The sequence below is a fragment of the Acomys russatus genome, chromosome 10 (genome assembly GCF_903995435.1).
Source record: "Acomys russatus chromosome 10, mAcoRus1.1, whole genome shotgun sequence".
NCBI lineage: Eukaryota > Metazoa > Chordata > Mammalia > Rodentia > Muridae > Acomys > Acomys russatus.
The window spans coordinates 41,027,126-41,130,112 of NC_067146.1; the positions used below are offsets into that span (position 1 = coordinate 41,027,126).

General features: G+C 38.8%; 1 protein-coding gene and 1 long non-coding RNA gene across 2 annotated transcripts; one reads left to right on the forward strand and one right to left on the reverse strand.

The window, feature by feature from the left end:
• Window positions 1-392: 392 nt before the first annotated feature.
• Dmtf1 (cyclin D binding myb like transcription factor 1) lies at window positions 393-42,529 on the reverse strand. Its single transcript, XM_051152067.1, has 18 exons — window positions 42,363-42,529; window positions 34,178-34,300; window positions 32,464-32,580; window positions 31,094-31,216; window positions 23,633-23,727; window positions 19,814-19,928; window positions 18,830-18,906; window positions 14,352-14,509; window positions 13,112-13,144; window positions 12,199-12,308; window positions 10,255-10,483; window positions 9,037-9,188; window positions 7,569-7,778; window positions 5,397-5,482; window positions 2,512-2,667; window positions 1,817-2,194; window positions 1,027-1,171; window positions 393-805 (listed from the first exon to the last, which is right to left on the reverse strand). Exons 3-18 carry the CDS (start codon window positions 32,570-32,572, stop codon window positions 696-698), a joined length of 2,286 nt encoding a protein of 761 aa, XP_051008024.1. The 5' UTR covers window positions 32,573-32,580; window positions 34,178-34,300; window positions 42,363-42,529; the 3' UTR covers window positions 393-695.
• Window positions 42,530-42,540: 11 nt separating this feature from the next.
• Window positions 42,541-101,253, forward strand: LOC127194581 (uncharacterized). Its single transcript, XR_007831289.1, has 3 exons — window positions 42,541-42,671; window positions 55,545-55,736; window positions 101,053-101,253. It is a non-coding gene; the product is annotated as an uncharacterized LOC127194581 (long non-coding RNA).
• The last annotated feature ends 1,734 nt before the right edge of the window (window positions 101,254-102,987 follow it).

A 102,987-nucleotide genomic window follows, 5' to 3' on the forward strand; every position in this document is an offset into this window, starting at 1 on the left:
TAATGACTGGTTTCTGATGAGGGGGTGATAACTGCTTTGCTACTAGTGGGCTTTGTTACTATTTTCTCCACATTCCCTTTAAAAGTTAACAATCAAAAACCTGTAGTGAAAATTTTTTTTTTGACTTTAATGCTTTTCTCTTTCCCCATCCCCACCTCAATCAGCTCCCACTGCCAGCAATGGGTTATAACCAAAAGTAACTATCACAACCACCTCCCACAATCTTGTGTTTGGATGCTGGTCATGTTTTAAACTCTTTAACTAGCCTTTCTGAAGGTCACTGCTAACTAGGTGGACCATGACCTGAACTCAGGCCAGCTTGAGTCTGGACAGAGCTCAGTGTCTGACTGCAGAACGAGCATGAGTGTCCCTGCTTGTACTAAAGTCAGGGCAGTTAAGCTCTGGTGATTTAAATAGCTGCAGTTAATGCAACTCCCTCTTGACACAAAACTTAACAGGCCTGGGCAATTATAAATTCCTATACTCCACAACACACTGTCATAAAATTGGACCTCAGATGATATGCTTAAAAGGAGGTAAAAATTAACAGCAGCAACAATGTGCATGGCTTAAGTACGGTAGCTGCGAACACGCCAGAGGAATGGCAAATCAAAACCCTTGGGATGACTCCTTTCTTTGGAGACAATATAGTCAACAACGTGGTTTCTTTATTTGAAGTACCTGTTTCTAACTATCTAGTGACAGTTCACTAAGTCCTCAACATCCTTTGAGTCTTCAGAAACAGGACTGCCCAAAGATGATCCAATTATATTTGATTCTTCTTGGTGATGTTGGAATAGGGGGTCTGCAATGAATTAAGTTTAAATAAAGTTAGTATTAAATGTATGTTACTGATTCTCCATCTAGTCCAAGCATTTTACCAAAGTGTAAGATTTTGCCAACAAGAAAACACTGACAGATCAAGAGAAGATGAACACGACTGGCTAAAACTACTGCCTGGTTCCCCTCCCCCCCCACTCCGCTTATTATCTGTCAGGCTTATGATTAAGAGTCTTAGTACAGTACCTGTCAGTGTTGTCAAAGGCAAGACAGATTCAGCATCTATAACATCAGATGCCTGGATAAAGCCATGTGGTGACGGAACAATGAGTATTGTTTCATCATCAATTGTTTGATGAACTTGGTGTACTATGGTGGGAGACTCTAAATCCTATATTTTAAAAAATAAAAGGAAACAAAAAGAGGAGATACTGACTTACATTCCTCAAGTGTGAGCAGGTTTGTTAGCACTTAGCTCTTCTTAAAATGATAGGGTCTATGAACCTCGATAACCTCATAATTTAACACACTGAATATTGATACGCATCATAAACCAACAGATTGCTCTATATCATTTGAGTATACAGAAGACAAATTATGCTGCACTGTGGGATATATGTAGTTTGTAAAATTGCTACTTCCCATGCCACCCAAAGGTGATCCAGGTGTGGACGTCAATAGATGCCTCTATCTGTTGCCTCTGGAGAGGGGACACTTCAGTGAGAAACTGTGCAAAGTTGCCAATTTCTGCCAGCAACAAGAACTGATTTACTAATACCTTTTCAGTTTGTACTTTGTGAGTCCAAAGAAAGAAGGTGCTAGAGCAACAGGTCTCAACCTTTAGGTCTCAACCCCTTTGGGGGTTGTATATCAGATATTTAAATTCTAATTCATAACCACAACAAAACCAGTTATGAAGTAACAAAAGAATTTATGGGGAGTCAGCACAACATGAAGTGTATTAAAAGGGTTGCAGAACCACTGTTGTCTTTAAAGTACCCGTGTGGCCCAAAGTACACTCTACTACATAGCTTACCTCAGTAACATAAGCACTGGCTAAGTCAGAAGGAGGTTCTTCCTGCTTAAGGTCAGTGTGGGCAATTTCTTCCTCTGTTCTGACCATAACACTGTTCATCAGTTCTGTGCTATTTTGGTCACTGAATTTAGACACATGTGCATTATTAAATGATGGTTGTATAGTCATCTTAGGCTGAGGAATTTCATCTGGGAAAGTGTCTGCTTCTAGGGCATCTGGAGGCTCAGGAAAATCAGATGAATGAAGATCACTATCAACTGTCAGTTCTGCCTGGGATATTGAAGAAGCAATGTCCTCTGTAGCAACAGTTTGAATGATGACTCTTGGTGTATGACACTGCACTGTGACATTTTCACTTGTGTTCAACAAATGTTCTGGCTGTAAAACATTAAAGGAAACTATCAGTGAGAAAATGACAATAGTCTCCCCCCCTTCCTATACCTTTCACCGCTACTACTACTTTTATTATCACTTTTCTACAATCTGTGTTTACTACCCATAGAGGCCCCTTCCTCTTGTAAATTCCCCACATGAATTGCTGTCAATCTAATAAAACGGAAGCAGTGGAGATTAGAGGTGTGCCCAGTGCCCAGTGGAGAATTACATGCAAAACTCTGTACCAAGGACAAGTGATGTGTATGAGTAATACTCTGACACCTAACCCATAACAGACACGCAGAAATTATATAACATACGGATAAAGCATGGACAATGATCTGTTCAGGAGAAGCAGGAGCAGCAGCTGCCAGGGTTACAGTGGGACTCGTGGTCAGAGTCAGGGGAAGGCCTTGACTTGAGCTTGTCTGAAGAAGGTAGGTGCCTGGAGTGCCAGTGGGCTGTAAGTGGAAAGACTAAAGAAGGAAAGGAGGCTCAGCACAGGTACAAAAGCCCATGGAGTAAGGCTACATCTGCATTTCAGACGACTAATTTGGGGGCTGGAGATGGCTCAGCAGTTAAGAGCACTGTCTGCTCTTCCAGGGGTCCTGAGTTTAATTCCCAGAAATCACATGGTGGTTCACAACCATCTATAATGAGATCTGGTGCCCTCTTGTGGTGTGCAGGCAGAACACTGTATATGTTATAAATAAATCTTTAAAAAGACTGATTTGAACTTAGTAGCTAGCATTGTACTTGTCAATCATGAAGTTAAAAATGATAAAGGAATACTCTTATGTAAGCTGTCTCAAATTATCTGAGATGTAATAAATAAAACATAGGTCTTGTGCTCCCAAGCATTTCTATGTTCTCGTTTCAACTAAATATCAATACAGTAGGTTCATGAGCCACCATAGGCAATGCAAGAACCCAATTCTCAATTACCTCTAACCTTTTGCTGTAGTAAAAATCAAAATTTCTCGTTAAGGACCAGCAAGATGTCTCGGTGGGTTAAGGCATTTGCCATCAAACCCGAGTTTTACCAAGGACCTACAAAATGGAAAACACAGACTCTTGCAAGTTATCCTTTGACCTCCATCAACACTACGGCATGTATTAATAGTAAGATGCATTAATAACACTAGTTTAAAATACGTTTTTGAAAAGGCCAGAAAAACATTTATCTTTTGAAATTAAGTGTCTATGAGGAGTTCGGGTTATCCTAACAACCTACAGAGTAAGTATTTTTTGTACTTTAGGTAGTGGGTAAGCTAGTGTGTTTCTCAGTCTAATATTGTACTAGCCAAAATATCTTTCCTGTGTCCCGAATCCCTGAATGCAGGTTTTATTGCTAACAAGGAGAAAATGACTATGTCTCATGGAAAGGGCTGGTAGAAATAGAAATGATTATTAAAGTGCCTACCACCCACTGGGAACTCAAGTTTTTCTCTGCTTTCCCTAAAAGTGAAAACCAATTATTTTTCTAAAGATTACAAGTATTTCTCACAGAAAGCTTGGAATCACTGCTAATACTGTATATAAGCATATACATTTCAAGTGTTTTAATAAACTTAAATCTCTACGTATTTCAAGAAAATTATGCTTATGGATGTTTTGCCTGATGTCTGTGCACCCGATTTGTGCCTGGTGCCCACGATGGTCACAAAAAGGTTTTGACTCTCATCCTGGGAACTGAAATTACAGATGGTTGTGAGCCATCGTGTGGATGCTGGACATTGAACTTGGGTCCTTTTGAAGAGCAGCTAATGCTCATAACTCCTGAGAAATTTCTCCAGCCTTAGTCTCTTAAACATTTGTTGTAATCTCCTAAGTAAAAACCCTTAACACAATTCTCAAATCGTGTATATTTTTACCCTTTAAATACTTTATCCAAGCAAAATAAACAAGCATAAAAAAAGTTGTTTCTATCACTGTTAAATATATTGTGCATTCCTACTGAGACCACTATAGCCAAGTCCAGAGATGGAAACAATCTCTAGCTACTCTGGTGATCTTCCAGGGACTTAGAGGGTGTTGACTAAATTATTGTATTAATATCTAATTCTTCAAAATAAATCTTGAAGCAACATGAATAGTGTCTACAGTTTCTTAATAAAATAGGAACTATTCTAGAATTGCTTTGGGAAGGAAGACATGAGCTGGGCTTTTTAGATTTTCATTGCCCCTAAAAGAAACTGTGTATATGTAAATTATGAACACCTCGCCACCCCCAACCAAAGTTTACTTAAATCATATCCAGATATTTCTTTATTGGGCTAATTTCAAATAAGTGAGAGCCACAAGAGATTTCCTCTCACTAATAGAGCTACATGTAAATATATCTGTTATGCCAAAAATGTATTTTTAATATACTGAATCACTGAAGAGATTGTATGGATGATTGAAGCTGCAGCTTCTGTTATCACCCAGCACAGTAATCACATTGCTAGCCCAAAATTCAAAACTGGGCATTCATGCATGAGTTCTTGGGTCAACAGATATTTCCCTTTCTCTTAGATAAATCTGCAGTTAGAATTCGGTCATTTTACAAGAGTGCAGTGTGTGCATGATGCAAGTACATGTGTAGGCCGGAGGTCAACACAGGTGTCTTCCTCGCTCTCTCTAACCAAACTGGAGCTTCATGTTGACTGGCTGGCCATTAAACTCCTCAATAGTGGAATTACAGGACATGTGTGCTTCCGTGCCCAGGTTTTTTATATCGATGCTGGGAATTAAAGGTCTTCATTCTTACACAGCAAACAATACGTATGAGCCATCTCCCCAGCTCCTAATAACCGTTTAATGTTTTTACAATTAACCAGTTTGTCAAATTTTAACCATTAAGGACCAAACTAAAAATGTTGTGCCCAGTGGCTAGTGTTAACTGTTTACTCAACATACTCAGTAAATGCAGAGGGGTCTGGTCCATCAACTTTTTTTTTAGTAATCAGTCTGATCTAAGAGTCAGTACAAATCTATACAACTTATTCAATATTACTGTCATTTTCAGATATAAAAATGCATTGGTTTGTGGACAAATAGAGAAAAGCAGAATGACAACGACATAAAAGTGGAAGTCTAATTTATGTCTAGTGTATCCATCTGGCTTCAGAATTCTAATTTTACCTACTTAGAATTCTCTAAGATACCTGATCTTTGTTTTGCATAAGAACAGCCAATAACTATTATCTGAAGTATTACTCACTGGAAGAATCTCAAATGTCTGTAGTGTTCCACTGTTTAGTGTTATTGTTTCTGAGTCAACAGAAGCAGCAGGGGAGTCTGTTGAAGCTGTAGCAAGAACAAGGACAATAATAAAATGCTTTGTGAAGTTTCTCCAGTGGATTTAACTGTCATGAAGGAAATCTCATACTGAATAATTTGTCTGCAAACCTGAAGTTATATAATGGTCTTATCTGGAATGGCACAAAGATCACACATACACAATAGCTAACTTCAGTCTTCTGCCAGCTTTCCTAAAAAACAGTCATGCCTACCATGGTGCTGTTTTTTTTTTTTTTTTTTTTAAATATGATTACTTTCATACTATATAGAAAGCAATAGTGATATCATAAGGCTCATAAAGTCAAAGATACTGTAGGAACCATACAAGTGATTTGCTGATAACTCTTGGTGTGATCAGAAAGTGTTTCAAGTGTTAAGAAGTAAGAGGAACACACCAAGGCTAATCTGGAAAGAGGGAAACAAACTTAGAATGACAAAGTTTTCCAGAAATTTTAGTAAGCATTACAGACGTGGATTGGCATTCTTGTAACATCAGGTATTAGTTCTAGTGACACTGCCTCTTCCATGGCCACAGAAAAGTAATTTAATCCAAATTTAACATTCAGATACCTATATACAATTGTTATGAGGAGCAAAAACAATTTTAAAACCAAAAGATTTTATAATTGTATTTTTTCATAAGACCTTATTTGAGGGGGTCTAATGAACAAAATTAAGAGGTGTAGTCAGAATACTAACTAACAATAAGGAATGGGACATAGAAATCTATTACACTCAGATATCTTGCTGGAAGTAATAAAATACTCTTGAAAGCTATTAAGTAAAGATGGTATAAACTGAGTATTAAGGTTCTACTCAGAAAATATTTCCTGTTTTCCTAATGGATATTGTCATCCTAGCAACAGCTAACACTCTCCTATAAAATAAAAAACAATGGAGGGCCCGATAATGAGTAAGGCATGAAATGTAATTAGTTTCCAAGTAGCTATGTTTTGTGGTGCTGGTGATCAAACACAGGGCTTCACCCACGCAAGGCAAGTGCAGCCCCCCTCAAAGGTAACTTCGATAGTCACTGGATAACAGACATATGGTGGTCACCGTATCAACAGATGACCACTGTTTCTCAACCAGGGTATTAAGAAAGTACATTTGTAAATATGTATGTGTGTATGCACGCGCGTGCGCATTTCATGTTTGTTCTAATGACAGAAAGCAGTATTTGCATCTTATACATTAAGTCAAGAAACACTGAGCATGTTGTCGTAGGAGGGCGTCCTGAAAAAGACTTACTCAAAATGCAATAAATAATGCCTGGGTGTGAACACCAAGTGTGTACTTGTGTGCAGTAACCTGTTCATAGGCAAACAGCATCATGTCGGACCACCACCACCACCAAAAAAAAGGGGGGGCAAGTGGGTATATGGTAAAGATGGTTCCGAGAATTGGGACTCATTTTTATTATTACAGCCAAAGAAATGTCAGAAAGGGGGAAGGAAGGTAAATTTGGAGCTGAAGTGAAAAATCATTCCTCGTTCTACATGGCTGGGTTCCTGAGATTTTCTAAGTACAAAACTGACAGGCAAAGATAACCAAGAGATTAAAAACACTTCCCTGTATCAAACTGGCCCTTTACTACCTTAATCTCTTTTCAACCTTTATAAAGACCCTGTTTTAAAAATATACTACTTCAGATGCAACCCTATGTTGTTTGCATTGTGGATAGACTATAAATGACATGTCACAAGGAACATTATTTCTCTGCTTGTTGACTTATTTTTTAGTAAATTTTCTACCAGTCAGTGATTTCATGTCACATTGAATACTACTCTGCTCACTAACTTTTTAGGAAGTTTTCTAATAATCAGTGAATCAGATATTTTTGACTAATTTCTATAAAATCTTTAATTATAAAATCGAGAATGATGATTTAGAAATATGTATAATTGCTAGGTGGCTGAACTTCTTCCTGTCACACATTCATTCTTGTGCAAATGTTAACTGAGTAAAACATAAAATGCCTTAGATCTCCCAATTCAATTTCCATCAACACTCTAGAAGACTAAAGGGCATTGGAGCCATTAACTAGATCATAAGGCCCAATGGCAAGGAGTCTTGAGGTGCCAACACTTACAGCCGTGGGTGATCTGGACTGGAATCTGCAACGCTGCCATGGGGCTTGGAGAGATGGCTGTATTATCTTCCAAGCGGGCGACTCTGATCTGAACATGCTGTACACTGGAATTGCAATTACTGTTTGGAACTCCAGATCCTGATTTATTCTCCAAAAGCACTGGGTTGTTTTTTTGGTTCTCATGTAACTGTTTAAGACCTTTTATTAAGACTGAAGGGAGATGGGTAGACAAAAAGAACATTGACTCTCCGACAGACCACCATCTAAGCAACAAGGGAAATAGGGTGGGAGGAGGGTAAGGAGGGAAAGTATTTGGAGTAAATAATTGTATACTGCATGTGAGAACTGTCAAAATAATAAAAATATCAAAACTATAACATCCATCTAACAGACTAAAAAATGGTTTAAAAAATTTTTTTTTGGAGATGGGAGTGGTCTTGCTATGTTGCCCAGGTTGGTCTCCAATTGTTGGACTTACTGATCCTATAACTCAGCCCCTCAGGGAGCCTGGACTAAGAGACATGTGCCACCATGCCTGCCCAGATTTTAAAAATACTAAAATCATTCTCTTCTTCCCATCAGAACTATAACAAAATGGAAATGGTGGACATGGTTAAGGATGTGGAAAGAGAACATCTTCTGTATCCTAGGTCTTCTGGCAGAATTATTTACGAAGACTACTAGTGATGCTAAGACATCGCTTTTATACTGAAATGAATAGTGTGCATTCTTCCACCAATGACTCAAGGGCTGCACTTGACTGTCAAAAGTAATATGTATGTAAGGTCTTTCTCTAGATTTTGCTCTTTTTGGTGGGTGTGAGGGGGGCAGTGTCTCAGTCTGCAGTGATCTGCCTGCCTTTGCTTTCTAAGTGCTGGGATTACAGGTGTGAACCAGCTGTTCCTGTCATGATAATCTTCATTGACCTGTAATTGGGAGTTCAGTCTCTCAGCACTGAATTCTTTGAAAAGTAAGCTGGAGTGCCGTAAGAAGAGAAACGAGTCTGATAGCCTAGAGCAGACTCTCTAACTTAGGTTAGCACCTAAATTCAAAAATGCAAGTTTTTAAGCAAATTCAATTTATGATCACTGGAATTACTAACTAAAAACCCACAGATCTTATTTTCTACAAAATAGGGAGCTAGAGTTTTCTCCAAATAACTTAGCTAAGATATTTAAAATTATGCAACTCATTTTTGAGAAAGGTTTGTACTAAATGAAACCATGTAAAGCTTATTTCCTCTCTATAGTTTATGTGGAAGAACAAGAACATGTGTGTGTAAATGTGCCCTGCCTTTACACGCCTAGGAAATAACAAATCACACGGATTCTTCTCTAGGGAAGAAAAGACAACTACTCAAAGAGACAGGGCAGTTTAGGTGAAAATCTGCTATAAGAGCCTTTACTGGCAAAGAGCTCTTAACTGCTATTTTTTTCAGAAGCAATACTATAAGCAAGTAGTACATTACCAGGAAACGAAACATCCTTATGGTTTGCAATTTGCCTTTTGATGGTCCACCATTTACTTCGAAGCCATTGTGGTGAACGGACACTGCTCCATCCCTCAGCTAGAAGATCCCAGTTTATGTCATTTTCATCAGCTACATCAAGCTCTGCTATCCTACAGATTACACAATCAATCTATTAGATCTTAAATTTATTTATAAATCCTCTTCTTACTACAGGTGATAAGACCATCAATAAAGGGAATGGTAGGTTATGCCAATGAAGAGCCATTATTGAAGAGAAAGGACTTCAGCAGTGTCAGTCAGCCTAAGAGGCAGGAAAAGCTAAAGCGCAGCCAGGGTAGCTGAACAGTAAATGGTTAGAAACAGACCGTGAAGGAAAGGGAGCAGGCTCAACATTGCAACCAGAGAAAGAACAGATTTAGTTTTACAGTGCAGCAGTGTCTTAAAGTTTGGTTTTTGATAAATTATTACTTGGCTCTGAGCTATTCCATTTATGAAGAAACTAAACATGGTTAGAAGTTAACTATATATAAAAATGACTTAGTTGAGAAAAATAAAAGTAAAATGGAACAAACAAAACAAAAGCCAAATACAACTAACCCTGAGGCCCTGAAAGCCTATTATCTCCTAACTGTCTGTCACAATGACGTCGGTGTTTGACACGGAGTGGTCATAGCTCTAGCTTCAATGTTCTGAGGATTGTCCTGCTGGGTTTTTTTCATTTGTTTTTATGGTTGTAACAAAGTGAACACCAAATTTAAGCCCGCGCTGCCATTGTCGTATAGCTGTCTTTTGAATTGGTGCAAGGCAGAAGTGTTTACTTGAATCTAACTTGATGTGTGTGTGTAAGACTAGGTCCTTGGTGCCAGCCTTAGCATAGGAGCCAAGGATTGACAACAAAGACTGAAGAGAGCACGGACTCTACCATGTTCCCATAGACTAAGACTGAGGCACACTGGCAGGACAGTGGAAGAGCTTCACTGTCACCACCTTATCTCTGAATCTTTCAAGCCGTTACTTCGTTTGGGCACTAACTAAACCAAGCATAAAGGAATGCTCAAAGAGCGCTCAATAAAAAGCACACAGGGTCTGAAACATGGCTCTCCACGGAAAGACTGCTTTTCATTAAGCATCCAAAGAAATCAAGAGGAAAGTCAATCAAGTAGTGTCCACAGTAACAAAGCAGGCTTTTGTTGCTACAAGATTTGGGATACAAACCTTAGGATGAGATTGATTTCATCTTCCTTGGTCCATTCAGTACCCCCACTCTGTTTCCAGTTCAGGTAGTTGAGCCATTTAGAACGGCATTGCTTTTCTGAGCGGGTACCCACTCTTTCAGCTACAGCTGCCCAAGACACACCCTGTGTGACAATGTCACCTGGCTCCGTGCTTGTTAACTCATGAACTACTTCTGCAAGTCTCTTTTCTTCTTCTTCTGTCCATTTGCCTGAAAAGGAATTCATCCAGACTACATTATCTTCTGAGTCATTAAAGGATCCATCCCTCCATGTCTAAGTACAAACGCAAAGCATAAGTAGTGTTCATCAGTTGGTCTATTTTGCAGCAGCACTCAGCTTGGAAACCACATGTACCCACTAGAATTATAATTTACTGGCTTTTTAAGGACAGAAATATTATCTAAAATGTAAGAATTATGTATCTCAGGTTGTACCAAGTCTTTGTATAGAAACAATAAAGCAGGCAGCAACAAGGAAATAAACTTAGAAGCTATTCAAATTAATAGTAAATATTAAAGGACATATGGAATAACATTTACGAGCTCATCTACTTCAGTAAAAACTAGATCCTACCATTATTTGTGCCACTTTCAAGCTCTTGAGACGATGTATTAGTCAACCATGACACTAATATTTATATACATTTTCATTCCTGTTCTTTCTTTATCTCTAGGCTTCATATCATCTAATGTTTCTCTTCTCTTTTTATGTAATAAAGTCTGAGCAAACCAACAGAAAAGAACTTAGAATTTTTCTAGAAATTTAAAAAACTTTGTTATGTCAAAACCACATTCATGGAACAAGCATTTGCTGAGCGTTCGTGGGGATAGGACGACGGAATAGGGCAGAACTCTCTCTCCCAGCAGTGTGGCAGAAGGTAGGACACACCGTGACTGTGCTGTCTTGTGGCACAGGGAGAGAAGTCATCAGAAGCAATGATGTTAGGTTAAAAAGGCAAGCTGACAAGTCCACCCATCAAGATGCTGACAGACAATGGTAGTGTGCCCCACACTGTGCTAACACAGAGTTAACACACTACCCACAGCAGTGCACAGAACCTCTGGAGCTTCACCTAAAACTGATTCATTCCGTAAGCCAGCGACACTGAAGAATGAATGACAGTTGGCAAAATTCATGTTCTCTTTTTTGGTAATAATGATGGTGAAGGAAGTAGAGGTGTTCTTAATTTCAGTTGAGTTAGGTAAGGGGGTAAAGAAAAAGGCTGCTAAGAAGTTGCAGCTAAACTTAAAATTTTTTAAATTAGAAGACTGAATGAACATGGATTACAGATCCTTCAGGAGCACCAGGACCAAAGGAGACCTATGAGAGTATCTACTGTAGCCCATTTTACAGAGGAGTTAAGGCTCAGAAAATAAACAATGGCAGAAAGTTCCTACACACCATTGTTTAGCACAAATATTAGGTTGGACTCTCAGCATTAGCGCATTTATATATATTAAGAGGTATATGCAGTTGGGTGGTGGTAGCACACACCTTTAATCCCTGCACTTGGGAGGCAGACGGATCTCTGTGAGTTCGAGGCCAGCTTAGCCTACAGAGTGAATTCCAGGCCAGCCAGAGCTGTTACACAGAGAAACCCTGTCTTGAAAAAACAAACAAACATAAAAAGAGGTGTATGCAATCCTGTCAGGACACTGAAATATTAATAACCATAAATTTAGTTATGGAAAAATATAATTCAAGTTTGAGATCCACGAAATATATACAACCTCTAAAATATGTGCAAAAAACAAAAAAAAAAATCCAGTTGGCTTTTATCTATTAAACTGGAGGGGAAGGGAAAAAAAAAAAAAAAAAAAAAAGGGGAAAGGATTGTCTAAATTAAGGTGAATGGCACAGTGTCTGCAGAGGCAGGAGGCTCGCTGATTGACAGGGAAGGCCCCGCAGCACAGCACTGCAGTACCTGTGTTGCAGGTGTCCTTCATCAGGCGGCAGCGGTCCTTGACAGAAGACGCACTCCTTCCCAGGGCCGCGCCTATGGTTGCCCAGTCATTGCCGTGCTTTATCCGGAGCCTAGAACAAGAGTCTGCCAATCAGCATTGGGTCAACTGTTCTCTCCCTTTTAATTTCATCATTTATTCTTCATTCTTCTTCTTCCCTTTTGAGTGGTTTGGAAGTTGTGGGCAGCAATACTTTTGAGAGCCAAAGTTTGAAAGTGTGGCCTTTTATTGGGGTCCACAGTTGTCTGTGGGTGAAAAAAAAACAGGCAGCAATTGCCCTTTTCCTGGGTCAGAGAAAAAATAGATAACTTGGATATGTGTTTAAAAAAAAAAAAAAAAAAGACCAAATTATTGATACAATTCCTAGGCAAGCCCCAGAGTTTTTCCTTTTGAGCCTATTCCTAATAAGCGTCTTTAGACACCTAAAAACGTCCAACAGATTCTTATAAATAAGATCTGTTTTCAAGCTTCTTCAGACACATACAGTCCATAACACTGTACTTTATATTTATAGCCTTAGGTCAATGAAGCAGCATTATGCTTCTGGAGATCCAACAGCCCTTATGTGGTAGAGTCAGCCTAGACATTCAGGGAACATTCACCATGTCATAGTTTTATATCAAGTCTTTGATCCTGGTAAAAATTTCCTAAATTTAGTGTTCAGGCCACTGAAGATATCCACTTAACTTCTTTTGTAATCCCTATTAGTGGTCTCAGCAAGCACTTGGTGACTAACAACAGGAGACTAATTTGTCTATTATGGACATAAATAGATATCTTCTAAAAGAAATTCATGTTTTTAATAGGCAGATGAAATTACACTAGTCTGCCAGTAAGACAAAAATTACAATCATGAAAAAAAAAATTGAAACTTACTCCTTGAGTTTCTCAATTTCTTCAGGAGTATATCTAGAAATTCAGAACAGTGGAAAAGAAATCAATTAAATACAGAATGTTTAACATTACCAAAATCAATTTTATTTAGAGGCCTGAACATTAGGCCACAAAGCCATATAAAATAATATTTGTAAAACATTTTAAAGGGAGTTTTTAAGAGTTAAAATAAATGCTTCTACATTCTTAAAAGAAAACACCCTAGTAATTACTTTTAGCTATAATACACATATACACTATATCCTTTTCTCTATGGAAATCCAACAGTTAAAACATCTACCTGCCTAGATGTTCCTTTATTGCAAAGTTAAGTCTCTGAAATTACAAGTGCTCCAATAGACTTGGGGATAATAGCACATGATAGGTAAAGAGAAAAAATTATTATTTTCTCTACCCATGTACAGATACTCTAACAATCTTTTACTTTATATTCACACAGCCAATGCATTAAAATTTTTATTTAAAAACTATAGAAGGCTTTACAACTTTGTAACCAGTTGTACTACGTGAAGGTTTTTGAAAAGTTAGCCAAGTCACTCATTCTTGAGCCAAAAAAAAAAAAAAAAAAAAAAATCCTTTTTCCCCACCACCTTAACACATAAACTGATTCCTGAAAGGTTTCAAATGTGTTCTTATTGGCAGCTTGCTGATGGAACAGAGGAAAACCAGGATTGGGAGCTTGATGGTGCCGGGTCTATCAGGCCATATTATGCCACCTAAAATTCCAGAGATGAAAGCATTGGCAATACTACAGAATAATTCCATTGAACAATCCTGACGTCTTTCCATAAATGCCACCTTCCGCAGAAATCTATTCGTATTATTAGCAAAGTTCTTTTCTACTCTGGTTTTATTTAAAAAAAAAAAATGAAGTCACTAACCTAGTATACTACATTTCCAAATCAAACAGGAAACCAATACTGTCAATGAGCTCTTTTAATACTCTTTTAATACTTCCTACATCTTTAACCACCCCAATATTTACCTTCTACAAAACAAATTCTGACATAGTCAATTCAATCAAGTTTAACCTATGTAAGGTAATTCAGATTTTAATTCCTAAAAAAGTTACGAGGTTTCACCACATAACTAAGCCGTTTAGGCTAAAATGTCAGTAATGATTCACAGATGCTTCCACTTGAGGGGTTAACTCTAGAGAACGACAGTCCTTAGCCATCCCCATTGGTTACATGAAAGCACGCAGCATCCCAAGCCTTCATACTTTCCCACGTGGTTCCTGTCATCATACATGCGCAGAACTCTTCTATAAACTGCAAACAAAGGCCGGTTCAGCCCCCACGCTATCGTCCTGTAGAAGTCTTTTCTTTCGTCTTTTGACATCTCAAAGATGATTTCTGTAGCATCTTTTATTCCGCGAGCCTAAATGGGTTACATTTCTTTGATTTAGGGATTTCTGATAGAATGAATGTGGATAATCTATGCTTTTAAACTAGTTTTAATGTTAGAGGTCAACAATGACATTCAGAGAAAGACTCTACTGCTAATAAATCACATATAAACTTAAAAATGTTGCAATAATTATTCAAGTGATAATTAAAGGCACAAAAATAAACTATCGAATTCATATAACTCAATTTCTGTGTAACTCACTTAAAAATTGTAAAAAATAAAAAACAAAGCACAATTAATCACCAGCAATCAAATAAACTGAAGGCTAAGTTTAAAAATTGGTTCTCTGAAAGAATAAATCAAATGATCAAACTCCTAAAAACAGCCAACTTACCAACATGGATTCTGAAACAGATAGAAAATCTAATAGACACAAACCAGATAATTAAAAAAAAAAAAATTGAGTTCTATTTATCTTTCCATAATTATAGTGTCAGGTCCAAGTGATATTATCAACAAACACTACGAATATTCAAGAGAAGATAACGGTGGCGATAACTTCTGGTTTTATTGGGCTAGCATAACCTCAGTAACAAAACAAAATGACAAAATATTCATAAACTAATTTTGAGGCCAGGTATAAAGCTTACTCTGAAATTCTACTATATTAGTGTCCTAAACTCAGAGATGGATAAGAAAATTAAAACATTGACAGAAGTCTACCCCAGCAGGAGAAGCTTCTGTGAGTTTCAAAACAATCATTACTCTGATGACTCATATCAGCACATTTACAGAAAACATGTCAAATTTCAAAATATAGAGAAAATACTCATAAAAGATAAAAAACTTGTGCTGAATCAGGGTTAGCTGCTTATCTAATAAAACAACATACCAGAAATACATACTTGAAAATAATTATTTATAGAGAGTGTTATGCATATAGATAGCTAAAATTTTTTGGAGGAAAAACAACAACAAAGCACTGTATCAAACTGCCAAATATAAAAATCAATCAATCAATAGACATTTTCATTTCTATACAAAGCTTAGAAAAGTCATGGAGAACATACAATTTTAAAAACTATTAATTCTTATACAGAGTCAGTATAATTCCAATATAAATGATTTCATTCCTGCAAACTGTAGGTTTTTAAGAGAAGAGAGCTAAGCCAGTTATGAAGGGCAATGCCTTGCCAGGCATTAGTATCTAAGCTAGCATTGTACCGGTACAGGGCGTAAGAAAAAGACAGGCTAGAGAACAGTGGGAAAGAGAACCCCACATCATACACAGGGTGGGGCAATTGTTATCCATACATTAAAAAAAAAAAAAAAGAAGAAGAAGCCCTACTTCAAAATTACAACTAATTGCAAAAGTATAAAATGTGAACAGGACAATAAAAAAGACATTTCATACATTAAGAAATTTCATACATATGAGATGTTATCTTACACAAACATGCAAATCAAAGTAAAAAAAATGAAAAACTGATACTAAAATTAAAATTTTAAAGTAATTATTAAGAGAAAGAAAAGATAGGCCCTAAATTTTGACAAGCTATTTTTAATGAACAACCTACAAATTCTTAACATAAACCATGTATTATGAACATCTAGCAGAAAACAAAGCAAAACCCATAGCAAAACAGAGAAAATTAAAAATAAATACAATGGTCAATAAGCATCTAAAATTATTTTACTTGAAAATCAACAGCATAAACCTAAAGAATAAAAATAGGCATTTCCTGTGTAATGAGCAACCTGAGACATATTTGTTCAGTGAAACAGCTAGCCAAGCCAGTAGAATATAGCTACCAAAAAAACCAAAAAGCAACAACAACAGCAACAACAAAAAAAACAAAAACAAAACTCACAAAAAATACCTTATAAAGTAGCTTCTTTTTACGTTACTGTCAAAACCAGGTAAAATTACAGTGGCATAGATAGATCTTCTAAAACGTTTAGAATCTTTTCTAACATTTACTCATAGAGTTTCAGCACTGCAGGCAATTAAACCCAGGACTTAGTGAGCACCTATGTGCTTGGCACTGTGGGACAGTGAGAACCAAGCATGTTTGCCCTTCTCACTTCTGCTTGTGACAGTTACTTTCATTTATCATTTTGCCCAATCCATATATAGACTGTCTGACATTTAGCATTTTTCTGAGAGCACCACACAATAAGTATTGAAAACAACATATTATCTTTCCCCTCCCAAGACTGACACAGCTTTTCAACACTGCCTATTCTTATCAATCCTGTCATTATTCTCCAGATGATTTAAAATTAACACTGTTTCAAGTTATTTCAGCTCCTCCTTAGTATCTCCTCACTAGGACTCTACACAGAGTATGCTTTCCCCTGCCAGTTTGAGTTCCTGCCACTCTCACCCAGTCTACTGACAGATCTTAAATCCGTCAGGATCACTAAAGTAGAAGGGTCTTTGGAGATTGTCTCAGCATTTTCTGGTAGCCCATGCCACCTCCCACCAGGCAAACATTTATCACTGCCTTATAGCAACCCTCAGCTTCACTTTCAGTGTATGTGAGTGGCCAGTGCATAACTTTTAATTTACTGTTGTTACTGTTTCTTCAAAATAGACTTTGAGAAAGCACTTCCATTCATCATCTGTAGACAACTTATAAAGAATGAAAGATTTTTTTAAAAGCTCTTTTACAGTTTACAAAGCTTTCCTTAGGAAATCTGCAGTTAGAATTCAGCTTAGGAATATAGATGTGGTGGGCAACAATGTATTTATATAAACAATGATAACAGCTAAATAAAGAGTGAATATAACCTGCTATCCCAAGCAATGCTAAAGAGCTACATGGGAGAATGGGGGAAAAAACGATCCAGAGGGACCTGGAAACCTACAAGAACATCATGACAGACGGATCTGGGCCCAGGGCTTCTGCTCAAACTACCACACCAAGCAAGGACAATACTTGCAGTAAACATCGAACCCCTTCTCAGATCTAGCCAACGGACAAGACATCCTCCACAGTTGAGTGGAGAGCGGGGACTGACTCTGACATGAACTCTGGTGTCCCATATTTGACCACTTCCCTGAGGTGGGGAGGCCTGGTGGCACTCAGAGAAAGAATAAGCAGGCTACCAAGATGAGACCTGATAGCGTATGACCATATAATGGGGGAGGAGGTCCCCCTCAGTCATAGACCTAGAGGAGGGGAACAGGGTTAAAGTGTGAGGGAGGAACAGGAGGATACAAGGGATGGGATAACAACTGAGATGTAATCTGAATAAATTAATTAAATAAAAAATAAAAATAAGAAAATATAAAATGAATTTTAAAAATCTACATTTCAAACATCCTAACCTAACTCCACCTCAAGGGTAAGGCAGCAAGGCTCTAGAAAGGATTCTGTAGTGAGAATATCGACATCCACCACCAATCTACCACTTAACTCTCAGCTTCTCTTTAAAGCTTTATTACTTCCCATTTCTGTACAATAAAGTTTTGATCACTTGACTTGGATTTGACTGTTTCCATTGAAAGGGTTAATGTTACACTGTGAGTACTGTGGGTCTGTGATCCCTTGCCACTCAACATTTATGTAGTGTTTACTGTATTCTGCCCACTCTTAGTTCGTACCCTTTCAAGACTCAGCTCACACCTTGGCACACAGAAAAACTGCCTGTAATCACAGTACCACAAAGGCTGAAGAAGGAGGATTGCCACAAGTTCAAAGCCAGGCAGGGCTATATACTCCAGGCCAATGCAGGCTACACAGTAAAACCTCGTGTCAAAAAACAAATCAGATTCTTTTTTTGCTTCATTGTTCCAATGCTGAGAACAATTCCTCCCTGCATTCTTAAGGTGTAACTCATGCACACCACTGCATGAGCGCTTTGCATTTGAAAACCTTGCAAATATTCCTCATGGTTGTTTTCTTTTTTTCCTCCCTAGTGAGAAGATTCTTGTCTCCAGTGACTCCTCAAAAGTTCTACATTTACAGGAATTTAGCTGCAAGAAACAAACAGCCTATGCAAATGAACTTAAGTGTGGTTATTTTAAAAAGCAATGCAACTACCATGTTCTAAGTTAAAAGAAGGTACCAACCCCAGGGTGTGGACAAGCCCTGAAAAAATGGCTATCTGAAAATAAGGGCTTAACAAATTGAGAAGGTTATTTAGATTTTTGTCTAAATTTCAGCTAGTAACTAAAGCTGTTTTATGGTTAAAATTCAAATTGTTTAAAAATGTAATACTATAATCACAGAACTCAAAATTATTAAGGCATCAATCTTCTGTCATGAAAACCAGTGAGACATTTATAATAGTCACATTAAATGCCACCAACTCCTGAGACATGAAAACCGAATCTCGGGATACCTTCAAATAGCGCTCGATGTTGTTCATCAGAATACCGATCTCTTCCTTGGACCACATCCCTTGCTTCCATTTATGTCCTTTGAAAGAAATATTAATACACTGTAATTTAAAGAACTACTACACAAACTATTACCCTTTGAGAGAAATAAAGTACGATAGATTTCCTCTGTGCCAAAATTGCCACTGGGAATAGAACTGGGGTAATCTAGTTTGTCATTCATCTGAAATGTCCTCAGGTGTAACAGTTACGACAGATGATTTTTAAAGTACTAGTTCTCTTTCAGAAGTGTAAATTTCTCAGACAAAGGAAAAAAGAGTCAAATCATATTCAAAAAAGATTTTTCATTCAAAATTATTTTTACAGACAACCCCCCCAAAAAAACCCACCACCACCACCAAAAACAACAACAACAACAAAACCCCACAAGTACTAAAGATTCTGGGGCCAAGAAAAAAAATAATAAACTGGCTCCCAAGTGAATGGATTGTTGAGTATTCAGTATAGCAGTTGAGATTATTCATGTGTCTCTGGGTCCTTTCCTTAGATGCACTCCACAGTTCTTTGGTTTTTGATAACAGCATTCCCCAGCTATGCTGGTGAGTAGCATAGGGCAAGTGCTATCCCACTTTAAGCTTCTTAGGGATTTTCAATCCAAAGACTGACTGACTTTCTCCTCTTATGAGCAGTAACTGTCCTGTTTTTTAACCACTATGATATATGTGTTAAAAAAATAGCAATACAAAAACAAAAAAAAAAAAAAAAAAAAAAAAAGCAATACAAAACTAACTCTGTTTCAGAAATAGAAAGATTATAGTTATTGTAAAACAAAGGGCATTCTGGAATCATTCAGGCTAACATTTAAACCATTAGAAAGATTACATTACTCTGTCTCACCAATGAAGTCCCCAATTCAGAATCTTGACAACAAGCCTTTCTAGACCCATGGCTTCTGGTATTAGAACCCAAACTTCAGTCGGCCTTACCTTTGTTAGTGAGAGAATCCTTATCTTCTTTAGTTGTAAACCATGCTTGGCTAACTGCTGAAACTTCCTCAGTACCCAATGGAGATATTTCATCTAGTTGATCATTCTGTAAAATCTTTGAGAGAGAGAGAGAGAGAAAGAGAGAGAGAGAGAGAGAGAGAGAGAGAGAGAGAGAGAGAGAGAGAGAGAGAGAGAGAGAAGAAGGGGGTTGAGGGAGCTTGATTTAATTAATATCCAAGTTGAGTCACCTTTGTTGATGCTAGGAACTATAAAAGTCTAACATAATTATTCACTTTTGTGTGCATACTCTTTTATAATTTGGGCCAATACTGCATTACTTAAATCATTATAGGAAGCTGGGTGCTGTGGCACATACCTATAATATGGGAAGCTGAAGCAGGACTTGAGTTTGCCAGCCTGAGCTATAATGTGAGATCCTGTTTCAAAAACTGATAACGAGATAGTCCAAGCTGGGTGCAGTGGTGCAAGCCTTTAATCACAGCACTTAGGAGTCAGGGTCAGAGGCAGAGGCAGGTGGATGAGTCCAAAGCCAGCCTGTTCTACACAGTGAGTTCCAGGACAGCCAGAATTAGTTGCATAGTGAGATCCTCTCTCAAAAAACAAAGACAACCAATCAAATGAAAAAACATATTCCAAAGTCTTTAGAGTATTTTTGTATGCAAAATGAGCTTTTCTGTATGATTTTTTTTTTTCAGATAGGATAAAGAGATCTCCTATTCTTGGCTGTTATGACTGGCTATGATTTCCTCTTACCTGGTCTAATTTCTTTATAAAGGATTATCAGACTAAATTAAAAGAAATTACTGCAAAATCACTGTGTGCATTACGTACTGATAATTTTGTGTTAGCTTGTGAAGATGATTCACACCCTTAGTGTATGCTCCTCTCAAAGAACTGTGATAGAAATGTGATGGCAGAAGGTTGTTTGTCATCAAACTCGCTGACCTCAATTCTCAGAAACTACACTGTGGAAAGAGTCCACTTCTGCAAATTGTCTTTTGATTTTGACATGCATGCTATAGCATGCATACATGTATACACACATAGACAAACAAGTATATTTATATATGTTTATATATACACATATATGAATATGTGAGGAACTAATGGAACAAGTATAACAAGTCTTAACAGTTTTAACTTGTGCCATACATACATTTACAAATTTTTAAGACTAAAAGGGGGTGGGGGAGGGGTTGACGGAGGGATGGCTCAGCAGTTAAGAGCACTGACTACTCTTCCAGAGGTCATGAGTTCAATTCCCAGCATCAATATGGTGGCTGAAAACCATCTGTGATATGATCTGATGCGTTCTTCTGGCCTGCAGGTGTACATTCAGGTAGAACATTGTATTCGTAATAATAAATAAATAGATAAATAAATAAGTAAATAAATAAATAAATCTGTTTTAAAAAAAGACTAAAAGGAAGTTTTATAAAGCTGAGAATTATGATAGAATAGATATCATCAAAGGCAATCATAACTCTATAAGATCCAATATAGGTTTTATACATTAGTGAAATACCTATCAAAAGATCTAAACACATAAAATGCCTAGTTCTAAGAATTGCTCATGCCTGCAATCCCAGCGTGTGAGACTGAGGGAAAAGAACTGTCTGCTAATTTGAGGTCAGTAAGGAACACAAAAACCAAAACCTCTTACATGAACCCACTCTATGAATTTCAGGACTATGTCTGCCATATGGATTAAGTGCTTTCTTGGGGCAGTTAATATGGTGTAGCTTGAACTTTCCTGATGAAGAAGTAAAACTACTAAGTCACTGTAAATGACTACCAGGGGAACAAATAAGTGGTAGCAAGAACTTTCAACACTGTTAGTAACAATGGGTTTACTAAGTACAGGAAGAGTCTGAAGATTACTAATGCATTCTCAACATGTATTAAGTTCTGCAATATTTTGCCCGATTTTATACTACTTTATACAGAAATCTTAAAACTACCCAGGTTTTACTTAGTGTGCTTGTCTTTTTCTTTAAATGTATGCTGACAACAACCATTTCTTCCTGGAATGTATTTTTTTATAACCTTGTGAAAAATGACATCAATTCTATGAATTGATTCTGGTAGTATAGCCACTTTCATAGGATTAGTTTTGTCAATACAGAAACATAGACCGACTTTCCATTGTCTAGTTTCTTTAGTAGTTTCCTTTTCCCAGTAACTTAGATTGTTTGTTGTAGAAGTCTTTTGCCTTTGGTTAGGTATAGTCCACTCAACACGGTCTTTTAAGTAAACAATTCATGTGAGAATAGTTTGGTATCTTCCCTTCCTACTTTTATCCTTTATGTTTTTGTTTTGCCTAATAGCTGAAACTTAAAGCACTCTCTGGTATAACAGAGAGAGTACATATCCTTGTCTCTTTCCTTCTTGACTTCAGAGGAAATGATATCAGTTTATCTCCATTTAAGGTAAGATTGGCTATAGGTCTGTTCTATATAGCCTTTTTCTTTCTTTCTTTTTTTTATAGGTATATTCATTTTAAGTATATTCCTAAAGTCTTCAGACCTTTATATCATGAAGGCCTGTTGGACTTTGTCAAATACCTTTCAGCATCAATTGAAATAGAACTACCTAGTGAACTTTTATAAAATAGAATACTATTCAGCTCTAAAGAAAATGAAATAAGAAAATTAGGAGGAAAATAGATGTACATCAAGTGAGATATATAATCTCAGGAAGAAAACTGCAGGTTCTCCTTCATATGCAGAATCTAGCCAATAATATATGTAAATGAACATACAAGTGTGTAAAGCATAACATAGAAAAGAGAGTAAGAAAGGCTGAATATAAGGGAATGAGGAAAGACTGAATGCAAGTAATGAAATGAGTTATAAAAGAGGATATAAAGCTAGTTTCTTATTCTCATTCTGATATAAATATTTTGCTTTTGGTGGTAGATAAGTACATAAAAATCTTTGATAGTAAAAGTATAAAATCTAATGTGAACCTCACAGGTTCAGAATGGCTATTCCAGCTATACAGAAGTTCATAAAATGTACAGACTGTGAGTCTGGTTACCTTTGGTCTGTGATGTTTATCTTATTTGCAAGACTTTTTACAATAAAGTTCATAAGAAATTTAAACTAAAAAAACTACAGAGTAATTTGACAAGCTCCATTCTGAAGAAAGCATTTTTCTACTGCTTTAGGAGAACTGAAAAAAATCCTGCCCTTTGAAACAGAGCACACTTCTGAGGTGTTCCCAGTTCTTGATAGTACATATCAACCTGAAACTCTTACTTAAGTGAAAGGCCACTGTGATGCTTCATAAAAATGTTCAGATATTTCTAACTCAAAAATACTACTTTATTAAGAGAAGACATGAAATAAAAGAATAAGCTAACTAAAAGCAAAAGGCACAATCAGGAAGACATACATTTAGAATACATATACATTTTAGATTCAGACAAGAGAAAGAAGTCCACATTACGAACAATAAGGCCTGGCCAACCTCACAACACATGAGAAAATGTTCTGCAATCACCAGATGAAACTGTACTACCATAATCACTGCTATTAACAGCTCAAACAAGATCTCTAGACAGAGATTAATGCATACCCATTATTTCCTATTCCAACAGCCACGAACCACTCAACAGGTAACAAATATTAAGAATCTATGTTTGCTTACTACATGTGGGGATGGAAACCTGAATGACAGGTCTTATGTTAGTTTCATTGTCACTATGTTGTCAAAGTATATCTTTATCATATATTACTTAAGCTGCGTATAATAACCATGCTTCTAACTGAAGCCAGTTTAAAAGATATACTATACCTGAATTTGCGTCACAGTTCCCTCAGAAAGGTCATCGTCTGCCACCTCTGTGGTTGCCGTCATGGTCACCTCAAAGCTCTGATCATTTTCTGAAACTTGAAGAAAATAATGATTCATCTCCACAATAATAATCATAGACTCTAATAACCCTAACAGAAACCCATGAGGAAAATGTGAGCATCTAACTTCCTAACACGCTTCTTACCATTCATTTTAGTGCACATTAATTTGCTCAATAGACATGAATACCAGAAAGAAAACTCCTTTCATGGGGCTTATAGTGTAGTAATGAATAAGATACTGTGTTGGGTGACACTCATGTAAGCCAAGAACAAAATAAAGCAGAAAAAGTAATGAGGTGGAGTGAAGGAGTGAAGTTTTCAGTAAGGGCTAGGGTGGCTTGGGGCAAAGGAAGGAAGCTAGTCTTGCAGGTGTCTTCTGGAAGGCACTTTAAGGAAAGACAAGCACAAAGGCTTTGTGACAGGGCACACTTAGAATGGCACAAGTATAATCAGACTCACTGTTGCTACAGCAGATGAGGGAAGAACAGAAGAGGACTTTGTAAAACCTTATAAGCCGCAGCTAAGATGATAACTTCAACTCTGCGACAAAAAAGCACTGGATGACTGTAAGCAGACAGATGCTATAAGCTCACTCTCACGTCAATAGGACTGCTCTAGTGGCTGTGAGGAAAACAATCTCAACGGCAGAGGAGCTAGAGTGAGAGTAGTAAGAGAGGCTGAAGATGTAATGAAAGAAAGGCCGGTGGTTTGGACTAGGTGGAAGCATCAATAGTGCAAACTGTGAATGTATGTTGGTGATGAGCCAGTATGATTTGAAGACAAACTAGATGTGTGAGAAATTGAAAAGACAAAGATGGCAGGTGTTTCCCCCTTTCTTTTTAAAATCTGATCAACTAGAATAGATTACTATGAAGTATTTGTGAATTTTTAGGAAGTCACTTTCAAATATATACCTGAGACATCTACTATACATCAAGAATTCAGGAAAAGTCTGAAGGAGGCTCTACTGCATCAAGCACTTCTAAAACAAGTCTGGCTAAAATACGTGGGGCCATCATCAGAGAGAAAACACAAATTAGATCACCTAAGCCATGAGTAAGAACAGAAGAGGCACTCTAAGAGCTGAGTCTGAGTCCTGGATGTTCCACATTTAGAGGTTGGTATGATGTGCACAAGGCAACCTAAAAGATGGACAGAAAGAAAATCGCAGAAAGGGGTTTCTAGAAGCCAGTGGCAAAACTGACAGGAAAAAGGGGGAGAAAGAAAGAATACTAGATTTAGCACAAGATCTCTAGAGACCTAGAAACAAGTTTTGGTCAAGGATAAAACTCTGGAGTATGTTAAAAATAAGAAGAAGACATGGAGGCAAGGACAGGTGACTGAACAGTGGCCAAAAATGGCTTCAGAGCTTTAGTTTACAGAACAACATGTGCTCAACACTAATGGGAATCACCCACACAGAGAATGAGCAACTAGTGGTTCAGAAGACAAACCCAACAGCTGCAACAACATCCTTGAGTGGAGCTGGGAAACGGAAAAGCAAGCTTTAGCTAGCTAGGGTGAAGACTAGAATACATAGACAGGCAAAGACAGACGCGACAATGGGATGTACAGTGTATTTTCTTGGTATACAGTAAATTTTCTCTGAAACAGAAAGATGGTGGTGTCAGATTTTTGGGACATATGACAGTGATCTCAGAGTGGAAGAAAGAATATGAGTACGTCTGGTGTGACATACCCTGATGATCAGAATCAAGTCCAATTGTTCACCTTGCCTTTCTCTAAGGTTACTCAATAGTTGTGTTAAGCACACACTGGCAAAAGACAATTTACACAGGGTTATAGTTTTACCAAAGAACAATGAAAGGAAAGAAGAAAAGGTATCTGAAGGTAATTGCAAGACAGTAAATATTATTAATCACAAAACTGCAACTGGGTAAGGAGAAAAGGAAGGACACAGTGCAGACCAAACAGTGAGAAGACCAGTGGGTCCAGGACGGAGGATGACTGCAGCACCACAGAGGGACTGTGTGGAAAGAAGCAATAGTAGGAAACAAGGCTGACAGGTCACAAACACATACCAGTAACAAGCGGTCCACGAGCGGAAATGGGAGAAGCAAATGGAGAACAAAAGGGTAAGTGACTGGAGTCTCAAAAAAAATCACCAAACCAACCGGTAATTAACATGACACCATGAGTAAGAAATGGCATAAGTGCACTGGCAGGTTACCACAAAGTGAGCTAGAATGACTAAAATGAGAGAATTTTATCATCAGCTTAAAGTATATAAAACCCAAGTTTCTAGTTAATAGACCTGTTCAATACTAATTCATCTGCATAAAGTCTAGCAAGTAATGCTTTATTTAGTGTGAAATGTAGCATTTCATGTTCGCAAGCCCAGCTTTTGTCTCTAAGTAGCCACTTCTCTGCAGAGAACACCAGTATACTTCATCATAGAGCACTACAGTCCACGCCCTTCCAAGTAACTGCATCCTGGTACCTTTTACTCAGCCTCCTCCACCACTCCCACCCTTCCTAACTAACCACAGCAACCATCATTTTACTCCCTTCCTCCATAAATCAATCATCAGCTTCCTGTACCTGCTTACCTCACCCAAGACATGCTGCTGCTTTAAATGCAGCACTTGATTCTTTTATGTCTGTATTAATATTTCACAGTGTCCGAGCACTACATTTCTTTCATCTCTGGGTAGACACCCATGTTGATGCCACACCCTGGCTACTGAGAACAGTGCTATAATCATGAGAATGTGAAATGAAGGCATCTCCTGATAGATTGATCACCTATCAATTCTACTCCAAGAACCACCTTCACACTGCTTTCCAGGATGGCTTACAGTTCCACCAACAGTGTGCAAGAGCCCTTCTTTACCTGTGCTGTTGTCACCACTTTAATTAGTCATTCTGCTTGGTGTGAGGTGAGCTATCTCTTACCTACTATTGGTCTGTTCAAATTTTCTGTCTACATGCTTCAATTTTGGTGTATGTGTCCACAAAGCTTACTCATTTGGAGGTTTCCCCATTTATTGGCATAGAGACATTTGGAAACATAGGTATCTTTAATTCTTAGTATTTCTGTTCTTTCAATTATACTTTCTCATTTGGTCTGTTTTTGAGTCTCTTTTCTGGTTAACTTAATAATTTATCAATTCAACTTAGATGCATGCTTTCACAAATTAGCTGCTCAACTGAGCTTTTTATATTGTCTTTTTAGGATCCAGTTTGTTTCTATCTGATCTGGTACTTGTTATGTCTTCCTTTATGATTTTGGGTTTGATTTATCTTTGTTTTGCTAAGTACCTGAGTATACCACCTGGGCATGTGAATCTTTCTTCAATGTAGCCCATTAACTTCTCTCTTAACATCCTTTATCCCGTGGGCCTGGGCATGCTATGTTCTTAGCAAGTTTCAAGACATGTTTTAGATTGTTCCTTTGTTAACTCATTAATTGTTCGACGGCATGTTGATTTCTAACTTCATTCACATGGTGATCTGATAGCCACATTTTCAAATTTGTTAGAATGTGTTTTTTTGAATGTGTTAGAATGTGGCCTGATGCATGCATGTTCCTTGTACTTTAGACAGTATGTAGTTTCACTACTGAATGAAATGATATATAAAGTCTGTTAGGGCATTTGATTTATAGAATAGTTTAATGCCAATGTGTCCTTGTTGATTTTCTGTCTGACTTTTCAGAGATCAAAGAGGAAACTGGCACCCTCAACCATTATTTTATGCAGTAAACTTCTCTCTTTATGGCAGCATTTGCTTTACGTAACAGGTGTTCCACTGCTGGGGGTGTACACATGTTTGCAACTGTTATTCCACCTTGTTCAACTGATCCCTTATAATTAGGCTCACCTTTGTTGTCCCTTATCTAAAAATAAAATGGACTTTGCCTTTAAACAATAACTTCCTGATGCTTTTCATTTATTTTTTACAGTCCTTGACTTTTGGTCTACAATGTGTCCTTGTTAATGTCTTGAGATTTCTGCCCTTAAATCCATTTGCCTACTAAATATTTATGGTGAAATTTAATCCATTTATATTTAGCATTAGTATTGCGAACATATATTTTATTTTGTTAAATTTAGAGTTTGCTTTGTCTCTATTAGTTTCCCTTCTCCCTCTTGGATAGCTTGTATGTTTCTATTGGTGATATCTAATTATAGGGTTTGTTTTGTTTTTTGAGTCGTTATTTTGGTTCTAGTTTAGGAGCCTTAGTATTATAAAGCTGGTATGGCCTGACAGCAGTAGTTCTCTAGTTTTGCTCATCTTGGAAAGGTATTTTCTATTTTGAATACTAGTACTTTTCTGAGTACTTTATGTTGCTATTGAGCTTATTTATCCGTCCATTTATTTATTTATTTATTTATATTTACAACTTTGAATGCATCTCATTCCTTTCCAGGTTTCTGCTTAGCAGTCTGCTGGTAGTTTAGAGAAGATGATCTCCTGAATGTTGGCACTTTTTTTTTTTTTGTTTTGAGCCAGTCAAAGAGGACTGACTAAACCTACCTACCTTCCTTTCGGATTTTGTTTTTTGCGACAGGAGTTGCTCTCTGTGTAGCCAGGGCTGTCCCGTAACTCCTTCTGTAGACTGAGCTGGCCTCTGCCTTCTGAGTGCTACCACAGCCCAGCAGGAAAGGACCCATCTTGAATGAATAATTTAGGAGGTCTCTGGGTTTCTAGGGCCTGGATGTATATATTCATTCAAGACTTGAAAAATGTTCAACGGCTATCTTCCTGAATACATGTTCTGTGTCCCTTTCCCTTCTACTATACAATACTCATCATATCATCATTTGTTTGTGTCTTACAGATTTTTTTAGTCTGAGTTAGTTCTACTCACTCTAACTTCGAGCTCAGAAATGTGGATTCAGAGGTTCTTCCTCTGCTTCATCTAGTTAAAGCTCTACTATCTTAAATTTTCATTTACTAAGTTCTTCAGCTCTAAACTTTGTGGTTTTCTGTTTGTTTGTTTTTTAAGACAGGGTTTCTCTTAGTAACAGAGCCCTGGCTGATGTGGACTCACTTTGTAGAACAGGCTGGCCTCAAACTCACAAAGATCCACCTGTCTCTGCCTCCTCAGTGCTGGGATTAAAGGTATTTGCCAACATGCCCGGCTCGTTTGTATATTTTTATAATGTATACCTTTGCTGAATTTTTTTATTTAGAACAAAAGGTATTTTCCTAATTTCATTGAACTTTTTGTATTCTTGTGTGTCTTACTGAATTATAGTTACTATTTAAACTATTAACTTTTGAAAGGCAGCTGGCTTATTTCCTTTTCTTTGAACTACCTTCGGCTGTGCTCGTTTGACAGTAATGTTACCTTGCCTTATTTTTCATGTCTTTGTCCCCATATATATTGAAATGTGCAAATCTGTACATTATGTTGATTCTACTAATTTTATAGGTAGTAGAAGGTTTGTTTTCTTGGAGACATGCCCTAAGGTGTTAGTTGGGCAGGCTGCTTTGGCTTTGACTCCAGGGAGGTGCAGTACTTAGAAGTGTTCATGTAATCTCTGCAGCTGAACCATGCTTGTAATACCTATGGGTGACTCAGTGGCCTAGACCAGAGTAGGAACGGGGTTATCCTACCTGTGAAGATGCATGCAGCATTTAGCACGTGGTTTGCAAGTGGATCTAGGCACCATGTGCTCCTGTCAGTTTCTGTGTGCTGATGCACTCAACTATGATGAAGCCATTATGGTCTCTTCCAGGTTCAACATATACCTGGTGGTGTGGCAGAGTGCTCACTAGTGCCGGATGACTATGTGAAGAGGCTGCTCTGGTGGCCACAGGGAAAAGAATGCCCATTGGTGTATACAAATGACACATATAGTTACCTTAACAAAGCTGCAAGGTCGACCTACTTGCTTCTTGGGGCGGCGGGTGAGTAGGTAGGACTAGCTGGCAGCTTTTGTGGCCCAGCTTCTTAGGACAGGCAGCTAGGCTGCTCATCAAAGCCAAGGGCTGAGTGGTCAAACTTTGTACCTTTACTATAGCTTTTATTTTTATTACTTTGTTTCTTAACGAGAAACTTCTAAGTTGATTCTGTCAACAATTTTTACAAATGTGGAAAACATTTACTCAGAGCCCAGACTTCTATTAGTCTTCAAATTATGTTCCATGTGTAATAGGCAAACTGCATACCACACAAATGTTAGTATTAACATCTCCACATATTTATTAGGTGATAGAGACAAGGATTTAACAGTACAGACTAGTACAGTCTGGACCTATGATAATGAACAAAGCATTTTAAATAATCAACTAACTAGTCATAATTTAGCCCCAAAGAATTCTTCAAAAGCTCTGGCTTATAAAGTATCCATATAGGATTATATCTGTATAGATAAGCCAACTAAGTTTTAAAGTCATCACGACAAAGACACAGTAAGAAGCATTTAAAAACAAGGATCAACAGAAAGAAACTTCATGTAGTTCAAAATTTTAGGCAGATATGTTATATTTGAAAATACTAGCCTTAACAGTTTAATGCACAATAAACTGAGATAAAATGGCTTCTGTTCTATTTGAGAAGTAATTAGCTCTGTGCATACTACTTGCTAAGACCCATTCTCCATGCTAAACATCTAGTCTTAATTTCACTGACTAGATGATGTGATTTCATCTGATAGTTTGTGTGTAAAACCAGAATTCTAAACAATGGCAAAAGTCTACTTATGTTGACAGTACCATCAACAGCCGTGTGGCTCATTTCTATCCCCACAGATGAAGGCATCTAATAGGAACAAGATTCCTTATTCTTTACTGAGCAAATAAAAAACATGACCTAATGTTGTTCTCGTATGCCTCTGCCCATGGCATTCCATTTGAAATGTTCTGTCTTTTCTGGAATCTAGCGTACTCTAGGGGCTATGAGACTCTAAACATACTAAAACCCTGATTGGGGTAAGCAAACTAGGCCTCGACCTACCTTCCATTCAGAGCAACACAAGGCTTTTAAAGCATGTGCTAGAAGAACTAGACTCCCTGGGAAAGTGCATACGCAGTCTCTCCGGGCTCCATTTTCTTCATTTCCATGTATGAATAATAATCATACCTACTGCACAGCATGGGGAAGGGTGGGTTTAAAAGCCTGATCCTCCTGATGAAGAAGTATAAGCAGGGACGCACACATATCCATTCAGAAAAACGAGCAAAGTGTCAGTACACATAGGACACAATAAGCAGCAAAATGTTCCTTTAAAAGACTCACTACAAAGCCCACCACAGCAGATCAAGAGTAAAGAAATATTAAAAAGATTGGATAAATATGCAAAGGCATTAGAGTTGTGCTTAGCACACAATAAACACTCATTAAGCATTAGTGTTAAAACATTTTTTTTTTTTTTTTGACTAAGTAGAAAAAAGCAGCGTCTCCCTAGATACGCCTTAACAGACTTACGTGGGAGTGCAACAACTGATATGCAAGGAGCGGAGTCATCAGCGCTCTGATCATCCTCCGGGGACAAACAAAGCCTCTTATGTGGAGGTTCAGTACTGTCTTCTGAGCCTACTTCATCAGGATCTAATGGAAAGGGGAAAATAAACAAAACAAAAAATGCTCAAAAACTCGAATTGATTATGCAAACCTCAACCTAGTACATCAAATCTCTGCAGCAATTTTCTTATCCATTAAAAACACCCTTCCATCCATTTGCTCCCAAGTTCACCCAGCTACACAACAAGGACTCAAGTCATCGCTTTCTCCTCACTTACAGTAGTACCCAGCTCTTGTTCTTATAACAAGAACTATGACGGGCAAAAGTGGCACCTTTAACTAAGCTTGGTTTTCCAAAGATCTCACATGCAAAGAGAATGGCTGATTATTGAATTCATTCAATATTTACTAAATGTATATACTCTGTTCTAAGTGCAGGAACAGAACAATGAAGGATACCCTATCAAGAAAGTAATAGTGCAGTAATAACTAAATGTACAATTTCAAAACAGTGCACTAGAGTTGTGAAAGTGGAATGAGATGGCTGTCATGGGAGCAGAGGAAATACATCCAGACTGAATGTGAGGGAGGCTTCCTAAGGAGGTGCCATGAACTTGAAAATCAAGCAAGCAAGCAGGGAAACATGTTTTTCCTACTGGCAGTAAAAACAAAATGTGCCATAGAATTAATACTGAAAAGAAATATTATGAAAAAATAACAACTGTGAACTACTGGAACATAGTCACACGAACTGTGTCAACTATGGCAACTGTGGCAGGAGGAAAGGTTAGGAAGAAATGAATAATAAAAGTGCCCAATTATATATTCTAAAAAGAAAGAAAGAAAAAATACAGTAAGCTTTCAAAGCACTACTAACAGGAAAACTGGATAAAGGCTGGAGTTATCCAGATGAGAAAAGGTAATCTGATCTAATAAAAGAGAACTCAAAACAGGAATAAATGGAGTTTTAGAACAGCAAACTACTAGTTAAGTTGTGATATAAGGAATTTATTTCTAATGATAACCAGAGACTCCAAGGACAAAGGAAAGTCAAGTTCGGGAAGTGTATGAAGAGAGCTTCTTGGCACATGTAAAATTTAAGGTGCCGTAAGTATCACGGAGAATGTATAATAAAGACAGAAATCTGAGCCAGCATGATTAATAGGCAGATGCTAGCTGAAATGACTGAATGAAATAATACAGAGACTACACAGCCATGAGACAGAAAGTAGATTACCAGATACACACGCATGCATGTGCGCACTAAGATTAAAATTCATAGTTAATGGAACTGAGAAACCCCAGTGTCAGGCATAGTCTGCAAATTTTCCTACCATTCTGAGGGCAGTGAAGAATGAGGTTCCCGTCTGTGTCCTGAGTAAACGTCACAGAGTTCACAGTTTCTACTGTTACTGCGTCAGAATCCTCTTCCACTGTGCTCATACTCAAATCTGAATGAGAAGAGACTACTTAAGGATTTAAAATATTACTTCCAGACAGCACATGAAAGAGATCTAAACATCTACTTAGTCTTTACATGAAAACTGCAAGTTTAGATTTCAGAAGCTGCCTTTCCTAGTTTCTACCCCCTGTTCAGAATTAGGTTCAATAAGCTGCAAGAATCTGACCAACTCTGAGTAGCTCCAATGACTTTCTACAGTATTTTGATGGTTAATCTAGCTTGAGATTTAGAAATCGCCATAGAAAGCAACTTCTGTGCATGGCTGTGAGGAATTCTCTGGATTAGGTTGAGCTGGGAAACTCACTTTAAATGTGAGTGACATCATGCCATGGGCTAAGGTGTCAGACTAAATAAAGAAGAGCCGAGCAGCAGCACGCATGCTGCCCCAGGCTCCTGCCCCCACGGAACCATTTACGCTGCTTTTGTGAGGTGTGTTGTTGCTGCAATAGGCTTCCTTTCTTCTTACAGCAATTGTTACTATAGCCAAAGAAAAGAACGGTTTATGTTGTTTAGCATCAACACTCAGTAGCAATTTTTAGTTATGCTTTAACATTTTTTTTACTGGTAGCTTTTCTCACAAGCTTTTAACATCTGACTCTCATGGGGACAGAATGGTTACTGACCCCAGACCTTTCTATTTAAACCTGGCAAATGGTCTGCCACTAAACTAGATTCCAAGCTTGGTATCTTTAGCAGAAAATTAATCAACATTTCCATCTAGATCTAATAGTCAGAATTCTAAAGTACCCTTTATTAGTATTTACACCTTGTTACTTGAAAAAAAAAAAAAAAAAAGAACACTAAATAACTCCCCCTGCCCCACCCCAACCCCCCACCCATAGTATTAAACAAACACATTTAACCATCACTGACCAAATACTTTTGTGTGGGGTCGGTTCTTACTCTTGAAAAAGAGAATTCTCATTTAAAGTGCCCTCACCTGCTATTTTATATGTAACAACACATTTGTTGTGCTTGTTCAGACTAAGCAATTGGAGTCTTAGAACAAGGTCACTATCTTGTGGCTGGCAGAGATAAAAATACTGGACTACCAATGCCTGATTGAAGTCTATAAAATCTTATAATACAGCCGGGCGTGGTGGCGCACGCCTTTAATCCCAGTACTTGGGAGGCAGAGGCAGGTGAATTGCTGTGAGTTCGAGGCCAGCCTAGTCTACAAAGCGAGCCTAGAACTGCCAAGATAACACAGAGAAACCCTGTCTTGAAAAACTTAAAAAAAAAAAAAAAATCTTATAATACAGTTCTTGTCTCAACTGTTTTTCCTCATGTACCTTTTACCTACTACTACAAACAAAAATCTTGATGTGTATTTGACCCACACAGGTATTAGTCCACTTACATACAGTTTACTATCATTTTAACACATTTTCCTTTGGCAAAAAAGACAACTATATTAATTTTTACATAGTAAAGATCCAATGAGTAATATAGGCTTACTATAAAAGAACATGGCTTTACACTGTAATGATACCATTTTCAAGATAAAGATGAATGGAAATAACTATGTAGTTATGACTAAGGTCTGCAAACCATTGGGTAGATTTTTGTAGCAAAGGCCGGCTTACCTAGACCACGAATGGATTAGCTACAGCCCTTCCCATAGAATCAGGTTTCTGTGCTTTGGCCAGCAGCATCACTCTCATGTTATCCAGACGGTTTCTCCTCCATGCTTGTGCATCTGCAATACTCTAAAACAGTAGCACAGGACATGAGGCTTAATAACAAGTAGTAATTGAGTACTGGGAAAAATGGTGTTGCACTCTGGCCTCACACTTCTGATATCTCACCCAGAACAGTGAAGCAGAAGCACAACTTTCTTCTGAGCGCATTTTATGGAAATCTTCCTCAAAACCAGTACTGTACAAGCAGAAACAATTCATAGAAGTTTCTCAACTCAAGCTGTCAATCATCAAGCAGTCAGGTGTCTTCTGAACACATAGGTTTCGGTATACAAGTGGTACCGTAAACCTTGGGACTACTGTGCAAACTTACCTCATTTGAAAAACTAAACAACATGTTCTTTCATAGTGATTTATTAACATCTCTGAAATACTTTATTTCATCTTAAAACATTAAAAATATTTACATTATTCAATCGAAGCCACATAAGAGGATAGGTAAACAACCCACCAACCTTGATATTATCATGTCCGAAACATTTCCTGGGGACAATTCACTTCTAACAGATCATTCAGTGTGGAGAACAGAGAAGGGGGTAAGTTATAAAGACTTGTGTTAGGAGGTAACTGTGGTTTGGTAAGGAGGGAGGATGGCCAGAGACTATCTCATGCTTTGGGGGCAGAGACAACTAGGCTTTATGACTGAAGAGACTGACACTGAGAAAGTGGACACCATCTTAAGAGAATTCCTGGGCTTCTGGCTTCAATTTAAGACAAGGAATTTTACCACAGGGTGTTTTTCTAATATTAGTACTAATAATATCTAAAAGTAAGATATATGGTATTTAAATGAAGGTACCAAGCGGATAGTTGGATATTTAAGTTGTGCTCGACAGGCATAAAAACACCCATAAGTCTGACTTAATATGGTATGCAAGTTGTTTTCTCAAAGGTACCTAGATATTGGAGCAGACAGCTTAGATTCTAGTTCCAGAACACTCTTCCTTACATCTGGAAGTCAAGAGGGAGAAAGTCAAGAGGGAGACAAGGGCCAGCTCAGGTTAACAGCACCTACTCTTCTCCAGAGGTCCTGGGTTCAGTTCCTAGCACCCACATGGCAGCTCACAGGCCTCTGTAATTTCTAGCTTGTGGTACACGCATGCAAAAAAACATTCGTAAAATAAAAACCAAGCAATCTTTAAGAAAGGAAAGAGGAAGACAAGCAGAGGAGACTGAGGACTAGCTAGTGACACAGAAGGAAAACTAAGAAGTGTTCAATGGACATTAAAATGATTAACTGTCAGTAAGAAGACAGAGAAGTACTTTGATCTGACAATCTGGAGAACATTCATGACCTTAACAGAAGCAATTTCAGTGGACTGGAGTGGCTGGCAAACAGAGAATCCAAAATACGAAGACAAGACACACTTTGAAGGTAAAGAGAGCGGGAGGAGGGAGTGGGGACATGATGGTGTTAGAGGAGTCTATCTGACTTTAAAGAGAGAAATGCTTAGCCAGGCGGTGGTGGCACATGCCTTTAATCCCAGCACTCGGGAGGCAGAGGCAGGCGGATCTCTGTGAGTTCGAGGCCAGCCTGGTCTACAAAGGGAGTCCAGGATGGCCAAGGCTACACAGAGAAACCCTGTCTCGAAAAACCAAAAAAAAAAAAAAAAAAAGAGAGAGAGAAATGCTGGTGAGTAAATCAAACTAACTGGGGAAAAGTAATTTAGTGCTTTTATTCAGTCACTAGACACAAAATTATGCTTGACACTGGAACCCTTTTACACTCCAACACTACCACAACCTTTCTGGAGCATATATACACTACCATCCTCTTTTAACCCCCTTTCCCAAGTCATTGGTGGTATCCCTTTTACACTAGTTAGAAATGAGAAAACACAATAAAGGAGAGACAGCATTTTAACTGACTTTCCAATGTAGTCCCATCAATGATGAATTACCTTGAAACCATAAATAACTTAATAAATTCAAGAACCTGAAAAGGGTATGAACATTTATAATGGCATTCTTACACTTGCTCACATTTGAAAGATAAACCCTTCACTTACAGCTCCTACTAGGGGGAGGGAAGCATCGAACAGGATCTCATAATGTGGCCCAGGCTGGCCTTAAGTTGATTATCCCCCTGTCTCTGCCTTCTTAGTGCTGGGACAAGCTTGAGTCACCATGCTGATCCAAGATGAACCCTACTTACTAGAATACACCAGCCTGGTGGAACAAACAGGGATAAGTACAGCAAAGTAACACTTGTTATTTAACTCAGAATTCAATAAAGAAAAAAGTCTCTTGTGTTTCCCTTCACTTCAGTATTGCTGTGAAGTTCTTAGGGTCACATGCCATTGGTTCTTCTATTGACCTGAATTTTGAGTCAGTTAAATGTCAAGAATTCAAAACAAAACAAAAAACCAAACTTCAAGGAGTCTCATGTTTTCCTTTAGAGACCCTACCAGTTCCTAGTTTCTAAGCACAGAAACTCCTGGTGGTAATCATGTGAAGCCAGAGGCAACTTAGGCTGACCCTAAATGACAAAGGCTGTGTAGGAAGATGGGGTGCAGTTATATGGTATAGGAAAACTTAGCGAGGATACTCTTAAAATGAGAAATACAGCCAGGTGGTAGTGGTACACACCTTTAATCTGAGCACTCAGAAGACAGAGGCAGGCAATTCTCTGCATTTGAGGCTACCCTGGTATTCAGAGAGTTCCAGAATGCCCAGAGCCACACAGAGAAACCCTGTCTCGAAAGAGGGGGTGGAGGGCTATAACACACTACAGAGAGATATAACTTAAGGCAGCAAGAATATATTTGAGATTTTAAGACCCAATAGAGTATTAACAGGTATCCATCTAACATTTTAATGACTACCTTCTAAGTTTCTAGTTATCTATCAGCATACTTTTTTGGGTTTTACAGTATTATGATTTTACTGTTTTTAAGATAAAGTCTCATTGCATAGCCCAGGCTAGGTTTGACCTTATAATTTTCCTGACTTGGCCCTATAAGTGCTAGAAACACATGCACTACCATGCCCAAATACAATAGTAATTGTTTCCCACCATTTTAATAAGTACATTAATACCTGTCTAGCCAAAAAGTGCTGGGAGTGATGATATTTACAAAAACTCCTTAATGAACACCTCTCTATATATGTAAGCACACACACACACACACACACACACACACACACACACACACACACACACGCATGCACACACCCTTAAAGGGAATTTACTTAGTAATATGTAACTTGAAAAACACATTTAATGTGCTGTTTTTTCCTAAAACAATGAAACTCTGGCAAGTAGCAAAGTCTGGAAAAAACAAATTCCTAAATTTCATACCTGGGTACATACAGGGATGTTAGAAAACATACAAGCCTACAGAATAACATTTTCAGGAATACTGGTTATTTCAGGTGGGAACACTTTGCACTCGATGTAGAATGCTTTGGAAATGGTTCTGAGACAGATGGGAGATACCCATCTCTTCTTGGGGCACTGAGTTAAAAATTAAGCACTGTAAGACATCGTTAATTTTAAGGATAAGTAGTGAACACTTTTTATTGTTTATTTTCCTTCAAACACTCTAAACTATAGGGAGTTAGAGCAATTTGACTCTCTAATTAGACAACTATTAGCCCCTTCCCTAGTGTCCCCACTACTTTGAGCAAAGGACTCTCAACCACACAGCCAGTTGAGCGCACTATGCTACCGGCAACTGCTTTGAATATTGTATTCTAAACGGACAGATGCTTTGAGAAAGCTTTATGGCAAACAACCTGCTTGGTGAAGTACAACCTTCCGACATATTGTCATCACAAGCTTTGATGAACTCTCTCTGACCCCACAGTTGTTCCTACACAGGCAAGAGAGAACACCTCCCCTGGTGGTCCAGCTAAAAACCTGTGATTGGCATAAGCAAAGACCCTCATTTGCATAAGGAGCTTTGCCCTGACAGCACAAACATTTCGTATTTGTATGGATTGTTGTCAGTGAAACACCCCTACCACTTTTGTGAGCCAACTGGGAGACATTGCTACACAATCACCTGCATAGGCCCAATAAAAGGAGTCTTTAGTGTAATCTTCTCTTGCTTCTTATGTTTATAAGAACAGGCTTAGTTGGTAAGACATACAAAAAAGAGCAAAGTTCAAGTTGAAGTGGAGGTAGAGGCAGTGACAGTAAGAGTAGTAAGGAGACCTAAAGGGTTCTAGAGCTGACAGTGCTGCTCTCTGGACCCGTGGGAACCGGTTTGTATACCTTGTGGGAAAGTTTAATAAGCAGGTTTATAAACTAAGGTGCATGATTAATGGCCTCATTAAAAGATAGTAAATCAATACTGCATACCATCAAGTGTCTATAAGGTGATAATGGAGTTTAATGTAATGCTTCAGGTGCTGATTTAATTATCAACGATGCTGTAACTGAATAAATTATATGGTAATATGGGTCATTTTAAGGTCCAAGATTTCCTACATAACCTGACAATAAAACTATATTGCCTATCTAATCTAATTAATGATGTATTATCCTTTCAAAACAGCACTTTTGTAAAACCCCATCTAATTTTTAAAAATTATCACCAAGTTCTTTCCACTAGTTTATTTTATTCCTTACAAAATACTAAAACACACTCCACAGTGAATAAACCTAACATACATTTCTTTTGCAGTAAAACACCTTATGGTGAGGAAACAGCTCTGAGCACCAGTGCTAGAAGAAATGGCCTCACTGTACGCATAGCCAAAATTGATGTTTTTAAATATATGATGTAAAAAAGTTTATATAGGACCTTCCAACATAGTTGTTCTCAACAACTTGTTTCTGCAATTTAATCACAGGTGGACTATCTTTTCACAAACTTGAAAAAAAGCAGACACAATAAATAGATTCTTTTTATTGAAGTTGAACCAATTTTTTTTTTTATGGTATCAAAGCAAAGAAACTGATTCTCAATCTATATTACAAGAATTCTCTTCACAAAACAAAATCACCATAAAGACAAATGGAGAAACGACACAAAGCCAACAAACTCCACACACCTCTACTCTTCATTCAGTTAGCATTTGGCTCTCAGTTTATGTACCACCTTTGTTGAACTTGCACATCACTGAAGTGTATAATCTCCTAATCCTTTCAAGCAGATAAAGTTCTAAAAGTTTGAGAAGGCAGTGCTAAGCAGACAGTGTCTGCAAACACTCAAGTTGGGTGGAGGGCTACAGTGATCACCACTCAATCCTTACTCTTGATAATCTTCTAAAGTTTGGGTATATTTGCAACAGACAGAAGTTTAAAGTAAGTTACCCAGTTCCTCAATACTCTCAAAAACACTAGGCTCCCTCCTTAGCCTAATGGCTACAGCCAGGCTGCACATACTAAATTGGGGTGTTTGTTTCTTTTTTATTTGTTTTTGATTTTTTGAGACAGGGTCTCTCTGTGTGGCCTTGCCTGTCCTGGACTCACTGTGTAGACCAGGCTGGCCTCAAACTCACAGTGATCCACCAGCCTCTGCCTCCGGAGTGCTGGGATTAAAGGCGTGCGTCACGCCCAGCAGATGTGTGTTTCTTATTAGGGATGTATTCTCAGAGATGTTAACTTAAGCCACTGAACTCAAGAAACCAAGACAAAAACCGTGGGGCTTTCTGAAAATATCCTGCCTTTGAAGAGACTGCCGGACCTAAAAACGATACCCTGAGATCATTTAAGACTTCTACTGCTGTCCCACTGTGTGCTCAGACTGCTTAAGTTTAATCTGCCTTTATGAGAACAACATAACGAGCCTTACTATGCGGTGGATGTGTTTGTTTTACTTACTAGCTTTTACAACCCAAGCTAAATGCATATTTTAACTCTTAAATTATGTACTTGTCCATGCTCCTGACGTAGAATAATTTGTATACATTGTGATAACCATCTGCTGAAAGCAACCAACATGTTGAAAGCAACCCCAAACCAAACATATTCAGCATAAATACTGAATGTTCATATGGATATAGTTTGATACCCTGGTTTGGTCTTGCCATTCTGGGTCACTAAAGTAACTTCCTGCCTTGTAAAATTCCCTTCTATAAAGCTGTATTCTTCACTTCTCTCCCATACCATGTTTTCTGTGCTTTTTAATAATTACAAGGCAACAATTTTTTTTAAAAGGAGAGACTAGAGGACACTAGTAATTATTTCCCAAACACAGTCTACTTATGAGCTCAAACTCTAAGTCCAAAATTTTGATTTCCTCCCTCAAAAGACTAAAACCTGAATATTTGGAGCCAAAGAATTATGTTGTATGTACTCCCCAACTTGGTAAAGATACACATTTAAATTCTTAATAAGCATGCAATGCCCACCACTCTCTGAGTACACGGCGGCAACAAGAGAATGGTAAAGGTAGCAGGTGGCTCAGCCATTTAGCTCAATGACAACCTTCTAAATAGATTCAATGGATCAGGTAGGTTTCTAGATCATTCCCATGAACAATAGTTTGGGATAAGGCTGGCATCTAAAATAATGAAATGTTAGCCTGCTTGGGGGTACACACAAGCACCCGAGAAAATCGTCATACAGTAAGTACCATCTTAACATTAACTAGTTTTTTTTTTTCATATAGGATTAAGCCCTTATTTAATTTTTTTTACTTCGGTGGTGGGGGTGAGGGTGGTTACTTTCTCACCAACTTGGTACACTCAGAATAACAATTTCTCTATCACAGTACGAGGATAAGACTTTGGCTTGTTATTATACTTATAGTTTTAAATGTTACAGTAAATTACTCGAATTACTAAGGTATGTTTAAAACTGGATTTAAAAAAATTATAAGTATCAGAAAAAGAAAATTCTTAAGGAAAACGGCCTTTCTGTTTGTAAAACTTTCAACATAATCTAAGGTTCTTTTCTTTCTTGATTTGCGGCCTGAAAGCCACAAAAGCTATTTACAAAATAATAAATAATACAAGCCTAATTAATAAATCTCAAATGGCATTATGTCTAGCGTAAGACATAAAATATTAGAAACAGTACTGAAATGATTTTTTCTTTCTAGGATGTCCCATCAGGAAGCCTTGCTGTCAGAAAGCGGTACAAGACCTGAAAAAAGCAATCACGAGAATTCGGCCTGGGGAAGAGAAGTGATGCACACTTCACAGGCTATCACCCTTTCCCTAGCTACAGCAATTCTTTTACTATAAAAACATATGCTGTATCATTCAACAGCACAGGACGGCACTGGACCACTTCTCTCGGAGCAAAACTATTATTAAGATTCCCGAGGAGATACTTAAAAAAAAAAAAAAAAAAAAAAAAAGTTCCTGCTAGAGGACCAAAGAGGGTTTTGAAACACTTAAGATTTCTTTTTCTTTCTTCTTTTTTTTCTTTTCCAGAGCTGAGGACCGAACCCAGGGCCTTGTGCTTGCTATAAGCGCTCTACCATTGATCTAAGACGCTTAAGATTTGCTCGGCACGACCTCGTTAATTACCAGTTGGCTGGGCTAAGGCTCTTCCCGCACCCCAGGCCACGTTGGGAGCCGTCTTTAAAGAGAAGGTCTGGCCAGCAACCAAGACTCCCTCCTTCACTGAGTACAGCCGAACCCTACAACCGGCGAGGGGCACACGGGCCAACCAAGCGAAAGGGGAATGGGTGGGCTTGGGGCGACCCCCACCCTCACTGCTAACCCCACCCAAGCCCGGGCGGCCCAGGGGGGCCAACTCGACAGCGGACCCAGCAAAGCTAGGCGGTTAGCCCCGCCGCCCAGCACGCAGACCACGGCGGGACCCCCCCCCCCCCCCCGACGCCCATCGCCGCGGCTCGGGCCCACCCCCCAGGGGTCCCGGCGCCATTTAGTTCCTCCAGCTCGCCGCCATTTTCCGCCCCCGCCGGCTCGCCCGGGCGACCCGGCGCTCACTCGGCGGTTCTAGCCGCCGAGCGCCTGCCCGGGCCGGCGAAGGAGGCCGCGTTCGCAGCGTGCGAGGCCTGCCGCGGACGCCGGGCGAAGGCCAGGCTGCGACCCCGCCCGTGGCACCCGGCCGGCGGCAGCCAAGGCCTGCGAAGGGGCAGGCCCGGCCGCACTGGGCGGAGCGGCTGCCGCAGAGGCCCGGACCTGAAGGTTCCATCGCACTTACTTCCTGTTTTGGGTCCGGGCACTTTGGAAGAACCAGGATGGAGGCTCCAAAAAATACCAGGATGGAGGAAGCAGCTACGGGAGAGAGTGGCTGCAGCTGGGGTGAGCGAGCGCAACCAGCCACCGGAAACGGAGCCGCAGCCGCGCCCCGCCCCTGGCCTCCCAGTACGCCAACCCCCCTCTCCGGCCCGCCTCCCCCGTGGGGCGGCCCTGCGCGCCACCCGAGACGTCACTTCCGTCTGCGTCGGCGCGCTGATAGGTTCTCCTGGCAGTGTGGCTTGCAGCGGTATCGAACGCCATTCTTTTCCTAGTGAGTGCTGGAGTCAGATACTCGGCACCCAGCTGGTCCTGGGGCTGGTGCAATGAAGGAAGGCCTTGGCAGGTCTCTGCACCGTCTGTCTCTGTCCCCACCGGCGCAGTGTCTTAGTTCTCAGGGGATCAGAAGTGGGGCGGAGGGCGCGGTGTGGCCCGGCTCCAAGGGGCCTTAGAGTAGAGAAGAAAGCAGGGTGTCTCTCTGCTCCTTGGTGTCTGGCTGTGCGTGTGGTATATAATTCTTGGTGAAGGATGATCTCACTTTTAGGAAACCCCCGTTCTTCATGCATTTAAAGTTCGGTGCTGATGGTCATTGCAGCTCTATTATATGGAGCCTTAGAGATTAGCAAAATAAAAGCCCTGTCCTTCATGCCAGTCTTCTAGACTCAGAATCCTTAAGAGATGCTTGTTTGGTTTTGAGAATCTCATACGTGAATATATGCATTTCGGTCATATTCACTCCTTACCAAATCCAACTCTTCCTGTGCTCTCCTTGACAGCCACCCCCATTCCCCGACCCCCAATCAAATCCATGCCGTGTGTGTGTGTGTGTGTGTGTGTGTGTGTGTGTGTGTGTGTGTGTGTTCTGTGTCCATACGTAGTCTAAATGTACCTGAGTGTAGGGCTGACCACTTGAACGTGGGAAACCAATCCAGTCTCTTCACGAAGGAAATTGACCCTCCTCTCAGCAGCCTTGACTGCTTGTAGCTTCTTAGCTCTGGATGGAACCTTGTTAGCTATTACCCCATCCATGCTGTAGTGTTGAGTGGAGTGGTGGTGTGAAGGCGACCACAGCGGCTTAGTGGTGGGTGTTTCTTAAAAGTCCTATTCTCCCCTGGCTTCTCCTATGCTTCTATCCCCATTGCGTTATAAATGTCTCACTCAGGCATGGGCTTTCTCTCCACGGTCACTTAACTCTATACTTACCAGTTGTGGTTTTCTGCCATAAACTCCACCTGCTATATATAGTGTGGACTCTTTGATGAGAATATTTTTTAAAAAGCTGCTTTTTGCTGTATTAAAGAGCCCCAAGCTGGGCAAAGTGCCCTACAGCTGTTATTTTCCGCCCTCAAGAGGCCAAAGCAGGCAAAACATGCTGGAGTTTGAGGCAGCATTGGTTACATAGAATCCATCTCAGCAAAGCAAACAAACACAAAAAAGGTTCTAAGATCTAAGGTTCTAAGCAGTGGGGTTCCTAATGAGATTCCTTTTATGACTTCAACAGCATTCAATTTGTTTATAAAACCAAGATAGATTATACTCTGCTTTCTAGTCACTATTGGTAATAGAAAAATTAAGTTGGGCTTTTTAAAAATCCAAGAAAGACAGAAGGGAAGTGGACACAGTCCTAGTCTTAATCAAGAAGTCATTTGCAAATGGGCCCTTGGGAAAGGAGATATTGGCTTTCTTCAGCAGAGTGAAGTTGCATGTGTCAACCATACTCTACAGCAGGCCTAGGAGTAGATGGCCAATGCAATTTGGACTCCCAAGTTTTTTTTACAGCAGCTTTATTCACAGTTGCCAAAACTTAAAATCACCAAGATGTGTTTCAGCAGGTGAATGGCTAAAGTAACAGGCACATGCATACAGTGGAATTTTAATTGGTGCTAAAGTAGTGAAATACACACACATACACACACACATACACAAATATACATGCATACACACACATATGTAAGTGATGAAAACCAAAAAGCTAAGCATGGTAAGACTACCATTGTGACTGTCTTATGTTTCTATTGCTGTAAAGAGACACCATGGCCAAAGCAACGTATACAAGAAACAGTTTAATTGAGGACTTGCTTACCATTTTAAAAGATGTGTCTATAATCATCATGGAGGGAAGAAGCAGCTGGCAGGGAGGGCAGTGACAGTAGGAATGGGGCTGGAACAGTAGCTGAGAGCTTCCATCTTTATCTGAAAGTTGAAGGCAGAGAGCCAGCTGAGTATTTGTGAGCTTTTGAAACCTCAAAGCCTGCCCCCAATGACACACCATTTCCAACAAGGCCACACCTAATCCTTCCCAAAGAATTCCACCAACTGGAGACCAAACATTCAATTATATGAGCCTACAAGCATCATTCTTATTCGACCCATGACAGTGATATTCTGTAAGGGACACCACAATGGAGAGGGTAAGATTAGTGGGTCCAGGGCTAGGGAAAGTGAATAGACTTCAGGTGTTCCTATAGCAACAAACACTATGTGATACTGAAATAGAACCATGCCTTATAGTTACAGTAAAGCCACGGGTCTCAGGATGAATATATAATAATGCAAACTGTGGTTTTTGTATTAATGCTGTGTCAGGGTAGGTTCATTCATTGTAACAACTGTCCACTCTGATTGTGTGTGTGTGTGTGTGTGTGTGAAGCCATGAGGTATGTAGGAATTTTATGTACTTCCTCCTTAATTTTGTGGTGAATGTAAAAAGAAAAGTCTAGAATTAGAAACTAAAAAAAGCCCTAACCTAGAAAAACAATAACATGACTGAAAGAGCATTTCTCATGAAATAATTACATCTAAAGAATATTTGACACATTTATGAGAAAGTGATTCCTAACAACAGTTTACACACACACCCACACACATACACACTGATTCTTTTCACTAAGTCAAAGTAGTCACATTTAAATTGCAGACTTGCAGCTCCTTCTCATCACAGAATCTTAGGTAAGCTTGCACTCTGCTGACACATGAGAGGCATATGGAGAAGAATGGAGGAAAGGGTGCAGCGCTTCCATGCCATCTTTAGATGTGCCACATTTCAAGGCTGTATACTATTCAGCTATCCGAAAGTTACCCAGAACCCTACTCTGGGTTTATGGAGGCCAGACTACAAATGTGTGATCGTACTAAAGGCTGTGATCTAGCACTAAAACACTGGGTAGGGAAATCTAGTGAGGCTTGTAGGTTTAGATTCTTTTTGTGTCTTTGTGTGGCATTATTTTCTTATGGAGCTAGGACTGGGAATCTTATTCCCAGTCTTATTCGTTACCATCAGCTAAAGGACATAAGCAACTCTATTTCTGTCCAGAAGACAGAAAGGTGAGGGAAGATTGTTGTTTTTATCACCTGCTGTTGGGAAGACATTCTAGTTTTTACCAACTGCCTTGGGCTGGGAGTTTAGACTTAGGAAGCGTAACAAAACAAGAAAAGTCATAATATTGGTATTTAAAATGTAAATTATTATCCCAGTAACACCTCTAGATCTTTAACCTGAATAATTATTATAAAGGTTTTCTAGAATGTGATTTGAATCCCAGAATACGTGTCTGTAGTTACCTCTACTTCTCCTCTTAATCATTTTGTGCTGAAATTATGCATGAAATTTTAAGTACACTTGGATTTAAGTAACTGGAATTTAAATGTCTTGTAGAAAAATAAGCAGAAGTTATGGCATAAAAACCTTTACAGCACATTAATGGCACTTGCTATATGTGATTTCCTGTGTTGCTCCATGTGCTGTATGAGACTCATAACCGTCATCATAGATTCAGTATTCGTGACATTTCTTCCCTCCCTCTTTATCACCATTTCCCTTTATCACTCCCACCCCTGCCACCTTAATTTGTGTCATTCTCTTGCTGCAGAGCTGAGGCTCCACTGAAACTGATAATCCTCTTGCCTCAGTCTCCTGAATGTTAGTATTACAGGCATGCATCACCATACAAACTAATTTTCTTTTTTTGAAAAGTTAATGCATTAATATAAAAGCACTTGAGCTACTAAGGTGTGAATTCTGTTTCATGATCTTCTCTATGTTCTCAAACATGGAAGTAGGTGGTACACTTCAGAAAAAAAGACATTTTTCTAAGTAAAAGAAAATATTATGTAAATTTTCTTTCCACACAGTGTATAAATCCTAATAATATATCAGTTGACTTTCTAAAACTTTGGAAGAGCTGATGTTAGCTGATGTAGGGGATCCTAAAGCTAGTGGAGAGATGAGCACTCTCTTCTCTTCAGTCCCTGCCTCACTCTTGGCTCAACCGTATCTCATGTTTTTCCTGAAGACTTTCCTCTGGGCTGTAAATACATTCTAGCTCACAACCCTGGTTCTCAAAGTCTATTTTTTGTTTGTGTCTCACTTCTACACTCTGTTTAATCCTTCACCTGGACACCGCCCCTCAGTACCCTTTTCAATTCCTGGCCCACAGTAGGCCATTGCAGAGACTAGTTCTATAAGAGTGAACTTTATACAGAGAACTCACACCAGGCTTTGACAAACTGTGTTAAAGCAGAGCCTAGAAAAGTAAGCACAAACATCATAGCAGGGTGTGAGAGGTGGGAGGTGTTTGTACGTACTAGGGCAAAAAAACACATATTTATAGAAAATTACTTTCCTATGTAGTATAAAATAGCAAGGGCACAGCTCAGGCAAGTGGTAGACTAAGTTATGTTCAGATATTAACTGATTTTAAAAGTTTATTTTCCTTTGGAAAGAACACAACATAAAATCAGCCTTCTAGCTAAATTCTTAAGTGTATGAAGCAGTACAAGACACACATGCACATACACATGCACACGTATGTGCGAGTGCACACAAGTGCATGCTCACACGTGCACACAAACACACAGAATATACAGAAAGTCTGGGGCTTGGTCATCTAAAGATTTTATGTCCATAAATAAGTAATTCCCATTTCCTCCTCCCCTCGATCCCGGGTGACCACCAGACTGCTCTTTGGTTTCATGAATTCTACAAGTTTGCCCATTTCTGTACTTCACTTAAGTACAACAGTGTGTTTCTGTGACTGATTTATTTCATGTTGCATCATAGCTGCAAAGTTTATCCATGTTGTCAAATGTTACAGAACTTCCTTCTTTTTCAGTGCTAAACAGTATTCCTGTCTAAGACTAGAGCTTAGCACATGCCCTGACAGAGCCAAGATGATACATTGCCCACCTCCATGATGTCAGAGATTTCATTTGCCGGCGTATGGCACAGTATCTCAACTTAGTAAAAACTTAAACGTTCATTGATATAAAAAAATAATCAATTTTATTTAACCAAAAGACTTAGAAGCCTAACATTCTTCAGCAGTAGTGTCTGTCTGCTACTGGGAGAACAATCTTTTTTCCAGAGTATCACTCACTACTACATGGACAATTAAGAAAGAAAGTAAATGCTGGCATTTATTATTCTTTAAAAGGAGGTCAATTTTAACGCCTTGTCACATTTGGTGTTACTCTGTGTGCTGCTCAATTCTTGTGATTTAAATGCAACATTTCAAAGCAAACCATTTAACCAGCAGGTGTCTCTATTGTTCAGCAAGATCTTTTCAGAGTAGGAGCTTTACCAGTAGATGGAAATTTGGGCCTTGAATTGCTAGTGATCACAGACAGGAACTCAGACCCAAACTCAGTAAGACCCCAAGCGTAGGGATTATGTTTTGAATTCAAATATTGCAAGGCTTTCTAACATTTAATGATGTGTTGTAGATTAATGCTCACTTATTTCAGTCAGTGTACATGGAGTTCCCATCACTGAATAAACAGCAGAAGAGAGAGAAATGAGTACCTTCACCACCGTCAGGAGCTCACACAGTTATAATACTTTTACTCATTCTATTCAGCAGATATTCCTGAGAACCTACATTGTGCTGAGCACTATTTTAGGCACAGAGAATATAGTTGTGCTCAAGAGAGATAAAATTTCCGTCTTTATAGACATATCTACCTCACACTGTGAAACATCTTGTGGGTAAGATGCCAGTTTCCTACATTACTAGCAACTGTCTATAAACGTTTTTATAATTAACTTAATGAGAGATGATAATATTTGAATCAGATCACTTGCTATCACCACATTAATCAAAACTGCAAACCTTAGGAAAGCTTGCCAATGTCCATTGCTCTTTGCACTGTGAATGGTGTCTGATAAATATCAAGTGCCCTGAAGGTCATTTGTTTTTATAGGAAACATTTATCACAGGACAAGAGAACTTGTGTTTGATGACAGTGACGATGAGGGTGATGGGGGTGGGGTTTGTGTGTGTGTGTGTGTGTGTGTGTGTGTGTGTGTGTGTGTGTGTGTGATCATGCATGCAAGGTTGAAGTGTGGTATAGGCGGATGCATGTGAAGGCCAGAGGACCATCATTCTTTACTTTGATTTTGAGACAGGCTCCCTCACTGAGCCTGAATCCCACCAAGTTGACTAGACTGACTTGTTAGTGAGCCCACTCCTGTTTCTGCTTCATTCACACTTATAGGTGTGAATTCCTTCTCTAGTCCACTACAACTAGATAGGCTGTGGGTTTTTGCTGTTGTCCCTTGGTTTTCACATAGCCTCTTTTTTCCTTTTACATTGCCAAAGAACTGCATGTGGCAGCATCATTCTCTATTAATAACATTCTTGATCTTGGTTAAACTGTCTTGACTCTCTTCTGAGGAGAAACCTATACCACATTACCATTGCTCACCAACGGAAAGAAACACGTCTGATACTAGAACAATGCCTTATACACAATGCTATGAAAACTCTGCTGTTTGAAGTGGTAATAGCAAATACAATGCTGACTGCTGCAGTGGACATAACTGAAACTCAGCGTTCCAACCTGCCTTTTAACCCTAAGAACATTTTGATAAAATAAAGAATTTAAGAATTTCAGGATTGTATTTCTTGCCTTTGCACACTGTTGATAGGAATATAAATTAGAGTATGTGCTATGGAGGACTTCGTGATAGGAATATAAGTTAGAGTATGTGATGTGCAGAAGAGAACAGACCAAGTAGTCCTCCTACAGGAATACAAACAAAGAAAAGGTAATGAGCATGTCAGGGTGACATTGTTACCATCATACCTATTGTACCATCGTACATGATAGCCAAGAAATAGAAACCAGCCAGGTATCCATGGGACAGTAAGTTGGATAGAGATAATGTGGGACATGCACAGAGTAAAATAATACTCAGGATGAAAATTTAAATCCTGTCATTTGAGACAGCATAGATGGAGCTGGGAATCATTATGTCAAGAAAGACAAGTACCACGTGATCTCAGTCATATGTGGACCTGGAAATGGTTATATGAAGTAGATATATAGTAATCTTACATATTTATGGCATACACTGTGATATGTCACTAAGCATTCAAACACTCACAGAAAGTACCTGGCGTCTGCAGGCTGATAGTAGACAGAAGTTACCTGAACAAGCAGAAGAATGAAGAGTCATTAACAGCACACACGGGACAGAATGGTGTTCTTGTTTCATAGTTGATGATCCATTCTCAGTTTTTCTTCTACAGTGTATTTAGCAAACACTGGACCAATTTGTCTAAATCTGAGCAGCTAAGAGATGGCCTTGCTCGGTTAATGTACGAAGATCACTCTTCTATCACAGGGGACTTACTTAGGGTTTCCAGATAAAGCTTGCTTTACATTTCTTTGAGGCTAGCTAAGCTTTCTCCGTGAGAGCTTCTAAGGGTAATGGATTATTTTGTAATTAGGCATGTCTCAGTTTGTCAGAAGTGCATACTTATCCATCTGTTGTATAATTTTCACTCAAAGGATAAATTATAGTCTGTTCTGGAAAGAGTAGAAATTGACTGATTCATTTTGTTCTCCTCATTAATGGTTATGATCAGAACACAAAATATAGTAGGGAGGAAATTTTGGAAGCATTCTTAAAATCTGGGTATATTTAGTCTACATTTCATTCAAGAAAGAGATTCATACCGATATCTGTTATCAGGACCTAAAACTAATACTATGCTAATCCTAACTAATGTGCTCTTGAATTGCTGACTTCATGACTGCTGTAAGAAGTATAGTTGGGACTTTGTGCCCACTTCTCCTTACTTAACTTCTGGGCAAAGGAATTCACCAGTGTTCTTCAATGGAGTGGCACTGGGCATCTCCACTGCACTCCAAGTCAAGCTATGTGCTCAAGAGTAGCTGGACAGCACAAAATAGACCCCAGGATATTTTGTGTACTCTTTGTTACCATTTGGTGATTTTTGTCCTCTTTTGGGAGTTTGTTTTATTTCATTGGCTTATTTTCAAGGGTGGTGGGAGAACATGAAATTGCGGGTCAGAGAAATGGGGACGGGGATCTGGGAGGACTTGGGGGAAAAGAAAGAATATGATTAAAATATATAGTATAAAAAAATAAAAATGTAGAAAGTATAATTGAAGGGTTTACTTTTTTATTTTATTTGTACTTAATCCTGTCTTGAGTGCTGTTGCTTGCTTAAATGCTGTGTTTAGATGATGTTCAGTGTCAGCCAGGGTCTCATATCGCTTACCTTGTAAAATTAATGTGAGATTTCCTTAACAGCTAAACCCAAACTCTAGAGCCACTCAGGGACTTCCACAGTTTTCTTCTGGTTTTCAAGGTTTGATGGAATCACAGCTATCTCTCCCGCTAATTCTCTCACTGAGGCATGACTGCTATCTTAACTTGAAGAACTCAGATTTTTTTCTTTTTGCTGTGAAGCTACTCATTGAGCGAATTTAGAACAAGTTGGTAAGACAATCAAACTCTTCAAAGGGGACCATTGCCACATACCATTTGTCTTGATTCTTTCTTGATGCTCCTGTTGTCTCTCAAGAGCAAGCCCAGGTCATCTTCTTGTCTTGTCCAGAGCATTTTGGCAGACGGGCAAACTGTGTGGAGTAATGACTCTATTGAGTCCCATATTTTACTCCTTTCCACAGTAAGAGAATATGTGAGTACCAGATAGTGGTTATATTCTGTAGCCCCCGTGACTCTCTATAGTTATCTGACCAGTGTGATCTAGGCAAAGCTGAAGAGAGCATGTGATTTTTCCCTGAAGAAGTGAGCTTGCCCTTCTGTTCACTTTTCCCTTTTCTTTCTGGCTGTGGTGTAGATGTGGCTATAATAAACCATCTTGTATTTTATAGAGAATGGCACCAGGCATAGGAAAAACTGGCTAGATTTCTGGAGTACTCATACACCTTTGGATGATTATATATTGCCTCTTATGTGAGACAGAAGTAAATTTCAGTCTGTTTTTATATTTTCATATTTTGAGTGTTTGTGACTGAATTTATATCCCAGTCACTGCAATACCCTTCAGATAATCTCTCTTAATATCAACATGTCTCTTAAAAACAGGATATTTATTCTAAGAAGAAATTAAGGAAACCAGACTTCCCCCCTTTATATGTTTATATGCAACTTTCTGTGAGCAGTGAAGATGAACAATACTTTCTTTAGGAAAATCTGGGTAAAGGCACTCCATAAAGAAAGAAATTTTATGAGTGACCATCTAGGAGTGTCAAAGTATATCCAAGGAAAAATGGAGAATGGGATCATGAAGCCCTTTCTGTACATGGCTGAGGCAATATACCGAAAATCACCGAAGCTGCTTTAAAATGTTTGAGGAGATAGTTTTCTTCAGGGAAGAAGGCCTTGAGAAGTTACCCATGTTCTGGTTGATGGCTGCATACCCATGTACATACAAGCACCACTAAATCAACTCACACATTTTTAAAAAGGGAGAGAGAACATGAAATTGGAGGGGAAATGGTGGGGAGATAGAGGCAGAATTAAAGGAGGGTGTACTTGATCAAAAATATGAATACATGAAATTAAAGTATCCTCAAAAGGGATAAACTTGAATCAGTTTGAGTAGAACATTGGGAAATTGTAGAAAACAAAGACAGAAATTGGTGGATAAAGTTATAGAAAGCGACACCATTTAGATTTGATGCTTCATTATGTAGCAAAACACCCCAAGATTTAGCATCCCCAAATCATTATTATGAGTCCCCTGGAAGATCAGCTGGGATTGGAAGCCACATTCACATGTCTAGTTGATGGTTTGATGGCTAGTGTGCTTCAGTTCTTCCCCGTGATGTCATTCTAGTGTGTATGTCAGCAGTGTTCTACGAGCAGCACAGAAGGCATGTTTTTACACACAAGTTTTGTTAAAAACTCTGTAATGGTTTCACATTAACAGTTAATTGACCAAGCTCATTTATAAGAACTGAAAGAAAGCTTTCACTGTTCTACAGAAAAACTTGAAAATCATCAAGGGACAATATTTTTAGATGTCTGCTTTTTTTAAAGACACTATGAAATTGGAGTTTTAGTTAATATTCAGGGAAGAAAGCAGGATACAGACTTGGAGATCAGCCTGTGACAAGTACTGACCCCAGCATTGTCCTTTCACATGAAAGCTTCACTTATTAGAACTGTCTGAGATTTCAGGAGTTGGCTCAGTGGGTAAGAGCAACTGCTCTGCATGAGGACCTTAATTTGGATCCACAGCACCCAGGTAAAAAGGCAAGCATGGGTGTTTGTGTCTCCTACTTCCCCAGAATCTTCCACTTCCCATTTTCTGAGCTTGTTGGAAGAGCCATGTGTCTACTCAGTCACCATTTAATAAGTGGTAAGTTATTCTCTAATTTCCTCCTTGAGAGTGGATAATCTATATTAGTTATTAGGACTTACTCTGTATTTAAGATTTATTTATTCTTGCCAATTCATTCATTTATATGCAAATTCACAGGTGTTTATTACACTCATTAGGCTACAGTCTTATATTACATTATGTTGTTTTCTTGTTCAAATTATTTCACGTATGTAATATATTAACATAGCTGCAAAATAAGAAAATCCACAACCTTGCCTTTAGTTTTTCATATTCTGTTTTCTTTTTCCTCTATCACGCCTCACTGCTCTGTTTATTTCCTCTGAATTTACTAACTCAGCTCACTTTATATCATCCAACTAAAGCTAGTTTCTCCTACAAATGCTGTCTGATTAACGCTGACCATAAAGTAGCTCACACAAAGACATAGATGTGCTAATTCTTGAATAGTGCTTCAAATATGGAAATAATCTTACAGGGAGGGGGAGGGAGGGAGCAATTTTGCAGCAAGAAACTGTTTACCATCCTTCCCTGGCCTATCCACATTTCATTACCATTTGTCTAAATTGTGTGTGTGTGCGTGTGCATGTGCGTGTGTGTGTGTGTGTGTGAAAGACATATAACAAATTTGTCAGTAATAGCTAGTGTTTAGTAATTCAGAATTGTCCATTCGCCTAACATTTATGATTGTCTATTATATGCTAGTTATCTTTTAAAGAGAAAAGAGCAGGCATAAAAATAAACAATAACTTGTGTCATTTCTTTTCTTGAAGGGTTTTGCATGCTATAAGAATTAAGCAAAAGCAAAATACTATGATCTTGAGATTGGGACTGCAAAATATATAACTAAGTGTTCCATCGGACGTGAGATACTATGAAGAGTATACAGTGAGGATAAAATAGAGGGAACTGAAGGGGTGGTGTGATGAAATCCAGAACCAGAGATTTTATCAACCGACAGGCTCCACTACATGAATGCTTTTATAATAGGATTATTATATAGGGCGGGGGCAGAAATGGAGAGGAGTTGGAAGGTTAATATATCAGTCCATAAACTAAAAATAATGAAGATAGTTGTCAAAGGATAATTGTGTTGGGTGGCATGTCAGAAAAAGTCTGAACTTTGGCATAAAATAATCACTGAAGATGGGCCATGTTGGAATTTAGTAGGCTGAAATTGCATTGAAGTCCTCTTGGGGCCTATGATTTTTTTTCCTAGAAGTTTTACAGGTAGAACTGGGAGATAAGTTCAACTTAGGAGTTTCAAGGAGGATATATCACCTGGAGTGAACTAGATGGAAGACAGAACAATATGGAGGATACCATGTGATAATTGTAACACTCGGGTAGCTGGTAGCACATATGAAACCACCCACTGGAGACACAGTGTAAGAGAAAGTGAACTCAGTTAACAGTGGTCCAAACTATTGTTATTCAGAAATAGTGTGTTCTCATTACACTGCTGTAGGAATAGAAGTGATGGAAATCATATAGATCTCATGCATAGATAACATACCTTAAGAAGTAGAGTACACAAGTGTAAGAAAGGGTGACATAAGGCATAAAAAAAGTTACATGAAGACAACTAAAGAGTAATGATAGAAAAAAGCTTTGCTCTTTTAACATGACTTGATGAAACTAAGCTAAGCATAGCATGTTTCAAGGCTAAATGTATCAGCAGGGACGAAACAGATTTTTAACTATTGTTACATCTAAAGAAAGAATTTAGAAATGCTTGAGAGTGGAGAGATTTTTATGAATGGACAGAAATGCAATAGAAGGAGGTAGCAGTGTCTGACAGAGGTAGAGGATGGTGAAAGAAGGAAAGAGGGAGGGAAAAGAGAGGCGACAGAAGGCCAAAACTCAGGACCGCCAACCAAAAGAATACTTGTAATAAGGTTCACTGCCTCCACACAGGCCTCCCAAGAGGGGTCTGATAGTTAAACACATGAATAAACTTGTCTTCTGACAAGTGGCAAATTAGTGACTAATAATTGCTCAAATAATTATTTGGGAGAAGAATGAATAAAGAGCATATGCTGCTTGTTGGAGCTGTCAGCGCTCAGATGAGCTGTTAACAAAAATTAGAAGGATATTAAGACAAAGACTGTGCAGACTGCATTCACAGAATGCTATGGAAAAACTGCTGCTTTATTTGTTAAACTGGAGTATTCATAAGGCTAATTGCTCCCCCCTTATTAAACATAGAGTCTTTTCTCATATGATATAATGTGAAAACAGTTTCCCTTCCCTGTGTTCCTCCCAGCTCCTCTGTACTCCCGTCCTTTAATAGTGTGTGGACTGTATAGGATGACAGCTGGGCTAAATTTCAATTTAGAAAAGAAATACAATGGTTCTTTCTTCTGTGGCTTTCCCCATAGATTTTGATGTTCATCCTCCTTGAGGATGTTTTATTTGGGTGAAATAATAGAAATTGGAATGTGGGAAACATACTGTGAAAAGCAGAGAGTTAAACTAAAGAGAAAGCGGCTTCCCTCACTTGTGTCTTTCCCTCATCTCTTCAGCACGTCCCACCACCTCTGAAGAACTAGACATGGATAAGCCAAATCCAGTCAGATCAATGATCTCCATGTGCCTGCTTTGAACAGCACAATGAGACTAGAGCCAGAAGCTCACTTTAAAATTAGCTATGAAGAACAGAACATTTGAAGGTTTTGATATGAAGAACTGGACAGTTTTAAATGACCCAAAATAAGGTAATGGAAGTATCTCCTGCAGTGAAATATCTTTACAAATCTAGAATGGAAATTTCTAATAGTTATGTAATGTTCCATTTTATCTCACTAGTTGTGTTTCCTTTAATATGTATCACCAGTTATCCACCCTTATCAATCCAGTAAAGCCGGTTTCCAAACTTATACAGTTCTGAAGACTTGCGAATACTTTATGTACATATATTTCCTTCATCTAAAAGTCAGGATAGAATCACTATCATCTTATAAAAGAGTTGCAAGTATAGTACAATGAAGTAGTCTATGTTAGCATAGCATAATAAACTATAGTGGGAACTGTGCAAGTCACTGGAGACTAAGTTGCTGATTGATTCCTCCTCTCCCCGCCTACAGTGATGGTTTTCTACAGAGTTTTAGTTGCTACATTACTATTAGATTCTCAGATCTCATTCTGGTTTCACTAGTTATTCTTTATATCGTCTATTAAAACTTTGGTACAAAATCACAGATGTTAATTGTTACACCTCTTTAGTCTACTCCAATAAAGCAACATGTCTTTGACTCTCACATCCTTGATGTGATAATTACAAGGATTGTTTTGGGAAATGTCCTTCCACTTGAGGGTATTGAGGTACCAGACCTTTGTCAGAAGTCTCTATAAAGTTCCATTCTTCCGCCCTGTCATGTGGCACAAGGATTTTGTTCACCCTTTTACATTCACTTCTTTCTGTGCCATAAAAATTTTACTACAGATTTAGTGGTTAAAAGTGAATGTTTGCTCCATATCTATAGATATGAGAAGCCTTCAATGAGTGTATCAGGCCCAAATCAAGGTATCAATACTGCACAGTTCTTCTGGAGCTTTGTCTTCTTCCTTTTTCTCTTCTTTTCTTTCCTTCCTCCCTTCCTCCTCCCCCTTCTTCTACTTCCTCCTCCTCCTCTTCTTCCTCTTTTTTTTTTTTTTTTTTTTTTTTTTTCAAGACAGAATTTCTCTGTGTACCCTTGGCTATCTTAAACAGGCTTTGTAGACCAGGCTGGCCCTGAATTCACAGAGATCTGCCTGCCTCTGCCTCCTAAGTGCTGGGATTACAGGTATATGTCACCTCGCCCAGCTGCTTTCTTCTTTCTTTGCATTTTCTTGACTTATGCTCCCCCTTTCTGTGTCCAGAGCCAGTAACTGCCCCGAGGCCATCACTGCTTTTTACCACAACTCCTTCTCTTAATTCCTGTTTCCCCTTCCATGATTAAGGATCCTGTAATGCCCTGAACTCAGTGATCAACCAGGACAGTATCCTGCATTAAGATCCATAATCACATCTGTAAAGTCCCTTTTGCTACCTAGCTAACACATTGGCAGGTCCTAGGCAGGAGAGTGTGGGCATCTTGCTGAATTCTGCCCATCATATTTTTCATAATATTCACTGAAAACACTTTATGAAAATGTTGTTTGCAAATTTTCTGTACTGTAAAGTTACTTTCTCCCCCTCACTGCTACTAATAACATTCATAGAGGGATGTCATTGGGATTGTATAACTGTCTGATATGTATGCTTGATTTTAGACCCATGTATAATTTTATAGATTATAAAAAATTAAATGTTATTTCTAAAATAATTATTTCAACAACAAAAAGACAGGCAAACAAACAAATCTCTTGCTCCAGGTTCATGTCATATTTTCTCTGTGACATCCTTAAATCACCATTTTTCCAAGAAGCAACTGCTTTCCCTTTTAGTGGGAAATGATACTTAGAAACAAATAACTAGAAACACAACCTCACAATAAATTCCCTGATTCTTTGGCTCTTACAATCTCTCTAAGGCTAAGCTATGGGCATGTTTTCTAGATAGAGCCATTGGAACTGGGGGCCACAACTCTGCATTTTATTGATTGTGGTTTTCCCTAGTATTCTTAATCTGTTTCATAGGGACATTTCCTTGATGAGGGATGAAGGATACACTCATCTGTGGGTATACTGACACATGTTTTTAGATTGTTGTTGTTGGTTCTTCCGGTTTAATAAATTAGTGGGTGTAGAGTCTCTTTCAATAACCGTGGCTTCACTAGCACTGAGTACTTAGTTAGGTGTCCAGTACTAGCCATGATTTCCCTATTGTTGACCAAGTCTTAAGTACAATTAGAATGCTGTTGGTCACTGACGAAGTATGAGTACCATTATTAGGGTTATTGTGCCGCTGCCTCACCAGCATGGCTGCCCAGATGTGAGCTGAACAAGAATGACACCAGTGGATATGACAATGGATATGGCAGGGAAAAGCCCATGAAGCCTCAACCCCACACAAAGAATGAGAGGTGGAAACTCAGGAAAGCTGGGAGCAGGAGAGGTCATTCTCAGGGAAGAGCACACCAGCTAATTTTCCAGAGCCAAGTGGCCAGCCCTGAAAACATACATATAAGTAACAACATGTGGACTTAACAAGTTATATTTAGAGACATATAATAACTAAACATGTTACATTTAGAAATATGTATGTGTGTACATATATGCATGCAATTACAATTAGTTTTAGGGAAATGGGGGGCAGGATACTCAGGAGGGTTTGGAGGAAGGAAATAGCAGTGAGAAATGTTGTAATTATAATCTCAAAATTTTAAAAACGAAGAACTAGGCACTAGGTATGGTCAGTATGTTGTAATTTTCAGGCCCTCTGAGTGAGCAGGACTTTAAACAGACTGTGTGGGAATAGTTATGTGGCTTTATTCATAGATGCTCAGGCTGACATCACCACTGTCTTCACCAAGAGAATGCATGAATATTGTGATGCATTCATACAATGGAACAATGCAATATAGGCTAGTATGAAAAAGAAAAAGGGTGCATGCTGAGGAGACGGCTCTGTGGAAAAGTGTTAGGTAGGCATCCTTCAGGGCCTAGTTCTGATCTTTGCCACCCACATGAAAGCCAAGTGTGACCACACACATTTAAAACTATAGCTCGGGGAGGGAGGAGAAAGGTGGATTCTGAGGGCTCACTGACTAAATTGGCTGTCTGTGCAAATTGGTCAGAGAGACCTTGCCTCAAAAAATAAGGTGCAGAGTGACAGAAAAAGCCTCCAAATGCACATTCATAAGTGAGCAAACCTGCACACCCTGTTCCTAAAATAAACATAAACAAAGAAGAAAAACAATTTATACCATATAATTAATATATTCCAAAATCAATTTGTTGAATGGATTGATTCAGACATGAAAACATTTAATGAATCCACTTATATGATGCCAAAGAGTAGACAAGCTTAAACTTTGGTAAGAGATCACAGTGGCTATCTGAGGACTGCAACTGTGTAGAAGGAGATAGTAACTTTATTGCCATTATGGTAATATTTTATTCTTTAGTTGAGATGTTGATTGTATAGGTATAGTCATGTAAAACTTCAAATGTTCACCATACAAAATGTAGATTTTAATCCACTTAAAGTAAGCCCGTGATAGGCTGATTCAACATGGAAGACAGCTTTTGTGCCTCACTGTGTCCTTTCTCCTTGACCTCATTATGCCACTTTGAGGCATGCAGTAAGGCTCTCCAGAGAAACAGACTCTCTGAGTGTTTACATTGAAGAATTGAGTTCTGAGGTGAGAGGGGCTGAGTAGTTCCATTGTCTACCATTCATAAGAAAGAAAAACTGGCAGTACAATTCAGCTTGTGTTGTAAGGCCTAGAAAGCAGGACTAATGGTAAATTCTAGCTAGGCATATACTCATCTTTTCTAACCTGACTATGCTGGCATGGCCTACTTCCTAGCCACATGGCTCATTATTTGCCATCTTACTCTGTGACCTCTTTGTTCATCCATATTCTCTTAGTGATGCTCTCAAGGTCAACTTCTTGCCCCTTGTTCTCCACTTGGGACCCCCTCACTGGGACTGGAATCCTGCCTCAGTTCTCCTCCTCAGCTATAGGCTCTTTAACCCTTTATAAACCAATCAGAAGTGATGAGGAACAATTGTTACACAACATTGAGCTAGGAGATGCTTCAATAATAATGACAATGCCAAGTCACATCCAGATTTCTGGGCACAGAAACCAGCATTTGAATACATAGTATACAAAATATCCTCCAATAATTTAAGGAATGGCTAGCCAATGATGGGCCCAACTTGAGACCCATCCCATGGGAGAGAGCCAACTCCTGACATTATCAAGGACACTCTACCATCCTAGCAGATAGAAGCATAGTGTAAGTGTTTTCTGAGAAGCTCCTTTCAGAAGCTTATGGAAACAGATGTGGAGACCCACAGCCAAATAATAGATGAAGTCTTGTTTAAGAGTTGGGGGCAAGGATTGAGGGAGCTAGAGGGGTCAATGATACCACAAGAAGACCTACAGGGTAAATTAATCTGGGCCCATGGAGGCTCACAGAGACTGGACCACCAACCAAAGAGCATGCATGGGATGGACCTAGACCCCCTATACATATGTAGCAGATGTGTAGTTTGCTCATCTTGTAGGTCTCCTAACAATGAGAGTAGGGGTTATTTCTGACTCTGTTGCTTGCCTTTGGATCTCTTTCCCCTATAGGGCTGGGCTGCCTTGTCTTGCCTCAGTGGGAGAGGATGCAGTTAGTCCTGCTGTGAATTGATGTGCCAGGGTTGGTTGGTACCCAAGAGGGTCCTCCTCTTCTCTGAGGAAAAAGGAAAGCGAAAATGGGGGAGCGGGGTGTAAAAGTGGCATTGGGAGGAGAGGAGGAAGGGAGCTGCAATTGGGATGTAAAGTGAATAAAAAAGTAAATTAATAAAAAACTAATAAACTCCTAAAATTAAAAAATGGTGAAATATAATAACAAAGGTCAACTTCCTTACAAACTGGTAGATCCCCATGGTCTTTATGAAGTACATGCATCTAGAATGAGAAAGAACTTGACATTTTAATGGGGTTAGGACATTGTAGCTGAATCTCAGTAGCTCAAAACATCTCCTTACTGATAGGCATCCTCTAGCATTCATTTCCTTTGCTTAGGAATATATTCTAAACCCAAATGTATGCTAGTTCTATGAGAGAGATTTAAGTAGTCATCTCACACCACAGTTACCAAAATGGTATTCCACATGCAAAAAAATCAATTCATTTTTCATTAGGAAGAATGAAAGATTATTGATTACTGCAAATTTCGGCCTGAGAAATCTATTCTACTCCTTTCCTAACCATTTCCTGGCCACTGAAGTTTTTTCCAACGGTACACCAGGCTAGAACAGAACCTGTGTTCTGCTGTGGAACTTGAAGCAAAAGACCAACAATAAACAACTTTCCTTGTTGGGAGTGGCCATCTTTCTTACCTAGGCTCTTTTCTCTACCATATCTCCTTGCTGCTAAGGCTATAATTTGTTTCAGCCCATTATTTCAGATCAGCCAGGCAATGTCTTTGTGGAACTAACTAGAGAAAAGCTTCCTAACTTAGACAAAGCCTATGAACCTTTTAGTTTCTTGGTGCCATGGCCTCACGACTTCTGTCTTGCTTTTCATCTTCAGTTTTCTTGGCTGTCTTTATACCTAGTTGTCTGAACCTCTGGTAGTTCTCTCCTGTTCTATAACATGGTGCTGATGACTAGTCAAGACTTTTACAGGATCAATTTACAAAGTTCCCTCTAGAATTGTCCAGGGGGTTCCGTTCTAATCCTCTGCCTCCTTTGGTCTCCACCTGTACCAGTCTTCTGACTGACTTTATATTCTGGACTTCACTGCTCATGGATCATGACTTATGATTACTTTCCTATTGTTTCTGGTCGTTCTTCATCTTCTTATCCTTACTTTCATCTTCTGACCCCTTGGTCTGGGTACTATCTCTGGATAAAATAAATTGGCATCAGAGTACTAATGTCTCCCATATTGTTTGTCTTTTGTTTTGTTTTGTTTTTTCCTAAACTCTTTCAAGATAAGGGAATGTAGAAGAAGAGAGTTTTGAAATGAAACAGTATTGCCTGTTAATATTTGAGTGTGAAGATCAGCTTCCTTCCTCCTCCAATACACTTTAGGCTGACCGTGGAGAAGTAAAGCTTAAGCAGATCACAAAATAACAACGTCTTCTCTGAAAGATAAAGATTGTTTGCTTGGCAGGTAGCTTCCAACTGCAACCTTCCTGAATGTGCGTGGTAGATGAGAAAGACCGTGTTAGTGAGATGATGTGGAACTTGGCTAGCCCTGACATTTCCTAAAGAGGAGAATCACAGTGTCACAAGGTGACAGTGCCTAGAGACAAAAGATATTGGCTCAAAGGCAGCATAAAATGACATTACCTTTTCAAAGGCTCTGGCCACTGAAAACTCTTTTGATTATAATTTAGCTTCCAAAGTAGCATTCCTATAGGTAAAGAAGGCATAGGCCATGGGAACAGGGCAATACAAACTTCCACTTGCAAATCACTCTACATGTATTGAAGTTTATATGTCAGTATTGGTGAACTAAGTTAGAAGGGGTGCTCTGTACACCACGTTGGTGAGCTTTAAGGGCTAGGAGCCAGATGTGTCAGAGTTTAAGGCAATACCATGATGCTGGAAGCGCAATGGGCAGCTTACCTCAGCTTCCTCCAGACCTGTGCTGTGGTGTGAACCCAGTTCTTTCATAGTTCACAGTATCAGATTCATCATGTACGTCCATGCCACACACTTCATAATCTCTTTCTTGCTTCCACCATAGGGTGAAAGTAGCAGCAAACAAGGGCCATTGTGACATCACATGGGAAATTAGACAAAAGAAAGGATTACAAAAAGGAAACTGCCCTTTAAAGTCTCATTCTGAACAAAAGCTTCTGCCAGTTACTGTTTAGGTTATGTGGTGGTTGTTACTCTCACAAAAGGAAGTCAAGCATCCCTGAGAAATAGAACTTGAGCTACCCAACACGTTTACTAAAGTGTAATGGGCTGCCTTGGTCTTGACAAAGGAGATTTGATAGCATGTTCTTGAAGTGTTCCAAAGAGGAACTAATCGCTTGGGGAGAATCTGATAATAAAGGCGGGGCTCATCACATGTCTGTTACAGAACATACAGTCTACCTTGGGTTAAGCCAGTCATATGTCATTCTTATGACCATAATTACTTCAAATAATGGTGTATAAAGCAGACCAGAATAGTACTACTTAAAATGGCACCAGAAGAGCTCAAAGAGAGGTAACAAAACTGCAATCTAGGGAAAATGTCAGAAGAGACATCTTTTCTCCCTCAGATGTTGAGATCTAACATAAATTTTGTTTTATAGTATCTATATGATTGCTACTAGTAGGGAAGGCTAATAGATAGATTTGAGAATGAGAACTGTTCTATTTTACACAGGGCAGAGTGACTAGATGGAGGGATTGGGGTTTTGATAGCATAGAATTCTTTATTCTTATAGCCAAATTGAGTTGATGTCTTTCTTATATAAAATGATTGTTAATGAATGCAACAATTAAAAGTATTTTAGAGAACGAATGTAATACAGTTCTACTTGATGTCACCTGTGTATTACTGTTTGTTGGTATAGGAAAGAGCCTCTTGAAATGACTGGCCTGAGTTCTTTAATGTCTCTGAATAGATCTGCTGTGAGTACTTATACCATTTCCTTTTGATTTTGAAGATATTCCTGAAATTATTGTTCTTCTAATTTATTTTTGCTTGAGAACAGCTCAGGCCAGTTATATAGGACCTAATGTAAAATCTGATTAATAAAGTGCTTGTTGCACCAAACATTAGGTAGAGCTTGGGGAATCCCGTGGAAGAGGAGAAGAAGGATTGTAGGAGCCAGAAGTGTCAACAACACCACAAGAAAGCCGATAGAATCAACTAACCTGGGCCCATAGGGGCTCACAGAGACTGAACCACACCAATCAGGGAGCCTGTGCAGGACTGACCTAGGCCCTCTGCGCATATGTTACAGTTGTGTAGCTTGGTGTTTGTGTGGGACTTCTTTTTTTTTTTTTTTTTTAATATGATGCAGTCATATCTCATTCTTACAAGCATAGTTACTGTATTTGAAGTATCTGGTGTATCTGGCATATAACCAGACCAGAATAGTAATATTTAAAATGGCACCAAGGGAGCTAAAAGAAAGATAACAAAAATGCAATCTAGGGAAAATGTCAGAGAGACATTTTCTACTTGTAAAAATTAAATGCAGGTTTATTGGGAGCAGCTCTCAGCTGCCATTCAGGGCCAGGAGGGATGGAGGGAGAGGGGGAGGCATGTGCAGAGAGAGGAGAGAGGGAAGGAGGAGAAGAAGTGGAAGAGAGATGCAGAAAGAGAGGAGAGCAGAGGAGAGTCCTGTGGGACTTCTAACAGCAGAGAGCAGAGCCTATCTCTGACTCTGTTGCTTGCCTTCGGGACCCTTTCTTCCTGTTGCACTGCCTAGTCTAGCCTCACTAGGAGAGGATGCACCTAGACTTACTGCAACTTGATATGCTAAGGCTGTTGGATATCCATGGGAGGCCTCCCAATTAATGAAGAGAGAGGAAGGAGTGGATGGAGGGGGGGGGGGAGGGGGGAGGAAGACTTAGAAGAAAGGAGGGAGGGGAAACTGCAATATGGATGTAATGTAAATAAATAAACTAATTAATAAAAATTAAGTGTTTGTTGAGTAATAACTGTTTTTTAAATAAAATTTAGACTCCTTTTAAGGACAAGAAGATGACTTCATGCAGTCACTTCTTAAGTAACCATAATTTGGAAAGCTTTCATTCTGTGTATCAACAGAGACCACAGGAGATGCTTTCTGCTGAGCACTGTGGAAGTCACTAACAATCTGGCTTGTCTCCATTTTTTCTCAGTCAACACTCTCATACCCATCCCCACTCTGTTTCCAGTATGTCCATGTTTTCTCAGAATAGCTATGAAATCATGTAATTAGCCTCGAAGCCAGCCATGCTGACACAGTCATTGGCATAAGTGCAGAAAAATTGATCAATGTATTTCTAAGAAAACACTCCAAAACAGCCAAGACTGCTTCTAAACAGCAAGGAGAGTCTCCAGTGTGCGTTTACGCCACGTTTCTTTTATTGGCATGGGGAAGGGCCGGTGAAAGCTGTCTTCACAATGACTTGGAGAATGCTTAACTCCTAAATGGAGGAAACACCCATTTACTCACATTTCTGCACGTGCCACATGGTTTGTTCATTATTTAGCCGTAGTGGGTGGACCCTGGGGGAGCTTCTGGACTCAGAAAAAGTCTACAAGTTAAGGTATTTTATAGGAAAGTGGTGAAAGGGTAGGTGAGGATGGCAGAGGATTTTCACTCAGAATGAATGGCAAAATACAGGAAATGAGATTTTCCCTTTGAAGGTCAACCTACAAAATCAATCCATACAGACTCGGAGTTAGGCATTGAAAAGGTTATGCCAGAAGACAGAGAGGCTCACACACAAAAAAAGACAAGATAGAATAATAATCGGTGACGTATGTAGTAGGTCAATTCCATTTTTATGGAGATGCTATGTGTACTTCACCGTGGTTTTGGAGGTTTGAGAGGGATGAGCACTTATTTTTATCAGAGCTCAGTTCTTTCTCCCTGTGATTAGAGGAAAGGGACTAGTGTTTTGGGGCCCATGGTCGGCTTCCCTGCGGGGCATCCAGGCACCTAAATGTACAGAGGCTCGACTTGAAGGAATGAAACAGAATGAAGCTTAGCTGGGCAGGTCGCATCTGCAGTACGTGGTGGTGGTGGTGGTGGGGGGGGGGTTGCAGTTTCTGATACAGCTCTTCCATTGATACAGCCCCTTTAGTGACACAGCTCCTCCTTATTGAGGGGTGAATAAGGGTTATATAAACCTTGGAGAAGTGGGTAGGGATTTTTAGGTATAGAGATGAATTCCGGGTACTAGGCTATGAGAATTGAGGCGGCAAAACTATGTGGTGCAGAAGCATAGGCAACCACAGGCCCAAAACAGGGAGGGAGCAGTCTCAAGATCTAGATTTTCAGGGTTTGGACAAAGTTCAACCTCACTGTAGCTCTAGCCAGTTTCCCCAGCCTTGCAGTGACGTGCCTCATAGACCAGGGAGCAGGAGCTCACAAAGGAAGCTATCCATTGCTGTCCTTTCTGCAGCGTCTACTCTCCCCCGGCACTACATGAGTGCTAAGGAAACTGTAGCTCCTTTATTCTTCCAAAAGTCCTGTGCAATGGGAAGTGCTGCATTTCCATTTTTGCAAATTGATAAGCTGGCACCAAAAATGTGCGTGTGAGTATTTTCAAGATTAGAGTTAACCGGTGGATAGAAGTTGGACCCAGGAGGGATCGCAGCCCGCTGTGCGGCAGAGTCTGGAGCCCCCCCCCCCCCCATCACTACTGGGCATCCTCTATACATGCTGTTGTCTATGGAGTGTGAGCGGGCTGAGCAAGCTTCCTGGTTTCCTTTTCGGTCAGAGCTTTCCTATTATAAATTAGTCATCTCACACTTTTTAGTCTGTACAACTATTTATAATCATAAATTCGCATGGCTGAGGCTTTATAGGAGAGCACATTACTCACTTATTTGAACATTCATTTAATTTCATGTGTTTGTGCACCACATGTTTCCAGGGCCTATGGATGCCAGAAGGTTATGAGCCAACATATGGGTGATGAGACGCAAACCCAGGTGCTCTGCAAGAGCAGAAGATGTTCTTAACCACTGAGCCGTCTCTTCAGCTACAGTCCACATTAAAAACAAAAACAAAAACAAAAACAAAAACAAAAAACCAAAAAAAACTTCACACATCTTTCAAGAAAAAACTTAAAGAATTTTTTATGAATGGGGTTTTATTTTTCACATAACTTTGTAAAATGCCTTTTTATTTTTGGAGAGCACTGCATAGAATTTTTCTTCTATTTCAGCGAGGCGGTAAGTTATATTGATTGACTTCCGGTGTTAATGACAACCTTGCTTTTCTGGGATAAACTACATTTGGTTAAGCGGTGCGCTTCTTATATATTGCTAGATTCTTCTCCTATGAAAGACAGGACTGTAATCCATTATTGAGTGAATGGGGTTCACATCGTCCCTTTATTGTGTTTTGAAGTGTCTGTTGAGATCTGTAGTGCCTGTTCTCCCATAGTTCTCCATATTTATTGCACTGCCAAGTCAGGAATTATGGGAAACTGTAGCAAGTTTGCATAGATTCTGGAGGCCCCTGGGTCAGAGGGAGGCAGTGTAGTACAGCAGCTCAGATTCTGACTCAAACAAATGCATTTCTGGGAGATGACTTTAATAACTGCATCCAAATATTTATCTAAGCATTCAGCACCAGACATCTTAAGGTTGCAACTTGGTGGTAGCTGTTTCTCTTAAGAACTTTTAGTACAGTACCTGAATATTTTCAGTAAGGGTGTCTGAGTCTTGGAAAAATCTGCTGGATGTAATGAACTTTGTCATTATTTTAGCAGGACTCTAATCCAGTGAGGCTGCCTCTGTGCCACTGGTCCAGCTTTTGGAGCCTGGATCCATGCCTTGTGTGTCACTGAGCACCAGGCTGGTACCTGGGTGTGGTCTACACTGTCCTTCACCTCTAAAGTTTTCGCCATTTTTATTTGGAGCTATCTTCAGCGTATATGTATCTCCGGAGTGAGCTTAAGAACTGTGATGGCTCATAGAGAAGTACACACACACACACACACACACACACACACACACACACACACACACACAGGGTGATGGCTCATAGAGAAGTACACACACACACACAGGGCCTCATTCTTTAGGGCCTCATGATGTCCAGTTCTACCGAGTTTGATTTCTCTCAGGTGTCTGGTTAGATGGCTGCACTGACAGAATTTTAGCGTCCTGACAGCAAGTCATGTTACTGGGTATTTGTAGCACTCTTTAGGGGCCTCTTTCCTGCTCTTGTTACTAGAGAAATGAGCTTTTGCCGAGACCTTATGAGCTCACATGATTCCTACTGCTAGGTCTTCTTCCGGGGCATTGTTGAAATGGAGACAAAGAAAAACCAAAGCAAATCCAGATATTTCTTGTGTAATTCTTGATATTCCATTTCAGGGCACACCTCCTTCAGTCTTCTGATCAGGGAGAGTGTTTCTACTAGAAGTTTTCCTGCACATCTCACTGAGGTTCCAGGATTTGGAGTACACTCAAGACTAACCTGAAAAACTGAACCGTGTACAGCTTTCCTGGTTTGGGTTTTTGTTTTTTTGTTTTTTTAATTCATCAACACAGCTGGCCTCATTTCTTTCCTTTCTTTCTTATATTATATATGTATTTTTATTTTGCTTTTCACTAATCATACATTCTTTTCTAACACAATATAATCTGAATGCAGTTTCTTCAAAGTCACTAGGAAGTTATTATTTTTTCTTTTTTCCTTTTTTTATTATTAATTTATTCATATTACATCTCAGTTGTATCCTCCCATTCCTCCCTCTCATCCCTTGTATCCTCCCATTCCTCCCTCCCTCCCGCTTCCCCTCTATTCCCCTCCCCTATATCTGTGACTGAGGGGGACCTCCTCCCCCTGTATATGCTCATAGGGTATCGAGTCTCTTCTTGGTAGCCTGTTATTCTTCCTCTGAGTGCCACCAGGCATCTCCATCCAAGGGACATGGTCAAATATGGGGCACCAGAGTTTGTGTGAAAGTCAGATCTCCGTCTCTACTTAACGGTGGAGAATGTCCTGTCCATCGGCTAGTCTGGGTAGGGGTTCGAAGTTTACTGCCTATATTTTCCTTGACTGGTGTCATAGTTTGAGGAGGACCCCAGGGCCCAGACCTGCCTGTAGTTTTCTAGGACCCTCTGGATCCTTCTATTTCCTCATTCTCCCAGGCTTCTCACACCTAAAGTCTCAATAGGATGTCCTCCCCTCTGACCCACTTTCCTGGTAGGTAAAGTTTTTCATGGGGACATGCCCCTTGGGCTAGTGTCTTGATATAAGTGAGTATATACCATTTAACTCTTTTTGCTTCTGGGTGAACTCACTCATTATGATAATTTCTAGTTCAATCCATTTGTCCATAAATTTCGGAAGTTCCTTGTTTTTAATAGCTGAGTAGTATTCCATAGTGTAAATGTACCACAGTTTCTTTATCCATTCTTCTACCGAGGGACATGTAGGCTGTTTCCATGTTCTGGCTATTATGAATAAGGCAGGAAGTTATTATTTTTAAATTCGCTTTCTAGAGTTGTAAGGAGAGTTATGGTGGCTTCACACCATTTTAAATGGAACCAGAAAATACTTCAATGTCTCTTAAATTGAGCTGTTTCCTCATGAGTGATCTGATAAATTCAATATGATGCTGTGGTGTAAGAAACCCTAATCCATTGGAGTTGCTGATTCATTTATTTATTAACAAAATGCTTGAGTGGCAACTATGTTCTATGTGTTAGAATACATGTATAAATACTCATGCACTTTTTTCACTGTCAGGTACAGAAGATAGAGAAACCAGTAACTGGTACAGAACAAAAGCTATAGTGGCTTATAAGTTATTATTGGTCTTATTTAGAAAGAAAACAATGTTAAACTCAGCGATGTCTCTCTTTTCTCTCACCTTACATTCTTAGGTTTGGAGAAAGGGGCTAAAAAGAAAGAAGGGGGAATATAGAAATACATAGGGAAGATAGAACAAAAAGTATATTAGTGAATCTACTCCTCAACTTAATGCCTCAATTGTCACTCACAAGGTTATTTTTAATTACTGGTATAGAATTTTGTATATAAATGCAAAATAAGTTCAATTCTAAGTACAGTGGTATAGAATTCAAATGTAAGATTATTCTTCACACACATATATAAATATTTCTACCCTAATATGAGGTATTGTACCCATATAACTCAATTATAATGCAAGGTTTCCTTCCAAAATTTTGAAAGTGCTAATGCAAACTGTTTAGGATAAGTCAGTTTTACAAATTAATTGTTAGATGATCAAATCATGGCCACGTCAATCAGTAGTCTGTAGTAGTAGTAGGTGCAGCAGATAGATATGATTCTATAGAAAGATAAGGTAGGATAGTTAGATAAGGTCTCCAAAAACCTCAGAGACGTGCAGATTATGGCTTTTAAAATGTTTTTATTATTTTGAAGATTCACTGACAGTTAGACACGTTAATTCCTGGCAACACCCAGCCTACCTCAAAGAGGATGATGACATCAAAGAACCTCCTTATAGAGATGGCTTCAAATGTGGCAAATTAGCCACTGGACAAAAGGTCCTCACTTCTACCACAGACAGAATTCTGCCTAAAGAAGGGCAAGCTTAAACTATAGAGCAACAGTAATAAAAGCAGCATGGTACTAGCATAGAAATAGTCTATTTGATCAATGGAACCGAATTGAAGACCCAGAAATAAACCCACATACCTATGGACATTTGATTTTTGACAAAGAAGCCAAATCCATACAATGGAAAAAAGATAGCATCTTCAACATATGGTGCTGATCTAACTGGATGGCTACATGTAGAAAAATAAAAATAGATCCATATCTATCACCCTGCACAAAAACTGAAGTCCAAATGGATTAAAGACCTCAACATAAAACCAAACTAAATCTATTTGAAGAAAAAATGGGGAAGAACCCTGAGCTCACTGGCACAGGAGACAACCTCCTGAACAGAACACCAACAGCCCAGGCCCTAAGGTCAACCATCAATAAACGGGACCTCGTGAAACTGAAAAGCTTCTGTAAGGTGAAAGGCACTGTCAACAGAACAAAACAACAGCCTACAGACTGGGAAAGATCTTCACCAACCCTACATCTGACAAAGGGCTAATATCCAAATATTTATAAAGAACTCAAGAAATTAGACATCACCAAACCAAATAACCAAAATTTAAAAATGGAGTACTGAACTAAACAGAGAATTCTCTACAGAGGAATATCGAATGGCTAAGAAACACTTAAAGAAGTGCTCAACATCCCTAGTTATCGGGGAAACGCAACTCAAAATGACTCTAAAATTCCATCTTACACCTAACCGAATGGCTAGGATCAAAAACTCAGGTGACAGCACATGCTGGTGAGGATGTGGAGAAAGGGGAACACTCCTCCATTGCTGGTGGGAGTGCAAACTTGTACGACCACTTTTGAAATCAGTCTGATGCTTTCTCAGGAAATTGGGAATAGCTCTACCTCAGGACCCAGCCATACCACTTCTGGGAATATACCCAAATGATGCTTCATCATACAACAAGGACATTTGCTCAACAATATTCATAGAAGCTTTATTTCTAATAGAATCTGGAAACAACCTAGACGTCCCTCAACCAAAGAATGGATAAAGAAACTGTGGTACATCTACACAATGGAATATTATTTAGCTATTAAAAACAAGGAAATCTTGAATTTTGCAGGCAAATGAATAGAAGTGGAAAATATCATCCTGAGTGAGGTAACCCAGATCCAGAAAGACATGCATGGTATATACTCAATCATAATCGGACATTAGCCACATAATACAGGATAACTACACTACAAAACAGAGTCAGAAACATCAGCCAAGGACCATGTATGATGTGGACCTAGACCCACTGCTTGGATGTAGTAGCACAGTCTCCTTGTGGATCCCACGTGTGGAGAGTAGGAACTACTTCAGACATGCACTCTAGCACCAAACTTACATCACTTCTCCCTGGCAATATGGCCTTGCCAGCCTACAGAGGAAGAGGTTACAGCTATTACAGATGAGATTTGATAGGCTGAGGTCAGATATTAGGGGAATAGTGCTCCCCTGTCTGAGTACTAAGGGAGGGAGGGAGAGGGGATGGGGGAGGAAGGGGGATCGGGAGGGAATGAGGGAGGGGGCTACAATCATGAAGTAAAGAATTTAAACTGCAGACCAAGCAGGTAACTTATGTTGCTAATCCTACCATATAGGACTAGCCTTGAGACTGGCTGAAACGTGAATGTCTAGGCATAGACAATGCTCCTTGTTGGCTACAGAACCCCTAGGAATTACCATTAGATGCCATTCTTCATATGGCACGAATGAAGATTTGCAGAGGTCTTCTTTTCCTGCTCATACAAGGAGCAGAAATCCATCCTTAATTGTTCTGTGCATGACACACATCTTATACACTTATAATTTTAGGACTGTATAATGCTTGTGAGAAATACGCTTTCAGAAAAAAAGAACCAGACAGTGACAGGATGCATTCCTCACAACATACTGGACATTGACATCCTGTTTGGAGAAAGGGGTTGAAAAGAAAGAAGGGGGAATGTAGAAATAGAGAAGATAGAACAAAAAGTATATTAGTGAATCTACTCCTCAACTTAATGATGTAATTGTCACTTGCAAGGTATTTTTAATATCCTGGTATAGAATTTTGTATATAGATGCAAAATAAGTTTAATTTTAGATACAGTGGTTTAGAATTCAAATGTAAGATTATTCTTCACACACTGTGTGTGTGTGTGTGTGTGTGTGTGTGTGTGTGTGTGTGTGTGTGTATAGTGAGTTATTGTACCCATATAACTCAATTATAATACAAGCTTTACTTCCAATGCTTTGAAAGTGCTATAGCAAGCTGTTTAGGAGAAATAAGTTATACAAATTAAATGTTAGTCGATTAAATCATGGTCATGTCAATTGCTAGTCTACTTTTATCACAAGAATATACATCTTAGATCCAGCAGATAGACATGACTCTAAAAACCCCAGAGACATGAAAAATATGGCATTTAAAATGTTTTTTTTACTTTAAAGATTCATTGACAATGAGACAGGTTAACTCCTGGCAACACTCAGCCTACCTCAAAGAGGATGATGAGCATCAAAGAACCTCCTTATGGAGATGGCTTCAAGTGTGGCAAACCAGCCACTAGGCAAAAGGTCCTCATTTCTACCACACACAGAATTATTCCTTTAAAAAGGGCAAGCTTGGATGCAGGCAGAGTCGATGGCCAAACTCTGCCAAGACAAGGTAGGCAAGTCCTCAATAGTTCCTGCTTCACAAAGATGTCTGTCAGATATATTGGGCCAGAAGGCTGAAGAAGATGCTCCAACATTACAGAGAGTTTTGCATGACTGTTCAGGCAGCAAATTGTCTCTGTTATCTTCTCATTTGGAAAGCTGCTAACCTGCAATCCCTATTCCTTCTCAAGTCTCTGATGGAGTTGAAGACCAGATAGTTTAGTTTTGCAATTAAGCTTAGTTGTTTAGAGGCTAAGATATTTTTAGATCTAGATAGATGTTTTAAGTTGATAATGATGAGATATGCTAGATATTGATTTACATTCAGAATTTTAAACTCACCAAGATAGAAAAGATGTTTTCTTCAAGGCTGACAAATACAAATAGCCAAAACACTAAGAATGTAACATTTATATAATTCCTGATTGTTTCTAGCTCTTCTTGCTATACGTAGTTTGTTGTATATGTGAATAATAATATAAATGTATATGTAAAAAAAAGCTATAGTGGACCTTAAATGTATTTACTTGACAAATACTAAATAATGAATTTTCTTTCTTGAAGACCAAGCTCTCTAGAATGTGTCTTTTAAATATTCCTTTTCTCTTACATGCCTCTGTTTCTTCTACTCTTTGTACCATTTCTTATTTTATTATCCTGTCATTGATTAGTAAATTGTTGCTAAAATTACTTAAAATAAGAAACATTAGTGTATGATTTCTGTGAATCAAATGTTAAATGCATTGGGATTCAGGGTTCTTTTTTTGTTTTGAAATTTTTATACATTTATACATTGCATCTTCATCTGAAATATCTCCCTCTGTCTCTACCTCTCTTCAACTCCTCTCCAATCCCTAAAACACTTCTACTTCCCAACTGCGTGTCCATCTGTTTCATAACCTACTGTAGTTGGATTAGTGCTGCCCATACATGCATGGATGTGGGTCCATCTAATAGAGCACAGGCAGCCTACCAGTACCACACCCCGAGAAAAATGACTTTCTTCCTTACCAGCCATCAACTGTTAATAGCTTCTCAGTCTGAGGCAGGGATTTGGGAGCCCCAAGCTGGTATTTTTAACCATGTTGGTCTTGTGCATGTCATAATATACAACAGCCTTGTCATGTCCTGAAGACAACGTTTTGTTGGGGGTTGGTCTGGTGCTATGTATTCAAATGCTACATATTGGTCCCCAACATCTGTTTTCAGTCCTGATGTGTATATTCTCATGTACACCAAGTGATGTTGTGTAAACTTTGCTCTCCAGTTTAAAGCTTGATTGGTTAATAAAAATAATGAGAAGCCTGTAACTGGGCAGAAGAAAAGTGGGTGTAGCTTTGGTTCCCAGGCTTGGGGTCAAATGGGGACCACGAGACAGGAGAGGGAAGAGAGGAAGCTGGAGAGAAGAAAACTGCCCTGGGGCAATATGGACCATGATCACATAGTCATGAGGGCTGCACTGGTGGAACACAAGCAGGACAGACAGGAGCAATTATGGCAAGTAACTTGGGATGTGTAGTTGGGAAATAATAAAGTAGCTGAGAGAGTTGATACCTGCCCAGTTATTGTGCCTTAAAGCTCATTATAAAACTAAAAGGCCCCTGTGTCTTCTATTTGGGAACTAAGTGGTCTGAAGTGGGGTAGAAAGCCCAAATAGTTATTTAGGAGCAAAGGGAGTTGTAGTGAACCCCTCAGAAAAATAGTTTTGCATTAACATTTCCTAGCACTCACCCTCATTCTCTAGCTCTTGCATTCTTCCTGCTCCCCTCACTCAGTGTTCTCTGAACCTTCATGGAGTGGCAGTTTGGTACAGACATCACATGCTTCATATATAGCTGAACATTTACTGTCACTTATTCTCATCACTTTGAAGATGTAGTAGCCTCTGCATTGACAACTATTCACCGCAGTAAGAAGCAACTCTGACCAAATATGAGAGCAGCTCAAATCTATGAATAGAAACACAAATATTCAGAAGGTAATTTGACCAACATGACCATCTACTAAAGCAACATCAATAGGTTCTCACCTTGGGCCTATGACTTCCTTAGCAATGGGTATTAAGCATGTTTACAGGACCAGGCATGAATTTCCTCCCGCAGAGCTGGCCTCAACTCCAATAAGAGATCAGTTGGTTACCTCAATAAATTGTCTTGTCCCTATTGTACCAGCATGCACATCTTGCCAGGTAGGTCACCTTTTAGCATTAAGGGTCTAGAGATGGTTAAGCAAAGACTGATCCCTCCTCCAGCAACCTGCATAGCACCTTCTATGAAATCTAGTCAGCACAGAATGCACTTTCTAATCAGTCTTATATTAAGTTATGTCTTGTAATGAAAGAGTGTGGTATCTTCAACAACAGCCTCTTACCACATAGTTATGGTAGTCCATATGTGAGAGCCAGGGAGATATCTCAGTTGGTAAAGCCATTTGCTGCCAAGCCTAACACTTGAATTCAGACCCCAGGTCACACATAGTGGCGAGAAAGAGGTGGCTTCTACAAGTTGTCCTCTGACCTGTATGTGTCTCCTCCCATGTGCGTGTGTGTGTGTGTGTGTGTGTGTGTGTGTGTGTGTGTGTGTGTAGGAAGCACTTATATTTTATTATAATATGTCTTATGCTATTCTTGCTTGGTCGAAACATCTTTAGACATCAGGTCAATGCATAATGCATTTTTTTCTACTTTTGGGGGTGTGGGATGTTTTATCAGAATAAAGTATTTTTTATCTCTCAGAATCATGTTAGATATAATTTTAAAGTATATGGGGCATTTCTGGGAGAACCTTATCAATTCAAAATCGTATAATCATATATGCGTTAGCACATGGCTAGGCGGTGTTCATCAGAATCACAGCAAGGCATCGCTGTCATAGAAAACAAATACATTACATGTCCATTATAGACTCTGCATCATGGGGATCATCTCTAATAGAAGGAATTAGTAACAGCAGGATTCCAGCATTATACAAACGAGAATGAGACCACTACTCACAATCTTCTACTTACTAAGTTTGTGCCTACTTCTGATTTTAATGGACAAGTGTATCTTATCCAACAAAATGCCATCTGAGTTTATTTTTTTCTTGATTTCTTAAAAATTCTTAGTTTAACAAGACTAAATGTGGAGTCTCTCTTATATTTGTTCAGGCACTAATCAATCTGCTCCTAAAGATCATGAATGTAACTGTCCGCATTATCTTAAATGATGCAGGAGCACACGGCTCTTCTGCAGAGAGCATGTGAGGAAAGGCATGCACCTTTTCAACTGAGAATTATAAGAATTCTGAGATCAACCAAAGACAAGAAAATTGTGCATGGAACATAGAGAATTGACAAGTTCAATCTCACTTAGATCTTGGGATGTTATCCTTCATAAAAATTTCATTTGCTGAACTGAGAAATCTCTTCTGTCTGTCTGTTTGTCTATGTGACTTCTATCTGCCATTTCAGTCCTGAGCCACGTCATAATTTCCACCAGAGTTTATAGTACAATAGAGAAAACAGAAGTAAATACCAGAGGTGCCCCTTTCTCTCTCCTGTTGTTCTTTTGAGACAGTTTTGATATATCACTAGGCTGGTCTCAACTTCTCAACCCTGTCATCACCACCCCCAGGACTGTTGTATAAGCAAGCTGAATGGGGGGGGGGCAGAGTGACTGTTTATCACTCAGTGCTTTGCTGACCCATTTTGCATGCATGACTCCATCCTCAGCAAGAGGAATGATAGTGCCTGATATGGCATATTTCTCTTGAGTACACAGCACAAGGAAAAGGCTAATTTAACAATTGGTCATGGCACAAATGTCCATCAAAAGGAAGGACAGTAAAACTGCATTTTTATATATCATGCATACAAAAAGTAATCAGTTAAAAAGTATATATAGTGGTGAGGTATAACAGCTATTTTAAGCAAGGGTATAGAAACCAGGAGTACACTAAAAACAGACCTTTCATTTTCTTAAAGGCCAAGCTCGCCATCCATTTCTTTCTGTCAAGCTTCCTTGTGCTCCCAAGTTCAAGTGAAATATAAACTTAAATATAGGAACCAAGCTCCCCACACAATCACATACAATGACTAAGAAGTAGGAAATGTGCTTGCATTTGGAGAGAGAGAGAGAGAGAGAGAGAGAGAGAGAGAGAGAGAGAGAGAGAGAGAGAGAGAGAGAGAGAGAGAGAAACACCAAATGCCATGAGTCTGAAATAAACATTAAACTCCAATAGACAGGAGTCTCATGTACTTTAGTGTAGTGAATGTACTGCCAATTTCATAGACCCAGTCTTTGTGTCCTTAGAAAATGACAATTGTGACCTCTGTCCAGTAGCTTCTGGCCCTTTTTTTTTTGTCTGATTCTTTTTTTTTATTAATTTATTCATGTTACATCTCAATTGTTAGCCCTTCCCTTGTATCCTCCTATTCCTACCTCCCTCCCGCTTCCCCCTTCTCCCCTCCCCTATGTCTGTGATTGAGGGAGACCTCCTCCCCCTATATATGCTCTTAGATTATCGAGTCTCTTCTTGGTAACTTGCTATCCTTCCTCTGAGTGCCACCAGGCCTCCCCACCCAGGGGATGTGGTCAGAAAAGGGGGCACCAGAGTTCGTGTGAGAGTCAGATCTCACTCTCCACACAACGATGGAGAATATCCTGTTCATCAGCTAGGTCTGGGTAGGGGTTCAAAGTTTACTGCCTATATTCTCCTTGGCTGGTGCCTTAGTTTGGGGAGGACCCCAGGACCCAGATCCACCTGTCATAAAGTTATTCTTGTAGCTTCTGGCACTTCTAAATGTAGGTGTAGAGTGCTTCTTGCTAAAGATATTTTATAACCCAGGATTAGGCTGGCTTCCTAAGTTTGTCAGATCACTTTTATGGCATGAGTTTGGAGAATTGGGGATGGATTTTTGAAATGACTCATGGGCATCGATCTAGTTTAGCAGTGTGACTTGGAGGCAGGCACGTGGGAAGGTAGTCAGTGATCCCATAAGGGCAAGGCGTTTCTTTTTATGGTGCAGCTGCAGTACCCAGATCATGTGTCTTTAGTTGGAGCTGGGATGGGGAGATCCAGAGCATTAGTGGATGATGTCAGGGTTACTGAGATAGGGAACTGCAGTGGCTACCATGTCGGAGGCTGGCCTTTACTTTGGGAAGACTGAGTCTGCCATTGGTATTGACAAATGTTACTAACAAAATGGATTGCTTCGGACACAAATTCATTACTATTTTATGTTGGGGATGTACCAGAAGGCTGGAACAAATCTGGTATTGCCACTCATTGAGAAGGCTAGATCTTATATAATGTCTGTGCACACCATGTATAAACAAATTGTGAAGATGACTGTAAAATAGCTGTAACCGTGGGCACATAATACTTAACATTTGTACATGTGTGCATTTTGTATACAATCACAGCTTGGACCTTGGCAGGTTACTTACAGAAAGAAATTGGGTTGAAGCTGGGGATGTTGGGGTGTAGAGAGTTTGTGAAAGTAATGGCAGGTAAATATGATTCAAAGAAATTATATGAAGTTCCAAAATAATAAAATGTATCAAAAGATTATACATTAGAAAGAAAATATCATATTGTCTTTCTGAGTCTGACTTAATTTAGAATGATGGCACCAAATCCACATATTTTTCAGAAAATAGCACAATTTTCTTCTTAATGGCTGAATAACAGTCCATTGTGTACACAGCCAAGTTTTCTTTACTCATTCATCTGTCGGTAGGGACCTAGGTAAAGTACATGTCTTGATTGTTATGAATAAAGCCATAACTAGGGCAGGTTCCCCTGTTCTATGCTGCCTTTAATTCCCTGATGTATATGCACAAGCATGGTAAAGCAGCAATATATGGTAGTTCGAGTTTTAGTTAAGGAAGCTCTATATCAATTTCCATTGTGTAGGATCAACATACTTCCATCAACATTATTACAGTATTTATATGTTCCCTCCATCTGCATGCTTTCCAATATATTTTGTTTTATCAATGCTACCACTCTGATGGGGGAGATGGAATATCAATGCCATTTTGATTGGCATTTTCCTGGTGGCTAAAGATGTTGAACATTTGTTTGCTTGTTTTTTATGCATTAGTTGGCCATTTTAAGTATTTATTTAAAAGGTATTTGTTTGGCTCAGCTGGACATTCATTGATTGGATTATTTGATCTTATGTTATTGATATTTCTGATGGATCCTGTGGTCTAATCTAAGAGTATTTCCCCCATCTAAAAATATGTAAGGGGCCAGGCATGGTGGTGCACACCTTTAATTCCAGCACTCAGGGAGGCAGAGGCAGGTGGCTCGCTGTGAGTTGAGGCCAGCTGGGTCTACAAAGCGCGTCCAGGACAGCCGAGGCTACCCAGAGAAAAACCTGTCTCAAAAACCACACATACACACACTTGCATGCACGCACACACGCACGCACGCACGCACGCGCGCGGAAATGATTCTGGATTCTATTCTAAGCCCTCTCTCATCAGTTTATTATCACTTCTCATATAATAAAAGGTGCAGCTCTTTGCCTGATATAAAGAACACAGTGTGATCTAGTCCTGCGTGCTCCTTTAATATTTGCCTTCGCTGCTGGTTGTATTTCATGTCATGAGCATTGGGCTGGCAGAGCACCTGAGCTCTGAAAGCTTTTTACACTGATGTGAGGCTAGCTTTCAGGTCTTTCCTAAATCTGTCTTCTGAGCTTTGTCTATTGACCCAATTTATTTTCTTCATAGCATTAACTGTTATATGAAAGTATCTCATTTACTTTTTGTTGTTTTATTTTTTTTTATCAGCTCACAAGTATACTCTGTTAGAGTAAGAAGTCCGTCATATTCCCCAGTGTTTCCAAAATATCTAGATGGTGACAATACTTGGTGCACAACAGGAAACAATTCAAATCTTCGAAGTGAGGAGACCCAGACGATACCCCCTCTGCACTAAGAAGGCCACTGTCACCCTCTTATTAAAAATTAATGTCTCACCAGAAACTGTCTAGAAACATACACATAACTACACGTGGGCTGTCAGTGTTTTTAATGGATTATATTGTTGATAGCTCTGTTTTAGACGTTTCCAATTAAAAATTCAGCAGCAAATTCAGCATACACATTTTAGTGTACTTCTATTGGTTCTCATTTATACTTTTAGCATTTTGCACTCACATATATTTAAATGGTATTTTGTCTCTCCATCCCATAGGAGGAGGATAGCACTATTAATTGAAATAAATGGGGATCACCGGTGTATTATTAGGGGGAACATGTTGTTCCTCTTTAGTTTTTGACTTACCGTAACTGACAGTGTATGTGAGATGCCAATTCTTTAGTGAATTTCCTCAAAAAGAAGGAAGCATTTTCCTCATTGCTGAAACTTTTAAACTAAAATCAAGACTGAGATGGTGCCTTGGGTGGAGAATTCAACAGAGCCTGTGCCTGCTGACCCTTGAAGAATTTCAGAGGCCTGGATAATGTGTTATTGATTGTGCTTGTTCTAATTAGTTCTAGGAAGCAGGCAGCCTTTGGTGCAGGACCTGGGGCAAATCTTATAGTGGGTCCCTACCCTCCTCCACAAACCTTATTAATCTAGGGCCATAAGGTCAGAGAAAGTTTCTGAAGTCCTGTGACCTGAGGAGGGTACAGGCAATTGAGCTACAGGCTCGTCTTTGAGGTGTTGTGGGTAAGGATAAATACCATTCGTGGACTCAGTGTCTGGATGGAAGACGTGCTTGGGTCCGATCCACCAAAGGAATCAATTTCTGACCCACGGCATGGCTGCCATCTTGCACTTCAGCTCATTTTTCAGTAATAGGGAAGAACTTTAGCCCAGGGCACTTTATCTGATCGACATAGCCTAGATCAGTGTTTCTCAGAGGATTACCTTGCCCTGCTCATGCTCCAATCTATGATTCTTTATTGTGTAAGTGTTCCTGTAAAGCTGTTGCTTCCAACCAGATTAGACTCCTCTGGTCAGCCATGTCTGTAATAGTTAAGACAAGGCCTTCCTTTCGTTGGTGGTAATTCAGGTTGATTTGTATTCAGCCCCAAGAAACAAGAATGACAGAGAAATTTTTTCTTACAGCTTATGTATTTTAAATGTCCAATTAATTTTTATATTTTTAAGTGTGGCCAACTGAATAATTACTAACCTGGATGAAGATTCTTTTCCCGAGGAGAAGAAAGGTCTGAGTACAGGTGGGTGTCTGGGGAGTTGCCTCTGTATAAATGGGTTAAGCTTTTTTAAAAAATAGAATTATTTTTTGTAAGTTTTATTATGTGCTTGTGTGTGCCTCTGTAGCGGTGTGGGCACATGAGTGCAAGTGTTTCTGGAGGCCTGAATTGCTGGAACTCAGAACTTCTGCAAGAGCAGTATACACTCTTAACATCTGAGTCATCTTTCCTGTCCCTGGAGTAAGTTCTAAAAGAAAAACTTCCAAGTAGAAATACGACACAAGTGTGATGATGAGAAATATATAGTTTATATCTTCATGTGTTTTCCTTTTCCTTTTGTTTTTCTGTATTGCTTTTCTGTATGTTTGATGTTTCTTTATATATTTATCATGTGTATTATTTTTGCATATATAATATATTTTAGGAGTATCTTGGGAAAAAAATACATAGATCTGAGTAACATTCCTTATGATTTGTTGCCAGGAGTGTTTTGATCTCTCTGGGGAAAATTCAACCACTAATGGCTTTGACACAGATGCCAGAACACCATGGAAAGATGAGATTACTGGCTGAGCCCCAAGTCCCTTGCCAGGTCACTATCTTAGAATTACAGTTGAAAGCTAAGCTGGTAGATTCTCTTGCCTCCTTCTTATATGCCAGTATCTCCTATAAAAGACTTTACTGGTAATGAATGTAGTATTGAAAGCATGGCATATGGGCAGATTCATCACCATACCCGAACCTTTTATATTTCCCTTCAAGATGGGCTTGCAGAGTCCTGTTAGGTGTTGCCATATTTCAGTAATGGGACTTGTGCAGCAACTCCAATGATTTCACCTGGTAGACTCTTGTCTGTTTTTATGCTGTATTCCAGGAAACTCACAAAGGATCAGAAAACTCTGCAATGGGCTGATTCCTCTAGCTGTGGGAACTGAGCTTTTAAACTTTTCTACTCAGGGAAACTGCTATTATTTCGCTAGCATATTTTCTATATTTTAAAAATGTTTATTCATTTAATGATAATGTATTATTTTCCTTCAAACCAGAAAGACTTCAGAATTCTTCCAACATGGTTAACATTAGCAACTTATCAGTCACTATTTTGCCTGTTGCTGATGCAGTAGGGCCTGAAGGACCTAGACTGTTACTTCCATAATTATAAATACATTCCACGTAATAATAGTAATAATAATAAAAATAAAAATAAAAATAAAAATTTTGTCAATATAATTTTAAAAGATGGACACTAAAATTTTAAAGCTGTCAATTGTTTTATTTTGTCAAAATTTACATATTTATTATATGGAGCTTTAAAAGAAATCCAGGAACATGTAATTTCTTTTTGAATAGTTTCTTCTTTGGTGATAGTCCTGTTTCAGTTATCTTAGAAAGAAGAAATAAGGAGATGGAAATTATTAGAAATGTGAAATGGAGTTGTATAGCCTTCTTGTATGTAACAAAGAGAACTTAGTGATTACAACCCAAGGACAAATTCACTTTCCCAAGAAAGAGATTCTTTCTAGAGTCTGGTTGTAGATAGCCCATAGAAATAATATAACAAGGAAGAGTACATTGCGGAGTAGGCATCTGCCTCCTTTGTAAGAACAAAATCTTATCGCAAGACATGTTCTTGCTTAATTTTGGTTCTCTATTCTATTTTAAAACTCCAAAATACCTCTAAACTTTTTATTTGGTTAAAACAAAAGCCTTAAAGGCAAATTGTGGATCTTTGGGAGCTTATGATCATACAGCGTGACAGTAACTGGAACAATCATAGCCGTCCATAGTAAAATGATGTGAAGTTACGGCTCAGCATTGCCAAGATTTGATCAAAACTATACTGAGAGATGGTAGTTTAATCAAAGGGAACAGTGGGTAGTGCAAGACTATAGAGAGGTGCCTGTAGTGGAAAACGAGTCTTTTAAGTGGGGACATTTTATTTTCCTCTCCTGAAAATAGCAGAAAACTATTTTCTAGGGCATTCAGAAGCAAAGATTGAAAAGATGACAATATTAAGACTTCAGTGATGGTGAGAGAATGAATTCAGAGTGAACTGGATCACTGAAAAGATAAGGCAGAGCTCCTAGTTCAGAGGGCTACCACATCTAATTACATTGTCATGAAAAATAGCGACCAATAAATGAACAAGGGGCAGGCCCATGTCTTTTTCCTGTTTAATTTTATTGCTGCTTCTTCCCGTAAGGCCTCTAAAAAAATGAGTGATGTCACAGTGTGGTTTGGGGTTTTCAGGCACGTTCCTCTCATTTGTCTTTTTTCCTTCTGCTCAATCCTAGGATATCATTATTCAATGCTCCAGATGTTTACTTCTTGAATAATTACCTTATAGAGATACAAGTTCTTCTATCTGCTGCACTTCATTGAGCGGTTTCATTAAAGTATTAATTACAGCAGAATGAAAAATATTTGTGAATTTTACTTATTTATAAACCATCCATCTAAATTCTCCTTTAGACTAGCCATCTGTGCAAAGATCTTGCAAAGAGGAAAGATGAAAGCCTCTGTAAAAACACAAATGGGGAACTTTTCTTAATCTTGTTTGTGCTGCTATAACAAAATACCTGAGTCATGGTCATTTGCAAAGAGAAAAGTTTACTTGATCATAGTTGTAAAGTCTCAGAAGCCCAAGATTGGCTAGGAAGTGTGTGTGTGTGTGTGTGTGTGTGTGTGTGTGTGTGTGTTGAATCTGATGAGGGCCTTCATCACAAGGAAAGAGAGATTAAGACAGGGCCAAGATAGCTTCAGTAGCAGACCCACTCTTGCAACAATTAATGTGATGATGTTCTTCATATACTCATGAGGATAGATCCATCAGGACCTGTTGGGAAGGCTCTTTACGGCCATGACATTTCTATGTGTTTTCTTTATGTGTAACTGTCATCCTACACTGTCAGGTAAACCCCTAGAACTTCATGCAGGGTGGAGCTTCAGGACTCAAAGCTCTGAGACCAACATATTTTTTTTTCTAAATATAGAATTTAACCTTGTCAAAAGAAAGTCAGAAATTGTAGATCAGTCCTAGTTCTTTAAGCCCAGGGTAAAAATTCTGGAAGTTAAATGTGTTTGAGTTCCTAAAGGATATTAGAGTAAAGCAAACAGAGAACTTGCTAATTATAGCATGGGTTGAATTGTGTCTTCCACTCCAACTCGTATGTGGCAGTTTCAACCTTCAGTAATTAGGAGTATGACTTGTCTTCGAATTAAAATTATGGCAGATGTAAGTATAGTTGTACATCCCTTCATGGATATATAGTTCTGAAAAATGTGATATTAGGGGACTTGTTGGGCAAATGTCATAGAGGCATGTAAACAAACTTAGACTGTGTAGCCTGACACACAACTAAGCTAAACTCCACCTATTGCTTTAAGTTACACACATGTACAACATGCTACTAAGTTAAATACTCCAGGCAGGTGCAACACAATGGCAAGTATTTATGTATTAAAGCATAGAAAAATGTAGTGCAAATACTAGATGTTGGTATTTTTCACCTTTATTATATTCTTGTGAAACTCCTTTCACATCTATTTTCTGTGGCTGATTACACCATCTTCACAATGTACATGGCTGCTAAAATGGAGTAATGTTCCAGTATGGCCTTCTAATGGTAATTTTATCCCACTGATTCACATGGATATTTTAATCCAATACGATTGGTGTTCACATAAGAAGGAGAAACAGAGCCACACTTGGGGACAATGTGTGTGAATGTGAACAGAGACTCTGAAGTCATGAAACCATCATAATCCTAGAAATGCCAACCACTTCCAGCAAACCACCAGCGCTAGAGAGAGAGGCCTCAGATACATTTTCTAGCACAGCTCTCAGAATGAACTGACTCCCTGACATTTTGAGCTGACTTTTAATCTCCAGTCTGTGAGTCAGTAAGTTTCTGTCATGAGCCATGCAGTGTACAGTACTCTAGAGTATATAAGAAGATAATTGCTTAGAAGTACAATAAAAGAACATGAACACACACACACATTTGTATGATAATATTAAAAAACCAAAATGAATGAGAAAATTTGTGCTAAACAAAATACCAACATTTTAAATAAGGACAAGAAAAACTGATTTTATACGTACTACAAAAGTAATGACAATTGCCAATGCTGACCCTGCCTTAATTTAAACTTGTAATATTTTGTTACAGAATATTTGCATTTTTAATTTTAAATAAAAAGATAATCTGATTTGTCTTGATCACCGAGACTTTTTGTATCCCGTAAGTTTTATACTTGAGATAGATGCTTGATTTTCCTAGACCTGGACCTTATCCTGACTCAACACTATGTGCAGAGGTTGTGCCATGTTTCTGGGACTGAGCTGAAACCTGGATGCTCCTGACACTCATCAGTCTGCTGCTGCCCAATGAGTGAAGGGAGGCTACAAGGTCAGGTACTTCTTCTTTTATCTTACCTTAGTCACCTCAGAAACAAGGTTTAACAGGAGACAGAACCTCTAAGTTCTAAAATGAGTTTTTTCTTATTATCCTTTCTTTAGTTCCAGCGTTACTCCCCCAATATTTCTGGGTTATACCCTCACAACCCCTATCAACTCTGCAATGCCTCTCTTGGAACAAATATTATGGTTTTTATGTCAGGCTTTTTCTTTTCCTAACTTCATGAATAAAAATGTCTTTACTTTCTTTTTGTAGCACAAATTCATTGAGATAGAAAATTATATCTTAGTAGCTTTAAAGAAATTGTTAGCAATTTTGCCATTCTAATACCCTTGTTCAATATTGCAAAGTATGCCTTCTAGAGACTTTATATTTGTTCTAAGAAATATAGTATTAAAATTGCCTTATGCTATAGATCCACAAAACTCATAAAAATTCCGGACATGGTGGTGCATACTTATAATCCCAGTAGTGGGGATCCCAGGGGCCCACTGGAAAGCCATCTTGGCCTAGTCAGTGAGTTTGAGGACCCTGTCTTAGAAACAAGATGAAGAATAATTGAAAAATACACCTAATGTTGACTTATGGCCTCCATACATATGTGCACATGCTTAGACATGTGCACCCATACAAGCTTGTATATATATATACCCACATACAAAAAATTTGAAAAGCATTCAAAACCACCCTAGCCATTGCTATTTTTCTAATCTATTTTTTATTATACTATCTGGATCTCAAAGGTCCCTGTGCCCATAGATCTCCAGGGAAACCAGAGATGTTAATCACATAGGGGTGTCTCCTCAAGGAAGGAAATACCTGCTCTTCTATAGAGAAGGCTGGAAATTGGAAGTGATGAACACCCTGGTAGTGATCTAAGTTATCTGTCTGGCCAGGCCATGTCAAGCTTCCATAACCAGGACCAGAGGTGGCTAATAGCCCAAAGGATTTTTATGCTTTCTGGATGACTGAGACCAGGCCAGTTCCTTCCCTCAGCCCTTAAGATAATCTAGGTAGCCCATTTCTAGAACCCATCCTGTTGGGAAAAAAATGGCATGTATTTGAAGTTAAGTTTCAATGTAATTACATTTCCTTGTACACTTGGGATTGTATTACACCAGGGAAATTTCCCCCCCCAAATTGTACTGTGTTTAAATATACTGGCAATAAACCACCTGGCACCAGACTCCTGAAGTTTGATCCATCCAAGTCAGGCTGACTGTTGAACATCTTTTTAAATTATTTTTTATTTAAGGTTCCTTAATGCCTCTATCTCCCTCCCAACCCCTGAACCCTATGTAGGAGAGAAAGGCTAGAAGGGACAGGGGACATAGACTTCTTTAGATTTAGTTCCGGCTGGTTAGGGCCATTGAGTTCTTTGTGAAAATACCAATCTCAGTCGTCAGGATATCCAGCAGTCCAACAGAACCAGCAGCCTTCATCTTTTTCCATCTGCTTCCTTGAAAGTGTCCTTCCACTCTCTCTGGGCTTTGGTATTTATACCTTCTCAGAGTCCTCAGAATTAAACCAACTCCAGCTGGCGATGATCCTGCTCCTCTCTGAGCTGCTGGAGGCTGTTACCAGCTGGCACAGACCAGACCCCTGACAAGGCAATTGTCAGCCGTGGATAATCTGAAAGCATCTCTATATCACACAATTGGGATTAAAACAAAAACCTGTTTACATAACATAACCAAGTTTTTAAAGAAACCAAAACTTCCACTACACTGAGCCAACTTTTCTCACCTCTTCACAGATTGTTTCCCTGCCTGCCATGGTGCCTGGCGGGGACCCCCTCACCATCCCCTAGTCTGGCCTCTGTTGAAGCCTTCTACATAAAAGGGGCTGATGCACCATGAGCATGCCTCTGGTTTCTGTGATAACAGTGTCTTCCTCCTGAAGTGCCGTTTCCAAATTCAAACCATCCTTGTGACAGTTCCAGGAAATCATTTCTGGAGCACATAGTTTTGCAGAGTCCCTTTCTCTTTTGAAAGTCCCTGTGTTACCCACCCACCCACAGATTTCTTCTTAGGTGTAGTCTGCTTTGTTATGGAACTTTTGTGGACTTGAGCCACATATTTAAGGGTTCTAAAGCTAGAAGAGACTCAAGGTACCTGCCACTCAGTAGGTTTTCCGTCACTGAAACCCTTCTACAATAGTCTTCCTAGTAGTTATAATCATCTTTTTGATCATCTCAGTGAAAGAAGCCACTATATCTCATGCCTGTCCATGACATTTCTAGTTAAGCCTTAAAGGTTAGAATTACTTTTTTTTTTTTTAAATTACACACTCAGATCTGACTTTTGTGACTTTCTTCCTGGAAGGAATAATATAAAGGTCAGTAAATGTGTCTGAAAATCTGCCTCTGAATATTTGTGATCTTAGGTTAAAAAATAAAAATAATATTTTTCTATTATCTTTCAGTTTCTTCATTTATAAAATAGAAATAATGCCTACCTCATACTACTTTGGTAAGAATAACATGAAATAATAATTAAATTCATGTACATTTAAAAGTTCCTGGTACAGATCTTTGCATTAATAAAGTAGTTAGTGCATATTTGTTGTAGTCAATATGATTTCTGGAACCACAGAAGCAAAAGAAAATTCTGTAGTTTAAAATACTATGCACTTTGCCAAAGTCTTTTCTTCTCCATCAAATATTTGAAGTTACTTGAATCACTTTCTGGTAAGATTTCTGGTCATACATTCTTTTTTAAAAGTGACGTTCTCCATTATAAATCACACTCCCAGAGTCACCTCACAGGTATCCTATCCTTCCACATCTAATTTTGCAATATTAAATTAGTTCTCTAACATGGATGTATATTAAACTTATCTGGGAAGCTTTCTGAAAACTAATGTTGCATGTGCTGACTTCAGAAAAGTTCTTGGACAGGTTACGAGTGTGGTAGAGCATCTCGGCTATTCTAAGTCTCTGGGTTTGATGCTTACACTGAGAATAAGGAGTCCCTGGTGAGGACTAGCTAAGCACTTATGCTTTAAACAAATCCAGTGATCTGATGTTGGGACAACTTAGTAGATTGATTATTTATTTCCTTAGTTCTTTTCAGGTATATGTGTGTGGGGTGCATATGTGGATTTATGTGTGTATTCATGTATGTATGATCAGAGGTTCGCCTTCACTATTGATTCTTAGCAAACGTCTACCTTGTTTTTTGTAGTTTTCTTTGTTTGCTTGTTTTTGAAGCCTGGTCTTTCACTGACCAGCTCTGCTGGTTGCCTATTGAGTCCTAAGGATCTGCCTGTCTTCACCTCCCCAACACCCAGGCTTTTCTTCTTACTTGTGTTCCAAGGAGGCTCAAACTCAGGTCTATGGGATCAGTAGCCAGCACTTCATCAGTTAAACCAGTTCCTCGCCTTTAATTACATAACTTCTATTTCAAATGTTTAGAATCAAAAATATTTCAGAATCGGATTCTCTTCCCTCCTACACCTTTTGGGAGTGTAAAATGATGCAAGCACCATTATTGGGAAACTTCTTCAACGTGTGGATCTATTACCTAACAGCTGAGCACATGGACTGTATAATATGTAAGCACTCACATCAAGTGAAGACAATACATATTATAAACAGGAAAGCCTTAAAAATCTGAGATCAAGTTTTGCAACCAAAGGAATTTGAGTATCAAAGTGAAATGGCAATTTCCAATCTTCTGAGTTGTAGATAAGGGTTTGTACACAGACTATTGTTATTGTTGTTGTTGTTGTTGTGACATAAGGTCCCACTGTGCAACCCTAGCTTTCTGGAGATTCACTATGTAGACCAGGCTGGCCTGGAGCTCACCGCCTGTTTCTGTGCTTGCACTAATGGCTTACAGAACATATGCTTTGCGTTAGTGACTGAGATTAAGTAAGTCAGCTGGGAGAGGAGTTTGAGCCAGAACAGCTGAGTTGAACCAGCCAGCCTGAGTTCAGAAAGACATACATAGGGTGAGCTTATTCAGAAGTAAGTCTCAGAGGCTGAAAACATTCTAGATTAGATTAGAGTATATTGTACAGAGGCTAGAAACTTCTAGGACTAGGCCTACAGTAGCATATGGAGGCAGTAAGCCTCAGAGATGATAATTATATCTGGCAAATAAAAGTTACATTTACCTAGACTTTTTTTTTGTTTTCTTAAGCCTCCATCTAGTTGAATTAGATCTACCAATTTTATTTAGTGATCATTGATTTAAATGCAAGTCATATCCAAAACCACTTTCCAAAGTGATACATGGAATTAACCATGATTTCATACTCCAAGCTGTAGAAAAAAAGGATGTGTAGCAGAGACAAAGGAGCTGGTTCAGAAGTTTACAGTATCAGGCAGAAATTCTCTGTGTAGCAGGCTCAAATCCATTCAGAAGAATGGTTTGTTGCCCCCTTAATGTTATACTATTATTTCATTAGTGATCACATTTGTCTGGCAGGAAGGTATTTTAGCATGCAGGGTCTGATACTGGGCAAAAGCATTTGTGTCTTTCTCTCTGCAGCAACCTGTACAGCAACTTCTGGCACTGTGAAAACTAGCCAGCAAGGAAGAAATATACTGGTTTAAGATTCATTTCTCTGTATTATTTAGTATGTGGTGTCTTCAGCAATAAGGTCTTACCATTTAGATGTGGATAATAATGAGCAATGACAATAGCTTGTGTTGTTCTGGAGACCTCCGTGGCATAAAGATGCATGAAAAAGCTGTAGAACCTTGTTGGTTAATAAGCTAATATCAAGATACAGTTTGAAGAAAAGTCTTGATGGAGGTGCCTTTAATGGATGTACAGTGTCAATCCCAGAAAATGTGGGTGGTTAAACAAATTTGCAGTGTCAGAAATGGGCTTTAAATTTTAGATTTTTTAAGGGTAGGCTGCATGTCCACCAGTAGATGGCCAACAGAGAATGAACTCAACAGAATCTTCGGAGGTTTCTAGTCTCTCAATGTCATGTTAGGACTTTTCCTTAAAAATATTACCTTACTTAGATACAATATATGAAACTGTACATATTATATATAGTATATACACAATATATACATAGTATGTTACGTATAACATATACATTATATATGCATATATATGTCATCTTGCAGGCAGACAACAAACCCTTTGACTCACAGTTAACCCTTCCTTAGCAGAGCCAACAGAACTCGGGGAGAAAGCATATTCAATAAAATTTGCAAGAAATGTTAGGAAGCGCCTTTCAGAATGACTGAAACAAGGTAAATGGTAATGCTGGTACAGCAAGGGATTAAAGAGGAAGGCATGTAGAAGTCGTGTGAGAGAAGGAAAGGAACACAGGAAGGCAGAGCCTATTCTTGACCTCTTTTCCAAAGCACCAGGTTGGGAGGTAACCTTTCCTTAAAACAGGGAAAAAGTAGGTAGAACTGAGGAAGGGAGGGAGGGAGGGAGAGAGGGAAGAAGGGAAGGAGAAAGAGAGGGAGAAAGGGCAGCTGGAGCTAGTAATTCTCATACTTTAGTTATCTATGATGGTTGAGTTTTACACAAACAGTTGAATTTCAAAACACAATTAAGCCAAATGCAGGAGTGCAGTGTACATATATTTTGTTACAGAACAGACAAAATGAGGTAACCAGAAAGAGGAGAAAGACTATTAGGAATCCAGGGATGGCCCCTGAACCCAGCAGGAGAGAACAGCAGAGCAGGTCACTGCATCCCTTCTCTCCCAGCAGCTTAATGTGGCTTCATGTCACGTACACGTACTGACGATTTGTATGAACTAGAAGAGTCTCCTTTTCCATTTGAACCAAATTTATTTGGGTTTCTGACAGGAAGATTGCCATCTATATAACTTGAGAAAATAATGTTTTTCCCCTATTAAATGGAAAGAGATTCCCAAGAAATCAAAAAACTGAAGAGCTAATTTCATTTCCCTGACTTTATAGGGCAAAGATGCAGGTGATAGTCTACAGGGCACTATTAAAATAAGCATGAATCATGATTTTGGCACTGGAGCTATTGAAAGAAGTTAGTACTTGCACAACTATAAAGCTCAAAGGGAGGGTCAAATCTTTTTGGTCTCCTCTGAAGATCTGCCTCTAGAAAGAGGCACACACTGATCACACCTACTGTAGACATTCTTGGAAGATGGCAACTGTTTCTATTATACAACAGAAGGTTGGTACTTGTTTTTATGCTTCAGTTAGTGTTCAGCATCTCTGGGAGATGTCTGTGCTCTCTGTATGGCAACCTGAGACTAGAATTACAATTGGGGAAAATCTATCAGTGGGATTGATTTAGTGCTTTTTCCAACTAGTGAAGACAAAGTCATGGCTTGGGATCTAAGTACACTACATGGTTTGTGCCCAAAAACTGTATTTTGCTCTAGAGTTTTTCAGATATTTTATAAATAAAAACTATCATAATCAGATATTTTTGTGGAAAAAATTGTAAATGTTCCTTTGGATTTTTGTTCTATAGGAACACCATATATTTTAATAATATAAATCAAACGTATTTAATCTAAATGAAATATTAAAATGTGGAAAATGTTAACTATTGTTTTGTTTCTCAGAGACACTTTAAATTTTCTGTTGCTTAGGATGAAATTATGTGAAATTAAGAAATGAAGGAGTGTTCATTTTTATGTTCAGCGCAATGAACTATGGTTTAGTTTCTTTCACCATTTCTTGCTCTCAAATGTAGTTATAGAATATGCTTTCTCCTGAATGTGAGTGGTTTGCTAGTCTTCAACATTGTTCAGAGAATAATGTCCTATGATTTTCATGCTTGCACACTGCTAGGCTGAATTCCAATGTATTGATATAGAGGCAACATCTTCCAGAGAGCATGACTGGCTTTATAATTTTGGCTCTTATGGAATAAGAGTTCTCTGTACATTCTTGAAGCTCTTTTTGCAGACGTATTCTTGCATTTGTTTGAATAATTTCCCAGGTGAGGAATTGCTGTGCTGTAGTGTAAATGTTCATAAGACACTGTCAGTTTTCTCTGTGGCTGTACTAGCTTACACTTCCTGTAGCAAAGTCTAAAAGGCCCTGATTGTATTGTCATTTTAGCGGGAGTAAATGCTCACTGACGTGTTCTCGTGGGGTTCACTTGATAATTCAGCATATGTATACTCGATATAATGATCAAATCAGATGCTTAGCATTTCCATATTTCTGTAACTTCATTGTGGCTGAGGCTTTTTAAGTCCTCTCTTCTGGTTCTTAAGAAAACATGTATGTTTATAAACTGTGGTCACATTACTGGGCGGTTTAGAACACCAGAACTCAGTCCTATTCAACTGAATTCTGTTTTCACCTTCCCAGCTCTTCTTAACTCAGTCCTATTCAGCTGAGTTTATTCCCCTTCCCATCTCTTGTCTTTCCTCTCCCATTTCTAGACCCTGTTCCTTGGATTTGACTCTTTTCTTATTTGAAATTCCGCATATGAGTGAGAATACACAACACTTGTGGTTCTGTGACTGTCTTATTTAACTTGTCATAATGTTCATTCATTCCATCCATTTTGTCTTTTATATGGCTGAATAAAGTTTCATTGTGTAATTTGTAGCACACTTTATCCATTAATCCACTAACGGATACCTAGGTTGATTCTGATCTTGGCTGTTATGATAGAGCTGCAATAGGCAAGGGAGTGCAGGTATGCAGTTGGATGCCCGTTCACTACTGTTAGACACAGAAGCAGGATATTATGATAGATGTATTAAGTTTCTTGAGGAATTTGTATACTGCTATTCATAATTGTTGTGCAGATTTACACCCTCATTCATAGAGTGTTAATAGGATTTTAATCCCCTTCTCTGCACCTTCATCAGTATTTGTTATTTTTTCCTTGTTTTTATTAACTGAAGGCTCTTAAGTATGATTGGACTTTTCTGAATCTACTTGTACTTCACACAGGGTCGTGAGGTGCTGAACACTTAATGGTCACAAAACAGACAGCTATCTGTTTTTCCATGGCAGTGATGATTAAAGACATGGGCTCTAATGAGTGCATGCAAAGTGGATCAAGACTCATAGTTGAGACATGAACCCCTTACATTTTGTGAGCCTCACTTGTAAGAGACTGGACTCTGTGTTTGAGGAGATCGGCCTTCCCTTCCTTGAAGGCCCTTTAATACCCTTGTCTGAAGCAGATACCTGAGAAGGAGATGTCTGGTCTTATCAAGACTCACTAGGCTGCTTCTTATAGTTTGCAGTTCTTTGTGCTGTGTCGGCTTCTGGATAAGACTCAGTACAGTGTGATTTATACTCAAAAGGACTGTAATTTTTTTACTAAAATGTCTGCTACCAGGAACCTGGTGAATCTATGTGAGAAAGGATTTTTTTTTTTTTAGTTGCCAAACTAAGGGCAAATACAACACTAAATTAGCCTAAATTTATTGATATTGATTGATAAAGAGTTGGGATGTAGTGCACTAGCATACTCAGGGTTATGTACACTGCAGTGGAGTGAAGACATTAATTTCCCTGTAACCCAACCACCACTGTAATCCTTCAGAAGGCGCCATGACCACAGTCCTAAAAAGGCTTTGAGAAATACACTGTGAGAGGAGCTCCCGTGCCCATGAAATAACCTGTGGCTGTTGCATAGAGGAAAACGATAGTGACATGAGAGTCTACCACTGAACCGGTGGAGACAATGGCCTTCTCCAAAGGCCAGGAAGTAGAGCCTAATAACCAGGGACAACATACCACAGTTGGTGTATGTGGCAGCAGGAAGAAGGCAGAATCAGGAAGCTGTGGTGTGCTTCCCAAAGGAAGACCTACCTGATCAGTGCCTCCCTAACTACATTTTCTGGAAAGAGCAATCGGAACCTGCATGTTTTGTCCAGCAGGGCAAAGCTTCCCTTTCTCATTTGTCTTACAATTTAGCACAAATTTAGCAGAGTCTTTGGGTTGTATGGCAACTCTCAAGGTCAACTTGGCTTCACAGATAGATACCCTTCCACGCTCATTCCTCATTTATACAGGTTCATGGACAGAAAATAACGAGGCAGCTCTATAACATAAAAAGCAAGAAATGTGATCAGCTATAGTGACTGCACAAGTGTATCACTTTTGAATTCTGAAGGTGGAGTAGAATAATTTCAACAGAGATCTTGTGCCTTTCAAAGCTTAAAGATTTACTGTGTGCTCCATACAGACAAGGTTACCAGTTATGTTGTAAAAATATAGAAATACTGTGCCTGGAACTTGAGTCCTTGGGGTCATTCTCCAACTTTGCAAGTTGAAATTCTAGTACGGTTAGCTGTCTGTAGGTTCCTTTAAATTTGATTAATTTATCATTATTCTGGTTTGTAGAGATGGCAATAAAATTTCTTGAAAGGAATATTGAAATAAATTGTCTCCTACAGAAGGCAGGCTACTTATTTTCCCTGTTCTAATATATATTTTGAAGAATTTACTCATCAGTAACATTTTGCAGGTCACTGTTAAAATGTAAAATTCATTCTGATGATTAAGGTGCAATCTTATATTTTAAATCAATAACATTAATCATATAAGGACTTCATTAATATTTTAAAGGTCTTTTAATTTGTCAAATTTAAAAGTATCACACATTTGAGGAAGGCATAACAAATGGCCAGTAAACAAATGAAAAATGTGCAATGATATTAATCAACTAGGAATGTTAATAGAAACTATAAGCAGTCTTAAATTGCTTTATGTTATGTTTCTAACAGACAAGACACAACACACACACAAACACACACACACACACAGAGACACTACAAGGAGATACTTCCTTGCATATTTTAGGGTGACCATTACAAAAAAGAAACACACAAATGAGATTGGGGGAGCATACTAAGAAATTAGAACCTTGAGTGAACACTGCTAGAAAAAAATACAAAATAGAAAACAGCATGGAGGCTCCTTGAAAAATTTAAATATAAAAGTAGGTCTGTTGGGGTTGTCAAGCCAATGAAGGCACGCATAGTCAAGCCACACTACCTGAGTTTGATTCTCTAGGGCTCAAATATCAAAAGAAGAGAACCAACTCCCTATAATGGTCATCTGGCTACTACATGCCTGTCCTGAAATTTATCCCCCCAGTTAATGAATAAGTAAATGTAATAAAAAATATATAAGTGTAACAATCATAAGACCCAGTAATCCCAACCAAAAGAACTGAAATCAGGATTTACAAGAGGTTTTATTTCTGTTGTGTTCATTGCAGTACTGTTCAGAAAAGCCAAGATATTTGATCAGTCTAAATACATAGAAGAACATCCATAGATTAAAACAACAGTGATATGTGTATATGGTGTAATATTACACAACTGTAATACCATGTCAAGACATACATGAGCCTACAGCATGTTATGCTGAGTACAGTATGCCTAACACACAAAGAAAACTATCGCACACTTCCACTTAGATGAATTATATTTTGTTTTTTGAAACAGGGTCTTTCTGTGTAACCTTGGCTGTCTTGGATGGACTCCTTTTGTAGACCAGGCTGGCCTCAAACTCAAAGAGATCCACCTGCCTCTGCCTCCCCAAACGCTGGGATTACAGGTGTTCTCAGCTCAGATGAATTCATTGTTAAAATAAAATTTAAAATGAGTTTAAAAGTAATCAAAGCTGAAAAATCAATGAGGATTGTGTTACCTGGGGCTAGGTGAGGGGATTTTCAGAGTTACTGATCAGTGGTATGTATTTGCAGCCAAGAAAAATGAATAGGTTCTAGAGATCAAAATGCGCTGTACAGTCCAGTGCTTGTACCCAACGACAATGAATTGCACGTCTAAAATCCTATGAAGAATTAGGCCTCATGTTAGGTGTTCTGATCAGAACAGTTACTAAGAAGCGATGTAGCTGGCCCATACCTTTTTATCTCAGCCCTAAGGACCTCTAGAGGCAGCTGGATCTCTATGAGTTCGAGGCCAGTCTGGTCTATATAACTATTTCCAGCCAAAGATACATATAGAGACCTTGTCTCAAAACTTCAAAAAAAAAAAAAAAATATATATATATATAACATCAAACATGGCCGTGTGTACCTGTAAGTCCAGCAGAAGAGGATCGTTAGGGGTTGTTGACTTCCAGCCTAGCCAAATAAACAAAACAAAACAAAACAAATGGCGATCTCCACATACAGTGAAAGACCTTGTCTTAGGGGAAGGAAGTGGACAGCTGACATTTTAAAAAATGGAAAATTAGTTTAAATTAGAAGAAAAAATACAACTCTTTAGACTCTCACCCATGAAAAACCCTTGTTAACATTGTTTCTTTTTCAGCAGTAATCTTAATTTAAAAATGCTAAATAAATAAAGCATTGATGCATTCATTTTTTATTATTTCTATATTAGCCTGAAATGTACTATCTGTAGAAAATTTAGCCAATAAATAGTTGTCATCTGTCCTTTTTTCATAGGAAACATAAGATTATATATATTTTCTGAAAATCAATAAAAATATCTAGGACAGGTTATTCTTTCCTGAATTATTGAAGTCACCCTGGAGATAAAATTGTGTTGAAATGATTAACTCTTTTCATTATCCTACAAGGCTTAATATTTACTTCTTTGTTCTTTTCATCACTATTCATATTTTAAAGCCTTCTCAGGGAAGCAGAGATAACCAGAGCAACAGCTGTCGTTACTGTTATAATACACGTCCAGGATTACACTGTAACATATCAGCCATCCAGAGCTTTTATCTAGCGTCTTATCTTTTCTATGGAATTCTACGTGTCTTCCTAGAGTGGACAATTCATGTTGGAATGCTTTCCTAGGGAGGTATTGATGGTTAATTCTCATTGTCATCTTATCTGTATTTAGAATCACCTTGGAAACACTCCTCCAGGAGTGTCTTGGAAGGTGTTTCCAGAAAGATTTACTTGAAACAGCTTCTCTCTGTGAACCCAGAGCTTGCTGATTTAGCTCTACAGGGTTACATGCTGTGACCATAAATGGCTTTTTTGCTGAGTTCTGGGGGTTGAACTCAGCAGGTCCTTGAGCCTGTGTGGTAAGCATTCTACCTAAGGCAAGCCAATCTTTACACTCCCTGATTCAACAGTAGTTATTGACAATCACTTGAAACATTGTATTATATTAAGTACTACAAAAATCAAGAGAGAGAAATTTTTTCCTAAATATGGATATAAAAAATGGAATTAGGCAAGAGATGACTTGGCATCACCCTGCTTGAGTAACTCACTACTTAATATTAAGTCTCTTTTGAGCTAGTTGTTTAAAAGCCAGGAGCCATGTGTTGTAGATAGAAAGTAGCACGGTTTACAGGTTCAAGTTTTGGTTCCAGGATTCTTGGTAATGGTTTTAGTGAGTTCTCCACATTCAGCAGCTGAAATAACAGAAGGAGGGAGCACGAACAATATAAACATCAACTGTAGTACTACTAATAGCTCAAAATTCTTCATAAGTGTAAAAGAGATGTTGCATATTAAGCAGAAGGAGGAAATCAAACACGGGGTTAGAAGTCTTGGATCTGAGTAATGAGAGAGCTAAACTATAAAAGGCAAACAAATGACAGAACATGAAGTTATCATCAAGAATTACACATAAGCTGGAGGTGGTGGCACACGCCTGTAAACCCAGCACTCGGAGAGGTAAATGGACGTGGATCTCTGGAGTTTGAGGCCAGCCTGGTCTACAAAGCAAGTTGAGGACAGCCAAGGCTACACAGAGAAACCATGTCTTAAAAAAAAAAAAAAAAAAAAAAAAGGACACATAATGCTGAGTTCCAAAAATCCAAAACAACTCAAGCAGGCACAAGAGTCCAGGAAACAAGATCTTTAGTTGAATTCGGCAGCAAGAACTGACCAGTAATGGAAAACAACACAGACTTGGGAATTGACTGTCTTTGCACATTCATCTTAGTAAGTATTTAAGCAGATGACAAAACTTTATTGTACTCAGGTTGCTAATGATCGATCAGGGACACAAAACAGATTTGGGAGCTGAACTGTGACCTGAGCCAGAATGTCACAAACTTTTAAAGCCTGAAATCCACAAACATCCGTGTCAAGTTACAAATACATTTTCCCACCAATCAGGATTCAGGGGCAGGGGACTTCCTTAGGAGCTTGTCTTTGTGATACAGCTATTCTCTTTTCATTGGTTGGATTATTCAACTGTGGTGTGGCAACTTGTCTACTATTCATGTCTCAATTTGCAAAGCAGAATGTCAGTTACCCATGTACATGCCTCTTTCTGCCAAGCAAGATGTCAGGAACCCAGGAGGTCTTGGGAACTTAACCTTTATTTGAGCTCTATTCAAAATGGCTTCAGTTGGATTACCTCTTAAAATAATTGGATATTCAAATCTAAGATCCACATATGAGGGAGAACAAATGCCATTTGTTTCTCCGACTTGGGGTTACCCCACTCACTATAATTGCCCCCAGCTCCATCCATTTACCTTCAAATTGATTTTACTTTACAGTTGAATAAAGTTCCATTGTGTGTATAAACCATATTTTCATTATCCATCTAGGTTGATTCAATTTCCTACTTATACAGAATGACAATGAACATGATAAGCAAGTATCTCTTGTTGAGGATTATTAATATTTAATATAGAATTATTATTTTAGTGAAAGCAGCAGTTATTTTGTAACCAGTCTTATTCCCAAATAACCACACACAGAGAGTAGGATCTATTTTATTAGCCTATAGCACAATGCTGCACAATAATTACTCCATTTTAAACCTCTATGCTAGTATAGTTTCCTCCCCTTCTGACTTCCCAATTTATACTTGATTTTTACTTATATCCTAGGTCCTGCTCATTCTTCCCGGTGTATCTTGTTCTTTTCCTCATGGCTCTATATTGTTCTTCCTCCTCCCCTCACTAGATCAAGATGTCCCACCCTATTCTGTTATTGCTCAGCATTGTCTAGTTGACTTTTATTGGCAACACAGAGAACAAATAGTGACATGTTTACACAAACTTGAAACAGGAGATACTTAGAATAAACATCACAATGCACTGTCTGGATTGATCCAGAGAGTAGGGTGGAGAAACCATTATTTGAATGAACAAAGGTAAACTGTGCACTGTTCACAAGAACATTTTGCTAAAAATCTCTGTAGCAAGATATAGTCACTTGAGTATATACCCAGGCATGGAATAGCTGGGTAGTGTTGGAAAATGATGGGCTTTCTACACCTACCTTAGCTGCCAAAGAATGACATGGAGACCTTTATATTTATTAATAAATAGATTTAGGCTCCTAAACTGGGCAGATTCTCAGCTCAATTTAAATTAACCTGACTAATTGTAACACTGGTCTACTTCCCAGCCACATAACCCATTACCTGTCATCTCAGTCTTGCCCTGGCTGCTCCTGCTCCGTCTGTGTGTGTCCTCATGGCAACTCCTCTCATGATGACCTTCTTTTCTCTGTCTGCTCTCTACCTGGGAACCCCTTGCTGGGACTGGAGGTCCTGCCTTAACTCTCCTGTCTGCTATAGGCCGTTCAGCTCTTTATTAACCAATGGGAGGTGATTGAGAACAATTTTTACACAACATTGAGACAGGTGATGCTTCAATAAAAATAACAATGCTATAGTCCGGCTGTAATCAGATCTCTTCCCGATACCAGGCACAAAACATCACTCCAATATCTCCCTCTTTTAGTTCAATAAAAGACTCTTTCTTTTATAATACTATACTATATACAATAAGAACAATTGTGAAAACTATCAGGCAAGAACTGCATTCACAATGTCCTGTCCATTTGTATTTGGTAGCCTTGGAGAAAGTGCTCTACTATCTATTCTACCTTGGTGAGTTCACAGTTCCGTACTTAAATAATTTTCTATCATAACTTGCATTTATCAACCGATAAACGCCTTTTTAAACCTTAAAACATTTTCTTAAGTCTTAACCAATTTAAGATTAATTATGAGTCTATAACTTTCGAGTCTTTAACTACATCAGAGACCTGAGAAGGATAAATATTACCTAAGTAGACAGGAAATGCAGAGCAAGTAGCTTATAAAACTATAGCTGCCTGGACAGTCACCCAAGGTTCCTCTGCAACATTGGGACATCATCTTGTGCCTTCTGGTCCAGTTTATGACAGGCATTTTTATGAAACAGAAATTATAAAGGATTGCCTACCTTGTCTTGAAAAAGCTCAGCAGTCGGGTTCTATGGTCTGCTTGTCCACAGCTTGGACAGCATGCTGTCTGTAATTGAGGCAAGAGCAGTTTCTTGTCCAGTGGCTAGCTTGCCACATTTGAAGCAAACTCCATATTGAGATTCTTCAATGCCCATCATCTTCTTTGAAGTAGAACAGGAGTGCTGCCAGAAGCAGAAATGTCTCACTGTCAAAAAAGTCTTTTCTTAATAAAACATTTTAAAATACCATATTCTGTAGATTTCTGAAAATTTTGAAGACTATCTATCTATCCATCTGTCTATCTATTTTCTTTCTATCTATCTATCTATCTATCTATCTATCTATCTATCTATCTATGCAAATGCTGCTTGTTTTTAGCTACTCACTATGTGTTCAACTTAGAAACATCTACAAGAGGCTAGTAAAACTTATTTATGTAATTAACTAAACTGATACCAAAAAGATTACATGTTTGATCGCCTGACCAGTAACCTGTATTTAATTATATCAAACAGTTTGCAATTGCAGCATACAAAGACTACAACTTCATATTGTGTTTTTAAATGAGTTACATAGTTTATAATATCTTTAACAAGAATTGAAACATTATATATATAATATATATATACATACATACAAACACACATATATGTATATATAGTATGCTGTAGCAAAATATAATTTTAAATATAACTTTACATTTGTCTCAATATACAAAAATCTATATCAATGTAACATATTTTCACTAGTATTTGCTTTCTAGTTTAAAAGTAAATTTACTACTCTACCCTTTTAATCCTATCATTCTTATATCCCCTCTTTTTTCTTTTCATCCCTTACCAGTTGTTCTGGGTATAGATTTCTGAGGAAACAGCTAGTGAATCAGTCTGTGAAGTTGGAGCTCCTGGGTCACTTGTCTTGACTTCATTGGTGTCTGGTCATTTTGCTCTGTCAACATATAAACCTTTAAAGGTAATATATATTTTTACATTAAAATATGTATGGAATCTGAAGTGTGCACAAACCAGCTAAAGATGATTCTCTGTTCTTTGTTTGAATAAAAAGGCATCAAACTTTATACGTTTGTTTGGACTGTGTAACCAAACTGTTATATAAATTTTCATCCATGCCATATAAAAGGATGACATGATATGTCCTGAGGACTCTGTAGCCAACAAGACTTATTGGCTATGCAGAGACAATTTCATGTCTCAGACAGTCTCAGAGTTGTTCCCACATAGAGGGGCCATCATATAGATTACCTGTTTTGTTGTTCTCCTTGGTTTCTTCCTTTGTTTCTTCAGTCAAGGTTTTCAGGAAGTCTCCCCAGGTCAAATCTAATCTTTATTAATTTTTGACACTGTCCACAGCTTTCCTTCTCCTGTTGAAACAAAGGCAAAACCTCTCCTGTAATGCACCACATTTCCTGAGTTCCAGTCTGAAGTTAGCATGTCTACAGGTTTCTCTAATTCATCAGCCCTTTCAAGTAGCAGCTGTGCTGCTTGTCTCATTACATTTAAAACATTTAAAGTCAATAAAGCATTATTTAATCTATATCTGGGAGATCCCATATCCTCCTTCTATTTTATGAGCATTTCCTTTAAAGTCCTATTAGAGCTCTTCACAGTTGTTTGTCCTGTGGGACTGTAAGATATATCTGTAACATTTTCTATGTCATAATGTCTAAAATTTGTTGTATTCTAATGCATACATGTTGGAGCATAATAAGCTTCTTTCTGCAAAGGCATCTTCAGTATAGCCATCACCTTTAATAAATGTGCAATCTCAGAATCATACTTTTCAGAATTCAAGGCAAAAGCGTATTGAAGTCTTGAATATGAATCTATAGTATGCTTTATTAACGTATGTACAGAATTTAGTTCTCAAACATTTACAAAATAAAACACACAAGCTATTGTATGACATTGCTTTAAGGTGGCATCATTATTAAACAGAATCTGTATTTTTTTAATTCAGCATACAGACTTTCATCTAGTAATTGATCCTTGACAATATAAATATTATATCTACCTTGATTGTGTTGGTTTATAGCCAACGCCTTTTTATTTAGTTTCTCTATGAACTGCCATAGGAGTAGGGGGAAAAGGTATTTGCCTTATTGTGCAATAAGGGCTTCCTCTGTATAGAGAAGTGGGGCTTGTAGGCAAATGGCAGTTTACAAAGGTAAAGAAGCCTGTGCTGGATTGAAGTGTTTAATTTTAACTGGAAGTGTTAATTAAGTGACCCAAAAGGGGACTTTTGATTGATGGACTTCAATGCTTTGAAAGCTGGATCTCGGTAGTCAGCTTCAGGAGGAGGACGTGGCCAAATAAGAGAATAGACCTTGGTGGCTAGCTTTAGAAATTTAATCTAACAGTTTCACAAGCATGAGGCAATGGAGGAGGGCAAGACTTGCTAGAGCCGTGTTTGCTATGCTGAGGCCTGCTAGAGTCCTTCAATGTTGAGGTCCTTGATCCATTTGTAGTGTAATTTTGTGTATGGTGAGAGATAAAGGTCCAGTTTCATTATATTTGTGGATAGCCAGTTTTTCCAACACCGTTTGTAGAAGATGTTGTCATTCTAGTGAGTAATTAATGTTGACAAAAATGACTATTCTATCAAAAGTAATTTATAGATTCAATGAAATTGAAATGAAACATCCCAAGCCATCCATTCTACACAGAAATTAGAGGGGGGGGGGAGGGAGAGAGAGAGAGAGGGAGAGAGAGAGAGAGAGTCAGAGACAGAGAGACAGAGAGAGAGACAGAGAGAGAGAGAGGCACAGAGAGAGAC

What these genes read in the sequence shown, in the direction of transcription:
- Dmtf1 (XM_051152067.1), bottom strand. Translation starts at nt 32,572, where the DNA reads ATGAGCACAGTGGAAGAGGATTCTGACGCAGTAACAGTAGAAACTGTG. An exon ending in GAAATTGAGAAACTCAAGGA is followed by an intron (nt 12,309 to 13,111) that starts GTAAGTTTCAAT and finishes CTCTTGTTCTAG; the next exon opens with GCTCCGGATAAAGCACGGCA. An exon ending in GCCTTTGACAACACTGACAG is followed by an intron (nt 806 to 1,026) that starts GTACTGTACTAA and finishes AATTCATTGCAG; the next exon opens with ACCCCCTATTCCAACATCAC.